We start from the raw sequence: 144,179 nt of genomic DNA on the forward strand, positions 1-144,179 counted from the left end.
TTTCATAAATATTCAAGTTTCGTTACTGGAGCTAAATTCCCAATCATACGACATCTTATGTTTCATATAACTTATAATACTTTTGCAAATAGTCTTTAAATTTTTTCCAGTCCTCCTCCATTGCTTCTTCTCCCAAGTCCCGGATCCTTGCAGTCATCTCGGCTAGTTCCATGTAGTTCATCAATTGCGAGTGCCAGTCCTCCAGTGTGGGCAAATCTTGGGTCTTCCAGTGCTTGGCGATAAGAATTCTTGCTGCTGTTGTAGCGTACATAAAAAAGGTTCTATCCTTTTTAAACACCTTCTGGCCGACAATGCCCAGAAGGAAGGCCTCTGGTTTCTTGGGAAAGGTGTACTTAAACACCTTTTTTAACTCATTGTAGATCATTTCCCAGAAGGCCTTCAGTCTTGGGCAAGTCCACCAGAGGTGAAAGAATGTCCCCTCAGCTTCCTTGCATTTCCAACATTTGTTATCGGACAAATGGTAAATCTTAGCTAGCTTAACCGGGGTCATGTACCACCTGTATACCATCTTCATAATGTTTTCTTTCAAAGCATTACATGCAGTAAATTTCATACCGGTGGTCCATAACCTTTCCCAGTCTTCAGACATAATATTATAACCAATGTCCTGGGCCCATTTTATCATTGCTGATTTAACTGTCTCATCCTGAGTGTTCCATTTAAGCAGCAAGTTATACATTCTCGATAATAACTTGGTCTTTGGTTCAAGCAATTCTGTCTCAAGTTTCGATTTTTCCACCTGGAAACCTGTTTTTTTGTCTAACTTAAAAACCTCATTAATTTGGGCATAATGCAGCCAATTTTGCACCTTATCCTTTAGTTTTTCAAAGCTCTGCAGTCTCCAATTACCTCCAATGTTTTCTATTATTTCCCAATATTTCGGCCAGTATGCCTCCATATTGGTTGTTTTCCGAGCTTTGGCCTCTATTGGTGAAATCCACCTCGGAGTTTTACTCTCCAATAAGTCTTTATATTTTTTCCAGACCATATATATTGCTTTTCTGACAATATGGTTTTTAAACATTCCATATGATTTACCCTTGTCATACCACAAATACGCATGCCAACCTAACGAATTGTTAAAGCCTTCCAGATCTAGGACATCAGTGTTTTCTAGTAAGATCCAATCTTTCATCCAGCAGAAGGCCGCCGCTTCATAATATAACCTTAAGTCCGGCAGGGCAAACCCCCCTCTCTCTTTTGCATCAGTTAGTATTTTGAACTTTATTCGGGGCTTTTTGCCCTGCCAGACAAACCTAGAAATATCCTTCTGCCACTTTCCAAAGCATTCCACTCTGTCCACAATCTGCAGGGCCTGAAACAAAAACAACATCTTTGGCAAAACGTTCATCTTTATAGCTGCAATTCGGCCTAACAAGGATAATTTCAGTCTTGACCAAATTTCTAAATCTTTTTTAACTTCTAGCCAACATTTCTCATAATTATCTTTAAATAAATTCAAATTCTTAGAAGACAGATTCACCCCCAGGTATTTCACTTTTTTAACAATGTTTAGTTCTGTCTCTTTCTGAAACCCTTCTGTTTCCATAGCCGTCAGATTTTTCCCTAACACCTTAGTTTTTTGCTTGTTCAGCTTAAAACCCGCCACCCGACCAAATTTCTGGATCAGATCCAAAACTCTTTTTGTACTGGGTTCTGGCTCCTGTAGTGTTAAAACCAGATCATCTGCAAATGCTTTCAGTTTATATTGTTTCGCTCCGACCCGTATTCCTTGTACCTGCCGATCCTCCCTTATCATGTTCAGCAAAACCTCCAGGACTGAAATAAACAGTAAAGGGGATAGGGGGCACCCCTGGCGTGTTCCTTTTTCAATATGAAGTTCTTCTGTCACCACATTGTTCACTATCAACTTAGCTTTTTGTTCAGAATAGATTGCCTCTATTCCATTCTCAAACCCCCTTCCCACTCCCATCCCTTCCAAGTTTTTCTTCATAAATTTCCAGGAAATATTGTCAAAGGCCTTCTCCGCATCAATAAAAATTAACACTGCTTTGGTGTTAATATTTGTTTGTAAAAGTTCCAGAATATCGATAATATTCCTAGTGTTATCAAACAAATGTCTACCTGGGAGAAAGCCTGCTTGGTCCTTATGGATTACTTCATTTAATACTTTTTTAAATCTGTTAGCCAAAACATCCGCAAATATTTTGTAATCCACGTTTAGGAGTGAGATGGGGCGGTAGTTCTTAAGTTGAGTCTTTTCAGTTTCCACTTTAGGTATCAGTGTGATGAATGCTTCTTTCCACGTATCTGGTGCCTTCCCTCCCCCCATAATCTGGTTGCAAACCTCCTCTAATGGTTGTATCAAATAGTCTTTTAACGTCCTATAATACTTGGAGGTGAGTCCATCCGGTCCTGGAGATTTGCCCAACTGCATGTTCTGAATGGCATCCTCAATTTCCTGTTGTGTTATTTTGCAATTCAAGATTGATCTCTTCTCTTGAGATAGTTCTGGGAGGCCATTTTCTTTCAAAAATTGTTCTATCTCGGCTACATCCTCGGATCCTTGTGTGTATAGTTTTTTAAAATATTTCTGGAAGCACTTTCTAATTTCTCCGGGTTTCTGGATGTTCTTTCCTTCAACTTCTAGATTGGTAACATAATTTAATTTTTGTCTCTTTTTCAACTGCCAAGCTAGCAGTTTCCCACATTTATTTGCCGACTCAAATGATCTTTGTTTCATTTGTTTAATTCTCCATTCCACTTCTTGGTTGATCAGTTGCGCATATTGTGACTGGTGGTATTTAATTTCTCTTAGAGTCTCTTTTGATTTTGGATTCAATCTTAATTTTTTCTCACCGTCTCTTATCTTCTCCAATATCTTGTCTTTTTTACCATTCCAGAGTTTTTTCTTAATCGTATTCTGTTGTATCAGAAACCCTCTCATAACAGCTTTACTCGCGTCCCAGATTGTTCTTTTTTCCACCGAGGTATTTAAGTTGATTTCAAAATAGTCCTTTAAAGCTTTTTGGGCCTTCTTTACAATCTCTTGATCTCTTAGCAGGTTGTCATTCATTTTCCATCTGAAGGAATCGGCAGTAGTAAATCTCATTTCCATTTTCAAAGCGTTATGGTCGGAGCAAGTCTTTGGGCAGATTTCTATTTTTGTAGTCTTAGGTGCCAGCCCTCTAGTTGTCCAAATTTGGTCGATTCTTGTCCATGACAGGTGGGCTTCAGAAAAGAAAGTTCCTTCTTTACCTAGGGGGTTTCTCGTCCTCCATAGATCAATTAAATCCATATTGTCAGTTAGTTCAAAAAAAGTTTTTGGTAGTCTTCCATCTTTAGTCAAGTTCTGATTCTGTGACTTATCCATCAAAGTAGAGACAACCCCATTCATATCTCCCATCATAATGATGTTGGAATAGTCCAGATAGTCCAATAATGTCTCATGCAGCTTCTTATAAAATTCTGATTTCCCCTCATTTGGTGCATAAATTCCCAATATCAAAACTTTTTCTCCTTGGGTCGAAATTTCAATAGCCAGGATTCTTCCTTGTTCATCTTTAAACAAAAATTTTGGTGAAAGATTCTCTTTGGCGTAAATCACCACGCCTCTCTTCTTTACTCTGTCTGATGAGATAAATTCTTGGCCTAATCTTTTATTTGTTAACACCTTCCTGTGTAGCCTGGTCACATGTGTTTCTTGCAAACAAATTATATCCAGATTCTCTTTCTTTAAAATATGGAAGATCCTTTTGCGTTTTTCAGGGGAATTCGCGCCATTAATGTTCCAACTATACAGCTGCAGAGACATCTTGTGTCAATCTGTTGTTATTCTTGTTGGGTGTCTTCTTTTTTGTCCGAATCCGAAGGTGGTAACTCTTTTCCTAACTCTGGTGGTGGCCAAATAGCTGCCGCTCCTTTCTGTAAGTCTTCTCCGTGATCGTGTAGAAACTTCTGGCTATCCTCTTTCGTTTTGATTTTTATCTTCTTTCCTTTGTATTTAAACGAAAGACCTTGTGGAAACTCCCACCTGTAAGGTATTCCGTTACCTCTCAAAAGTCCAGCTAGGTCCGTATAGTTAGCTCTTAGATCCAGTAATTGTTTAGGAATATCCTTGTAAATTTGTGCTCTTCTGTCCTGGATCACAAGTGCTTTGTTAAAATGTAAGTCAAGTAGCTTGTCTCTCTCCTGTTTAGTCCTTAAAATAATCAAACAGTCTCTAGGCCTGTCCTTCCCGGCAACTCTTCCCAATCTAAATGCAGTCGTTATTTTGAAGTCTGTGTCTTGATTTATACCCCAGAATTTGGAAAATTCTGCCGTTAAGAAGCCAATCAAATCCTCTTTCTCAATCTCTGGGATAGAGCGTAATCTCAAATTATTTTCCCTGTTTCGCAATTCCGCCAAAGACAGGTAGGCCTGCTGGTCCGTAATATGTTTGTGGAGCGGCCTTACCTCTCCTTTCAGTTCCTCCACTCCTTTGGCTGCAGCCTCTGCTTTCCCAATCGCAGCCTCCGCCAATTTTCGATTTTCAGATGTTACGTCGTTTAGATTACCAATATCTTGTGAGTGCTTAGCCACCTGTTCTGAAAGTTTGGTAATTGAGGATGTGGCTAAGTCAATTTTTGCAGTTTGATCATCCACTTTTTTATTCAAAATTGCGAATTGTTGTAGCATTTCCTCTAGCAAAGTGTTAGATCCTCCAGATGCCATATCCTCGCCTGTTAATTGTTCAGCTTCTTCAGCTGGAGTTGTTGGCGAGGGTGCAGTCTGTAAAACAGCAGGGACCGAAGATCTACGTCCCTGAGAAAACAGGGTTGTTTGTGTCAATTTGCCTTTCCCTGCCTTCGACGCAGCTCTTGTTTTCACTCTGTCACTCATTCCACACCTGTCTTTGGATTCAAGGTCAAACTGTCAAAAGTTTCATGGGAAAGACAGGCCTTGGAGTAAACAACCAAACCACAGAGAGACAAAGCAAAGTTGGTTCCCAGAAAGTTGTAAATCCCAAACTCCACTAGAGGGAGTGATGTTACAGTTCAGGAAAGAAGAAACAAAGTTTCAGTCGCCATTAAAGTTCCTTCAGTTAAGTAAATTAACAATAATCCTTGGAAAAGACCTTTTCCCTCTGGCAGAGCTCTCACAATGTTGCCACAAGTTTCTTAAAAGGTGCAAAGTACAGTTGTTTAATTGTATCCAACAATAATGCCTCTAAATATCCATTTCAGGTTGTAAATGTATCCGCAAAGTAGCCTTTTGTCCCGCTGCAAGTCCGGGAACTGGGGGTTTTAAAGTCTTTAAAGTTTTTAAAGGTCTAGCAGAGGAGAAAGTCCCCAGATAAGGTACAGAAAATAACAAGAAAATAAGAGTAACTTGCCTCCTTCAATTTCCGACTTCTCTGGACGTGTGATGTCTCTCACTTTAAAACCTCTCTGTGCTGCTTCCAGCTTGTCAGATCTTTGCCTTTGATCACTAAGCATCGTCGGGAGACGGACTTCCTTTTTCTCGTCTCCCGCTTTCAGCCGAATTCATAAATTTGTAATCCAATTTTAAATAAGTCTTACTCACGAGTAGTTGATTTGTAATCCAATGTAAAGGGAAGAAAGGTCGGCGCTCATCAGTAACAGCCGCGCGGCTTCACTCCCGCAGAAAGAGCGATGAATCCACAGCACCGCTTCCCCTCCGCGCTTCCGGAACCCCTTACGGGGTCCCTTCTTCGTTTCGGGGGTCGCTCTTGGTGCCCGCCGGATCCCACGGCCACGAGCTCACTCTGCTCGTGGTTTTTCTTAGTGGGTCGTCGCTTTGCCGCAGCGAACGACCCTTTTCTGCGGAGCCCCTCTTCGCAGCGCAAAGAGGACCGCCATTACTTGCTTCGCGCCGCCTCCGGAAGCATTTTGGTGCCAAGATTTAAGGAAGCCACTTTCTGAAAACTAAATCTTTCAAATATTTGTCCTCTTTTGAACAGAAGAGGTTGGATACAGACTTGCCCTCCCACAAATAGAAAGGCCTCACCTACCGTACTTAAGGAATGGGGTTTGTGATCAGGAGGGAGGGAAAATGTATGTGATCATATATTTTCGCTAATTTCCCATTCCCCATCATGTTGCCTCTTATGTTTGTTATGAACCCCGAATCTAGCAGAAATCCAGACCTAGTGTCAGAAGCTGCAAGGGCACCAGATGGACAGCTAGGCCAGGCTCAAGGCTCAGAGCTGACCGTTGAAGCTAAAGAGACCATGGCACTAATTTGTCATGGTGTCATACTCTTGCATATTGGTTTCAGAGAGAGAATCCATTCCACATCACATCTAAATTATTAGCAAAACTCTGATTGCATTTTGTTGTTCTGGACTGCATAAATTCTAGCATTCCTTTTTTAGACCTTTTCGTTAATTTTTGTCAGTGATCAACTGTCAACACTTCAGATTTCATACAGACCACCCTTTATCCTCATTCTGTTGGTCTTTGGAGCATTTGCAGAAAATTGCTCTCAAATGGCTTTCTACTGCCTGTTCATATTTACTGCTGAAGAGAAATATGTTCTAAAATGTACATATTCTGCTATATAGAATCTAAGACAGCACTAAAATACTTCTTTGATTAGAGGAGAGCAGAATATAAGCAATTTTTGAAATTGGAAGTGAAAGGGTTAAATGATAGGCATTTGTTTAATAAATATATCCCACCTTTCTTGGTTGCAATCTAGGACTTCGTTTGTAGGAAGATTTAGGGTGGTTCGACATATTACATGGCAAGAAATTCAGATTTGCTATGCATCAAGTGTGTACACAATAGCACTATTGCCAATTAATAATTTGTCAGTGTGGTATGAATATAACTGCTCTGCTAGATACTAAAATATGCCTGATTTCTATTATTGCGTATTTCATCTTGGCTGTAGTCTAAACTTCCACAGAGCCTAATACATTTGTTTAGAGTACAATGTGGATAAATGCCAGACTGAACTATTTGTTTTCCATATACATGACAATTGTTTTGATATCATGTCCTTGGCTGAGAGGCCAGATATTACTGACCTATCCCTCTCAATCTTCTGTTCTTGGGTAAAATGTTTTTGTGTGTGTGTTTGATTGAAATGTAACAAGAAGACTTTTTGATTGGTTCTAAATCACATGACATGTGTGGAATCCCATTCTTTAAATGAAAGATCATCCTATTATGTCACTTCTTGCATGCATAGAGGAATATTGTTGGATAGTTAAAGCAATTGTTCATTAGGCGCTTTCCAGTCCCCAGAAAGCTGACATTTTGTGTGATTTCTTTGCAAGACATTAGATTCTGAGAACACAGGTATAAATTGAGTTCTACCCCACTTCATCTTACCAAAGAAATTTCCATCTTAAAGGGCAAACAATGAGACAGTTATATGAACACACATAATTGTGTTCTGTTATTATATTTTCCTCCAATCCTTATCAAAATGAGGACACTCCGTGGAGCTTTTGTGCATTTTACATTATCATAGCTGGTCCCATAAAATGCACACACATAAACACAACCTTTCTCTGTTTTAGAATACAAAAAAATAAAAAATAAACAAAGAGTCTTGTGGCATCTTAAATATTTTATCAAATTTATAATCACACCAGGTCCCCAGATATTGTTGGACTACAACTCCCATCATCCCTGAGCTCTGGCCTTGCTCGCTAGGGATGATGGGAGTTGTAGTTCAACAAATCTGGGGACCCAAGGTTGAAAAAGGCTGACTTAGATGCATGTAGAGCTATCCTGGTTTCTTTCTGTGTGGTGTTTTTTTAGGTTGGGGGGATTGTAAACAGTGATGTCAAAGGGACCTGAAAGACATTTTCTCCATCTCAGGGTGAAGATTTCCTCACACTGTGTGATTTTTTGGGTGCTTTCCATGTCTACACCTCAATCAGTGTTGGAACAAGCTTCCACAAGAACATAGTAACTACAGTGGTACCTCAGGTTAAGAACTTAATTCGTTCTGGAGGTCCATTCTTAACCTGAAACTGTTCTTAACCTGAGGTACCACTCTAGCTAATGGGGCCTCCCGCTGCCGCCGCACAGCCGCCTCACAATTTCTGTTCTCATCCTGAAGCAAAGTTCTTAACCCGAGGTACTATTTCTGGGTTAGCGGAGTCTGTAACCTGAAGCGTCTGTAACCCGAGCTACCACTGTACTTCCTTCAGAAATTCAATGAAACAAATATAAACTTTTTAAAAAAAACATTCCCAGTAGTCTGCACTGTTATTTTACTTTTTATTTTTACATTAACCCAGCAACATCCTAAATTTTAACTTTTTTATCTCCCTGCCCATCCCCCTCAATTGCTGGTTCACTGCCTACCTCCCAAATAGCTGGGTGATCTTCACTGAGATTGCAGCAGGGGAAGGAAGGGTTAACCCTCCCTGCCCCAGTGTGCTGTCTACAATGTCCCCCCATTCCTGGTAACTTTAAGCAGCCCTTATAAAATCATCCTTGAAATATTAGTATGGAAAATTGGAGAAGACAGATAGACAAGAATAATAATTAAAGATGGCTGTGTGATTATCAACTAGATGAACTCTCTTGGAAGCGTGCAATTTATTATCCTACCCAGTTTTTCCAGAGCTCATTCTGTTGTGTCCCAGACAGTTGTTTCCATTTATTAAATTAAGGCAGAGATTGAATAATTGTAACATCCTGAACTCAGCTTTTGTGCTGGAACAGAAAGGCACACTTAAAAAGCTTAACTTTGTCTGGCTTTGGTGCATTTTTGTTTAAATATAGAAGAAATGCATATGATAATCAGGACCTTGGGATCTTGTTCAGTTTTTGTTTTGCATAATGTCGCTAATGATAGACTACTGATTTTTTTAAAAAACCAAAACTCTATGAATGATTTAAATATCCCTTTGAGGTAAATATTTTATGATATCTTCAAAAGAAAACTGCAGAGAAGAAGAAAAATGTTTACAGATGTAAACTACTCTGATTTTGTTTACAGAACATGGTGATCAGGATTCATTTTATCCAGTGGATGAGGTCAAGTAGCCTTAGGGTGGTCTTGCATGTAATTTCACCACAAAGAAATCTGTGGTAGTTTGTATGCATGGTGTTTTCCACAGCTGAAGATGAATATCAAAGGCTTTTGTTTCCAGCAAAGTCTCACCACATCATAAGTAAAAACAAGTCATGGTATATCAGTTAGTGTGTTACTGGAAAATGATCCTTTCAGACATATATATATCATATGGGTTGATTGCGTTGGAAGCTGTTGACAGCTCCAGGAGAAACAACAGGGACTCATTCCCACTGTCTACTTCCTGGCAAAAGTCACCCACCAACGTGACCAAAGGATCCGGCTATCAGTTTCACGCAAGAAAGCTTGGAGTTGAATTGCTACCACAGACTCAAACACCGTGCTCAGAAATGAGAAATTAATTCTCAGTTGATACAGATGCTTACCTAAAAGCACAGAGTTCAGTGAATGTGCTTTTTCTCCAGCAGAGGCACCACTGTGCTTCCTTTAAATGTGATGGTGCGATGATGGGCGCGGCGGCATTTTTTCCTCTCACGCCGTTGGGCCCGCTCTCACTTAGATAAATTCCCCCCACCTCCCTGAACAACCCTTTACCCGAAGATTTCTTTTCCTTTCCTCTTGAAATTCTAGCCCAGAGTATCCTGTGGGGGACCTTTGTGATGGGATATTTAGTAAGCTGGAGTCTCAGACAGGTTTTTTTTTTAAATAAACAATAAAGATTTATTTAAGGCAAGATAGTATACAACACAAATGGATTAAACTTAGGTTACTTCAGGCATACAGTACGATTACACTTTAATTTGTCCTCAGTTGTTTTGCGTTGTAGGTTTGGTTCCTTTAAACAGTGATATTTTCTTTCAGTTATCCACCCCCTTTAACAATCCAGCTCCTGGGGTACGTTAAGCAATAGACCCAAGGGCTCTCCATACTCCCTCCCTTCACTGGGTTTGGGAGTTTCTTCTTTTCCTTAGAAGAATTTCTCCCCTCCAGACAAATCTAGTCCCAAGTAGGCTGTTCCTTTCCAGCTCCTACTTCTCCTGGCTCAACCTCTGCCTCCCAGTAAAATTCTGGTCTATTCCTCCTACAGGACACCACACTCTGTCCTTCACAATACAGAGTGGAAGTTGTTTATTTTCCCATAAGCAACTCTTTCTCGCATTCACTCTTTCTACCTCAACCTGTCTCCAAACCTGTCTCCCTACCTATCTCCCAACCTCTATTTCAACCCACTTCAACCAACCCTCTCAACCAACTCACAACTGTCTCTCAAATCCCCTCCTTTTAAACTCTCCCTCCTGGAACCACGACCAATCAGAGGCTGCTGTTCATTAGCCATTTGCTCGCAGGGAAAGAAAGAAAAGAAAGAAAGAAAGAAACACTTTTTGATCCAACCGGTCCAGCAAAACCCAACTTTTTCGTCACAGATGGGACCACATGTTTAACAAGAAACATGTTAATTATTCCTGCCAGGGCCAGCCTACCCATGAGGCAGGGTGAAGCAGCTGTCTCAGGCAGCAGAAGTCCTCAAAAGCACTGCTCTGCTCCCCCCACCACTTGCCCTGCTGCTTCTGCCACTGGCCAGAACTTGCCATCACTCAACCTAGGTATGGCATGCTTGGGCAAGGGCAGCAGGGTGGCAGCAGCAGCAGCAGCAGCAGCAGCAGCAAACAGAGTGGCTATTTACAAAGAGGATTTCTGAAAACTCTTGTCTGCTGAATTTTAAAACATATCTGCAATGAACACATGGCTCACAGCTCAATTTCTTGTCTGAAGGGGACCACAGAAATGTAAGTCCAGAGATTTCCATGATTCCCAGGAATATGGGCCAAAGGCTCATTTTGTTTCAAAAACAAGCTTATCAACTTTAAATAATTTTGATTGAATTTGGGAAAGGAAGAAAAAATAAAACCATCTGGAGAAACACTGCAGAAAAGAAGAATGCATAAACTCCTTAATTTATGTAAACACAGTCTGATTTAAACTTATTAAAGTTTTAAAAAGTGATAGAATATATTGGGCATCTCATAAGGGTAATGAATTTGACAGCTTGCTGCTCTGAACAGCCAAGAACAATATTTGCCCTGTTTTACAAGCCTATCCCTTTCTAGGTGATGAGAACTGGCACAGTAACCATCAAGTCTTGTCCTGGATCTCCAAATTCTGTGACTTGTTTGTTTGTGAGAATATAATTTTTGTTGCTGCTGCTGTAAGACACTTAGTTTCCTTTCTTTCCTTTCTTTCCTCCAGAAGAGCAACTCTCCTGGCAAAAACAGGGGAAAGAGCATGACTTTTCTTTTTTCTTTTTCCTGCACAAGGAAGAAGAACAGTACAGGGTGGGTGGTCAGCACAAAGGGCCCCTCTCCATGGAAACAACATCAAGAGTGAAACATCCTTATAGAAAATGTCACTATCCACAACGCAAGATTTTGACCACCAGTTAGCTGCCAGCCTTTTGTCTGTGTTAGGATGACAGGAGATTTTGCAGATGTGCAATTCCAGGACTGAAAATGAAATAGTGAGGAAACCACTTTAAAATGTCAGTGAAAAGCATTAACGGTGATTAACAAGGTTAATGGTTATCACCATTACATTTGGTGCCTATTGATGCCTCTTTTCTGGACTGACCAATGAAAAATAAAATTACTAGTATTAAGAATGTTTGATCTACATTTGTAATAGTTCTAGCAAATTTTATACCAGCTACTATGCACAGACCTCAATGATCTGTGGCCCTTCTGGGCAGGAACAGGAAACTGTGTGTGCCTAGTAGTTATGGCATAGTCAGCGTTGCACTCCTAGCTATGCTGCCTCCCCCAATGTTGCTGTCATCTCCCCCAATCAACAAGACGAGCAGAAAAACCAAGTCAGAGGACTAGAATCAAGGCCAACTCTGCCATTAGGCAGCATGAGGCAGCTGCCTCAGGCAACGGATTTTCAAGGCTATGACAAGTTGGCAATTAATTATTTATTTGATTAGTATTTTTTGATTCTTAGGGCCAAGGAGAGCCCTGCACCTGATGAGGTTAGCATAAGCACTGCCATTTGGGTTTTCACCTACCTCATAGCAATCATGACAACTTTGTAAGGTGGATAAGCATTGGGTAAGCCTAGTTGGAGGGAGAGGTTGTAGCCTCTGGCTGCCCCTTCATGAGTAAGGGTATTCTGTTAAAAGGATCCAGGAGGAGTGATCCCTGTCCTATGCCCAGACAGGGGATAGGGCCATACCACTCCTCCAACAGGAATTGCTTGGAGGGCACACAGATTTGACATAGGACGTGTGTCATCCCCCACCCCACCCCGGCTTCACCCGTAGAAACACTCCCAGCCGATGGGCAGGAGTGCTTATCCCAATACTTATGGCCAAACCCATCTGTAACCAATAAAGTTGTGGCCTTATTTGATCCCAAACCAATATCCTGTGTGGTGTCTGGTTATTTACAGGGTGGTCACGGGGCCTCGATACACAAGTTAGCAATTATTTATTTGATTAGTATTATTCGATTCTTAGGGCCAAGAAGAGCCCTGTACCTGATGAGGTTAGTATAAGCAGAGAGTGGGGCACACCTCAAATGAGAAATGCTGGCCCTGATAAGAGTGGAACTTTCTAGCATTTGTGACTTGTGGCACATTTGCCCATAGGTGTTTTGGTCACTAAATAGATGCACGTGTTACTTTGTCCCTCCTTGCCCAGGCTGTTGTGGAGATGCTGTAAAACAACATATCAGGTTAGAATCAGAGGTAGAAACTGTGACCCTCCAGATATGAACATGGGAAGATGCCTTAGTATATATTGAGTCAAATTATTAGTCCATCTAACTGAGTTTTGTCTGTCTAACTGGCAGTGCCTGTCTAGGATTTCCAACCGGTCCATCAGTGTTACCTAGCATGGCCAATGGCCAGGAATGAAGGGAGTTGCAGTCCAGCAACATCTGGAGGTGCTCAAGTTAGCCCCCCCCCGTGTTAAATACTCCTGTAATTTGCAAAACAAATCCATCTTGAATATTATTGTTTCATTTGATTGTTTTTATAGTGATGGTTGTGTTTTTATTTCCATCTACATTCAGCATGAGTAATAAAGTCAACTAATGTTTGGCTTCTAGACTATAAAGAAATGATGTGATTGACAAATAATAATAATGCTATTGACTCTCCTCTCTCGGAGCTGTTTGATTTGGATCACTTGGGTGGTGGTGGTTCAATTCTTGCATGTGCCAGGCAGGAAACAGTTTCATTGCAGACTGGGTCAGGTCAGGCTTGGGTGTTGACTTCCCAAAACTTGCAGCATGGAGAAGGACTGATAAACTTTGCTTCCGAAAAGCATTCTTTCTGATTGTGCGACATGCAGAATCCGCTGACAGTGGGATGGGTGTTTTTTCCTTCCAGCCTTTTTCTTTTGCAGAGCCAGGTGAGAACGAGAAGAAGATGTGAAACGCTACCTGATGTGGCATTGCTCTAAGTCGAAATGGCAAAAGGCTATCTAGTTAGCATCCAGCACTCTGTAGCACACCCTGAAGCTATTTAGGGAGCTCTATAGGCACCTTTCGAACCCATGACACCGAGATTAAGATTCTAATGCTCTACCAACTCATTAACATATTTTCTCTTACAATTATTTCTTTTTCTTCTTGCAGCAAGCGCAATAACAGAAAATATAGAGGCATAACCTCATCAAAGTTCAGTAGCTGGAAATACTCATACCCCTCCAAATTTCTCTGAAGAAAATAGGGATGTCCCATTCCATAATGGTAATTTTACTATTTCTACCCCACATATCTTACTGGGTTGCCCCAGCCACTCTGGGCAGCTTCCAACATACAGTGGTACCTCGGGTTACATACGCTTCAGGTTACATACGCTTCAGGTTACAGACTCCGCTAACCCAGAAATAGTACCTCCGGTTAAGAACTTTACCTCAGGATGAGAACAGAAGTTGCACGGCAGCAGCGGGAGGCCCCATTAGCTAAAGTGGTGCTTCAGGTTAAGAACAGTTTCAGGTTAAGAACGGACCTCCGGAACGAAGTAAGTATGTAACCAGAGGTAACACTGTATATTAAAACATAATAAATATTAAACCTTTTTTTAAAAAAACTTCCCTATTCAGGATTGCTTTCAGATGGCTCGGGGGCTGAATAATTCCATACCCTACAACATTTCTCCAATGAAAATAGGGACATCCTAAGGAAAATTGGGACATTCAGAAACTGGGATGGCTTCTCCAGATCAGGAATGTCCTTGGAAAATAGGGACACTTAGAGGGTCTGAATACTTTGTTTAAATGGAAGAGGTTGAAACGGAAATCTTATGTACAGTTACTTGGAAGTAAGTTCCCCCAGGGAACTTAATGTGATGTACTCCCAAGTAAATGGGCCTGGATTGCACTGTTTAACATATCTTTTAGCTCTCCTACTGATAGAAGTTATTTTCAAAGTGCTTGACTTTGACTGGACGGTGCCCTAGGGTTGCAAATTGACCCCAGCTAGGGAAAGGAAAACAGGAAAGGAAACATAATTAGTATATTAAAAAAAAGAACTTAGGAACTTCCCACGTAGTATGATGGATCAGCTTTATTTGTATCAGGTCTAGCAGGAATTTAATACATGTTTGTGCATAAAGACATACTGTAAGTTGTCAGCTTGCAATGGTGCTGGAATCCTGGGGTACAATCCTAACAAACTTAAGCATTTTAAATCTCCATTGATTTAAGGGGTCATTGGAATTAACAAGACTTTGAAATTTTGCTGGTTTCTTTCCTGGGGTTTCCCTCCAATTAGTGGTACTGTATCTAAAGTTTTCCTTCCTTTGGCAGACAAGAGCTTCTTCCCTCTTTGGAACTAATTCACAATGCCCATTCCTTAAAAAAACAAAACAAAAACCTCCCTCAGTAATAGTGGTTTGTATGATTGGGCTGCAGCTGGTGGCTTTGTGACCCTTATGATTTTTTTTCTCTTCCAAACCTGCACAATGTATGAAATATGGAAAACTGTTGAAGTTGAAGCAGAGCATACGCCCACCACCCCTGCTTTTGTTTTACTATGGTTGATCTTATGAGGGGTTGATTTAACTAATTTCATGAGGTTTGGCTAACAAATAAAATGGTTTTGTTCATTCAGATTCTCAGGAAGGGTCAAAGGCCTGCCTTCAAGTGTAAGTTGCCAGGAGCTGTGAGGAGACAGTGTGTGTTATGGTGTGTGTGTGTGTGTGTGTGTGTGTGTGTGTGTGTGTTTTAAAGAAACCAATGCTTTGAGGTGCCAAATGTATCATGCATATGATCTTACAGCAAAGAATCATGACCTTGTGGGGGGTGGGGAATCAATTTATTATTATTATTTTTGAATGGCACTGTATGGTAGCAGCCAAAATTAATGCATATTTTTGAATTTTACAATATATAGTCCTCCTTTACTAGCCTTTTCCAGCAACTATCTGAGACACAGTACAGTGATTGTAAAGAGAGCCTCCCTAGTATTATCTTTTCCATGTTTCTTACCCTCCCTTTTGTTTTGGTTTGAATGAAGGCTTTGCTCGTGCCCCAATGCCACCCTGTTCCAACAGATGCTCTGTGTGTCTTTCTATTCCTCCGACTCTTCTCTTTTCAAAGAAGAATCATAGTTCTTCAAAGGTCCAGTCATCTTGCCACCGTCAGACAAAGCTTCTTATATAATTTGTACTTTCCCAAGGAGTCGGCAATGTCTTATTTCCGCCCCCAGGACATACATTCCATGGCGGGACAGGAGGCAAATGCGAGCCTTTGTATGTTACATTTAATTGGAACCTTGAAAAATCAGCAGGCTGGGAACCTCAAGATCCTGGTGTGAAACATATTTGGGGATGTGTGGCAAAGACTGAGAGTTTGAATCCTTCCTCTTTGTTCCTTGAACATCTCTCTAAAATTATAGGTTTCTATACCGATGTCAGGGACGCGGGTGGCGCTGTGGGTTAAACCACAGAGCCTAGGACTTGCTGATGAGAAGGTTGCGGTTTGAATCCCCGTGACGGGGTGAGCTCCCGTTGCTCGGTCCCTGCTCCTGCCAACCTAGCAGTTCGAAAGCACGTCAAAGTGCAGGGAGATAAATAGGTACCGCTCTGGCGGGAAGGTAAACGGCATTTCTGTGTGCTGCTCTGGTTCGCCAGAAGCGGCTTAGTCATGCTGGCCACATGACCACATGACGCCGGCTCCCTCGGCCAATAAAGCGAGATGAGCACCGTAACCCCAGAGTTGGCCACAACTGGATCTAATGGTCAGGCGTCCCTTTACCTTACCTATACCAATGTCAATCCTGCACCAGAGGGGTTTGAGACATAAAGTGGGTACCAAGGCCTCTTTTACCATGCAATGCTGTAAGTCACTGCTTCCAGTTAGGAGCTAGTCCCCAACCTTTAGGAATGGTTCCTCAAGCTACTGTTCTAGGCAGCTTCTGGGGGATGGTTTGGCTCTCCTCTCCTCTGCTCAAGGGCATGTGTGCCCTTCCTGCTTGGATCTCTCCTCCATGTCTGTCTATAGCAGGGGTAGCTAATCTCAGGGCCAGGGATCAAACACTGCCCACTTCAGGCTTCTCTGTGTGTCCCTTGGATTTTTCCCCAGGCCCCCTACCTCAGCAATCTTGCTTCACACCCTCCTTGTGTGTTTTCAGCTGGCTGAAATGCGTCCTTCAACTCTGATAAAGCCCCTTGCTTACTTGGATGAAGGATAGAGAGGGGCAGGTGTGGAAAGTAGCCTATTGTACAAGGTAAAAATTACACCAGCTGGCCTGCCCACTTTTCCCTCTGGCCCTACCAACCATTGGCCTGTGGCCCTCAAAAAGTAGCCTGGAAGAGCAGCTGCCCCTCTGCCCCTGCCCTATAACCATGTTCCTGGCTCAACTCCGCTTCTGCACTACTTTGTTTACTCAGTTTATCTATCCAGATCTACTCACAGTTAATGCTCAAATTACAGGGGCAGCAGAGGGAGCCAGATCCTGACACCTTGTGATGCCGCTCCCAAGTGCTGTGCCTACAAGGCTGTAGGAGTGGGGTGTGGAGAGAGACATGCTTTTGCTAAAATTTAGAAAATTTAATATTGAGGGTGGAGCCTGTGAATTTAATTTCTCCTGTTATTTGAATCCTTCACATCTGGATGCCATTAGTAATGGCATTAATGAAGGTGATTATTTTGTAGGCAGCCCAAGAAAAGGTGGGCTTCAGGTGGAGCATGTGCTTAAACAACCTGTTAGAGAATAAATATTGAGACAATTGAACTGCAGCATGGATTCTTATTCTTATATGGCTGAACTAGACAAAATGATGTTGCTTGCTAGATTTAAGGTTTGAGTGGTTTTCCTCACTCCACTTCCCAAAAAACCAAGATTCCCACAGCTGTCCCACAAGACATCTTAGATTTAATTTTCATCTCTGAGAGGATATCACCGTTTTCTCAGATGTTTCTCTTTCTCTGCAGTATGCTGAAGGGGGATCTTCAAGTCTGTGGAAAAATATGTTGTTGTTAAATTGGTTTAAAACCTATGAAGGCTATTTAAGGTCATGGGAAAGTGATATTTTCAACCAAAAAACAACAAAAACCTAATGTGAAGATGTCCACATTTCTGAGAATAAGTGGTTACGTGTGCGTGTTTGTGTGTGTGTGTGTGTCAAAGAAACAAGGAAGCAGAATGTTCACAGCAATTCCTCCCCCCCCCGCCTCCAGTTCATCTTTATGCATACCAGCTGACCCTTCTGGCACAACATTTAATAACTGCAGTTTCCTTTGGAAATACGGTGTTTATTATAGGTCATTGCTGCAGTACATGCCACACTATTCTTAGAACTCATGTGGTTCATGGCTGGCCCTTGCCAGTTCCCAAGAAACCTGTATACCCCCCCACCCCTTCAATAATAAAGAATGCCTAGTTGCTGTTTATTTCATCCCCATGATCTTTTTTTTTTAAGATGTCAGGTGTTTTCCCCAAACAGAAGTCATTTCATGATGGATCTTTTAACAACTTCTTTGTTTGGGGAGCAATCAAGCCATAATTAAGTTCCTGCGGCAACCCTCAGCGTACTGATTTGGGAGGTGGAAACTATTAATGTCAGTGGGACAAACTATAAGCATGGTTCAGATCAGGTGGCAGGCCCTAGCAATTTCCATTGGTTAAGTAGCTGCACAAATATTTCCAGGAGAAGTGAAGGGAACTTTAAAGTGCTTAACTTTGCCTGTATACATCCCTTTGATGATTTACGTAATTAAGGTCTTTGGGAAGCAAGTGCAGAATATGCATCTTTCCTTTAGTTTCCACATTCCTCTATTGAACTCTATAATGCCCCACTGATATGTTTATATACTGAGACCACAATCCTGTGCACACTTTTCTGGGAGTAATTATGGAACTGAATTTGATTTCTAAATAGACATGCATAACCTTGCATTTTAAGGCTACAATGCTGTGCATACTTACCTTTATTTTTTAAAATTCATTTTCACCCTGCTTTTAAGTCAAAAGAGGCTCTCAGGGCAGTTTCATAAGATGGACTTTGCTTTCATATTCACAATCTAAAAAGGAGTACAGCACAAAAGGAAAACATATTGGGACGAAGGAGGGAGAAAGTGAACTCAGGCATTGTTGCTTGTGACAAGGTTCTTATAAATGAGAAGCTGGAATAGAAAACAGTCCACTGTGATGTGGAGTCAAAAGTTGCTGAGCTCTCCCATTTCACCCTCTTTCTCCCTGGTAATCCTTTCTACCACCATCCCTCATAACTGGCACTGAGTTGTGTCATTTTTGGTTCCTCCTCTTCAGTCCCTGCCCCACAGGCAATATTTTTTGTACTTCTACCACCCCAGCCTCCTATTCCTTTCTCCCTCTTTCTGTTCACTGCTTTTGGCTGAATAAGCAATAGCACTCACAATCTGAACATCAGAAATAGACAGAACGATCAACTTTTGACAGTATCTAATTAACAGGCCATCCTATAAATCTAAAGCTGAAGCAAGAAAGAGCACGGTTCACTTAAGTCAGCGGGGTATTACCTTTGAATAAAATATGCATAAGAACCATAGAGTATATGGTCAAGTTGGTTCCAGAGGTGCCAACTTGAATAAAATATTGGGAGGACCCAGGTAAGTTCCACCTCACATAATCACAAGACATGGCACATGCACACCATTTGAATGGCAATGCCCATCAACGTTGGAGGGGGCAATCTCCTCAAATATTTTAGGGGGGAGGGCAAATGGAGTTGGCTCCTATGCTGGGTTCAAAATCTGGATTTTTCAGATCTGGAAATATCCCCCCCCCCAAATTAAAAATTCAGCTAGGTAAATGTAAAGGACCCCTGACAGTCAAGTCCAGTCGTGAATGACTCTGGAGTTGCAGGTACCAAATGTCACTAGCCATAACTGCATAATGTGGAGGGCAAGGGATAAAAGCTTTGATATGCAATCACATAAAAGGTTATGGCCAAAGACCTGGGTGCCACAGTTTGGCAATATACAGCTGAGTGTCGCCAAAATGCTGTGGAGGTCAGATTCTCCCAGTTTTACCTTTAATCTGCCCAAATCTTTGATAAGCAACAGATGGGTCACAGCTTCCACAAGGCATAGAGGTATTGTGGCAATGTAGCAGCAACAGCAGCACCCCAAAGAGTTCAGTTCTGTCCACTAGGTAGCCTAGAGTGTTTCTCAGACTTGGGTCTCCAGTAGTTGTTGGACTACAACTCCCACAATCCCTGACTACTGCTTCTGCTAGTTAGGGATGAGAGTTGTAGTCCTATATTTGGAGGGCCACAGGTTTCTCAGCCCTGCTCTAGATTAACAAACCATGCTACAATTGCACTGGGGTGGCAATTGTGACACTTTGTCAACAGCAACATTTGTCCATGTGAAGTTTCAACTTCCTCTGGTTCCCCGACTTTAAAAGCAGGGAAAGCTACTTTTGCAACACAGAGACAATTCATCATACTGATTTTTGTTCAGCCCCACCGAAAGCAGCACAATTTATTAAGAAGGGAAAGCAATTCCACTAGAAGGCTACTACTATATTATAACGTTGTAAGAATCTTTTGATTGTGTGGGCATATAAGTAATGCTGCCAACTGCCATCCTAACTCTTTTCCCCAAATCCACAAACCATAAGCGCAACATTTAAACCATCTTTCAGCGCTCAAGGAAAGAGTAAAATAAAAACTCTTATTGAGTAAAACAAAATATGCAAGCAAGTAAAACAAATTGTTTTTCTCAAGCGGTTTCTCAGAAAGGGCATGAAAAAGCTTTAGGAGTGAAAGGAAATTGGTAATTGGGGCTTTGGGTCTATTATACAAAGGCAACTGGGAGAAAGAATATAGCCTCTGAAATACAATGAAGGGAAGCTAAACAGCTAACTAGACTGTACAGACAAATGTGTGTAAACTGAGGCCTGCCTGCCTCCCTCCCTCCCTCCCCCTCTGTGTGTGTGTGTGTGTCTGTGTCTGTCCAAGAGTAAGGAACCTGTATGTGGGCAATGAAAATCATGGTGATGCATTCAGATAGAGTGCACTCCAAGACAAGGTACTGTGACTTACCTAGGGGAAAGTGGGACAGAAATGTTCCAAAACAAATGTCCCAAGAGACCTCTAGTCATGTTCCACCTTGGAACAAGACAAAATTGCTTCAAGGTGGGACTAGGGTGGAGGTCTCTCAGAGCCATTGTTCCTCAGCGTTTCTGCCCTACTTTCCCCCATATGGTACCAAGGCAGCTAACAGCATTGAGCAACACTATGAAATAAGGATTACAGCTTGACCAAATGGAAAGTAAGATTCTTGTGGGAGGCTAATGCAAAAGATGGGTTCGGGTAACACCCCCCTGCTGTGATCTTGCATGGACTCAAAGAAATAGATTCCCCCTTCCCACCACCATAAAAGACAGACTTAATTATAGCAGCATATGGATATGGGCTTGATTTTTTTTATGTTGAATTCATAAAACATAAATTAGTTCCAGCTACTACTGTTACAGCGGGCAACATTTTTACTCCAGACATAGTCAACAGTGGAGAAAACGGTTTGGTCAAAGCTATATGTATATGAGACATCGTGCAGACTTTCAAGCTTCCAGAAGACATTAAAAACAATTAATTGATTTATTTATATTGGAAGATTTGTAAACCCCCCCCCCCCCGTGCCAAACTTTGCTTCTGAATCCCAGTTGCTGTAAACCACAGGAGGGGAAATGGCTCTTGTGTTCAGGTCCTGCTTGTGGGGGGTTCCTATAGGCATGGTCTGTGGGTTGGTCACTGTGAGAACAGGATGCTAGACTAGATGGGCCACTGGCTTGACCTAGTAGGTTTCTCTTATATTCTGAGGGTGACTTGTGATATATTCAATATATAATAAAACAGACAGTAGGTACAATGGTTTCTGGTAAAGCTGTGATTCCCCCTTGGTTCTCTAACATTCCAGCTGCTGCTCTGCAACTGAATGTCTTGGCCTAGAATGGACTGTGGAAGCAGCAGATGTTAAGACCAGGGCTTCCTCAGTGAGCTACTTCTGCTAACAAAGTTTCTAGCTGTCTGGCAGATTGAACTGAACCCTGATGTACTCTGAGGCAAGTCCCAACAGTGCATACAGTCCCAAGGGCAACACTAGAGAGGAGTCGGACAGTCCAAGGGTCAAATACAGATTCAGGTCCGATGCAATGAGAAAGGTTCGAAGTCAAGTCATGAGGCCAGATTCCCATCTCTGAAGATGATCCAGAGTTGAATCCTAGGGTCAGTCCCAAAATCGCAGTCCAGTTTGCTCAGCTGGACTCAGAATCCTCTGCCTCCCTTCTCTTTTATTCCTCCCAATATTACTGGGGAACCCCCAAGGGAAGAAGGCTCAGAGCCAGGGGATTGGTGGTGGGATAATGATGAGTGGTCAGAGGGAGAAGACTGGGAGGAGGTATTGGAAGCTGAAGAGGTAACAGGACTTAGTGAGGAGGTGGAGTCTGTGGAGAGAGCAGTCCAGATTCAGAGGCAGAAACTGACGCAGGAGAGGAGTGAGGCCAAGAGGCAGAGATGAGTCTGGCTGGAACAAGCTCTCCTCTCCTCTGGTCTCCTAGAACCAGGAGAGGCATGAAGAGGGCACAGGAGAAGCTAGCTCCACACAGGCACAGTCTCAAATTGCTTGGGAGAAACCCTGGGGAGGAGGGGACTCGGGCAACTGTGGGAAGGCAGGGACCTTCAATCTCAGCACCTGCTTCATGGGGGCAAGACCTGCTGGAAATTACTTGCTGTGCTCATTAGGCATGACCTTCTTTTGCAGATCCTGTTTGTGCTAATAGTTAACTCCAACTTGTTTGTGTGATTTACTGTTGTCTCTCTTCTGTCACTAGTTATCTCTAGTATGGCCTCCAGTCTGAGCAGGCCCTTCCCTTTCCACAGCTTGCCACAATGCCCCTGTGTCACATCTTGGGAAGGCGGCAGCAGCAGCATGGTTGACTTGTTTCATGCTGATGCTGCCATATCTTCTCATTTTGACCAGCCCATTTGCATTGTACACTTTCTCGCATTCAAGGCACCATGAGATCAGGTGTGCAATGCATGGAATCAGCACTGTTTTCAATCCTGGGTGAGTAGCCTTTCTTCTTGGCTATCTGACCGCCTATGGGATTAATTTCCAAGATCAGCAGCCATTGCTTTCCCAGATATTTGTACATCTGCTTGACGTGCAATTCCTTAGTCCCCATTTTCCACATCAGCCAAATATTTTTGTTGTTGTTGTTGTTGTCAACTCTACCTCCTTTGGCTTCTACTATGGTACTTTATGCCAAGTCAAATTACCACATGAATGGATTGTGCAAAAATTTGTGGCTTTTTCCATTCTGCTTTCCAACAGATTCTCCATGAAAACTTGAAGCCATCTATTTTACAAAAGATGGGCAGCACGAACCAATCCATTCCATTCCATTCCATTCCAGGACAAATTCATGTGAATGTTTTTTGTTTGTTCGTTTGTTTGCAAAAGCCTGGACCAGGAAGGTTTCAGCAACTAACATTATCTTCCTGGGCAAGATATTTTAAGTGGGTCATTTCTGACCAAATCCAACACTCTTGGATGAAACTGATTTTCTGGATCCATTTCAATCAGGTTCAGGGCTGGTTTTGGTGCAAAAACTGCACTGGTCACCCTATCAGATGACCCTTGCCAGGAAAGAGACAGGGATGTTGTATGATCCTGTTAATCCTGATGGGTCTCTCAGCAACTTTTGACACCACCTACCATGGTATCCTTCTAGACAGGTCTAAGCTAGAGGTTGGGTAACAGTTTCTGGGCGATTCTACTGCTTTCCGGGTGGCTGATTCTATAAGGTGGCAACATTTCTACTCATCTCCTAAGAACATGTTGAGCCTGCTGGATCAGACCAATGGCCCATCTAGTCCAGCAGCCTGTTCTCACAGTAGCCAGTCAAATTGCTGGAAGCCTGCAAGCAGGACATGAGTGCAACAGAACTCTCCCCACTTGTGGTCCCCAGATACTGGTATTCAGTGGCATACTGGCTCCAAAAATGGAGGCAGAACATAGCTATCATGGCTTATAGCTGTTGATAGTCTTGTCCTCCACTGATTTGTCTAATTCTCCTTGGTGTTATGCTTTGGTGTCCCAGGGTGATATATTTTTATTTTCCATGCTTTTTATTGTCTACATCAACAGTGGGAATGTTTGGCCCATGGACACAATTTGGCCCACCAAGTCTCCCCATTTGGCCTTCAAGGCCGTTTTGGTGAAGCCATGCCCATCTACCCACTATATAAACAAAATAACAGGTAAGGATGTGGCAAGGCTGAAAGGGAGTTTCTAGGCAATGCCTAGCTGATCTTCAGTTCTTAAAATACACAGTGAAAGGAAGTCCTGACAATCAGCTGATAAACTTGCTTATTTTCTTTTTATTTAACAAAATGTATACCGCTTGGCAGTAAAAAGTAAAAAGGTAAAGGTGAAAGACCCCTAGACAGTTAAGTCCAGTCAAAGGTGACTATGGGGTTGCAGCGCTCATCTCGCTTTCAGGCCAAGGGAGCCGGTATTTGTCCACAGACAGCTTTCCGGGTCATGTGGCCAGCATGATTAAACCGCTTCTGGCACAATGGGATACTGTGACAGAAACCTTCCTGCCACAGTGGTACCTATTTATCAACTTGCATTGGCATGCTTTTGAATGGCTTGGTAGTAATAAAATGTCTAAGTGGCGAATGGCAAGTTGGTGGCCCCACTCATTTGTCATACTTGGTGTGTGGGTAGGTGGGGTAGAGATAAGGATCTGTTATACTGGCTGGATCCATTTTTGTACCCCTAGTCTACATGAAACTGTTGAATGAGATCATTCAGAGATTTGGAAAGGAGTGCTGTTAATATGTAGATAACACCTATGCATTTCATACATCTATAGACTGGGACATGGCCTGTTTGGCAAATTAAGATGGTGGGCATCCAACATGGATGGGAGCTGATCTTTGTTCCCATTCAGAAGAAGCACTGCTGCCTGTTGCCCAAGGGCTTGCCAGGGGAGGGCCGTAAGACATGGCACGGCCTATTCAGGCCATTGAGAGGCTCTTCTAAGCCCCTGGGGCCCTCAACCAACCATTGGCACTGACATGATCACCAAGTTAAATAAGCCATGTAGCTTGATAAAAATCTTCAATCTTGATTCAAGCCATACACAGAAAGGCCTGAATTCCCTGAGAAACTGTAAATCAGTAGCGTCATGCTGGAGTTTCCATTTGAAGTTCTTTGGTTGAAGGAGGACCACTGTAAGGTCAGCTGCAGGGTGTCCTTGTAAGTTGAAATGGTCTCCTACTGACTTCTGGATATTGTCATTTCTGATGCCAGTGTTGTGTCTATATTCTATTCTGCATAGACACTGTCCTGTTTGTTGTACATAGGCTGCAGAAGGACATTGATGGCAGGTGATGGCATGTATTGCACTGGAAGGGAGGCAATCCATGAAAAGCAGAACCACGAATTAGGGAGTAAATTGTGTTCAGGAGTTATTCACCAAGCACACTTCTATGAGTGGATTTAGTTAATTCTGTGTCTTGAAAACATTCTACAGGAGTTGCTGCTGAAATGACAACTAATTTGCAGCTGTCATAAAGGAAAAAACACACTATGATTAGATACCACCCCTCTGCCCCCAAATATAAGGTCTTCTGACCTAGGTCCTTTTACCTGGTACAGTAAGTTTGAAAAACAGAAATGTCAAAAGTGTGATTTGACAGAGTCCACATAGAGACAATATATAAGTAGCCTGTATACTCAAATCTATTGCCCATGTTTAAAACATGGAGTTCTCTCAGAAGTACCAAAACATTTCCTGCAATAGTTCTGTTTTTTTTGGAGAGTGATCTTAAAGCATTATTTATGGATGTAATTATTCAAATTATTATTAACAGACTCTGAGTGGAATGTGGTATAAACTCAGTTCTACTTCCAGATTGAGAAAGCTGTTAATATTCCGGGCCAGTTTTGGAAGCAAAAAAGGAATGCTTTGCAGCTTGCTCAAAGTGTAATCAAATTATGATACCCAAAAGGCTTCCCTCTCTTTCCCGTTACTCACTTCTGTCAAATGTTAACACTTCAAAACACAAGAGCTACTTTGTTGTATCAGATGAAAGATCCATCTAGTCCAACATTCTACAGTAGATACTGCCCCAGGGAAGCGGATGAGCAGGGCATGATGGGGGCTGCAATCTGCTCTGATTGTGGGGTGTTAAGGGAGGGGTAGTACATCATGCTCCTTCTGGAGTAGTTTGTCCACTGTTGGTCCCCACGTGCACTCAGCTCTCATCTGTGGCTCTTGGAAGCTGTCAGTATGTGACTGTGGCCACACCCTGGAAAATGGCTTTGACTGGCCAGCTAAGGCAGGTGCGAGTAGCCAATGGGTCTCAAACCCTCAGTGAGCTGAGGACTTCCCCTGCATGCAAAGATAGGGTCCAGTGAATTCAGTGGATGAGACCAACAGTGAGTCCAACAATCAGTAAGGTGGTTTTTGCATGTGCTGTAGAGGGCACTGAGGGGCACACATTGGCAATCCTATTAATTAATTTAAGCCATTTATATCCCACCCTTCATCTGAAGTGCTCAGCGAAATAGCAAGGCTTAAGAAAAGAGAAATCAAAGCACAACATCACAATAAAGCAATCTGTCTAAACACTTTTGGCAAAAGAACCCCACTGTTCAACAGAAGTCAAAGATCTTATTACTGACAGAAGAGGAAGGTCTTCAGCTGACACTGAAATACAGCCAATGTTGGTGCCAGCTCAACATCTGATAATAGTAGGGGGGGATGCTGAGGTGCCATTGCTGAGAAGGCCCTGTAAGCCTCTTTTTTGCTAAGCTCATGTTTACTGTTTATAAGTTTAAAAGAAATATTCGGAGTATTTGCATCTTTCTTCCTGCCCACACTCCTCTTGATAGCTGTCTGTGTAAAAGTATTTGGATGCAACATGTCTATGATGTTCTGCATCTCTATCCCCAAAAAGCCAATTTTATTTTTCTATAGGATTTAGTAAAGTTACACCATGGACGAGTGAGGCTCTGGGATGCGTGCCATGCTTCTTTCGTCCTTATGTGTCATTTATCATGCTGAAGTTTCAAAGGATATAGCCTCTGTTTTCTATTATTCCCGACGAGACACAAACATAGCCACTATACTGAACAGAACTGCATTTCAGTTGACACTTTGAACAATTTACAGGACATCTTCATCTTATTATAGAGTCCACATGGCAGAAAATAAGTGGAGCATCTCATTAAAAAACCCAAAGGAGAAAAAAGCAACCAGTGAGCAGGAAGGAAGAGGATCCTGGTTTCTTGATGAAACAAATGAGCGCTAGGCAGTGAGAGAACTTTGATTGCAGTGCTAGGCACCCCTTTTAACAACCATCTTTGCTTTGAAAGTTTTCAGGAGAGAAAGGAGTTATAGGCTTGCAAAGTATGCATACAGTTAAGGCTCCTCGGGTCTTAGGGCCCCCCTGTTATTGGTACACATGGTTAACTAAGAGGATACCTTCAAAATGTGACTACAAGCAAGAAATTGCCATTGCTGAATTCCGATATTTCAATTTGTTGCATTGTTTTCACTCTTCATTTCTGCAGCTTCCTGATTAAAGATCCATTTGAGCCATGAAGGTCTTCCTTCTTTTGCATGGACCGTGCTGATCCACACTCAGGAGTGAATTTGCTATTAGTAGATGAGATGGATTTTTAAAAGGTAAAACTTCAGCATTTTGTCTTTGCTGAGATCCACAGCAATAAACATAAAATCTAATCGTTTAACTTATTCCAGTCTTCCCTTTTCTGGCCAATGAATTTGGGATTCTAAGTCCTGGCAAGCATGAAGAATGACACAACACCCAGGGCAGCAAAGCATTTTTCATAACTTTCTGCTGAATCATTTCAGATTGGTTGTATACAATGCAAGGAGGAACCTCTCCATCACCCAAATCCAAACTGGCTTGCCTAAGGGAGGGCTGCTTCATGTTTGATATTTTAGGACGATGTGATTGTACAAAGGGAAAGTTTTCTACTGGGAAACTCTTCAGGCTGGCTCAAGGCATTTTGCTGCCTGAGGCAGAGCAAATTTACAGTGCATATGATCATTGCATACTATGTTTTAAGGAATTTTGTACAACACCATAGGAGGGGAATTGTGCCTTGAAATATGGTTTATAAAGCATTTAATAAATAAAATATAAATTGTGCAGGTGCCTCCCTCCTTGAAGTACAATAATGATATATTAAATCACTAGCAACCTGCTGCCCTTTTTTGTGACACCTTAAAAATCAGTTGCCCGAGGCAGCCGCTTTCATCTGTCCAGAGCATTCCGCTTTGTGAGAATAAAACATTTTCTTTCTGCTTCCTGTCATGCACTCTCTTGCAGATTCCGAGATCATTCCTCAGGATTGAGCACCTGTATGTAAGAAGCTGCAGCAAATTGCTTTGACATGCAATTTTTTTATTGTTGCACTCTAATTAAATACATCCATGTGCAGGCCCCATGTGCAGGGTGGGGGGAGAATTAGTGGACTAAGGGAAAGTCCTGGAGCTTGGGCATCTTAAAGTCATAGAACTGTAAAGGGAAGGGACCCCAAGGGTCATCTAGTCCAACCCCCTACAATGCAGGAATCTCAGCACATGGTAATCCATCAAATTTGCAGCACTGTCTACCTGGGAGACACAAGAGAGATGTAATTTGGTACAGCTTCGGAATTAATGTCCATAGGTGCAAGCCTATTAACATTATTGGAGACTGCATCCTGTTAATTTAACAGCAAGCTAGCTGGGCAGAATGCACTGGAAGATCTGGTGCTGGGTTTTCATGCACCACAGAGAGTGAGTGAGAGCACTAATAGGAATCCTCAAACCACCGCAAATTTTGGAGCAAAAGTCTTCAACCTCCTTGCTATTGAGATTTTCTTTATAGTCTTTATACGGACTTTAATTCACAGCTCCACTTTGTTATGGCTCTTTGGAATGCAGAAAGCCAAGGCTATGGGTTTAAGTATCAGGAAGTAAAACCAAAATGTTTTGACATTTGATGTGAAAATAAACCGCTCCAAATTCTTTCTCCTGTTTGTTGTGTGCAAACAGAATAGCTCGCAGATAATGGGCAAGTGAAATTGGTTCACAAGATATTCTGTTCCATGCTGAAACAGGTGTGCATTTTGTGTCATCCAACAAACGGCATCCTTTTAGACAAGTCCCCCAGCAATAAGCAGCACCTGTGCACTTGGTAGGAAATCAAATGACGCAACCACCTGGTGCCCATTCCATGTTAAAGACATTAATAGGGCCAGACAAGGAAGCAGGTGGCTACCATCTGATAGCATCATCCAGGCACACCCACTGGCTTCTGCCTGGTGACTTAATCCCCTAATTTCAGCCTGCCCACTTCCATGAGTTTCTTCTGTTCATGAGTACAAAGGTAACACCACTGGAGGACAGCTAGATGAATCTGTAGGGGGTACCACTCCGGGTTAAACCAAGGTCCAAGTGAGTGCCAGGAGGGAGTGTGGAACTTTCAAGGAAAAGGTGCTAAATAAAGAAGCCTGTTCTACTTAAAAGGTCAGAGTTCAAGGTCTTAAATGACAATCCCTGGAAGATTCCATGGGCAGAAGCAGCTTTTCGGTAAGCACAGCTCTGCTTCTGTGACTGGAAGCTTCTGTGAACTGAGCAAAAGAGATAGGAGCCAAGCCCTAACCTCCAGCACTCCCACAGAGCTTTCAACTGGCTACTGCACTTAAGTGCTCGAGAAGCAGTTGTATATCACTGGCAAAAACATTTCATTTTAGAGAGTTTTCCATGTTCAACTAACGCCAGAGAAAGTTGGAGGACGTAGTCTTCTCTATTTTTGGAATCTGCAAGTGTTCCAGGTTTTATTTGGATGAAAAATACTACAGACATTTCTCCTGGCTTTACTAAGCTGAGTAAAACTTGAACCTCCACACACAAAGAGAACAGAGGATTCCCAAGTGAGTTCTTTGAAAGATGCCTACAGTTCAGGAAAGCTGAACCCAAGAAACGGATTATCTGTGCATACGTGTGTATGTGCGTGTGTGCAGCAACAATTAAAACACAGGTCTTTATCATTGCAGCAATGCATATATATAACAAAATCAAGGTCATTCCTTGATGGGAAACATAATTCCTTAATTATGCATTAGGCCAGGAACAGCCAAAATGGTGTTTTTTTCAGTGTTGAGGGGCTATAACTCCCATAATTCCTAGCCACTGAGCATGATGACTAGGGTAATAACACCCCAGTGCCGGTGAAGAGAAGTGAGGTTTAATTCAATTTACTGCGTAATGCAGGGGTATACAATATGGTGCCCTCCAGGTATTATTGGACTACAACTCCCGTTTTCTTTTCAACAGCCATCCTCTGTCCAAGCTGCTCTTGAGGATTCCCTGACTCTCTGAAGCAGGGGGCAGGTGGACCTTTTTGGCTCCATGGGCAGACCCTTTTCAGGATCTGCCTCATGGGCCAAATGTTCAAAGGTGGGCAGGGCTGCAAACTTGTTAAAAACCCTTTGTGTTCCACTTGAAGCGGGAAGACTCCCAAAGGCTTTTGCAAGCCTCTTTCTGCATCTTTTAAGCTCTTGATCTCTGCGGCCAAGTGCTTTAATGCAGTTGCCATGCTTCTGTTGAAAAGCACAGGGGTTCATAAAGATTCAAAGTGTTTGAAGCCCTTCTCCTCTCTTAAAGAGTGGGGAGGCTGCTCTTTAAAGCAGTCCACATGCTTCCATTGGGAGTGCAGGAACTGTATTAAAGCATCAAAGGGCCCATTTGAAGCAGCTTTCCCCCTCCTTTAAAGGGGCAGGGAGACTGTTTTGAATGGTGCTTTGCACTGGTTCTCCTGTAAGCAGTAAAACAATAAACAGGATGGTACTACAATGTCTACTGCAATAGACACAAGACAACTGTCTGTAAATAAACAAAATAAAAATGGCAGAAGTAGCTTCTTTCCCAAATCAGTTTTATCTTAAACAATAGCAAACACAGTAAATAAAGAGTTTACTTGTAACATGCCAGTGGTTCAGTTCTCATTTCTTCTCTTTCCAAAATAGATCTTGAACAATTGCAAACACAGTAATAAAGTTCCTTCTTGTAGCACCTTAAAGACCAACTAAGTTAGTTCTTGGTATAAGCTTTCGTGTGCATGCACACTTCTTCAGATACACAGTGTGCATGCACACGAAAGCTTATACCAAGAACTAACTTAGTTGGTCTTTAAGGTGCTACAAGAAGGAATTTTTTTATTTGGACTATGGCAGACCAACACGGCTACCCATCTGTAACAGTAATAAAGAGTCCACTTGTGATATACCAGTGGTTCAGTGCTCGGATGTCGTTCCGGTAATCCTACGTTTTATCACTAAATATCTTGGTCATCGAGCCGACAAAATCTATTGTAACAGAATTCCACTGAATTAACAAGTAGAATAATGAAAATTAAAAATCAAAATGAGGAAAATCAATGTATTTTTAATTTTTTAGATATTTAGCGACAAAACATTGGATTATTGGAACAACATCCGAGCACTGAACCACTGGTATATCACAAGGGGACCCTTTATTACTTGTATCACCTGTAAGAGGGCAGGCAGCAGCAGTGGAAGTGATTAGTAGAAGTGGCAGACTCTCTCATCTTCCCACCATCCATCCTTAAAGGCGGTAAAGGGCTTTAATATGATAAATACCTAAGTTTTCATTGTCACTGTGCACACACACACACATGTGCTCATCAGCTGAGGCTTTTTTTAAAAGTAAGAATTGCCTACTTGGATCAGGCCAGTGGCCCATCTAGCCCAGGATCCTATCCTCACACCTGGGTTTCCAGCAATTGGTATTCAGAAGCATACTGCCTCCAACAGTGGTGGCAGAACATAACCATCAGGGTTAATAGCCATAGATAGCCTTATCCTCTATGAATTTTTCTTCTTCTTTTTGCATGGGCAAGTGATGGATAAAAGAAATGGACACGCCTGCTCCCTCCCAGCACATGGGTGTTCTTCCTGTACATGCAAATGATTGCTGAGTTCGAACATATTATGGATTGGTTCTAGTTTAATGGAGCCTAAACACCTTGTGGAATATAAATGTCTGAATATATTGGGAATGTCTAGTATAATATACACTGATAGATTTAACTCAATACCCTGCTTCCAGGCAAGATTCCAGGCAAGACTGCAGTTCTAGCCTTGAGCTGATTATTCCTTTCAAAAAGTTATTAAGCTTCTAAGACTGAACCTGCTGATCTGAACCTGGATCAACCAAAAAGATCAAGGGTTGATGCCTCCATTCAACAGCCACTGAGTGGATCCTATGGGGTGGTGCATCAGGCATGGAGGAGAGCAGTGCTGACAGGCCTACGTTCTCTTGGGAAGATGCAGCCACTGATCAAGTAGGTTGCCTTTTGTGTGATTTCCCAACTTGCCTGCCCAATATCCCACCTGGCGACTAAAGAAAGCTTTGGCCCATCCAATCCAATTCACGCTGATCTGTGGCTATGTGTACCTGACTCATCCAAGGCCCTCCGAGTACACCTGATCTGAATCGGGCCTCAGCTGAATCCGATGCACCCCCTATCCCATTATGTAGAAAATACACAGGACTAAAACTAAGACTAGTGATTTAGTGCATTTGATACTAAAAGGCTTTTATTCCTTATTAAACAAGCATAGACACCTGTTAACATTATATGAGTAATTCAACACCACATGTAAAGGGTGCAAGATGCTTTAATGGAGTCTACAATCTACTATTAGTTGAAAACTTAAATTTATGTAGCAATTTCCCCATCTGGCTACAGATGCAAATAAAAATACCCCCAAACCCAAATAACAGCAAATCCAGGTACTTCGTTATAGCAATGGCCTCTTTCTAAGATTCAGAACACAAATAGTCTCAAAGTTCAGGATGCAGCCGGCTTTTGGACTTCAGACACATCTTTCCTTTGATTCCTTTTATCTTCATACATGAAATAAACCGTACAAAGGGGAAAGAACCAGAAACAAAGTACAGCATAGAGCTTTGATGAGTGCTGGAATCACACAGCATTAAGATGCTTTTGCCTCAAGTATATTTAAAGCTCCGTACACCTTTCTAGTCCTCAAAAAAGCCTCCTTCTGCCTCTTTTTGGCATATCACAATCTTATGGTATAAGGCTCCAAAATCATCACCTGAACTTTAAAACCCTTCTGCATTTCCAAATTATTTTATTTTATACTTCAGACAAATTCCAAAAGCACTAACTCCCCCTTTTCATTTTAAAATAAATAAAAATTAAATGCATTTTTTTTAGTAGCTCAAATGTTGGGGCATTCTGCAACACTGGACAAGAAATGCTTAGAATTTGGCATCTCGTGCTCAAACCACTGTCCCCAGATGGTTCTTGTTTCTCTGCCAATAAATGAAGACAGGCTGTAGTTCCAGACTAGACTACAGAAAGATCTGATAACAGAGACACACATTTTGTTTTCTTGTCACAGAAATCAAAAGCTTTTGTGCAACGGTGTTTCCCCGACAGGCTGAAGGTAGGAGTAATGGACTGTTCAAGTTTTCGAAGCGCAAGTCATGAATCCGGCGGACAAAGGCATCATTCTCTGCCTGTAGTCAGTAACTTGAGGGCTTTCTGTAGATTTTGCACAGCAGTGCTCACATCTTCATATTGCAAAGCACTGCCAGCATATTTGCAATATTTCTGGGCCTTGGCAAAGTCTTCGGGACTCAAACGAATTTCCCCTGTGAAAATCAAGAGAGAGGATTAAGAATCAAGGCCACTACATTATGCACATATTTACTTAACCACTTGAAATGCTTTGGAAATATCAATGGTGAATGCTAAAGTTGTCTGATACCCTTTATGAGTAAGCCAATACTTTGAGAGAGATTTGCCCTTTATCTGAAGCCACTAAGGAAAGCTTTTAAAAACGCCACTCAGTTAAGGGTAATCATGTTACAATGTGCACAAAAACAAGGACAATGTCTCATGCGTTAACCTTACATTTCCTTCCCTCCCGCTCCAGCCTGGAACACAACTAAGGCCATTCATGCCGCCTTGGTGTAATTTGTCTAGATACGGGAACATCCCCTGTTACAAGATACACCCATTCCTTGATGCAAGATATGCACACCGTCACATTTCTGTCCTCAGGTTAAACAGTGTCAAATATGTACTTAATGCAGCAGCAATTTAATATAGAATGATATACTTCTGCCTATTTGTATTAAAAGAAAATGTCAGGGAGGTGCTCACTTGTAATAAAATGATACAAGTTCTCCAGACTTAAAGCAAACTTGTGAAAGTTTGTTACTGTTAATGTCTCAACAAAGTACGATACAAAGCAGAAGGTAAGAGGAAAGGTGGAATAAATCCTCTGGCCTGTTTTGTCAGAGTGGTATTTAGCCATTTTTTAAAAAAAATCTGCTTCATTTTGTTTGCATCATTGTTAAGTAAGTGGCCTTGGGCTGATGCTTGCCTGAATAAAGATGGCAATATTAAGTGGTTAGTGGCAAAGAAACAAGCCTACATAAATAAGCTAAAGTAAGAAACAGCAGATTCCTGACTTTGGATCACAAATCCCCTATCTTAACTATTAGCTGAGCTACTACAACACCACAAAATGTTCACAAATCTGCCAACAGCATGCCAACAAATGCTGCCATGTCTGAGGCTGCATTAACAGGAACAAAGGCAAACAAACCAAAGGAGTAGGTGGAGGGAAAAATCTGTTTATCTTTTATGATGTTCTGTGGTCAGGGAGACCAAGAGGGTATGGTGAAGTATATTCTGCATACTGATTTACAGAACAATCTTAAGGTGGTGGTAGATTTGAAGGTAGAGAAATTGCCACTTCTGAAGCTCGGCCAACTCATGCCAAAAGACGTGTGTGGATTTTCTGTCGTTTGTTTTCCCCCATTCAGCCTTTTAAAATTCCTCCCTTCAATGTTAATGGGAGGGGAAATAACTATGCCTGTCCTAGGACTACAGTACTTTTGGGGAACAAGGAAGCTTTGGACTGGTGGACCAAGGCCCTCCAAGATGCAGCCCAGGAGAAATGCTCCATTTTGGGCCCTCTGTCTATGCAGCACCACCACAGATACAGAGACAACACTTCCCACTAAACCGGAGAGGCCACCATCAATGGACCTCCCCCTCTCCACTGGAAAACAGCTTCCAGCAGCCCCTTCAGCTGTTGCTCCTGGAAGTTTAAGATGTATTCCTCACGCTAACCCACTAGAGTTTTATTTGATTTGTAGCTTGCCCCATTCCAAAGGCTTAAGATGAGTAATAGCATGTTAAAACACCTTTACAAATCCTGAATTTCAGCAGTTATATTGCCCTAGTCCTAGCCACACAGCTTTTGGAAGATCCTCATATTTGAGCTTTGGTAAGTCTCCAAGGGAAAGAATATTCTACTCATATTGAAGAACACCCCCTGAGAGGATGACTCAGCACCTCTCTGTATGCCCTTAGTTCAAAACTGGCACATATTTTGAAAATTTAAGGCAGCAATCCCAGTCAATCTTAAGAGGTTATGACAGAACATAAAGAACCAGAAGCAGTATGTTCTAGCTGCAAGTCTCCAGTATTATGTACACATGTGTTTTTATTGTATTGTGTTTAATTTATTATTGCTATTTGCCTTGGAGGATCTGTGTTGCGCTCAAAGGCAGGTCAAAATGTTTTATAAAAAATAAATAGTATTTTGTATGTACGCACTACACCCAGGAAACAGCTTCAAATGTGGTAGAATATTTTATACATACAGTTTACAATTTAAAGCTATGCCCACCACCAAACTAATCATGCCAACAAACTGACCGGTTAAATATATGTCAATTCACCATCTTTTGTTTGACCACAGACAAATATTGGTAAATATTTCAAAAATCCACGATGCATATGGTGCTCAAAGAATTGGCCTGTTGTCTACATAGGCCAGCTGCCTTTAAAAACTGGTGTTTCTTATTTCAATAATTGCTGTATTTTGCTAAACATCACAATCCTAGGCATGTTTACTCAGATACAAGTCCAATGAGTCCACCTGAGGTTTAGGGGGCATTCCTAATCCTGAATATTGCCTGGTGGGACTGAACAGAGTGGTGGAACAATGGCTGTGCAAAATGGCTGAGGTGGGGAAGAGCAGGCATGCCAGCCTGGAGTTGGTGCAGTGATTGGGCCCAATGCTGTTACTTGATAACAGCAGGAAAGGCTCAGGATCCAATGGATCCCAGGCTAGCTCCCTATGCTTGGTATACTCTGTTTCAGGGCTTGTTGCTGGTTGCTGCCAGCAGGGATCCCACAGGTTGCACTGTTTTCTGCCCCAGCGTTCTGTTGGCAGAAGGGAAAGGTGTGTGCCAGTGTGTGCCACACTGGTGTCACCCTGTATTATTTTTTTTTAATAATAATTTTTATTACATTTTTCCAAATTACAAAAAGAACAGAAAGAAAAAGCAGAATAGAAGAAAAAAAGGAAAAAGAACAGAAAATCACATCCATTTCAACAGCTTATTTCAAATTTCCATTGGACTTCCCCACATCTCCCGCATAATGCATTCTTGATAATAAAGTCATCAGCAAATTATACCCTTATTTCGTGTGTTTCTTTATATTTTCAGTTGCAATTTAAGTTTAGATCTCTTATTCTCCATTTACTCTAAAAATATCATTTTTACCCATTTAAACTTTGATTCTTTCACAAATGTTAGCAATTTCATAGATAATTAAATTTCATTGCTGGGGCTAACGTTCCAAATCATACGACGTCTTATGTTTCATACAGCTTATAATACTTTTGCAAATAGTCTTTAAATTTTTTCCAGTCCTCCTCCATTGCCTCTTCTCCCAGGTCTCGGATTCTTGCAGTCATCTCGGCCAGTTCCATGTAGTTCATCAATTGCGTCTGCCACTCCTCCAGTGTGGGCAAATCTTGGGTCTTCCAATGCTTGGCGATAAGAATTCTTGCTGCAGTTGTAGCATACATAAAAAAAGTTCTATCCTTTTTTAACACCTTCTGGCCGACAATGCCCAGAAGGAAGGCCTCTGGTTTCTTGGGAAAGGTGTACTTAAACACCTTTTTTAACTCGTTATAGATCATTTCCCAAAAGGCCTTCAATCTTGGACAAGTCCACCAGAGGTGAAAGAATGTCCCTTCAGCCTCCTTGCATTTCCAACATTTATTATCAGACAAATGGTATATCTTAGCAAGCTTGACTGGGGTCATGTACCACCTGTATACCATTTTCATAATGTTTTCTTTCAAGGCATTACATGCCGTAAACTTCATACCGGTGGTCCATAACCTTTCCCAGTCCTCAGACATAATATTGTAACCAATGTCTTGAGCCCATTTTATCATGGCTGATTTAACTGTCTCATCCTGAGTGTTCCATTTAAGCAGCAAGTTGTACATTCTCGATATTACCTTGGTCTTTGGTTCTAACAACTCTGTCTCAAGTTTCGATTTTTCCACCTGGAATCCTATTTTTTTATCTAGCTTAAAAACCTCATTAATTTGGGCATAATGTAGCCAATTTTGCACCTTATCCTTTAATTTTTCAAAGCTCTGCAACCTCCAATTACCTCCAATGTTTTCTATTATTTCCCAATATTTCGGCCAATATGCCTCCATATTGGATGTTTTCCGAGCTTTGGCCTCTATTGGTGAAATCCACCTCGGGGTTTTACTTTCCAATAAGTCTTTGTATTTTTTCCAGACCATAAATATTGCTTTTCTGACAATATGGTTTTTAAACATTCCATGTGTTTTCCCCTTGTCATACCACAAATACGCATGCCAACCTAACGAATTATTAAAGCCTTCCAGATCTAGGACATCAGTATTTTCCAATAAAATCCAATCTTTCATCCAGCAGAAGGCCGCAGCTTCATAGTATAACCTTAAGTCCGGCAGGGCAAACCCCCCCCTCTCCTTTGCATCAGTTAGTATTTTAAACTTTATTCGGGGCTTTTTGCCCTGCCAGACAAATTTAGAAATGTCCTTCTGCCACTTTCCGAAACAATCCACTCTGTCCACAATCTGCAAGGCCTGGAACAAAAACAACATTTTTGGCAAAACGTTCATTTTTATAGCTGCAATTCGGCCTAACAAGGATAGTTTCAATCTTGACCAAATTTCTAAATCTTTTTTGACTTCTGACCAACATTTTTCATAGTTATCTTTAAATAGATTCAAATTCTTAGAAGACAGATTGACCCCCAGGTATTTCACTTTTTTAACAATGTTTAGTTCTGTTTCCTTCTGAAACCCCTCTGTTTCAGTAACCGTCAAGTTTTTCCCTAACACCTTAGTTTTTTGTTTGTTCAGCTTAAACTGGTGTCACCCTGTAGATGGTGGCTGGTAGATGCCAGCAGGGCTAGGAAGAGATATACCTCTGTTTAATTCAAACTCACTCACCACTCCCTTGACTGGGGGGGGGGGTTGGGTTGCTCTGGTACTCAGTAGTTAAGTGTGTTTGGGACTGAAGACTTGCTCGTGAAGTTTGTTCAGAGCAGCCTTTCTCAACCTTGGGTCCCTAGATGTTGTTGGACTACAACTCCCATCATTGCTAGCCAGCATGGTCGGTGGTCAAGGATGATGGGAGTTGTAGTTCAAGAACATCTGGGGACCCAAGGTTGAGAGAAGCTTGTCTGGAATGTTGTCTAAGATTCAATTTTAGAACAGCTGTTCAGCAGAGACATCAACCCTGACTGGTCAAGGGTGCTGCTTTGAGAAAGAGCACCCCATTAAATTAACACATGCATGCTGAATTAGGGTTTTTGAAAACCTTAAACAAACATTAGCCCTACCCTTGAACTAATTTGGGACAGGATCCAGGGTGGAACAGGATTTCCCCAGGTCATCCTAGGGTGGGTTAGCCAAATTCAGAATCCACACATTAAAGCCATAGGGCAAATGCATGGACTATAAACTAGCCATTCTATCAGAGCATTAAATGTTACACTAATTATTGTGTAAAATACTCAATCACTGTCAAATAGACTAAGTTCAATGCTGAACACACAGGACTTATATTACTTTCCTAATTTAAAATACTAACACAGTTCCAACTGTGACGTGCACAAACTGATGACTGTTCAAGTTCACATTTAACATTTAGTCAATAGTGACCTCTCCTCCTTTTGAAAAACACAGCAAGAACAAATTACCCCAAAGACCATCTTGAGGACATTTTGTTTTTTCATATTATGATGCCAAAAGCAACTTGAAAATCATTCTTTTAGAAAACAGCCAAGGCATCAGTCCAGTATTCAACTGATTTTCTGGAACAAAGCCTAAATTAACCAATCTAATCTTATTTTTACAGTACCTACTCTATTACATGTTCTGTTGGCAACAGGCCTTATTTATTATTATTGAGGCCCACTTCAGATACCATTATAGCAACATTTCAGGAAAGGGTTTATAATATTTGTAAATGAAAGGGAGAGAAAACTGGAGTTATTTCAAAAAAATGAACATTTAGAAAGTTAGCTTACATGTTAGCTGCTTTTAAATCTGCATCATTTGAAAGGACTAAATTCTGAAATACCAAAAATATTGACACATGGGTGAAGCTGTGCTTTATGCAGCCTGAAAGAAGCCAGGCTCTCTTCAAATCCAAGGATAATATTGGTATAGTAGTTATATTCATTACTTGAAATGTGACAGTGCAGAGTTAACTTCCACCAAATATGAATCTTTCAGCTAGGCAGTTAAGGACCTGATATGGAAACTGAAAATGCATTTAGATCAGGGATAAAGAAATTAGGCTAACAAGGAAGGAAAGCTTTTTAAAATGAAAACTGGTGTCTGACAAAACTTGTACCTATTTAAAAACTGGCTTCACATCTCCTCTGAGATTTCAGAATTTGCTTGAAAAGCATACTTTTATTCCAAAACAGTAGTTACATTTATCTGTGGCTGCAAACAGAGTCATGTGGTACCTTAATTATTATTATTTTTTAAATTGCTGGGACATAAGCTTTTGAAGCTACAACCCACGTCATCTGATCCATTAAGAGAATTGCGTGCATCGTCTCAAGTGCTAGATGCACAAATCCAGATCAATACCTGATATCCAATGCCCTTTTGCAAACCCAGTTCCTGATTTTCCAGGTACACATGTTTGTATAGTCCATATACATCCATGCCTATGACCTTCACTCCAGCTCCATCACCCTCAAATGACCCCACCCTCCTTTTGCTGCCTCTTCTGCTTGGAACTCCATCCCAGGACACTTTGAGTGTTCTTTCAAATCCCATCTGTTCAGCGATGCCGTTAGCACAACCCCCTAAATACTCTACTGTAACCAAGCCTAAGTACATGTAACTGAAATAAGGCATTCTTTTCCTGCTTACCCCTGTCTTTACTTTCCTCCCTTTCTGTTCCTCTGTATCAAATTATAGGCTGTAAAATTTATGGGCAGGGACATGCCTTTTGTGCTGTGTAAAAGCACCGTGAGCATTGATGGTACAATAGCAATAATTACTGCATTATCACATTGAATAAAAACACACAAGGATATATTGCTGAAGGTGCTTTGCACAAAGAGAAATAAAAACTACTTCCTATTGGTGAATGGGAGATTATGGAGTGGGGTTCAGATTGTAGAACTCAGCACGTAACAGTATACGTATATGGAATTAAAGTGCAAGGGATTGCATGCCAATTACAAAAAATGATTGCAGCAATAGTTCTTGTATAGCTAGACAACCCTAGTCCCCCAAATCACATCTGTCTGCCTATGCATTATTTTGTCAGCACATTATTGCTGGGCAGCTTTACGCCACACCCACAGAATGGCTGTTCTTGGAGAAAGGTTAGTAGAGAAACTCTGCGGCACATAATTTCACCAGCCCTAGTTTCCTAGTCAAACAAAAATAATGGCAACACAGTATCAACAGTCTGATTCTGGTTAATAACTTGGCAAATTAAACATTTAGTATGAACTAGCAGGCAGACAATGCAAAGTTGATAGGCCAATTCTGATGCCTGTACAATAGGGCAGCCTTTAACCTATACTTAACAGTGGTTAAAGGAAGAATTTTAGCCTCAGCCAATTTTTCAATGCTGGCGCCCTTCATCCTCTCCTCATTTTTATAGTCCACAGGACACAGAGGTTTGTTCTGAGAAAGTATTTGAAAACATACTCCTCAGTTAGCTGTAAAATTACCGAATATCCAAGGTCTACAGTGGTGGGGGTGGTTATATTTCTAAAAAAATATGCTTTCACATATTATTATTCCTGCAAGGCCACTTTCATAACACATTACCTCTCAGGCACAAGCTGGAATGTCTAGTCCAAGGAGTATTTTCAGTTACACGGGCAAGACTTTTGCTACTCTGCAAACGTAACTTGAATTCCCGATTCAAGATTATAATGATGGTTATAATCTTAAATACTCTTACTTGTGAGTAGATTTCACTGGACTCAGCAAGACTTGCTTTCAAGTAAATAGATGTGCTTCTAGCTTTAGGTATGAAACTCTGTTTTAACGCAGCCTGCAGCCAATCCTTTTTGAATTATGCAAATCACGGGGGGTGGGGCTTACCTGTAGGTTGGACATTATAAAGCGAAGGATCTACTATGGGAATATTCTGAGGTGTGGGTTGAATTGTACTGCTTGTTACACCTGTGAGTAACAAAAGAGATAAGAGATTTGTATATTTATATCAACATTTGCAAATCATTTGTCTTCCTATTTGACTTCACAGATTCGCTGTGAGGATATCATTTTTCCAGACCAATTTGGAATAATAGCCCCATATAGATATCTTAACACCAGCCTTCTGGGATTCATAAAAATAACACACGGTAGGTGCACACAACATTCTGTAGTGAACAAATTTATAGAACTAAGTACAGTGGTGCCCCGCAAGACGAACGCCTCGCAAGATGGAAAACCCGCTAGACGAAAGGGTTTTCTGTTTTGGAGGCGCTTCGCAAAATGAATTTCCCTATGGGCTTCCTTCGCAAGACGAAAGCCCATAGGGAAATATCCGGGACAGCGGGGAAGCGCAGTGCGTCTTCCCCACTGTCCTCGGACCTCCTCCGAAGGCTGGCGGTGGGGAGGAGAGACCTTCTCCCCACGCCAGCCTTCGGGTGGCTGTCCTGAAGACTTGTGGTGGGAGGAGGGTTTTCCTTCCCACCGCCAACATTCAGAATGCTGTTCTGAATGTTGGCGGTGGGGAGGAAAAACCCTCCTCCCACCGCAAGCCCCGGGAACAGAGGAGAAGCGCTGCGCCCCTTCCCCTTTGTTCCCGTACCTGTCCTGAAGGCTTGCGGTGGGGAGAAAAGCCCTTCTCCGCACCGCCAGCCTGGCAAGCGGTTTCCATAGGAACGCATTAATTGATTTTCAATGCATTCCTATGGGAAACCTTGCTTCGCAAGACGAAAAACTCGCAAGAAGAAAAAACTTGCGGAACGAATTAATTTCGTCTTGCGAGGCACCACTGTACAAGGGACCATCTGAACAGCCTTCCTTTGGCTCCACAAGGGTCAGAAATCTCTGGTCTAAGACCACTTTACTGTGTTGAAAGAAAACTGGAAGGAAATTAAGAGATCCTCTTTGTTAGAACCTAAGTGAATGTTTCAAAAAGCCACAACAACATTCTTACCAACTCACAATGCTAATAGTGAGCCCTAGCATATTTACTCAGAAGAAATCCCACTGCTCAGCTGTGCTTACTCCTAAGTAAGTGTGCGTAAGATTACAGCCTTAGTGTTTATATATGGGCATTTCAAATTTTCCATCCCTAAATTTGTTTAAACATACAAAGTCAAGATGATGTTATTTTATTTTTTCAGACGTACCAGTGTTTAATTTAACCTTGCTTTTGGCTACTGCAAACCTTCCGATTACATTTCCCCCAAGAAAATCCACATCTCTGTTGCCAAACCTTTCCTTTCATATGTATAAAAGAAAAAGAAAAAATAGGACTTGTAGGCCAAGATGCAAAGAGTTACTTTCTTTAAGCATGGCTAAGGTCTTGGGTGTGGCCAGTAGGATTTGTGAGTTTTTCCTCTATGAACAGGAAAACCTCTTGTCCTATCACAATATTTCTTAAAAGTATACTGAGTTGCAGCTTTCTGTGTAGCATGAGTAGCTGCTGTTCAAAAAATACAACATGTGCAGAAATAGTTGCACAGGTCTTTGGATCCAAACCATGCAATTCAAGTGTCAGTATACCACCATCAAATGCATACAAACTTTTTGCCTCTGGTTGTTCTTGTGGTTACCTTTGCTTAATTGATAACCTAATTTTATTTTATGGCAGAGGATTAATAGGCAAGCAAGAAAAGTATTATAGACCGGTAACATAAAGTTGATTTGAAAAAAAATTGTGAAGAACATCTATAACTAATATGGTGTAGTATATTGTTTTATATAATATCACTGCTCTTTTAATTTTATACTGCTCAACTTCACTTAAGCTGTAAATTACAGTCGTACCTTGGAAGTCTAAAGGAATCCATTCCGGAAGTCCGTTTGACTTCCAAAATGTTCAAAAACCAAAGCATGGCTTCTGATTGGCTGCTGCAAGAAGGTCCTGCAGCCAACTGGAAGCTGCGGAAGCCCCGTTGGATGTTCAGCTTCCAAGGCAAAGTTCGCAAACTGGAACAGTCACTTCCTGGTTTGTGACGTTCAGGAACTAAGCTGTTCGACTTCCAAGGTACGACTGTATTACACATTTGACGAAATCTAACAAATGAGACTAATGGGTCTGAACATTTGTAAACAACATTACCTGTGCTATGAGGCACTTCAGCGGGAGTGTTAGCTGGAGCATGCGCACCGGGTGGGATTTGTATGCCCGTGTAGTTGCTTGTGGGCACATCGCTTGATTCAAACGCAGAAGGTGAGTGAGATCCTGGGTTCAATGGAGCAGGGGACCCAACCTCTTCATTTTCATCATCTTGTAGGTAAAGAACAGAGGCATGTTGATTTTCCCCACCCCATTAAACAGCAGTGAAATTACTTGCAAATTTATACATATTTCATACTACTGCCTGCAAATCAATGTCTTTACAAGATCACTGGCAGGATAAACAAAAGAACCGCCCTGGAAGATTATATGCTCCATTACATGTAGAAGAGTGTGAAGGCAAAGTTTAGGCTAACAGATGACTTGAGGTACAGAGGATCAACATTCATCATCTGTACCAAAAGCACTCTCTAACACTGCACTATGAAAGACTAATATCACTATGATTATTTTAATTGAACATATGTCCCCAGGGAATAAGATGCTATGCTAGGGCATAGCGAAGTGCTTCAATAAGTCCCAGAACAAAACCAGATATAGAGTGCCATGTCACAGTGCAAATATTTACAATATGGTTTTCAAGAATTACAGGGAGAATAACACTTTTAGAAAACATGGAATTTTGTCAAGATACAGAAAGTTAGTTTCATTCTGTTTCAAGACTGACTTTTTCCACTTGCAGAAGAGAAGAAAGTGAGCAAGCAGAAAGGAATGGGGGAAGTCCTCCAGTACACTTAAACAATGCTGCTTTTCTTTCCCAAATGCACAAAGCAAGAATTATGAGACGTTCTTTGGGTATTTTGGAGTACAAATACATTTCCATACGAACTTTGGCACTAAAGAGACCCTAAACCTTCTGGGTTATGTGACACGTAAAATGGAACTGCTGTATATGAACAGCCTTTAAATATGATTTTACCAGTTGTTATCCTACAGATAAAGTAAAAATAGCACATAAACACAACAGCAAAAAAGAAAACAGGTAATCTAGAGTATTTTAAATATCAATGCTATTTTTTTTAAAAAGGAGTAAACATTCAGATACAGGTCTATGGTCAAAAATGTTTTCCAAGACAGCAAAGACAACCGTCTAATAATTCTAACAGAATATTTTTAATGCTATTAATATTAAATGTGCAAAACACTCAGCAGTTTTCTCTCAAGCCAAGAAAATCAATGAAACCAGCAAAGATAATATAACTAGGGCCAACTAGAGTCTAAACAGATGCAATCATTAACAAGAGAGGAAAGGATGGCAACCCTCCTCTTCTGCATTGCCCAGCATATGCAATAAAAGAAAATGAAGTGGAAGATTAATACTTCTCAGTCATATTAGCACCTTTGCATCTACTGACCTAAACACTGGAAAGTGGGATTGACTTTACATTGAATAATTATGCAGAATTTCTGCTTGCACTTCTTGCATCATTTAAATGTAAGATGTTTACTTTAAAAATAAATCAAAACTGTAAGCAATATTCAATATCACAAAATAGTTACTCACATTCCCCTTCCATTCCAGTAGGTCCAGATTGTGGTGTTTCTCCATTCTTTAGACAGTTATGAATATATGCTGCCTTCCACCTGGCATATTTTCTGTGTTGAACATTCTACAAAATAAAGCAAGACATTTATTATTAAATTATTTGATTTCTTACTATGGGGAAGCTTGGGGCTGCAAAATAATACAAGGAAAAGAAAGATTTAAACTCTAAATATTTAGAGTTATACCACTTTGCTAGAACCCACCGGTACAAATCCTTCTGATAGACCTTCTTATTCATGCTTTCCACAGAAATGGATTTTTCTTTCTTTAATTAATTTAAGGCATTTTATATTCCAACTTTCTGGCAAAAGTGTTAAAGGAAACATAAAAAGGAATAGTTGTTCTTACCATAAATGGTACTTGTTCAAAGATTACCAGGAGTCTCCAAGCGGGTAGTGCTTGGAGCTCGGAGACAGGAAACACCCACATTCAACAGAAGACCTTCTACAGGTTCCTCATTTGAGAATAACAGTTCCTGTTTTCAAATGGAGACTGTGGCTACTGTGCCTGAAGCAAGGCCCTTGCACAGAAAGCAGATATTCTCATAGAGCTGGGCTACTATGGAGGGGTGGGGGCAGACTATGGAGCAAGGGACCACAGCCATGTTGTCAGCAATAGGGCCGCTGCCGGTCACCAAGAAAGCACCTCCACAGGTGCCTTGGGAAGTTTCCTCCTCAGGGTTGTTTGCGGATAAAAATGGCAGCCACGTCAGAGGCAGAAGATTCCAGTGACTGGGAACTGACTGTGGCTACTGAGTACGGCCCACACCCTTGCTAGGCCTTTAATTTAATAGGTGGTGCTTTGGATTGTGAAGCTGGCAAGGTGTCGCTCACTGTGAGGACTGTAGGCATTAAAAAAGCCATTTTGGTCTGCCAGGAGTCGGGAGAGAAAAGACGGGGAGGGCAAAAATGGTTTATTTGTTTGACAACTGTTAAACAATGAAAGAGAATATAACAGGGGAGGAGGACAGAGAGAGCAAATAATCAGGAAAATATTCCTGATTATTATTAGGATAAATATTAGGATAAAGAGGTAACTAAGCAGGAGGTGCTCCAAACTGATATAGGAAACATACTGAACCTAAATAGGAGGGGAGGTGTTCCCTGTCTCCGAGCTGCAAGGGAACCAGCATTACTTGCCTGGACACCTCTGCCATCCGCAAGATAACCAATTCTATGCAATATGAACATAGCATCACAAAACAGCAAACACCAGAATGAAAAAAAAACAGAAATACAATACAGCAAATAGCTTCAGAAAATCATTTCTCCCCTTCCTTCCTGTAAGACATTAAAGACTGATAGAGTGTTGAACACTGGACGGACTAACTGTCAGGGATGCTGTAGATGCCTCCTGCATTGCAGATTCTGTATTGAGCAGGGGGCGGTTGGATCCCGTTATCTCAATGTTTCCTATTTAGACTTGCAGTCAAAGGCTCAATCCAGTATAACTTAGAAATGGCTGCCAATGGGATTTCTCTGTACCTAGTGTTTCCTGGATAGTGTATTTTTCCTACATTTCAAAACAAATGTCAAAGCACATTTTATAAAACCAGAAACTTTATAACTTTGGTCTATGTTGATTGCTTCTTGATGTTTCCAACACCGTAATCTAGCATAGGCCTATTCTAAAGAGACATTTTCTGTGGCTAAAAGAGCAATTTACTGCATAAAATACTTTATTATATAAAAATTATAAAATGAGTTTTGGTGTTAAAGTCCATGGAAGGTGCTTAATAACTACTATAGGAGAGGGTTGCTAGAATATAAGTGCTAGGATCTGGATGTGAAGAGACTTAGGTTTCTGCTGTTTTCTTAAGAAATAACTTTGGTATTAATGCCTGCCAAAACAGACTGGATGTTTTAGAACAAATCTATAGAGTGAACCTACATATTTGTTCTAAAACATGTAATCTGTAAGTGACAACATAATACAAGCCATGAAAAGACGAAATAGACTTGTCCATCTTGTATTTATATCCCATGATGCTTCAACAACTCGATAACTTACTGCTTGTATGTCTATACTGATTTCACTAAAAATGATCGAAGCCTTGGTGATCTGATTGTGGTGCTTTATGTACAATAGTTCTTTCATTTATGCTGCAGTCACCAAGTGTTGAGCACGTATGTACAAACCAAGTCCTTGGTGCCTTCCACATAAACATCTGGAACATCCTTCAGGGTTTTTACTTGTCAGTGGAATTGTTGCTTTTAGCAATATTGTTGTGCTTATTGGCTTGGAGCCAGAGAAGAACTGGCAGAAGGTGGCTTGGGGAGGGATCTAAAGTGCTGGGAAAGAAACTAGCTAGAATTGTGAGTTGCTAAAAGTGTGACTGGGGGGGGGGGGAAATGCATAGACACCAATTTCAGGGCTTCATTCTTTATCAAGACAATATGTTTTTCAGTCCAAATTTCAGTCCAAATGTTTTTCAGTCCAAATTTCAGTCCAAATTAGAAACAGCCTACAGGACTTGTCTGAAAATCGTAACTTCACATGTTTTTATTTAAGGAGGCTCCCACTTAGGGAAGGTGCCTTTGCCCCATTTTCAATTATCATCCCCTCCTTTTGAATCACAGCCCACCCCATTCAGGAACTGTTTCTTGACTCCTAGGAGAGGCTTTTTGGGGTGGAGGCTGCCAGCACGAGAAAAAACACCTTTTTCTATACCCCTTCCATTGGTTCCTCTCTAGGTCCAAGTCTCTTAAATAACAACATACTTGTGAAGTACTTTTTCTTAAATGACTGCCATGGTTGGTTGGCTTGTTTCGCACTCTGACTCAACACTTGGGAAGCTGAAATAGGTATTGCTTTGATAAAGCCCAATAGAATGAGCTCCCGAGATGGGCTTCCCTGCATCCCCGCCCCCCCCCATTAATACCTTCAACAACTACTAATTGCTTCTGGCTAAATAGTTGTTTTTTAGTTCAGCACTTTAGGGCTTGCAACATACTGCTAACTATCCAATAATCAACACTGGACACAAGGAAAACATTTCTGAACCTTCCCTCTATTTTCTCTTTGCTCTCACTGTTCTGTAGCACTTAATACTGAAGCTTATTAGTTTTCTCTAATTTCTACTCTCCATGAGCTGGTTCTTTCCAAAATACGTCTTAACAGGAAACAGTCACAATAACAGGAATGCAGTCTAGTTCTTACGGATGCTGGGTTATTTGCTCCTTGGAACATTTGTAGCTGCTGAGGAGGGAAGGTCATGACTTTGAATCTCAATGGGAATCATCCTTCTAACCTCAGAGAGGCATTGAATGAAGAGACTAGTTTACTGATACATATTTTCTGAATGTGCAAAATAACGTTACGATTTAGCTAGTTTACAAGCATGTACTATAAATTAGCTGCAATAGGCAGTATTCTACCACCAAAACATTTTCTAGCGGGAAATTATTACAATGTACTTATGCTAACCATTTTGATTTCTTACTCTTGTTTTTGTCAAGATATGTTAGGATTTTCGTTTAAAAAAGGGGGGGCTCTTCAATCTCAGAGCTGGAGGCCTTTTTCATAAATTACAGCAAGTTCATGTATCCTGCTTCTGGGATGTGAATTACTTTAACATGCGGTTAACTAATTTTATAGTCATTCCAGAACCCCTTTGACTAGCTTTGAAATTCGCCTACACCAACTTTATGAATTTTATACTTCTGAACAAGGCTTTCAACATTTCTGACATATTTTTCCATCCGGGCCTCTTAATTTTGACCATTTTGCACAATTCCTTCAAATTTATTTTCCAAAGGACATGCCAGAAAATGGAACATCTTGTTTAGAATTTATCTGTTCCAGCATGCCTCGGACTAAACCTCCTGGTGAACATGTGTAAGCAAGAGAAATTAACTAGGGAGCTGGCACACATCTTTATTTTAAAGTAGTCTTCATGATGGTTTCCATTTTCCCCCTTTTATTAGGCATACTTAACTCTAATCCCGTTCAGCCAAAATAAAGAGCCTTTGTTTAAATAAGAAATCTGCCTTGAGAAGTTGCTCAAATTATATTTACCCCAGTTATTTAAAACCAGGGATGGGTCGCTTAATAGGCACAAGTTGCATGCAAGCCTCCAAACCCTCCTTTACATTCTCAGAGATCTTCTTGGCATACGATCTACTTAGCTGCCATGTTTTTCCTGGATCTCTAGGCCCTTTCATCAACTAAATCTACCACTTTGCACAAGGCAGTAACAGCCTTTTACCTTAAGTACCCAAGGCTTATCGTACAATATATGATATCTGGATCTTCACCAACTTTTTAAGAGTTAGTGTCTCAAATGGGACCTTCTAGAGAATAGTCCTAATGGTGACCAATGGTTATGAAATGATCCTATTTCTTATATAAGTAACATGCTTACAGGCTTAACAGCAGTGAATGTCTATGGCATATTATTTTAAAATACACTCATTACATTTCTCCTAACATATTTAAAGCTTTACGGGTCTAATTCTTCTGAAGACAAGCAGTTTTTAATGGGGGAACAGAAGTAGCTGGCAGTAAAAAGAAGTATCTTAGCTTCTCATCCCAATACTCCCCCAACTATTCCTTGGGGCAACCAATAGTGGAGCCATACTGCTGAACACACTACTGCACTTTGGCCCTTTTCTTATGCAAAGTTCATTTCTTGTCAATAATGCTAGTCCAGGTTAGATATAAGGCCCTCTAGTCCCAGTGCAAGATCCCACTGTTTGTTCCCAGTTCCTGAATCACAAGTGTATTTTACGTCTGTATTGTCCCTTGCAGAGGACTATATTTCTCAGTGATCCAATAGCTATTAAGAAGTGCATTCCACTCCATTACAATTCATTTTCACATATAACTAGTGTAAGATCAACTACAGGACAATCAAAACGCCTGTACAATTTTAACGTTTATTTGGAAGGCATTCCTCCTTGAGATACACGTCCTCCTTGCTTTGACTAGACATCAGCTGAAGTAATTTCTTTTTACCTAAGTTTATACAAATGAAGTTAAGATGGGTTAAACCAATCTGCAGCTGTTAGGTATTATGTGTGTTTTTACTGCCCTGATCGTATGGATATATTCTAGTTCTATTTGGTTATTTATGTTTATTTATTAGATGTATCTTGCTGTTCTATTCTTTATATGTTGCCCTGGGCTCTGCAAGATGGAAGGAAAATTCACAAATGCAATAGATAAACAAATGTATAAATGATGGCTCACTTCAAAAAGCTGAGTACACTTAACATGATAAAAAGATAACCAAAACTATTAACTGCCTTGACAATACAGAATACAAGACCCTTTCCTAAATACCCTGCCCCCGCCCCTGTTGCCTTGAGTCCTTCAGGGCTAAAACAGCACCTAAATAAATATAAAATTATACCTGGTTAGAGAAATGAGGGTCTTTGGCTTAAAATCAAAGCTAGTATGAACTGAGATCTCGGTTTAGTTGATCATAGTTATATTTTTCAAAGATAACTGGATTCTCAGCCACCTACTTAAGATTTTTAATTTCTTTTGAAAAAGCAAAACAGTATCATTAAGAACTAAAAATTTCATTTTGATACATTTCATTTAGTTCCTTAATTCCGTCATTTCCTCCAATTTTATATACCAAATGAGAAGTGTGCAGAATGCTGGTTTTCTTCTTTCCCTCACTTTAAGCCATCTGAATGCCGCTAACTCTGAATGCTAAACTCTGCTACTTTTCAGTTCTATTCAAAGCTACTGTAAAAACTGCAATTAGCAGCTGCTATTCTGTGAAGAAAATAGTAAACTGGGATCCTAAGAACTGTGCAAGTTCTGTGCAGCCGAGTGGACTTCATGGCTTCTGTTTCTCAGACTGCTGCTCCCAAAGTCATATAGCAAACTTGTGTGTAACTCAGAAAACTTCCAAAGGCATTTTGTAATCCAAAGATCTGCTCTTCAAAGTCAAAAATCCTACTGGCATTCCTGAACCTGAGGCAAAATAATTATGGATCCTGGACTATATTCTAACACAGAAAAGCAACAATACAGAAAAAAACTACCTTGTGACTATGTACAACAGAAGCAAATGGAACAGGTTAGTCACAGCTAACTGAAGTCCTATTGCTCTGAATGAGATTTAGTCACGACTAAGTTTAGCTGGACTAGAAACAAAAATCTGTTTCTCTATTTCATGCAATTAATGACATATACTGCTTAACCGTGTAACTTACCTCATCTGTTAGTTCTCCAAACACAGTCAGGACATCTATTAGAAGACTTGCGGTATAAAAAGACTTGATCATATTTCTGGGGGAGGGGGGGAGGGAAACAATTTGAGTTTCTCAGTGAGATTAAAAACAAAACAAAAATGAATCTTTTTTAGATATTTGCACGTGAAAGAAGGCATTACTTTACCACAGAGGACAACAGATGGCCACCCCACTCCCCAATGCTTACAACCTTTTTCTGCAACCTTGATCATTCAGACCAACAGATCTTCTGCATCATATAAATAAATGAGCATACACTGGTCAATTGTTTTATATTTAACTGCAAGGTTACTTTGCTTGGCGCTGTGGGTTAAACCACAGAGCCTAGTACTTGCCGATCAGAAGGTCGGCGGTTCAAATCCCTGCGACGGCGTGAGCTCCCGTTGCTCGGTCCCTGCTCCTGCCAACCTAGCAGTTCAAAAGCACGTCAAAGTGCAAGTAGATAAATAGGTACCACTCCGGCGGGAAGGTAAATGGCATTTTCATGCGCTGCTCTGGTTCGCCAGAAGCAGCTTAGTCATGCTGGCCACAGGACCCGGCTCCCTCGGCCAATAAAGTGAGATGAGCGCCGCAACCCCAGAGTCGGTCACGAGTGGACCTAATTGTCAGGGGTCCCTTTTTACTACTTTGCTTCAATTTTATATTTATTTCAATTAGGTGTTACCGCATACATTGCCTCTTTCCCCCCACTTACTTGTGAAATTGCCCAGCTCGGTCTTCATTATCTGCATAAAGAAACATTTTCAGTGCATAATTCTCCACATGGGCACAGCCAACTATTTCCTGAGTAATAGCTTCATTATCACCCAACTGCTTCTTTGTCTGAGAAAATTTAAAGATATATTTGGTTATTTACTAGGCCAGAGAACTGAAACTGCAAGGGCATATTCTAGATTCTTAATTCTCAAAGGTATAGCCTGAAGCCACCAACACAGCTGCAAGCACTCTCAGATTCAATCATGCTACTGTATGTCTTCAATGAGAAAATAAGACTAACTCTGTTCTCTAAACACCTTTCCTGTCAATACAAGTTAGCCATATGTTTGCATGTTCCCTCTGCTTCCCTGTGCTGTGGAGGGTGCCAATATAGAGATTTCCTATTAGTCCTTGATTTAGCATCCAGTAAATTGGTAAATGGCTATGCCACTTCAGAGAGTAGGTAAGAACTTGCATATCTGAATGCTCTTCCGTACAGAAAAATCCCTCCACAAAGAAAGGAAGGTGTTAAGAGAGTTCTAGCCTAGATGATTCCTTGACATGCTAGTTTTCTCCTTGGGAAAGTTTTCTACTATTTGATCCTTGACCTACATACAACACACACATGGGTCTCTTAGCTCAGTGAGAACCATTAAACTTGTTGCCCGTTTCTCACTCATTGTTCTTATAGCTAACTGAGCCCCATGCCATATCTATCTATCTATCTATCTATCTATCTATCTATCTATCTATCTATCTATCTATATCTATCTATCTATCTATCTATCTATCTATTTAAATTCATATAGCACCCTTCATCTGAAGATCTCGGGGCAGTTCACAAGACAAAAGCACAAAAAGTTACAATAGCCCCTCATCCCCCATTTGATCTGGCTATATTTCTGCCACTATCTGAACAAATTACTCCTGACAAGGGGAGGCCACCAAGAAGAGACTTCTGGTACTTGCTGCAACTCTTTTAAGTGTTGCTAACCATGTAGATCAACATTATCAAGTGTTATTGGCAGAAACTTAGTGGTGATGTGTAACACACACTCATTCCAAATTTCTTATGTGGGAGAGCTCCTCACAGCATTAAGCAAATATTTTTATTTGTGCAATCTATTTGGTGGGGGGGGCATGTGGAGTGTTGGGGAATATATTTTTAGCAACTGAATATACATTGCAAACTAAGGAATAAAGCACATGCTACAAAGGAAGCAGTGCTTGTAAAGGATAGGCACCATGCAGTCACCAAGTACCAGTCATCACCATTCATCCTCACTCTGGGGTTTTTTTATTGCCTAATGTTTTTAAACTTTATCCATAACCATGAAAACTAGGAACCTTAAAAAATTATGAAGCAAAACATATTCAGGATTTTCAAACAACAACATACTGTGCCACAGAGTCAGACTGTGGCTAAGCTGCCACAGTTCAGATTTCTAAAAGTTCTACGACACTTTTGCCTCCCTAACCCGCACTTAATAAAACTTTGTATAAAGAGTCAACACTATATAACTCATAACCTGTGTCACAGGCAGGGAAGGTCAATAGGACTCAATAGTTGCCTCCTGTAATTCAGATTGCAACATTTAATATGAATAAAGAGCTAATGAAATGAGAGTCCCTGATTCAACCTAACTGCTCTAGTGACCTGAAGATTTACGGTAATGCTTAGTCAAGCAGTGCATTGCGATTCAAAGACCTCATTTCAAAGATGTTACAGAGTACAAGAAGCTTCAGGTTTCCTAATAAAATCAGCAAAGTAAATAACACTGTTACAGTTACAACAGGTGGATTTAGGGCTCCTGAATAGACTTACTGTTGGCATTTAAAGAAACCTTAGTTTCGTCTTACAAAACAAAAACCAAGGATATTAGACTACCCTTATATTTCCTGAGCTGCCAAGAGTGTACAGAAAACATTGGGAGGGCAGTCTATTTTGCAAGTAGTACAGAAACAAAATTTAGAGGCCAGACATCTATAAACTGGCAGCACACAGTGGGCAGTTTAGATCACATTCTGTTTCTTTGAATTAAGGATTGGGAACATGTCATGGCCTCATGTACTTCATATTCATCCCTTGCCTCTTCCCTTGTTTATCAAGGATGCAAAGGAGGCAGCACACACTCCCACAGCCCTATACTAACCAGAGTTACTCTGAATCAAGTCTCACTGGTTTCAATGAGACTTTCTTGTAATATTGAAGCATCAATACTCCAAACGATGGTTTGTAGGGTAATCGAAACTGAGCCAGAATGTAACAATACAAGAACTATGTGAGATATCTAGCAGTCAAATTTAAACCTTACTGCAGTAAATAATACTATCAACATACAATGCTATATTAGGCCTGATTAGTTGTGCACTGCATTTGTTAAGTGTGATCTTGTGGAACATTCACTAGCATTATGGTCAATTTATTCTCCGTGAAATCTTTATATACAAGCGCCAAAAATTAACAATACAGCAACAAAACTACTTACAGCTTCAAGTTGATCCATGAGTTTGCATAAAAATTTGCGACACTCTGGGTTTTTACTATCAATCTTCATACCTGTCTGCATAGCATACAAACGGCCTGTAAAAAATAAAGCTTAATGAATGTCACTAATAAATACAGTGGTACCTCAGGTTACATACTCTTCAGGTTACATACGCTTCAGGTTACAGACTCTACTAACCCAGAAATAGTACCTGGGGTTAAGAACTTTGCTTCAGGATGAGAACAGAAATTGTGTGGTGGCGGTGCGGCAGCAGCGGGAGGCCCCATTAGCTAAAGTGGTGCTTCAGGTTAAGAACAGTTTCAGGTTAAGAAGAGACCTCCAGAACGAATTAAGTTCTTAACCTGAGGTACCACTGTACTATCTCCTGTACCTCAGTGAGATTTAAAAGCAAAACAGGTACCTGAATCCAAACAACTGTGCAACTAGTTTTGCTTCCCCATGGGCTTTCAGCATATATTTCTCAACACAAAAGCTCTTCTCAACCCATCCGTTGTGTGTCATGTCGTATGGCAAACTTCTGAAGCTAGAAGGAGCTTCCAAAACAGTTTGTGTAACAGCCTGCTGTTTGCTCAAGGGAACAAATAAAAACCCCAGTGGAAAAGCCCGAATCCTAGAGCATATCTGATGAAGCTATTTGTATCCCAGCCATGTTCTCAGTAGATGTTCCAAATTTATGGAATGCCCTACTTCTGGAAGGTTAGCTGAAACATCCTGAGTAGGACAAAGTGAAAAAAAGAAATGGAGGGGGTGAGCAAGTGAAGCAGTCAGTGAGAGTAGGACAAAAAGAGGGCAGGCAACACTGCAGTATATTAAGCTGCCTAGCTTTCTCAAGGAGTATTTCTCACCCTCTCTTCTCAATTCAGAGCACTCCAAAGTGGCCAAAGCAGGTGACTGAAGTATGCTCCATACCTCACATGGTACTACTATCTGTAGTGTTACCACCACTCATCTTTGTTCAGCTGCTGCTGAAGAAACTCTTCAAGATAGTGGCAAATGACTGGAGTGACAGTTTCCGCTGGCATGATTTTGAACAAGAAATGAAACTATGCTCAGGAATGATGTAAAGAAATGAAATTATGCCCAGGGATGATGAATATACCCAGTGCCTCAGAACATATAAGCTGAAACCACGGGTGTTTCAACTTTAAAATAATTTACAAAACCTACTTTGCATTTATGAAGTAAAATCAGGAAGGCTGATTTCAAACCAGCATGTTTTTCTAAAAAATATGTTTTGGCAACTTAAAGACAAACACTTGCATTCAGCCACGTTTCCTAGGAGCAATAATAATAATAATAAATAATAAAATACCATAGAAAAAGGAGCTGCTCTGGACTCCAACGTATAAAAATTAGCCTGAGTAGAACACAGTTCTAATACAATGGATCTAAAACTTAACATTAAATTTTAAACCATTTTAAGAAATCAGTTTTTATTTCTACTTCAGTTATCCGTTAATCACTCTTCAGCTGTAGTTCTCAAAGCAGTTTAGAGAAGTCACAAACTCATAAAAAGATATAATAAATCACAGAGAGAACAGTCATACCTCGGGTTACAGCTGCTTCAGGTTGCGTTTTTTCAGGTTGCGGACCACCGAAACCTGGAAGTACCGGAACGGGTTACTTCTGGGTTTCAGTGGTCACGCATGCACAGAAGCGCCGAATCGCAACCCGCGCGTGCACAGACGCGGGTTGTGAATGTGCATCCCGCACGGATCACATTCGCAACCCGAGCGTCTACTGTAGTTTAAAATTCCAGCATTAGACAATAAAGTCTTAGTAAATATGATTGTCACCTGGCACTCAAAAGAAAATAAAGATGGCACCAGGTAAGTGAATTCCTAAGGTATGCCATAAACTGAAAAGGCCTTGTCTCTCATCACTGCCTTACTTCAGCTGCTGGGGTGGGGTTTGGATTTAGAGCAACATCTTTGATGTGATCTTGAAGTCAAGACGGGTTCATCTGAGAGCAGGTGAGGGTTACCTTTAAGGTACTTGTTCCCAAGCCATTCCTTTTAAACATTCCAAAACAATAGCATTTTAAGTAATGGTTACAAAACGTGATTTTGTTTTGGAAAAAAAGAAGTGCTTGCATACAAAACAAAGTATTGTACAAAATCAAAACACTGAAAATTGGAAAAAGCTTTAAAATACACATGCTTATTACTTAGGAAATAATAATAATAATAATAATAATAATAATAATAATAATAATCTTATAGCCAGCATATACTGTGCTTGCTTGCTCTCAGACCATTCTTGGCTTCATTTAATGTTAAAACAAAGGTTACAGAATGTTTGTCAATCTAGTCATTCAACTGTGTTTCACTTGACTGTGTTCCAATATTGCGAGAGACATGAACACTTGGCAAGCGCATGTTCAAAAGCAAACAATATATATCTCAATTTGCTACTCAAGCACTGAAGTGGCAAGATTAAACATCTTAACTAGTATGCTCTGCATTAGTGACCAGCGGGTTAAAAAGAAATGTTATACAACAAACATTGTCAAACCCTTGTTTTGTCATGGCAGAATTTTTTAATGAATTTATTAACATTAGTACGTGTTAGCCACAGATTCGCTTTGACAACTATTTGCAGCTTCCAAAACATACCCTTCATTTAAATCCTCATATTGGGAGTGCTTTGGAACAAGTGGCGTAGCAGTCATGATCCTAGCAAGCAATCTAGGTTTGGCCAATGTCATAAAATTTGATTTTTAAGAACTAAGATCTCAAGATCTATGTGCTGCTTTAGTAATGTGCTGATACTGCCTACGTGTGGAAAGCTGTTCCAACTGCTGCTAAAGAGTTTACACACACTGAACACTAAAAGAAAGTCTGAGAGAAATCACAACAATCTGGATAGATTTTATCTTTTAACAGTTGGCTGACAAGTTCTTAAAACAGTTTATTTCCCAAATGAGCAAACATTATTCTAGAGAATAAACATAAGTAATGAATAATGAAACAAATCTGATGCACCCTTGTTCCTGGAGCATTTTCTGCCATGCCGGGTGGGTTGGTGGTGCAGAGAAACATTTTCACAACTCACTGTAACTTAAAACCTGAAGTCATCAACTTATCAACTCCACACTGACTTTTAGGGTAAACTACGTTGCACAAAAAATTGCCAAAAATGACAGCGCCTCCTGACAATCTCCCTTCTGGATGTCCCTCTCCAAAACATCTAATACAAGTTATGCAGTAACTTCAGACCATTACAATGCCTCTTTCTACATTCACACTCTACATCACTGGAGTCAGTTCCAGAGGCTAGGAAACAAAATGTAATGCCTTCAAGACACAGGGTACATTGAAACTCACAGGGGGTTTCATTTGTTTCTCCCGGATCCGTCCCCCTACATTCTTGAGGGTTGGAGATCAAGTGACGCCCAAACAATGAGCACCCCCACCCAATATGTGAACACAAGCCCTTTCTGCGCACAATGGGTTTTGTCTATATCCTGTTACTTTATCTAATTAAGCACTAAACAACAATTTTTTAATCTCCCTGGCAATTAATTCAAGGGCTAAAGTTCACCATCACTTATTCTGGGTGACCTGCACATCTCTATAAATATATACTGAAAGAATGTGGAGCAAATGTGGCACAAAGAGATCAAATTGTCCTTTGATGCCAGATTTGATGAAGTGAACACGCGTAAGGGCCAGCCAAAGTTATTGACCTTTTTTTAGGATTGAAGTTGTTGAGGAGCCGGATTAAACTGACCGGCGGGCCAGATTAGGCCCCCGAGATGCACTTTGGACATGCCTGCATTAAGCCAGGTGCTTTATTTTTCCACAGAAGAAAACAGCAGTTTAATAATTTCATTAGCAACAATGAATGGATGCTAATTACAAATATAATGTAAGGCAAGCTTGGCAGTGTTAATGAGTACCATAGCACAATACCACCTCCTTTCCCATACAGCCCTAACCATTATAGCTACTGCAACCCCATACCTACTTAAGTGAATAATCCTTGTCAAACTCGACTTCAAAGGAGACACATAAAGAATTCCACTATATATTTAATTTGAAGAGCAGTGTAACTATAGTTAAGTATGCAATGGAATCAAGTTCTACAGTTCTGGAGCAGCCACTCAAAACAAAGTATACGTCTATCAACATACCAAAGAAGTGGAAATATGAAGAATGTGCTGATCTTAGAAAATGTACTGAAATGCTGGGCAGGGATAGAGATGTAGTTTCCAGAAAATTTGAAGTAATGAAAAGAAGAACTCATTTTTTTCCAGGCCAAGTCCTCCCTCCCCAGTAAAAGAAAATGCATATGCAATACTTGCTTTCTTCTTGAAGCAAAGCTTACTTTACTATTTTAAGACCATGAAATGTATTATAACAATGTAAGACTGTACTGGTGCGTGCACTCAATTTTGGGGGGAAATAACATATATGCTAACAGATACACCTGTTAGAGAAGGAGCTGCTAAACTCTAAGGCACTCAAACATATTTTTCCAGTTGCGCAAATGGGGCGGGTGGGAGGGGATTGAAGTTGAAAATAGAATCAACCAACTATCAAAAAACAAAGGAAGTTTTTAGTATCTTGGCTCTGAGATTGTATGCAGATTATGGTATTATCAAACAAAGCCTCAGAAACTCACATCTTCAAAGAAAAAGCCCAGAAAGTAAACTTTTGTGTAAAGGTTGAGATCTAAAGGACATCCCAGTGTCCTGGGTTCATCAAGTGTGGTTTGGGGGTGCTCCTGGCTCCAGTACTGTCACTGGAGGTATAGGTGGCTCCAGCTCCAGCTGTTCCTGGACAAGGAAAGGCTGGCCACAGTTATTCACACTCTAGATAACTTCCTGGTTCATGTACTCATGTAGCCCATGCACTCCACATGGGGCTGCCCATGAAGACATGTCTGGAAACTGGTGAAGAACGCAGTGGCAAGGACACAAAGAGGAACCACTGGCTAGATGCACATTAAAGCAGTTTTAAAAAGATCTAGAATAGTTGCCAGTATGCTTCCGGCCCCAATTTGAGATGCTTGTTTATTATTATTATTTATTACATTTGCTAGTTGCTTTATACAAAATCTCAAAGTGACTTAAGATAAAATATACACAAAAACAATTAAAACCCAGACAATTTTAAAACAGTGTACCACACAAAAACTCTACTATTCTTATCTAATGACACAATAAAAAGGAGAAGTCCTTTTTGAGCACTACCACAAAGGCACAGCTTAGTTACGAAAGGCCTGAGTGAATAAAGCTCCTGCAGCTAATTGGAAACCGCACCTTGGTTTTCAAATGGCTGGACAACTAAGGTACGACTGTACTCACAAACACACAATGAGAAGCACACAACCACTTTGCGTTTTAACACTTGTATGGCGCTTTAAGAGTGTTCAAAGTGTGTGTGTGTCCCAAAGAAATCTGCACCAGCCCTGAAAGGGAGGAAGAAAGACAACTGTTGATTCCCACCCAGGACCGGATTTAGGTTTGATGAAGCCCTAAGCTACTGAAGGTAATGGGGCCCCTTATATGCCCAGCTGTCCTTTGTCAACAACAAATATGCTATATGGTAATTTATGGACCTAATAGGTATTTAAAGCCATTTGCACAAATGTATGAAATATGTATTTTATCAAAGTAACTGTTGAACTGAAATACAATTAAGAAGAAATATATTAATAGTGAAATACAATTAAGAAGTATATTAATAGTGAAATAATTATTAAGTTCTAAGTTAAAATGTGAGAGGCAGTGGAAGACAGAAGTGCCTGGCGTGCTCTGGTCCATGGGGTCACAAAGAGTTGGACACGACTAAACGACAACTTAAAATGATTTTTGATTCAAAACAAACTTGATAATGCAAACACATTGGCATTTGGCAATAACAAAAGTTCCTTTAGAAACACAATTTACAAAGCCTCATCATCTAGTCTCTAGAAACTTGCTATAACATGAAATAATTTGCCCCCCCCCCCAAGAGAGTGGGGCCCTAAGCGATAGCTTGTTTAGCTTATGCTGTATGTAAACCCGGCAATGCAGTTGGGACACTGGAGGCTTGTCTGGGGTTGTGAATTGTGGGTGGACCTTGAACCAGAAGCTTCTTCACTCAGGACTTCGCGATGCTCAAACCCCCCCCCCCCCCGTGACAGCAGGTCCCCCATGAGCACACGCATATAGACAGGATGGGCGGGGTGGCTGCCACGTGACAAGGCGGAGGCGAGGGGTGTGACTCCCCCCCGGCCCCTCCCGCAGAGGCTGCGAGGTTCGAAGTGGGCGGGGCCCCACAGGGCCGTTTGAGGCCCCTCCACTTACAATAATAGGCCACCACAGGCTCCCGCTTGTCGAGCTCCTGCGCGGTTCTCAGGAAGTGCTGGATGGGCTTGAACTGCGGGGGGAGCGGCGGGAGGCCCGAGGCCGCCATAGCGCTGTGGACTCAACCCAAAGTAGGTAGCTCGCTTAGCGAAAACACCAGCGCCGCCGCCGCCGCCGTTACTACTAACCAACCTTTGTAAAGCCCAGTCAGTTCCGCTTCCGGCGCGGCGACAGAAGGAGCGGGCCCGGACCCGCTTCGCGCGTGCGCACTGGGGAGGAACAACGCGAGAGCCGCGGCGTGGCTGCAGCGACATCTCGCGAGCGGGCGAGCTGAAGCAAAGCAAAGGGGCTGCAGGAGGAGCTTCTGGAGAAACTTCCGGTTCCCCTTTGGCGCTTGACGGGAGTCACCATTTGCGGGGTCGAGAAGACGGAAGAAGGAACGTGAAAGTCTAAAGAGGCGCTTACGCTGCTTTTTTGTTGCAGCGCTTTGAATGATTACGTTCAATGCCATCAGAAGAGAAAGTGCGGCGGAAGAGGGACGGCTTAAATTCTCTCGCTGACATATTTTTTTAAATACCTGATTGTTTTAAAGACGCGATATAGAGGTAATTGCCAGGTTTCCTTCGCGTTCTCATCTTGAAAGACACCCTATGTTATGGGAGAGGCTCCAGGGCACGTTAAAATTCGTGACAGGCTGACAGAAAGTAACAGGCACAGCATTTCCCCTGTTCTTGAGATACAGCAGTGGGGAAAGCTGTAACTCTGAAGTGATATATCGCTTATTGCCCAGATGTCTTCTCAGCAGTTTACTTACTGCCTGAAATTTCTGCCAAAGGCACGACTGAATCCCAACACCGCGACTGTAAATGGCTAAGCCCATTCCAACAAGCACATTCGCTTAATGGGCACGCACACACTATGCCTTTAAAGCACATTTGGAAAAAACATTATTTCCCTCAAAGGTGTGCTCATGAAGCACCAGGGTGTGGGTGTGTTACTGCCCCCCTCTCAGGATCATCTGCCTTCAAGATGTCTTTCTTTGCTTGCATTTATGCTTTCTCTATGTATTTTGTACATAAATGTTTCCAAAATACCATAAGTCTCTGAATGTGCGCTCATCTAAAGGAAACTTTATCCAATAAACTTTCCCCTTTAACTACTTGCATAAGTGGGGAACTTGGTGGATCAGATCTGGGGAAGGGCCATAACCCAGTGGCAGAGGGTCTGCCTTGCAAACAAAATTTTGGTCCCAGGTTCAATCTCCAGGTAGGGTTGGGAGAGACTCCTGTCTGAAATCCCAGAGAGCCACTTCCAGTCGCTGTGTAGACAATACTGATCTAGATGAACCAAGAGTGTGACTCTGTATAAGACAGCTTCTGTTATTTTGCTGGCCTTTTAAAGCCATGTGAGCTAATGGGACCCCTCTATCCTACCCATCAGTTGTTTGGGTTGCTAACAGATGCTCATGGGAGAAATAGTGCTAATGCTCATTTGGGGCTCTGCCATGAGCCAGGACACCAGGGGCCTTTATAAGGCTGCACTGCCTGCCTCCCAGGAAGAACATCAAGGCATGGGATAGACCATGGGTAGGCAAACTAAGGCCCGGGGGCCGGATCCGGCCCAATCGCCTGTGGACAGTCCGGGAATCAGCGTGTTTTTACATGAGTAGAATGTGTCCTTTTATTTAAAGTGCATCTCTGGGTTATTTGTGGGGCATAGGAATTCATTCTCCCCCCCTTCAAAATATAGTCCGCCCCCCCCACAAGGTCTGAGGGACAGTGAGCTGGCCCCCTGCTGAAAAAGTTTGCTGACTCCTGGGATAGACCAACTTGGCCCAAGTATTGGCTAGTAAAGAAGCAGCTGCTGCAATGCCTGTTTTCCTCTTTCTTCTTCCCTTCTTCTTTTTCCTTTTGTACCATATTCGAGTAGGAGCCTGGGGGTGGGGACTGTCTTGTCTTTTAAAAGATGTACAGCACTCAGCAAATGTTGGACACTTTATTACAAATGTTAGATAATAATAAGTGTAAAGGGGTGAAGATGACAAGACTGCTGCAATGCAGTTGGATTGCAGCAGGTGGGAGGGTAACCATGAGAAATGCCACCCAAGAGTGTAGCACGTTGTCAGAGTTGACCACCTTTTTCTGATAGACTGGCAGAAATTCAGCTGGTGTTGTTATTCTAAGCAGGAATGATAAACTTTTTACCTACGGAAAACCTGCCCATCATACACCTTTTTCTGGCAGAATCTCTGCCAGGAGAAAAATGGCAGCACCACAAAGCAAAAAAGAAAAAAGAAAGAAAAGCTGCTTTAAAGCACTTCTTACATTTTCTTTTCACACCATTAAACTCCTGTGGCTTTTGGTTGTTTGGTTTTGCAAGATAGGGGCAGGGCTACTGTGCCTCTGTGAAAGCACACATGCTGCTTTTCATGCAACTTTTTCAACCATGTGCAGAAATCAGGATGGATTTTGACATTCTCATACTTGACATTCTTATTTTCACTGGAATATGCAGTCCAGGAATAGATTTCATTTAATATATTCACTCGCACCATACTGTTATGCATAAAAAGTTTTATTGTACCTGAGATCATACATTAAATTGAAAATAAAGCAGCTTTTGTGTATACGTACAAACATGGATGGATATATGATACAATAATACACACATAGCAATTGAACAAAATACATCAAACCATTTAAAGTAGGATTGTCAGATAATCCAGAAACAACAGCTGTCCAGTTCCTGTCACTTTAATAAGAGTGCAATCTGGAGAAATTACCCAGTGGTGCTTTTCATAGCATTACCCCTGTTGATGTCTTCAGATCAAGCTGGTTTTAAAAGAGTTGACAAACCATCCCTGTGGTGCAGCAATAAAACTACTGCCACATTTGCAAAGCTAAGCAGAGCCCAGTATGGTTTCAAATTGGATGGGGGAACCACATGTTGAGACTCCTGTGTTGATGGGGGTTGGGCTAGAGGATCCACAGGATTTCTTCCAACTCTACATTTTTATTATTCTAAACCTAATTTTCTTAACATGGTACTTCTATCCATGTAGAAACACAAAATATTCAACTATAGTAGAAACTGAATTAGAACATAGGATCACAAATGCTATATTTCTATCTGTACAGGAAAGATCACTAGATATCAATCTTGCACTCCTTTTGTACCAACTAAAAACAGTGGAGCTGATTTTGTAATTGTGGATTAAAGGGTTACCCTTACAGATTATTCAGATGTCAGATAGGAGCCAGTATGGGACAGCAGCTTGAAACTCGTTTTCAAATCCCCACTTGTCTCTGAAGTTCATTGCATGACTTTGGGCATATCATAATCTTTCTCATAATCTAACCTATAGGGTTTGGAAAAAATGCTACTCTGAGCCCTTTGTATAAATAATGTTTCAGCTACTGATAATAACTTCTGGGAATTTCCCCTGAGTTTTGCAAAATAAGCTAACTTTCAAATCCCTTTCTTTTAAAGTCCCTTTCTTATCTTTTATTTTAAATTCTAAGTTATGTACATAGATTGTAAAGAGGACATGGACCCCCTATGCCAGTGATGGCCAAACTTGGCCCGCCAGCTGTTTTGGGACTACAACTTCCATCATCCCTAGCTAACAGGACTGGTGGTCAGTGATGATGGGAATTGTAGTCCCAAAACAGCTGGCGGGCCAAGTTTGGCCATCACTGCCCTACGCCATGTGTGTGGGATTTGGAGAGGCTACCAAGTCCAGCTTTCTCTGTTACCTTCCTTCCAGCCACTGCCTATCTTGCTTGCTTATGCAAACCAATGACTACCTTTTATACTCCCTGTAAATATTTCTTAAATTGTTTGTCTGTTGGCTTCTAGAAAGACACCATGGTAGTGCAGATACTGGGAAGATGACTGCATATTGTTCATAGCTCCTGTGTGCATGCACTTTGTTCTATGAACACTGCATTAAAAAAAACTGAAATCAGAAGCCGAGCTACACATGGAGAAGCTTAGAATTGATAATTGAACAAGCAGGAGATACAACAGGGGCTGGAAGACAGAAAGAAGGCGTGAGAGTTACATCTTCATGCTGAAGATGCACTTAGAGCAAGCATGCAAGTGCCTCATTCAAGGAAGGTTGTGCATTTGGCTTAATGCTATGGATGTATTCTTAAGTTGAACACTGTCTGCCAGATGATGCACAACTGACCTGGTTGTATCCAGGTTGTGAATGGGTGCAGCTGAGCGTGGCAATTTTTTGGTTTGTCCTCAGATTTCTTCCATGCTTTGCTGTCTATTTGTAGGAAAGGGGGTGGGGGCGGAACAAATTACATTGTATATCATGGTTACTTTTTTAGTCTGCAATGTAACATATTTCAGCCATGGTCCCTATTTAATTCAAGGTGACTTGAAGACTGAACTTTGCTTATTCTGTAAATTCCATATTAGATGGCAAATCTTACAAGTGCTGTCTGTGATACGCACTCCAGTTTGTGGCAATAATTGCACTTAGTATACATGGATTAGGCTTGTAGGAATACCACACACAAGACACAATGAGTTTGGGAGATGCTTTTTTCCGAATACACAGAAATTTAACATTTGGCCTATAAAAGAATCATTTTGAGATTATTTACTTAGTAGATGATGAAAAAAATTTCCTTCATTACTGCTGAACTGTATTCAGGTAAGGCCCAAAGGTCCAAAGGTTTTTGCTTGAGAATTCTGTGGCTCTCAGTATCGTAAGTAGCAACCCCTCTCTGTGAACAGTTCAAAAACTCTTGATGACAGTAATAAATCAAGAAACAGAATGGAAAGGTAGCATGTCCAGTGAATTGCCCAAGGTCACATGTCAGGAAAAGGGCAGAGGTGTTTAACCTTATTTGAAACTAGAACAATTGGCATGACAGTATTACATTGCTCTGTCCATCAGGTTGATAACCTATGCTGATATAAAACACAAACGGGTGCTATGCCATTATTTCTGATTATCTAAAACTACAGGAAATACTGCATAAGGTCTCTTTCTCCCCACCATAGATAATTTTCTGTGCATGAAATATCTCTAGCAAGTTACTATACAAGCAAGGAATATAAAACATTTGGAGTGGAGAACATTTATCAGACTTATATTAAAGTTAAACAAGTGTTAAGGCATGGAAAATTGAATAAGGTTAGCGATCTGTCTCAGAATTGTGGTTTTAAAGGCACATTACAAGTGGTAAATAGCGCAGATAAGTTTACTTTGTACAGAAACAACACATAATTAAAGCAATTATTATACAGTGAAGTCTCAATATTCATCACTGATGGTTAGAGCAACACAAAATGCTTCTGGTTTGTTTATTGTTCTGTCTTTATGAGTATTAATTGTTAGTTTGTTTGACTTGGGGGTTAACAAAAAAAGTTTTTGACTGCTCCCCTGGGTTACCATGATGCCAAAAAATTTCATGACCCCCTCCCTGGCCTGTACTAATTAGTTTTCTTTTTACTGACTGTTCGCCTAGGTCACTCTCTGGGGTACTGTGTTGTCAAAAGTTTTAGGGCTCCCAAGGCCTCACAATTTCCCACTAAAAATATTTTAATTTAGTTTTTTACTTACCAATTCCACAGGTGCTCTGCTTTGATATTTTAGTGTCAGAAGCTTTTTGTGACCCTTTCCCAAGACCCCCAAAATATCTTTTAAAAAAATGGCCACATCCACTTTTACACTTTGGTCACTCTCTTTTTTGCATGCAGTCCCCAGAAGACTGACCATGGGTCGCTGTGGCCACCCCAGCTTAAATGATTACATGCAAAACATGGGATTTTCCCTCAATTGTAGAAAACACAGGATGTTAACTAATATAGATTTCATATATTTTAAATAGATTTTCCCCCTCACTAATTTGCCTTAAACCCTATAAAAGAATGTGTTCTACTTTGCCTTTCCAGAATCAGTCAGGTTATAGACTATGTGATCCAAAGCCACAGATTGCCAACCAATTCAGGGCACATTTAGATTTTTGAGTAGGTGCCATGCATGCCCCTCCCTCTGGCCACTTCCAGTCAAATGAATCTAAACCTTTAAAAGCACTTAGAGCTGAAAGGGGAAGTGGGAAAGAGTGACACTCTTCCAACTTCCTCCTTCAGCTCTATGATTTTTCAAGGGGGAAAAGGGTAACCCTCCTCACCACCGCATGACCAAGAGAGCATATGGAGGGGGTGCAGTTCAGAGGCTTCATGGTCGCTGGGGGAGACCTCAAGGGTACCATTACATCCACATGCATCCACGTCCGAAACATCCACACTCACAATATTGTACCTGTTTACTTGGGAGCAAATCCTACTGAGTTCCATGACACTTTGTTCCAGATAAGTATTCTTAGGATTGCAGACTTAGACAAGGGAGTAAGCCCAGCAGGGTTTATTTCTGGGTTAAGGTGCTGCATACTCACTCTCTCTGTCTCTCTCTCTCTCTCTCTCTGTGATATATACACCATATTTTTCCATGTATAAGACTAGGTCCCCCCCCCAAAAAAAATGTCCAAAATTTGGGGGGGGTCTTATACACGGGGGCCATCTCCCCCCATTTTCTTAAATTGGAGTCCCCAAAAATAGGGAGCATCTTATACATGGGGGCATCTTATAGATGGAAAAATATGGTATGTAAAATATATGAGTGAAAAAAAGTCATAACGAAGAATTCCCTGTTTGCTGATATTTAAAAACATATTTTTAAGATGCAACTTGACTTTGTTATTTAAAGAAAGTTAATTTTGTTTCAAATGGATAACTCTGCTCTTTGTACAAAAAATGTTATGATAAACAAATAGATATAATTCATTATAACACTGAAGTTACTGACTATTCAAGAAGCCCAACCTTCTACACAAGATCTCAAAAATCTCTGCAATACACAACATAATAGTAATCACAGTAAATGTGTACATAGCAATAAGGAAGATAGTCTTTTCAAAGTGTTCTGGTACCATGCATCTGGTAATATTAAACTTTTTATCAAGGGCTCCTGCATCACATCTGTAGAGTGGATTCACTTGGAAACCAAAGAGCTGACTCTGAAGCCAAAAGGCCACAACTTCAAGGATGATCCTTAACAGAACAGAAAGAATATAAAAAACGGTGTAGGCAGGTCTTTGGAGGATATCTTCCTGAGCGATGCTTTTACATGCAGCATAAAGGTGGAAAATGGCTCCTGGTACCAGTACGGTCACTAGCTGTAAAGCCCAGAATACCTAAAGTGTAGCAGAAACTTGGCTGTCAAATCATTTATCACTGTATTGTGCTACCTGATAACAGACATCAACCAGAATGTCTTGTGACTGCTTTTGTTTATCAGAGGACATAGATAATCTTAAAATACTATTTTAAAAATAGCATTCATATGAAAAATCACTGTTATCCTTTGCTCCAAAGGTTAGCTTCACAGTTCATTAACTTTTTCCTTTCAACTGGTTCATTAGTATTTGATGTTTATCAATTTAATGATAAAACCAAAAGGAAACTGTTAGTTTTCTGACTTTCTACCTTTGGAAACTCCCTTCCACGTGTTGCAGAAGATTCTGTGTCATGTTCTGGGGCAGATATTTAATTCATGCAAGGACAGCTGGCAATACTTTTTGAACCACTTCTGTTGCCTATGGAATGAAGCGTGTACCAAATAACACACCCTATGGTCTCCGGGGACCTCATGTTGCTGGGAACATTGGTAGTGGCTGATAAGTCACCACCACACCTTCTCATTAAAGAGTCACTGTTAAGCTTCCTAAAAACTAAGGGCACAACCCTATATTCATGATAAGGCAACTGAGAGGCTACAGAATATGGCAGATGTGCTGGCATAGTGGTGGGTTGCTCTGTGAGTCAGTTTTAATGCAGTATATTTTAGCACTTGCATGATTGGTTTTGTTTGTATAAATACTTTATTGTTGCTTTCATATACCAGTTTCTTCCATTAATTTACTTTTCCATGCTTGGCTTTGCCTCCATTTCAGAGACCTTCATTTGAGGCAGAGTGAATGCCTCAAAGCAGGCATAGGCAAACTCGGCCCTCCAGATGTTTTTGGGACTACAACTCCCATCATCCCTGACCACTGGTCCTGTTAGCTAGGGATGATGGGAGTTGTAGTCCCAAAACATCTAGAGGGCCAAGTTTGTCTATGCCTGCCTCAAAGTTTCAATTCCTGGCATGTCCAGGAAGGGCTGGGGAAGATTCGCTCCTTGAAACACTGGAAGGTCTCTGCCAGTCAATGTCAACAATACTGAGCTAGGTAGACCAATTTTCTGATTTAGTATAAGGCAGCTCCTATGTCCCTTAGCTTCTTTTGTGTTGTTTTCTTGATTGTAAGCTCTTTGGAGCATGGATTTGTCTTCCGATTTTGGAAAGCGCAGTGCACATGGATGGTATTATACTAACAACAAGCACTTGCCCAGCTTTGGGAAGGAGGCAGGAGGACTCTAGGACCCTGTCAGAGCCTGCACTCCTCCTTTCCCAAGCCAGGGAAGTGCTGATCAGTCTCCTTGAGAAGGCGTCCTTTTTTGCTGTGTGTCCAGTGCTCCCGCACTTGTACTGCCCTAAATCTGCCTCTAACTGAGCACATGTAAACATCTGAGTTAAGATGTAGAGAACAGTGCAAGGAAATGGTCAGTTTCAGCAGACAAAACAGGTGTGTACCCCTGCTCATTCCCATTCTTTCTACTCAGGAGCATCCAGAAAATGCAATGAAAGTTGAGAATTTCAGGACAGACAAAACACAGCACATGGTTAAACTATGGAATTTGCTACCCCCAGATGCAGTGATGGCCACAAAGTTAGATAGATTTAAAAGAGACTTAAGACAAATGTGTAGATGGTAAGGCCATCAGTGGCTCCAATGCTGAAGGCAATATGCCTCTGAATACCAGTTGCTGGTGATCACAAATGGGAAACTGCTCTTGCATTCATGTTCTGCTTGTGGGCATTCTGATTGGCCATTCCGAGAACAGGAAGTTGGACTGGATAGGCCTTTATGCTGGTATGGCATGCCATCACTTATGCTCTCTATTGCCTGCCTGCAGTCTGATGTAGCCCTGCTCAAAATGCTACCATCTCAGCTTACAACTTCATTCGGTGCCCTTAAATCTTTCAGGGACATTTTGACTACTGTCATAGGCTACACCCTACCTTTTACAAGAGAAAAGAAGACTTACCGGTGGGGTTATAGGTCTGAATTGGTTGTAACAGAATAGATTAATGTCCCTCTTGTCTGGCTCACAGCTGAAGTGTAAGGCTTCATTGCCATAGACAGCAAAACCCAAAACACCAAGGAAAAACATTCGGACTGAGCCAAAGAAGAGTGTGTGGAATTGACCGACCACTGTTGGAGGCCTAAGCTGTAAAGAATCACATGGAGGTTAAGTAGGAAAGAATGGGGAGCAGGGAGGAATCAAAAGCATTAGTAGTAGTCAAGATGTATCTTAATAATGTATATCTATATAATATATTTTGTTCAGAATTGCAGACACTTTCTGCACACCCTTCACCAAACACTAATCTGAAAGCTGTGTTGTACTGGATAACTGAGTCAGTGAGTAAACACACTGTCAGTTTCATTGACTCAAGACAATCTAAGGCCAGCATTGATTTGAAGGGGGCATTTCCACATAAGAGGTGAGGTCTGCAGAGCCCCTCTTACAGTAAATGTCAACTGATTTTCTCTTCCAATCACAGTCGCTCTCTGACTGCATCAGATGCCTATTGGGAGGCTTATTTTGGACCCTGGCCAACACACGTACGGCCATGCTATAGAAGGCTCCCTTCACAGAGATTTCATCTAAGGGATTATTTTATAAAGCTTCCCCTCCCCCTCCAGTAACCTGTGACTCATCACTCCGGGGACAATACCTATGTACTCCAGATCCATCAATTTCTAATTCCAGTATGCAACTTCAGAAACTGGCAACCTTCATACATCTAGCTGTTCCACACATACAGACCAGCCATACAGGTTCCCATACAACGTTTCACATACAGTTCTGATCACTTACTGATGCAACAAATACAATGGTATCATTAAAATCAACTCTTATTTAGTCTTAAAAGTAATGTCAGCTTATATGCAGCATTTGTAAGACTTGCTGCAGAGCAAGAGGAAAATGCTAGTAATAAACCATGCTTTCTCTGAAGAAAAATGCCATTTTGTATGCTGGGGATGTTGTTTTGAACCTCTGTAGTTCATAAATTGTTTGCGACCAACCCTGAAAACCTGTCCTCATAATGAGATTATTATTCTTTCTCTAGCACTTCTTATCCCATCCATACTTACACATCCTTCATAGAAGTTCTTGATGTAATTTAAAGACATGTCTTGTAAGATGTCCTCCTAGTGCAATTGTGGTATAATCCCTACGCCTCATTGCCAATTTGCTGTCCTCAGGCTCATTCTGATGCTATTTCTCTCTCCTGACCTTTCCTATGAAAAACTCTTGTCACTGCACAATTATAATTTTTTTTTTATCTCTGGGGCCCCAATTAACCTTACACTTTCAGAGAGGGGGAAGAAAAGGCCCAAACAAAGGCTGTGTACATGTGGCCTGCCCAATAATCCCCACCGAACGTTGTCAGCAAAAACCTTCACCCAAACCCCATAAACTAGCAGCCGGCGACACAATAGGGTGGAGAACGTGCAACTGGCCACGGAATCCCCTTGTTGTGCTAGAAACACATGACCCTCCTGGCTTGGGCTCCTAGGGCCTGTCCAGATGCCTGCTTTGCCCACTGTTAATGTAACCTAGCAGAAACAGCAGGAGCTGGTGCAGTGCCCTGAGAAAGAGATCGCCCGGGAGAGTCATGATTTAATTTTCAAGCAGACTTTATTTTGGGCTGGTGCCACCCGCACTGTTCCTGAAAGCACCCCATGTGCACTGGCAAATGCTGGCTGAGCAGACAGACTCATTTGGAAGCTCTCCAGAAGACAAAAGAAACAAAGCCTCCAGAAACTACATTTGCCTTGCAACACATTCTGGGTAAAATTAAGTTTGAGGATGAAAACGTCTCAGCTAGTATTGGTGATAGAAGTAGTAGTAGTATTGAATTGTTATTATTAATATTAAATGTATTAGCTTCCTCCCCACCCCATTACAGGCAACTTACCATATGAAAGATTAGTAACGTGGGATGCCATCAGGATTGTAGTCTGAAACGAATATCAAGCAACAGGGAAAGCAATTCCCCCAGCCCTCTGTGACTTGCCATGATTCCTTTTCAAACATCTCCACCTCCCAGGTGGCGTCATGTTCTGTAAACCTCAACATGGTTCTTGAGATCTATGACCATCTCCCCTCATTACCAAACCGAATACACCATTGAAGATTACTTGTAGGCTGCTTTGATAGAACAACTTTCCTGAAAGCTGGTGAGAAGACCAAACAGGCAGAGGGCCTTCTTGGTAGCGCTGCCCATCCTGTGGAACGCCCTCCCATCAGATGTCAAGGAAATAAACAACTATCTTTTAGAAGACATCTGAAGGTAGCCCTATTTAGGGAAGTTTTTAATGTGTAGTGTTTTGTTCCTTTATTACTATTATTATTTATTATTTTATTATTATTATTCTGTTGGGAGCTGCCAGGAGTGGCTGGGGAAACCCAGCCAGATGGGAGGGTATAAATAAACAAATAAACATTGCCTTAGCTCCCTTAGCTACATTGACCCTGCTCGGATCTTGGTCTTCCCTCCCTCCATCGAGGCCTCAGCTCACACTGGACCTCACAGCAAACTCTCCTGAGCCCTCTTTGCTCTCTGTCGGGCGGAGGCCGCCGGGTCCAGCTTCCCTCCCCGGGCTCCTTCCCTTTCCCCTCCCGCCCCTGGAAGCGAAACCTCGGAAGCAGGTAGGACAAGAGGAGACGCGAGATACGCACCAGCCGCAGCCCCGGCGTGGCATTGTTGGGGGGCCCCATCCAGGCGCCTGCCTGCTGCTCCGCGGCGACCGTCCGGGGAGGCGCGTCGCGATCATCCTGGAGGGGAAATGCGCTCCTGCCCGAGCGGAGAGCTCCAGGGGCGGCTATCCCCCGCCCAGAGGGAGCGAGCCGGAGAGGGAGGAGGGAGATCCAGCCTGGCAGCCGTGCAGGTCGGAGGGTCCCGCCGCCCAGCGCGTGGCTTCGGCTCTCCCGGGACGCTCATAGTTGCGCAGCCGGACCCAGACGAGTCAAGAAGGAAGCTGGCGTCTCTCAGGAGACTTGCATCAACAGCCAGCTCCCCAATTCCAGATGGGCACGAAAGGGGGAATCAAGCGCCCAAAGGGATCTGTTGGGACAGCCTTCGCCAGCCGGGCTCCTTCCAGATATAGACGAACTAGAAATCCCAGCAAGCCTGATGCAGGCTGAGGAGGGGAGTTCTAGTTCAGCAACGTCTGGAAGGAAGGCAGCGGGTGTGCGAGCGCCGAGGGAATAACAAAGGAGGGCTTCCTACGATCCAGAGCTCCGTGGGGACCCATTAAGTTGGGTGTTAAAATCTAGCAACGATTATAGGTTCGAAATGGATAGGCGGAGGTTCGAAGTCTTTGAACTCTTCCAGTCACTCTGATTATGATAAGTCACGGGATGGAATGAAGACGCGTTAGTTGAGGTTGGGTGTGTAGCTTTTCTCTAAGGAGAGCAGCATCCCCGGGCAAGGGGAGTTTGCTCAAAGGGGGAGGAAGGCTGGGGGACTCTGCGGGACCCTGGCGAGAGGCGTCCTGAGGCCTCAGGCAGGCTCCCGCCTCTCGGTTCTCCAACAGTAAAGTATGAATTTCCGTGAGCTGCGTCCCTGCAGCAGCGCTGTTCGAAGAGAGTGCCAGCCGATTAATGCACCACTTCAATTCAGTAATTTATTGGCTTAAAACCAAAGGTCAGCGCAAAACCAGGGAAAGGCCAACAAGTAGCAATAAAAAAATAGCAGCAAAGGAGAAACAGAAGTATCCATCTATCCATCTATATCTATCTATAGCTATCACCTATCTATCTATCATCTATTTTTCATATATCTATCTGTCTGTCTGTCTGTCTATCTTTCGCCATGGAGTTCCAGGATGGGTTTCTTATTGTATAAGAATATACAACACTATGCAGACGCTTCCATAGTTGGTAAAGTGTGATTTTGTGCGTGACGCTGCCCACCGCCCCTTTTCAGTGTACGATTAACCCCCTACTACATCTTCCTTTTCATTGCAACATGACATTGCCCCCACCCGACTGGATTGGCTTCCTTGTGGCTCATATCCCCAGTGGCCTCACTAACCTCAGGTGTGGTACTTGGCTCACTTACTTCACTCTCCTGAGTTGCTACAGTGAGATATCGAGATACCTCCGCTGCAGCTTCATCTCTGCCTCCCCCATCCCGCTGCCAGGGATCCTGCTCCTTTGACAGTAAAAAAAGTAGAAGAGGGAGGGAGGAAGGAAGGAAGGAAGGAAGGAAAAGAAAGAAAGAAAGAAAGAAAGAAAGAAAGAAAGAAAGAAAGAAAGAAAGAAAGACAGTCTCCACTCCACACAACCCAAATTCTGGGAGAAGAAGTCCCGAAGTCCTGGTGATTTAAACTCTGGCAACAACACACTGTCCCTTTGAGTCCAATGTGTCTAACTCCCAGGTAAGACACATCACTTCAGCGGCCTAGTTCTTTATGTTGGAAACAATGTCTTATCTCCATCACTCGTAACACACAAAAACACACAGGGTGAAAGGTACTGATCGTTTGAATGTGTGGAAATCAAATCCGTGTGTATTTCATTATGACAAATCTGTTCCTGTCTGCAGAGAACGAGGGGGGTGGGAGAGAAGACGCTTCAACACATGCGGCGCAGTCCTAAAGCCATTCATTCATCTGGGAGCAAGGCCCCATTGAACTTAATGGGATATACTTCGGAACAGGAATGTATAGGATTGCGCCGATGTATGTTTACGAAACGTGATGACCTCCCCCTTATGCTGCTTGTGGTTGCACAGCATTAGTCCTGCAGCTGGCAAGACCAAGAACTTTGCTCACACACACCGCGCGAAGACTGGAAAGAATGTTGTCCAGGAACGCGAAGGAAAACCGCAAGATCTCGGCTTATAGTGTCATGCGGATGGCGCGCAGCTGGATCCTAGCCATGTTTTCTCCAAATGGGGGCGCTTTACTTCCGAAAGCATATTCAGGAGTGCAGCCGAGATGGCCCTCGGGGCCCCTTCCAATTCTATGGTCCTATGATGTCCCTGTAGTTTAAAGCTGAGACGGGGAGCAGCTCCGGAGTAATTTTCAGCACCGAGAGACGGACAGCTCTATTTCCTTGGCCGCCCCCGGACATTTGAACCTTCAGGCTGAAAAGCGCCGCCTTCCGCCTGGCGCTCTCTGTCCCCCCGGCACTCTTGTGTCTGCCAGTTTGGGGTTTCAAGGAACATTCCTACAGAGCTTTGCAGCCCAGTCCCATGCAGACTGACTCAGAAGTCAATTCCAGGGCAGTATGCATAGGATCGGAGCCTGGAAGCGACATGCTGTCCACGTCTGCTGAGTTCACTAGGGCTTACTCTCAGGAAAGTGAGCCTAGAAGGGCTGTAGCCTTAGACGTGCCGTTACGCCCGAGCCCATAAACTCGACCAGGTAAGTCCAGCTAGCTTGGAAAACCTTTTGGGGCCTCAGCCTCCTGTGGTCACTTCCCCGCCCCTGTCGCGGGGAAAGCCTCTGTCTTTAACTTGGGTGCTACGCAAAGGAGGAGAGCCGCTCCCTCCATTCAGCGCCAAGAGACCAAGTTGGTGGCTTTTCTCTAACTGTTCGCTCCTCCTTGCGGAGGCGGACCCTCGCGCGTATAAAGGGCTGGTGTTGCGCGGAAAGCAGGGAAAATAGAACCCGGCTTCTGCCCGGCAGGAGCTGTCCAACCTCAGCTGCTCCGCGCTCCGGAGAGAGGAGCAGAGCCGTCCAGGCTTTCCTAGAAAGAGGAGCCGCCAGCATCGCCCAGCAGATTCGCGCGACTCTTTTCGCCTGCTTCACCTCGCAGAAGACCCAACAGACTGGATACCGATTTCTTGACTCAGATCCTACCTAAACAGCACTTACTTGAACAGAAAGCCTTTGGGACTCCGGAGGGACTTCCTTCTACAGAAGCATCCCAGGAAAGCTTGCCCCGACGGTTGTCTGGGCACTCCTTAGGAAGAAGAGACAGGTTTGCCTTTGAGCGCATCCTCCTGTCCCTGTCCGCCTGGAGGTGCGGGAAGGCGCAGAAGTCTGGGCACCCGGAGACAGCCCCGATCCTTCGACGGGCGAGGCTATGTCTTTCAGCTGGACGGGGCTGGGCAGCAGCGCGTCCGCCTGGGGCAACCTGACAGCGGAGGGCAACGGCAGCGGCGAGGCGGACCCGGCTCCTGGCCAGGCGTCAGAGCGGCTGCCCTCGTCGCAGCAAGCCCGGGCTCTCTTCATCATCCGCTGCGTGGTGCCCTCGCTGTACCTGCTGATCATGGCGGTGGGCTTGCTGGGCAACGCCACCCTGCTGAAGATCTTCGTGGGCAGGAGCGCCGTGCGCAGCGTGCCCAACATCTTCATCTCCAGCTTGGCCGCCGGCGACCTGCTGCTGCTGCTCACTTGCGTGCCCGTCGACGCCTCGCGCTTCTTCCTCGAGGACTGGCTCTTCGGCGAGGTGGGCTGCAAGCTGCTGCCGGCCATCCAGCTCACCTCGGTGGGCGTCTCCGTCTTCACGCTCACTGCCCTCAGCGCCGACAGGTAAGACGAGGCGAGGGGCAGGCTAGAAAGGAGACACCCGGGGAGAGAGAGAGAGAGAGAGAGAGAGAGAGAGAGAGAGAGAGGCAGACAGACAGACGGACAGTCATAGAGTCATAGAACTGGAGAGTTGGAAGGGACCACGAAAGACATCGAGTCCAACTCCCTGCAATGCTGGAATTTATTTTGGCAGAACCGTACACAAAAGACTAAAGGGGGGGGGGGAGGAAGAGAGACATGCTTTCACATCTAACCCACACCTAGGCTACTCTTGCAGAGGGCTGGACTAGAAGATCCTTTGGGTCCCTTCCAACCCCACAATTCTATGATTCTACGTTCGTCCTGGTCGGCCCAATGGGTGAATAATTTTCCTGTCTCTGATAAAGGAAAATGCTTTCTTAGGCGAATTTCTGGCCCTTGTCAAAGGCACGGATGCTCTGCTGAGATGGCCATCGGAGGAGGACTTCAAACTTAGTCTGTTGGCTCAGATGTAAGGTTACCCACCAAGAAGGGCTGGATTAGAGTTCTGCCTCTGCCTCCCTAAAGGCTCAGCACACTGGATCATGTCTTGACTGCAAGGGGAAGGGGTCCCATCCCATGTGTAGGAGGTGAACCTGGCCCTGTGCAGCAGGTGTGCTCTCCAGAATTCCCATCCATCACTGGTCCCACTGCCTGAGGCTGATGGGCAATCAAAACCCACAGCATCCGAAAGGCACCCTGTGGGCTGTCCATGGTCTGCAGTGTCCTTCTCTGGACCACTAATCAACCACAGACGATGGGAATGAACCGCTGCTCCTTTGTGGCTGTGCTTATGTTGTAGCAATCCCATTCTTAGTTTTTTCTTTGGAGGTGAAGCATCTCTTAACAAATACACACACCTTTCCATATCACACATAAATAATGCGTGGAAATTGCTGAGACAAAGGATAGGGCTTGCTCACTCACCTGGCATTAAGGAGGGCTTATTTTATTTCATTCTTCATTTATATGCTACCTTTTCCTCCAAGAATCTCAAGGTGGTGTGCATGGTTCTTCCTTCCCCCTTTTCTCCTTACAACATCCCTGCAAGGCAGGTTAGGCTTAGAGATAGTGACTAGCTTGCGGTCACCCAGTGAGCTTCATGGCTGAGTGGGGATTCGAATCCCGATCTTCCAGGTCATAGTCTAACACCCTAACCATTGCAGCACACTGACTCTTGACAACTGCATGGAGAAACATGGCCACCAGCCACAATATCTTAAATGGAGCTTCCCTAGTTAGAGGAAGTGCACTTTTGAACCCCAGGTGTTACAGGGGAGAAACAGAAGCCAATGGTTGCCTTTGCGCCCTGCTTGTGAGCATCCCAGAGGCATCTGACTGGATGCAGGTGTAAACAGACTGCAGGACACAAAGAACTTAGGAAGGATCTTACCCTTCTTTCAAATCTGGAGTGCTGCATTCAATTATGGGTGCCAACTTTTAAGAAGGACATTGACAAATTGGAGTGTGTCCAAAGGACTGTGAGAGGTCCAGAACCAAGTCCTTTGAGGAGCACTTTAAAGAGCTGGGAATGTTTATCTTGAAGGGGAGCTGTCTTCAAATATTTTGAAGGCTGTCATGCATGAGATGGAACAGCTTTATCCCCTGTCATTCAAAAGGGCAGAACTGAAATCCATCATTAGAAATCACAGGAAATAAGATATAGGCTCAGCACCGAGGAGAAATGTCCTAATGGTACAAACTGTTTGGCAGGGGAACAGGCTTACCTGCACTGGAAGCATTTAAGCAAAGGCTGGATGGCCACCTGTCAGGGATGCTGCAGGTGCATCTTGGTCTGTCAATCCATCACTGAATATTGGGCTAGCTAACCCACAGGCTCCCTCCCAATGCTATGGTTCTATGAAATATTTGGCTCTTCAATGTACTGGGAACGGAATCTTCCACTCTTGTTCTGAACTAAACACAGTGTGAGCCGAAATTAATGACCAGAAATGAGTTCTGTGCCATACTCAAAGGACTGGGATATAAACCATCCTTCCCCACTTATATTAAAAGCGAACCAGGTTGTTAATAATCATTAGTGTTCAGGACTTTATGCAACTGCCTAAATGCAAAGAAGAATCTCACTCCCTATGAGGTTGGCAGAATTAATAATATACATAAACTCAAGGGAGAGTGGCGAAGATCAGCAATGACCAAGCAAGCATTTTGCTACATGTACATCAAGTAGGGTTCATCAACAATGCTGGCACCAACTTGCTTTCTGATTGAAGCTGAACAAACTGTAGCTTAGGTAGCAAAAGAGGTTGCAGCATATATTTGAAGACACTGTGGGGCCACTTCCTTTGAAAGAAAAAAGTATTTTCCAAAGTAGCAAACCATAGAACTGAACTTTGAAAGGCAAAATAAAATAACATCATGCACAATATATACCACGCACACCACATTGTGAGTTAGTGGTTCTCCTTCAAAAAAGAGTGAGAGGTCATTTATAAATTGCCATTATCACAGAAACCAAGTGTTACTATACCAAAAGGACTCCTGCCTTGTAGGAGGCCAAATGCCCTGCACACCCATGTTTACAAAAGTTATGAATGGAAACCAAGAAGAGTCAAATCTTCTTGTTCCCCTGGATGCTCTATTTTTGACAGCCACATGCTCTCTTCTGGGTAAGTGAAGTATCACCATATTCATAGTATATGGCAACATGGAAAAAGGAACCAGCCCTTTTCTTTTGGGAAAGCTGTCTCCCGCCCTTGGTTTTCTGTCAACCTTAAACTGATCCTAAGGGTAAGCTGAGCTGGCAGTTTTCAAGAGGATGGAGATTCAGCCTTCAATTCCTTTATCATAGTCATTTATAAAGACATTTAACAGCAACAGGTCCAGGACAGAAATGTGCAGCACCCTACTTGTCAGTTTTTTTCCATGATGATGAGGAACTATACACAAGCACTCTTTGGGTTTGGTCAGTCAGCCAGCTACAAATCCACCTAACCATTGCCTCATCCAGTCCACATTTTACCAGCTTCTCTGCAATAATATCATGGGGGACTTTGTCAAAAGCCTAACTGAAATCAAGATACTCTATGTCCACAGCATTCCCCTGATCCACCTTTTTTTTTAAAAATGAGATTCATCTGGCATGACTTGTTTTTGAGAAACCCATGCTAAGTCATAGTAATCACAGCATCCTTTTCTAAGTGCCCAGAGACCTCAAGGACCTTTCCTGGTATTGAGGTCAAGCTGATGATACCTAAAACCTCTGGATCAGAGTTCCCCAACCAGAAGCCACATGGCTCCCTCCCCCCCCCCCGGATATTTCAAGAGGGGCACAGGTGAAAAATGCATAAATGAGGGCCACAGCATGAGGCTAGGGGGGTCACAGAGGGAAGTGAGAAGTGAAGAGGGGAAATCATACATATATATTTAAATCCTGATTGGCTGGCCATCTGCTTGGCCAATCACAAACGAGTAAGGGAGCAGCCCACTAGGGCTTAGAGTTCCTTTTTGCCACGTGGGTTTTCTTGAAGCAGTCCTGGTTTGTTTCCGGCAGGGGAAGGCAATCGCTGAGGCTCCCATTTTGACCAATAGAGCCTGTGATCCAGAACCCCCAGGTCAAGTAAGTGCGGTGGTGGGGTGGCAATCGGTAGGGCTGGGCGAGCCAGAGCTGCTTGTTACTGCTACCAGTGCTGGGCCCGGTGGGCCTGACTCTGCAAGGCAATCCCCCCAGCATCTAGTGGATCAGGGCCTTTGGATGTTGCCGAGGGGTGCAGTGTCCATTGGCAGCATCAGCCCAGCTCTGCAGGGCGCAGGGCGATATCCACCCCAGTGCCTAGCCAAGTGGGGTCGACTGCTGCTGTTGACTTGCATCTTGTAAATAACTAAGAGTCTACTCAGAAGAATGTTGCACTGAGTTTAGTGGGTCTTACTCCCAGGTAAGGGTGCGGCGGGCTATAGTATTTTATCTAGACAGCCAGGACTCCTCTAGATGTGAAGATCTTTTTGCACCAGGGCAGTGAGGACCACTTGCTTTTTAAAATTCTCCCATATATACAGAACTCCCTGTGCGCCTTTTAGACTGTATCTGTAGATTTCCCCCTCTGTGTCAAACAACTGGGGTGAAATAAGCGTTGTTTACTTTTTATGATACATGGAAGATGGATTTCACTCAGGAAGTTCTGGGCTCTCCTTCCTTGGAGGTTTCTAAGCAGAGGTTGGGTGGCCATCTGTCATGGATGCATTAGCCAAGTTCTCTACATTGCAGGGGGTTGCACTAGAAAGAAGACCCTCGAGGTCCCTTCCAGCTCCATGATTCTGTTTTCCTGATTCAACAATATTTCATTATGTTCCTATCATTTTGTGTAATTGTATTTTGTATCTATTATAAAAAGTATAAACAAAACATGTTCTATTTACAAACAAGGCTTGACAACCATATGTCAGGAGTGCTCTGATGGTGTTTCCTGCTTGGCAGGGGGTTGGACTCGATGGCCCTTGTGGTCTCTTCCAACTCTATGATTCTATGATTCTATGAAAACATTTAAATACCTACCTTTCTACCAGTGGGGGGCATGGACATAGCCAGGAATTTTGTTAGGGTGGCAGGCTTTTGTTGGGGGGAGGGCAGAACCTCAGATCTGTATTGACATGTATTGATTTTTACTTATTTTGGGGGCATCTGCCCTCCTGCCCCCCCTTGGTTACACCCATGGGGGGCCATAGGAAGGAAACAAGGTCAGAAGGGGGGAAAGATTGGGAAACACTGCTCTGGATGGCCTCTCAAAAGTTTTGTGTATTATCCTTATCACAATTCTTCTTACTAAGATTTCTTACCTGTTCTTCACTCTAAGGATCCAATGAAGGTCAGAACAAAAAATTAATACGAAGATATGGAACTGTGGTGCCCTTAACATCATTGGTGTTGAAGTGGAACAGTAGTTCCCCACTACTACGTTCTGGGCTTTTACCTCCAGAAAGGACTGAAGCCTCCACAACACACTGCACCTCCTAGTTCTAGTATTGCTAGGCAGCCCAGAAGGCTCTCATGGTTGATGATACTTCAAGATGCCAAGCGGTCCAGCTTCTCTGTATACAGCATAATGCAGGAAGTGGTCCTCCCAGAGGTATTTTGTTGCTGTGCAATACCCAGCAAGGTTGAAGAACGTAAGATGAATCCTGCTGGATCAAGCCAATAGCACACCTAGTCCACCTTCTTCTCATAGTGGCCAGCTTATATATGCCTATATAAGTACACAAGCACAATCTGATTAAAGAGCACTCTCCCTTCTCCCTGCTCCCAGAAAGTGCTTTCCGTATTTAACTAGCCATCTGCCATGGATGCTTTAGCTGAGTTTCTGGCATTGCAGGGGCTTGGACTAGATGACCCTTGGGATTCCTTCCAACTCTACATTTCTTTGATTATATGAACTGCCACACGGGGAGTAGAATAAAGTCAGGGGTATTTTTTTATTTCCATAACAGGCCCAGTTTCTCCTTAGTTCACAGTGCTCAATACAGTATCTCATACTTTCCTTTCTTGGACACTGTGTTGGGTTTTTTTTTGGGGGGGGGGGTAAAATGGAGAACCAATGTCAATCCAAACAAGGTTTTAACATGTGGCAAAATTCTAGGATTTTGTCTAACTCTACAGAATCATTTTGTCAATAGGAGTATGAAATTGTCATTCAGCTGGACAGGCATTTTTGCTAAGTGACATTCACATTATGTTCCAAACAAAATGAGATCCAAAATACATTTTGTTTTGTTAACTTTCACACACACACACACACACACACACACACACAAAATTATTCTTTACATGTTCCTTTCCCACTTCCTTATTAATTAATTAGTCCTGGACATTTTCTGTGTTGCAAGCCTTTTGGGAAAACATTCTTACATTTTTGTTTCCATGTTATTTAGAATTCATAGCTATGACTCATCAAAAATGTGCCTCCATCTGAATGCCAATTTCATTGAGAAATGGAAAGGCACGAAGTGCCACACAAAAAATGAATACTGATGGAACCTAACCACTTCTCTAGCCATTTCACATTAACCCTTTCAGATTATCTATGAACATATAAATCGTTTATTTGTACCGGTAGTAGGGTTGCATTACTTCCCTGCAATTTCCCTGTTCTTCAAAAGTGTCCTGTCGGAAAATGTATTTGTTTGTAAAAATGGGTATACTTAGAAATTAACCTCCAGAGTTTATAGAACTACTCTAAGTAAAGTATCCTGAAAACTGACCATCCATTCTCCCCTCTGGAGATCATTAGTAAGGGATTTGTTTAATGGAGCCACACACTTACCTATCAAAACTCCCCCATATAACTAAAACAGCAACACTCACAAACAAGAGGGAGGTCTATCAGCAGGCTTGGGGGAATCCTGAGGTCTGCAGAAGTACAAAAACACACACACACACAAACCCACAACATGTTTGGGAAAAGTTGGAGGAAGCCCCCAAACAGTTTACTAAGGACTGAGCATGCTCAGTGGGCATGGAATGTTCACTGCCTGCTGTTGTAAGACAGAAACACGGAGTGGGGGAGGGACTTGAATGGAACCTCTTGCATGGCCGGCCGGAATCTCAAATGGAATTCTGTTGCAGTTTCTTGCAGTTTCCACTTGTTAAGATACTCGACATACTAAGCATATTATGTGGCATTATCTCTTTCTCTGTGAATGAGTACTGCACTTTCTGAGTGAGCAGAAAGAAGAAAAGGAAATGAAAAGGAGACAGCAAGCATCTTTCAATAAGGATAGGTAATAGTTCATCTCCACTGAAGAACAGATATATTTTGCACATTTCATTTATTCTGGCACTCTGTGTATCCAGCCTACGGCTCTGAAATCTCCCCACAAATTTGCTTTGGCAAGCCTGTTTACTATCACAGCCCTAGCCGTCAGCATTCTGCAATATCACAGGGAGACTTTATCTCATCCCTCCTTTTAAATTCTTGTACCTGCCACAGACCCTTTCAACGCCCAGAGAGGATACATGTCGCATGGTCCCATGGCATCAATAATATTACAAGGTTAGAAAACCAGCCTTTCCGCCATGACTGGCCGCACCTTTCAGCTATTTATTTGTGCTTGCAAGCAACTGATATGCGGAGCTGACCTTCTTTGCTAGTAATTATGTCTCTAGGAGATAGGCATTGATCTTGCTTATCTGAGCATGTCTGCTTCAAGACGCTTGATTCGTCTCTATGCAATTGGAAGAGCCCGTGCACACGGCCAACTATATCAAACTTTTTAATGGCATTCGGAGAAGCAGCCATACTGGGGAACACTGATATGCTGAAACATTTTCACTTCCTGGTCTGCAATGTACCGTGTCTGCTTCAGGGCACTGTAAGGAACTTGTTTAGCTTCCCGGCTTTGAAGTAGCCATTCCAGTCATGTGAAGGGACAGTAACATATTGTGGGGCTGTTTGGGGTGGCTGATGAGCCCTTCGTCTTTTGCCACTCACCCTGCAGATTACACCGTCATCTCCAGGGCACAGCAGACCTTTTCTGTGACCTGTTTGCAGCACTGCAAAGAAAACTGCCTGATTGGGCTTCCCACGGCAAGCACAGGCTTTTCTGTGGGGGCTTCATTTCAGTTGTCAATCTGTGTGGGGGATTCCTTTCTTTGGTGACAAGATTCTCTGCAGGACTGAAAGGCTCATGGTTATGTCATTTATATTTTTAGCTGGTGCAGGAGCCCCTACAAGTTAAAGACACCCTCCCCTTTCCCACAGACTTGACCCAGCCTGCTACACCCCCCAGCTATTTGGGCAGGGGCAGAAAGCATACATTCCATGGCTAAAACTGAATAACTATCTGTTTAATTTGGCCTTTATAGACAATAGGGCTGTGCACAGACCCCCTGTGGCCCCCATCTGTGGCCCCTGGATCAGGCCATTTTACCTTTCACCGCACTGGGAGCCACCCATTCCAGATCTGTCCCTGAAGCAATTAGGGGGCAAGGCTAATGGATTTTAAAGGGTTTTTATAAATGCTATTTTATTATACAATTAAAATAGGATATGGAAAAGGTCTGGAGGGGTTACACCAGCGTTCTGAGGGATCAGATACTCTATAGAGAGGGTGGGAAGGAGAGGTCTGGCAGGAAAGGCACCCACCCCCCATTTCTGCACAAAGATGCAGCCATCCAGTAGGCTTCTCTTTCTTCTGGTTTCTCTGTATTCTTCTTGCTTATGCCTGCTTCTCCTCCCTGCTCAATGCCCTGCCACATGACAGCCCTGGATGGCTATGGGCTTATTGGTTTGTAGTGGGGGAGGGAGAGAAATAAGGAAGAATGGGACTGAACAAAGTCGGCAGCCATGGACCCTTGAATTCCACTCCAAGCCCTGAAAGAGCATGCACATTTTATGGGGAGCGAAACACTGCCTCAACCAGCCTTGAACATGGCACATTTCCCTCCAAATAAGCCCAGTTTGTCTCAGCTTTAAGGCCTTGGCTGAATTAGGGCTGAACACAGCCTTAATAACTGAAGACGTAAGAGTAATAACTGAAGACATAAGAGCATCTTTTATGGCTACTTTCCCCCCACATGTACATACTCCGCAGTGCTCAAACATTCACCACTGATCAAACAGTCCAGTCCCTTTGTGTAATAAAATGGCATTTGTGCCTGTGGCATGCATATTGTCACCCTGCCTTAGTACCAGCACGTTAGCCAGAAATTTAAGTCTCCCCTGCTATTCCTAAGTGGTGCTCTTGGATAAGCATGAGCATTTTGTACGTCCCTCAGTATTTAGGACGATTATTTGCATTTGATAGTTTCCTCTCTAGCCCGTAATATACTTCAAGGAAGGATTTCAGCACCAAACAAGTTAACCACCATGGTCTTCTGTTCATGAACATTAAATAGTAATACTGCTAACATAAGCTTTGGTCTGTAAGCTGTACATGCATACAGCTCTTGACAGAGTTCTTATTTGCCCTTGTATGGCACCAGAGCATCTCTCCTGTGAGCATGTGAGATTTTGGAGCCTGCGTTTTTCCCTCTCTCCCACAACGCTATGCAAAGGGCTGTCTAGATTTACATGGGGATTTAGACTTACTAAGGGGATTTCCCAATCTAATCAACATGCTTATTGGTTAACACAATGGTTAATAAAAGGAACAAATCTCCAGCTCCAAATTCCTGGACATCATTAATCATATCTGTTACCGCTGGGAAAGTGTTTAAAAGTGTATTTGTTTTTGTTTAAAAGCAAATAAAAAATGTGAGGAAGAAAAAGAAAAGAAAGCTTGAAGGCACTTGCTGCTCGAGGGCTGAAGACAAATAGTTTTCATTACACTTGCCAGACTGGGGTAGAAATAATTGCAGAGGGCGGGGGAGCTTGTCTCTGTTATGTGAAGCTGAAATGCATGTCCTTAGGGACCAATTTACGGATCAACTGGGGTTAGTCCTCCATGTAATGAATTTTCATGAAGGGTTGCGATGGCATTATTTCAACATCTTGAAGCGAGTCAAATGCCAACAGTACTACTGGCGTTAGCTGTGCTTAAGGGAAACTAGTTTTAATGTTTGTATTTAATTTAAAAAGGATTAATTTATTAAATAAAACGAATAAGCAGGAGATCAGGGCTACTTGAACGTTGTGTTCCATGATGTCAACGTCTTCTCCCCCACTCCCAAATGTGGTAAGGCTGTCAGAAGATACTCAGTGGTGAAGAGGTGGTACTCTGCACATGTTCATAGTTTCCAGGGGGAGAGTTGTAGCTCAGGGGTAGAGCCCCTGCTCTGCATGCAGAAGGTCCCTCGTTCAGTCCTTGGCATCTCCCGGTTCTACTGGGAGAGCCCCACCTAAGAGGTGCTGCCAGTTAGTGCAGACAATGCTGAACTGGTGGACCAATGGTCTGAGTGTAAGGCAGCTTCTTTTGTCCTACTACGTTATTACTTCACAAAGGCATAGACCTTGGTAATTTTGGTAGCATGACACCCTGTCTGAGGCTGAAATTTGGAACCCCCAAATGAGTTTTCTTAATGATGGATCTTCTCAGTCTTGTGCCTCTTTGACTTGGTGCCCTGTGTGGGAGAACCACCCGCATCCCCCTTATGTCCAGTCAATTAGACCCTTCTATACATTGCTAAATGTGGTGACTACATGTCTTTTCTGTAGCCAGTCACTTGTTCATTTGTTGCATTCTTCCCTGTGTCTTTCTCTGCTTCCAATTCCGCCCGCTTCCTGCAATACAGAAGCAGATGGGGGAATGTCTCGTCAGGTCTCTTGAATGGACATACGAGGCTCCTATTTGTTAACTGCAGGAAGCCATCTCCTTTCAATAAAAGCTGCGTTCTTTGAAAAAGAATTGACTCTAATTTTCCCTCATACGCTTTTAGGTACAAAGCAATTGTCAATCCAATGGATATTCAGGCACCCAACGCAGTCCTGTGGACCTGTATCAAAGCTATTGCCATCTGGATAATATCCATTCTGCTAGCAGTTCCTGAAGCCGTATTCTCTGAAGTAGCAAACATCAATGACGCGGATAACGTCAGTTTCACAGAATGCATACGGTATCCCTTGAAGGATGATTTGCACCCAAGGATCCATTCAGTGATGATACTTTTGGTATACCTCCTTATCCCGCTCACCATCATTAGTGTTTACTATTACCATATTGCAAGGACTTTAATTAAGAGTGCACATAATCTGCCTGGAGAAAACAGTGCACAATCTAAAAGACAGGTAAGTGGCCCATATGTAAGCTAGAACCTCTTATCGTCATGCAAGCCAGGCCACTTATTATTTCAAAGTACTAAGTGGTTACTAAGGCATTCCTACTTATATTGTTGCTCATATATTACCCCTGAGAGCCAACTCCCTCTCCACCACCAACTTGGCTTGAGAAATACTGTACCACATTGACTGCCTGCTGAATGGCAATGAAAGAAGGATAAAAATATTTGCTCAAGGCAGAATTCTTGCCAGACTTTGTAATTTAGACTAGTCTGAACCTGTAGTGGATTTTCACGGGTTCCTGCAGCTTCCATTGCAGGATTTGCCTGGGTATAACATGATCCCCCTAGTGCCTAGGCCCTGCACAGCAATGAAATAATATTCTGTGTCAACATCAAGAGGCCTCTGCAAAGGTCTAGCAGGGCTCCTAGATGTCGGGGGCCCCCTGGATTCCAGTTATATTCTGGTTTGGAGCCCATTACTGATTGTGTTTCAGATTTCTCTGCTGTACTTTTCCCTACCCCAGCTAATAAGATACGCAATAGTTGTTGCTTTTTACAAGTCTGAATTACATGTTTAATGAGAGGAGTAGATATTGGTTTAGTAATGGTGATTGGTTTCATGAAAATGAAAACAGATGGAGTAGGCAATTTATACAGCCCTAAGGGAAGCATTGGAAATAGATCACAAACCAGTGGACTGTAGATAATTTGCTCACAGCTATTATAGGCTACTGCTTTGAGCACTCTTCATTAGAAGTAAAGTCCACCCAAATCAATGTGTCTTGTTCCAAGAGGAATTGCTGTGGAATAATGTATTTGGACAAATACAATTTGCATGAAATTTGTATAAAATACTCATATTTGTGAACAAAGTTAATATAAGACTATAGTTATTAGTAGAATGTGCTGCACTATTCCACAATAAATTTTTTTTGCAGGACTTCACTTTTTTGGACCTATTTAGGCCAATGGAAAACTATCCTGTAAATGGCAATAAACCCTCAGAAAAGGGCTATTTCTTTACCTTTGTCCCTCTACTGAGTTCTTATCAGTCTATAATCAATTATTGGATGGTCCAGTGCTGCATACACAGTGATTCTTGTCTAATTACCGTATGCCTCCATGTGTGTCCTCTAATGCAGACTTCTTCATTTTTGGGTTCCCAGATGTTGGACTCTCAACTTGCATCATCCATGACCATTCTTGGGGGTGATGGGAGTTGTGGTCCAGCAATATCTGGGGACCCAAGGTTGAAAATGTCTGCTTTAACAGAAGTTTGGCAGAAGGTGTGCTTTGACCTTTTGGGATGGGTGGAAGAACTGCATCAAAGGATGCCCCGTGCTCCCTTTTAACAGGCAGTTGGTGAAATTAAAGATACAGTCCTTGAACGCCTTGGTACTCATCTGTTTTGGCTCCCAAACGTCACAAACCTGGAAGTAAGTGTTCCGGTTTGAGAACTTTTTTGGAAGCTGAACATCCGACACAGCTTGAGTGCCGGAAGCTCCTGCAGCCAATCAGAAGCCACGCCTTGGTTTTCAAACTTTTCGGAAATCAAACAGACTTCCAGAATGGATTCCGTTCGAGAACCAAGGTATGACTGTACAGTAGGATGATACGAAGTAGAATATGCAGCTTAATGGATCTGTACCTGAAAACATCTTAGAACCTATCAATGCAAATGGGTTTCATTGGCTTCTGATGCTACTCACTTTACTAATTGTATCTGAATGCATTGTGAAAGCTCATGTGGAGCATAACATTGTACTGTGACTGATGATTTCTGCTCATTTCATCTTTTTAGATGGAAACACGAAAGCGCCTGGCCAAAATTGTGCTGGTCTTCGTTGGGCTTTTTGCAGTATGTTGGTTGCCTACCCATGTCCTATACATGTACCGGTCCTTTAACTACATGAAGATCGACCCATCACTTGGCCATATGGTTGTTACGCTGGTAGCCCGAGTGCTCAGCTTCTGCAATTCTTGCGTAAACCCATTTGCCCTCTACTTCCTCAGCGAGAGCTTCAGGCGGCATTTCAACAGTCAGCTTTGCTGTCGCATGATGCCTCGTCCACAGAGATCTGCCAGCTACCTGCACAGTTCCTCGGCCATTCGAATGACTTCAATGGAGAATGCCAGGAACACTGTTACCATGACAACACTACTGAATGGACACAACCCAAAACAAGATATAGCATTGTGATTTAACCAGCGCAATGAATGAGCTTTGAATGAGCAGGGTTTAAGCTATATATTTTTGTTGCCAATCAAAATTCCTTAAAACAGAAAATTGATGAGCAGTCCCTGATCTAGGGATGATTGTTTTAAAATTTATCTTCATGTTGGTTTTGTAGGAATTAGGAATATTATTCCTCACTTAAAAAGGTATCTGGTTGGTTGGAATTGCTGAACATAAAATAAGAAAAACGCACACTATAAAAAGAAACATGCATGATAGGTTGTTTTTTAAGAAAGGAAGAAGTATTGAATTACTTAAATGATAACTTGAAGGTGGGGATGCTTTGGAAACTGTGTCTGGGTTTAATATCTTCTCACAAAAGATTATCCTCTCAATCCAGAAAATAAGATATGTATACTCTGTTAATGTGCATGTATATCAATTTGTAGCTTCACATAGCTATGCTTCTCCAGTCACCATTAAACTTAATACGCATATCTAATGAGGATGGGAAAATACATCCTGATTCAGGTCACAAGCCATGTAGAACAAAGCAGGATGAGAGATGGATCAGTGCCTATATATACAAACGGGACAGCTACATATTATGCACGGTTAGGTTAGGTAGCACTGATAAAATGCACTAGGATTATTGGCTCTTGATTCTTCTGCCTATGGGGCACAGTGTTAACCAACTGCAAACTGTCATCATAAAGGCTAATTCTTCTTACCCACTGCACATACTAAGATTTTAGGTGTATCCAACAGGCATTGCAGTGGACAACAGGTGAAGAAGTTTGATCATTTTGCCAGAAGGCTAGATTGCCTGACGGCTACAATGAGCTGTGCAAGCTTTTTATAACACCTCAGCTTACAAAAAATCCACACCACTCATTATTTCACTTTGCTTCATTTCTCTGGCTTGCCAGCTCCTCGTCCTTCCAACCTCATCTGATACCATCACACGTTTTATTTGTTTTACTGCGTTATGTTTTGCACCAGAGAGCAGTGAACATCTGTGGTCATTTAACAATGAACGAATGAATAAATGGATGGTTGTAAATAATTCATTGAGAACAACGCTGTTAAGTGTACCTAACTCTGACAGACAGGCTCCTCTGTTGCGACGCAGGTCATTTCATACGTGCGTCATTTTTCAGAAAGTCTATGGCTCTTTTTAAGGCCTTAAAAATTTAAATGCCTCTTTCTCTGTTTTCCATTTTAAGCAATGTCAAATCCCGCCTTGGTGTTCCTCCCCATCTCTTAGATGAATAGTCCCATATGCTGTTGGTCAGAAAGGATTGTGGCATGCAACCATTCTTAGCGTGCTGAAACTATCAGGCATCCTCAGAAAGTCTCTTCTTCTCAAAGACACTTGGTGGACTCAGCACACCAATTGAAATTAGAGCTCTTCTCACCACAGGATCCCATCTATAGCAATGTTTTGCAATATTTCCAGTGGACAATATTGCACAATGTCCCAGCCAAAAGCAGCTTTTGTGCTAAGGCAATTTATCTCACCTCTCAGCCCTAAATCCATCCATCTCACTTTTTAGGGCTTGCTAAGTCCTCCTGGCCCTCTGAATCTGCCCCGCTACCTTTCTCTCTTCACTATCTTTGTCAGGTTCCTCTGCATTTATGCCACGTCTTCTAGTAGCCTCTATCTCATTAGCAACTCCATTGATCTCGCCTCCTTTTCCTCTAACCTCCACTCAGCACAAGGGACTGGAGTCAGTAGTGGGATGCAGTGTTGGGGTGGGACTGCTGGAGGGGCATGGCATCAATGGAGGGATGGGGCTGGTGGAGGAGCATGGCATCAGTGGGGGCCTAGCAACACCCCAGTTCATTTTCTCCTCACAAAACCCCTTTATGTGTATAAAACACACAGAGGATTTCAGTTGTAAACAGCAGCATTTTTGAGGTCAATAACATGTGTCATTTCAGTGTTGGGATGTTGCCAAACATTTTTGGCCAGAGTGTTCTTTGGTGAAAGCAGCATCTTTAATAGGAAAGAATGGCCAGCTTTAATGATTGGCATTTATTACCAGCCCCTCTCTTCTTTCATTTTCTGTGGCCTGAGCAGCATGAGTAAAGTTCTTCCCATGGATGGATGGAGCGTGAGCTAAACGGGTGCAAAGTATGATGAGAGTAGAAGATACTGAAAAGGTGTGACCCTCAGATCTTGGCAGAAGACAAAAACACAACAGCAACCAACATTGTCACAGCTTTGCATTTATAGCTCCTTGTGGACAGGAAATGAGCACATCTTGACTGCATTGAACTGCAACCATCTTGTCCCAAGTTCAATGTGAGCAAAATAAATGGGTTTTCCATGCTGCGTGACATCTGTGAATTGTCATTGCCCTGAAGTTCTATGGAAAGTTTTTAATTGTTGTGTTGGTATAAAATGGTGTCTTGTCTTTCCCCATCACTGTAGCTTGTGGTTCAGTAAAGTTTGTCAATGTTCAGATTTATATGTGAGCTGACTCTATATACTAATAATAATAAATTAAGCATGGACGGACTGTTCTCTATTAGCAAGTTTGCTACAAAGCGCACACGCGCACGCACACGCACACACACACACACACACACACACACTTAATATTTCTCAATCTGGAAAGATTTAGTTGCGCTTAAGGCTGAAATCCTATGCATTGTCTTGAACAAAGTGGGACGTACTTCTGAGTAAATGAGTAAACATGCATAGGGTTGAGTTGCATGGCCCATTGAAGACAATGTGATAAACCTGCTGCAGCTAGAGATGCTGGATGCTTGGGTCCAGTTATAAGTTTCTATGTCTCCTCTCATAATAATAATGGAGCCCCCAGACCACGCAAACTCCTCTCCCTTATCCAACAATGGCAGCAACAGCAATGTTCATGGAAAGAGGCAGGGAGAGCTGATCTCTTTTTGCTTAGCCTCTAATGCACCAATGCGGGAGGTGGGGGGACACTGGATCTAGGCACATCAAAGAAGCGTTTCAGTTAAATGCCTTGTAAACAAGGGTTGCCATATTTCAAAAACCAGGACACCCTGAAAGATGTTCTTTTAGGAAGCCCTATGTAAACTTTGTTTGAGGTTGGCAAAAAAAGAACTCCACAGCGCCATCTGCGTCACAGTGTTATAGTGCATAAACAACGTATATACAGAACTTTTTCTTTGCCAATGTAGCTGGGTCTACAGATTTTGGGAGCTTGCCTCAAATGATTAAAATCTAGGCCTAACAACAATTAAAATCTGCACACCTTCAGACATCACTAGTACTAGTGCTAGGGCTGGCCCAATGCATTTTGCTGTCTGAAACATCACCTCCAGTTCCATGTGCAGAAGCTGACCAGACTGGCAGCTGAATCTGCCAATTGGTCAGTGTGTGGGGTTCACCTAATGAGCCCCGTCAGTAGAAGCCCTGAGCAAGGACTTCTGCTTGTGCAATGGGGCTTCTCTTCCCTCCTCTCCCTTAGTGCCCCAAAATTAGCTCAAGGGGAGTGTCAGCAGAACCCTCAGACCAGCAAATGGGGTAAAGAGATGGGAGGGGGAATCAATCTATATCATATAGTTGGGAAAGGCTCAGAAATGGATGACCAAAACGATCAAGGGAATGGAGCTTTCTTCCACTATGAAGAAAAGTTGCAGCATTCAGGAGGAAAGGCAAGTACTAGGTGAGAAGACAGAAGTTTATAAAATTATGCATGGCATGGAGTAAGTGACTAGAGAAATATTTCCCCCTTTCATAACACTAGAACTTGTGGACATCCAACGAAGCAGAGTGTTGGAAGATCCAGGGCAGATAAAAGAAAGGACTTCACCACACAGCACAGAGTCAAAGGATGGTACCTGTTCCTTCAAGCAGCAGTGAAGGCCACCAGCCTGGGAGGGAGCAAATCCTATCAACTCTGAATGATAGGATTCTCAGGGTCACAGTTCATTTATTAGCCATTTGACAATAGTTATCTACTTTTTCTCCATATACTCTATTTTTGTAAGAAAAATGGTCATCATGCTGTAATATCAACTTCATGCCTGGTGACAGAACAGCAGGCAAGTGAGCAAGTAAGGGAGGTGATAAGTGAGTCCAGGCAGGCTGCTGAGGAAGGAGAGGCATTTAAAGGAGAGCAGAAGGAACTTCACAGAGTGGTTTTCCATTAAATGGTGCTGGAGTGGTGTTTAAAGGAAGGTGGGAAGCAATTTGGCAAAATGCTCTATGTAGTGATGCTTAAGGAGGGTGGGAGAACATACACAGGGGAATCATAGCTATGTTATAACATTACACTATATACAAAGTCAGAACAGTTTCTTTCAAGCTCCTTTGGATGCTTGCTGTTCAATTTCATCAAAATTATCTTGTGTTCGATACAAACTGCAATAGCTGTAAATATTTCCACATATGCTCCATGAAATTTGCAAACCTTGGAATGCCTTGCTAACTTTGCGAAATTGGTCTGGCAGATACGTTCAAAGGTGAAGCATGAAAATAAGCTCAAATTCTTGTGGGAAGGTTTATTTTAGCAGAGTTAAACAATCCCCTTTATAAATTTATGCAGCAATCAGCTTGTTGCTGACTCGTCTGAGTTCTACTAATAAAGATGCCTTCTTGGTTAAAAATCCTTATGAATCCCTCTTAAAGAATACACACACAAATGTGATTCATGTTAATATAAAACTATTTTACTCTCAGATTCATTCAGGTTTACAGAACTGTACCTGAAGGCAGGCTTAGGTTACATAACAAGCAAATAAACTATACCAGAGGCAAGTTGGTCCTGAGGTGACTGCAACTCAGCAGTTATCTTTCAAAACTACCAGCAACCGACAAACGGGTTGCACAGCAACTGGTTAGAACATGGAGGCCGTTAGTCCTCTGTCGGAATGTTGCACTTGACTGCACCTTTACATCCCACAATTCTTTCTTTTTCTTCAGAAGATTTTCAGCCTATCATCTAGTATCTCCTTTTTCCATTTCATCGCAGTATGGCTGAGGGTTTCAACAACGTAAGCATAATTTCTGCTAATAGCTGCATTAGCTTTGGTTTGAGCCTCCCATCTTGTGTCTGATACGTGTTTAGGAACTTTTGACTCAAGAGACAAGAATTTTTTTTAGCACTGCCCAACTTTCTATAAAAGCTGAGGAAAATCAATAAAGCTCATTTATTGTATGTGTTTGTGTGTGTGTGTGTGTGTGTGTGTGTGGAAATCACTGCATCCAGGGCACGAGTCAACTGTGCTACGTCCAACTAGATTTAGGGAATGTCCAGCCATGGAATAAACTTTGCTAACTTGTTCCTTTCCAGAATGTTTTTGTTGACTGCTGTCATACTTTGCAGCCATATTTGCTCCATTGCCATATGGTTTTCCTCTACATTTACTGACATCTGTTTCAAGGTCACTGAAGCAGCTCAGTCATACTTTCACCAGTGTGATCTTTCAGTTAAAAGAAAACCTCAGAAACTATTCAACTGGTAATCCATCACTAGGAGAAATATATCTAACAAGTCAGTTGATCAACACAGGAAACACCAGGAGTTGAATTGACTGATAAACTAAAATAACTTGCCTGTTTGATGTTGTTCAGTATTGCTTCTCAAATTGTTTCAGCCATCAACTAGATAACGTTTTCACATATGGTTTTGGATAAGTTGACCAGAACCTTTACTTCCATACTGATTTTTGTGAGCACACAGGAAGGGATCAAATGTTTCATCATTTCCCTTGGAGAGAGAAGCTTGGCATCTTAACACTACAATTGCATAGGCCAACCGTAGACTGCTTGACATATTCAACTGTGTCATTACCCTCTTATATCTTGCATAAACTTAGATCTGGAAACTTCAGATGGAGACATTCCTCTTCTCTGGGAATCACTTTATTGAAATGCTAAGCACAATTATTTCAAGTGTTTAAGACTAACAACAACTTCCAAAGTTTTGTAATTAAAGGAATGGGTACCACTTCATTTGTTATTCCTCTGTGTTAATTTTGAGAGCAGCATAGAATTTATTAGCAAATATATTAAAATAATACAGCACAGATTACAATCTGGAAAAAGAGGGGAACTAATTTTTCTGAGACCTTTTGTCTGTGAATTTTGTCTAATCAGTAAAGATTATATGTATTTATGATTAAATCAATAGCTCTAAAATTGAAAAGTGCTCAACAACTGAGAATAGCAATGGTGTAAAACAGTAAAAATCTTTGTCAAAGTTTAATACAGAATAGATCATGATATATTTATGTGGAATGAAAAGCAAAGAAATCATTTGAAATATTTGTCTTATTGGGAGTATAATTAGGAAAGAAAATTGGATCACTGGAAGATCTTTAGAAAAGGTAAGTGCAAAATGCATTTTTTAAAAATGAACAAATGAATGAGTCTGAGATAAAGGGCAGAATTTAGGATTTATCATTAGCTTAGATTTGGAGCAGAATCCTATTCTTTCCTAATACCACCATAGGAAAGGACACTGTAAGATTCAGGAAAATTGAGATCAAGTGATCTAATCATGATCTGTTAGCATGAGCATGAGTCAGTATGTTGTCCTGAGGCAGCTAATTGGAAGCTGTGTTGCATCAACACCAGACAATTATAAGTATGCAGCCATGCCAGCCTATTAACATAGCTACTTAGAACCAAGTTTTAAAAATGAGCAGGGAAAGAGGCAAATTATTCATTATCCTCAGATGGAGATGACAACTTGTGCTTACAAAAAGCATGGATCGGTAGTAAAAGCATACCATATCCATTGCTTAGTTCCACAGAGCCCCCGTTTTTACCATTCACTTACTGGCTATAAGATAGGAGTGCAACTAGCCCAGAAATCAAGCACAGTACAACGGAGGGCAGACATAAGCTGCAACAAAGCATTACAGCTCATTCCCCATGACTTTGGACTCCCATGCCTGAGGAGCAATAATTATTCAAGAGCAGAGGAAGAAAGCCGGGACTGGAAACAAATGAAAGAGCACAAAGTGCTTGGCAGAAGCAGAATGCTTGCAAAAACAATAACATCTGACCAAGGAAAACAGAGCACCACAGAATATTTGAAGTGAGCCATACCCACCAATGGAGCACATGAAACTCAGAGTGGTGGGGGAGGGGACTGTGAGCTTTCTCCTTTAGAAATTAAGTCAACAGGATGAAAACGAGAAGTGCAAGAGAGAAACGGACATGTTAAGTGCCCTGATATAAACTCTCAGGACTGTGGGTTCGTCCCCACATTGCAGGGGCTTGGACTAGATGACCCTTCTGGTCCCTTCCAACTCTACAATCCTATGATTCTATGAAAGTGAGGACTACAATATCATAATCATAGCATATTAAGCTAGCCAATATATTCAACCATCCCCATTTATATATCACTTACTATTCACAGATCTTGGATTTACATTGAAAATTCAAAAACATTATCAACATATACAGACATATAAGAAGCACAATTTCAGATGATTTGCCTTAAGAAAAATCAAAACACATAAACACACAACAACCCCAACAACTATATTAAAAAGCATCATGTCTGAATGAGGCATATACTTCTTTCAAAAGCAGCTTTATACACCCATTTTCGACTAACATGCAAAACTTTTGAATCCACAGGTGCCCTGTTCTGTTCAATGGCATTAATAGATAATGTTTTGTAAAAATGAAGAATTTTCTCTTACACAAAATACAATGTGAAGTTCCTCTGTGTGCAAGACCACAAATCACATGGTGTATCTTATCATAACCTGTCCTACAATATTACGGTGATGATGTACTTGTGAAGATCAACTGTGTTTGGACAAGGCAAGTAGATAAATAGGTACTGCTGCAGCGGGAAGGTAAACTGCATTTCTGTGTGCTCTGGTTTCCATCACACTGTTACGCCAGAAGTGGTTTAGTCCTGCTGGCCACAAGACCCAGAAAGCTGTCTGTGGACAAACGCTGGCTCCGTCAGTCTGAAGTGAGATGAGTGCCGCATCCCATAGTCACTTTTGACTGGACTTAACCATCCAAGGGTCCTTTACGTTTACCTTTAGCTAGATGCCATCACTCCCATGGTGCTGTTCATCTCAGTAATTAAATATGTTGGGTCTGATAACAACATTCTATCTGTATGGGTTTGCAAATAAGTGCTGCCAGGATAGAAGCACATAGAACTCCCATGTACTATGATTCTATACTCTCTCTTGAAAGACTTTATTTTCATTTCTGTGTCTCTGGCCGTACATTTCCTCTTGACATGTCATCTCACCTTGTTCTATTTTCTTATTATCTATTTCCTCTGATTAGATAAACGGAAGATATTTCTCTCTTCTCCCCCAAGTCCTTTATTCTGCACTTCTGTTGGCCTTGAGAAGATGTCCTAGGAGCCATAAGACAGAGGTTGACTTTCAGAGAATATGAACTGACCTCATGGGGCCCCTCCCTATCACTGTAGGGACCTTTTCAGGGACCCTTGCCCTCCTGGTGTCAAAGCTTCAGTGGTGTCAGAGGCAAAAAGGAACTGAGCAGGCCAGGGATGGGTCAGGGGAAGAAGTGGACCAAAAGAATTAATAGCCTTCCCATGCTCCAGTGACAAAGCTTAGTGTGTGCAACCCCCGCTCTCTCTGCTTGTGTGTCAGTCCCACAAGGGAACAGAACACCCAAATGGGGCTCATGTAAGTCTAAGACAATAATAGACAGACTGGACAATTGCAGTCACCTTTTCCACAGTGTGAGCAATGGAAAACAATGGAACACAATGGGAAAAAGAAGAAATAACCAAATGATTACAGAATCTGTTGTGTTTCCCCTTATTCTTTCAGTTGTGAACACAAGGGATGAAAGATTAAGGGTAATGTTTCTGTCACAATGTACAGCTGCAGATGTTGCTGGTAAATACAGAATGCCTTGGCTTAATTTGCCTTTGGCTTTTGTTCATTTGTGTCTCAACCTTAGTATCATTTTTCAATACAATGCTCAATTATATTTGCCCAAAGAACAGCTTTATGGATTTTTTCCATTGTCTTCACATGAAAAGCCACAATCGTTTGTGACATCAAGACAATAACTCAGCAAGAAACCAAAATACTAGAATGGTTTGTTAGCTACCAATGAGCGGGAGGGAGGGAGGGAGAAGAGTTTCTCGTTTAACAACAGAGAGCAATAATCTTTTACTGAATTTTGATAAACATAACAATATAAAGGAAGAAAATACAAGGCTGGTATGCTGCTCCACATATGATGGGATGTAGGACATTGTGATATGGCACGTACACAAGTGTGTTTCTGTATGCAAGAAATGGTGAGTGCAACATGGGGTGTACACAGGACTCAGGTGAAATGATGGAATTCTCATCAAAGCTTTCCCACTACTTGAAAAGGGAATTTTGGGGCACTATACACAGGGAGAAAAGCATTAACCCATTCAGGGTGAGGACAATGTTTCATGCTCTCACTCTGAAGTGCCTTTGTGGTATCATTCAGAGGGGACCCATTGAAATTAATGGACCCAAGTTAGTCATGTCCATTAACTTCAGAGATGGATTTACTCTGATGAGCATTGGATATAACTTTATGTAGCCGGACAGATTTGAATAGCATCACGATATCACACTTGTTCTATGATTCCTGACAGGTTGAGATCAAACAGCAAAGGAGAAGAAACCCTGAAAAACTGTGTCAAAGCAGCAGCAGAGAAGGGAAAACACTGGTTGCAACTCAGAAAAGGCTTTTGAGGCACGTTTTGTATTCCTGAAAATGTTATTTCCATGCCAATAATATTCACAGGTTAAAACACAGAATAGGGTGGACAAATAAATTCAGGGTTTTGTATGTGCAGGAGAGATTCTTCATGCATACTATACATGTAGGTTCTTTTTGTTGTGATGTGGAATATAAGGAGGCCTGATGAATTCATTTTTTTCCTTATTCTGGTGTGAACCAACCACCCAGACTAATATATGGATCATCACATAGGTTACCTTTTCAGCTTTTGCACTTCTCCAAATTCTGCAATGTTATCAGCTGAAAGACACACTGAGTACATTTTAAATGTATGTTTTAAGATTGAAAAATATATATAGAAATGTGTATTTTGTGAAAATATAAATGCAAGCCCCCCCCACCAAAAAAATGCAGATTAAGGTGGGAACAGCACATGACAGAAAGATGATGAATGAACACATGTGAAAGTGGCTAGAGAAAGACAGACCCATCCATCCATCCCATTGAAAGGGGCTTCAGATTTTAATCTTGGAATCAGCTCTAGATACAACATTGCCCTGAGACAATGTGTGCGGTTATATATGAGGCTTCATCTGCACTGTACAGATTCAGCCCAGTTTCCATGTGGTCTCAATGCATAGATATGTAAGAATGGCTCTCCCTCTTTTCTTCCCCTTTGCCCATTGCCCTGATTTCAGATTCATGTCCAAAGCATAGGCTGTTGCCTTCTAGAAAACCCCTTGCACTAGCCATGTCCATTTCTATAGCACCTAGATAGCCGCTAGCTGCATCATCGTTAGTGAGAATGGCAGAAAATTCTTCAAGACTGCATGGAAATCAGGCTGTGTGAAAGCCCAGTAACATTTTTAATTAATCCCGCCAAGCTCTCTGGTGTACGGTATTAGCAAGTCTAAATGGAAGGAGATCAACCTACTAATTACTGAAGCCTGTTAACTGTGCCTGGGCTTGTAAACCAACCTCATGCAGCCAGATGCATCTTCTGGGCAAAGGGGACATTAATTCTTTTCTTTTGGCAAGTCATGTGCAGTGGTAAAAGGAACCCAGATTGAAGTGGGAGTTCCTCTTACACTCACTGTTTTTTAATTTTTTTGGAAACGACACTCTGAGACTAGATTACCCGATTTGCTTGCTTGCCTCCAATAACAAATTCAACATTAACTAATGAGCATGTACACACTTATACCAAGGACATGCCTATGGGTTTGTTCATTCGGGTCTTGATTAGATTTATGCAGCACATTGGGTCATTGCAGTCCATATATGCAAGAGGATTCAGATCATGCTCTCGCTCCCCAATGCACAGAGATGATTGCAGGCTGACAGAATTAACTTTCCCAGCTCTGTGAGTCTTGGCAAAATAGATCTCATTGACATTTTGCCTCTGGGAGATTTGCTAGATGACAGGTGGGCTGAGCTTTAGCTTGTCATGCCTGGAGCCAAGGTTGTAACTGTTAAGGAGTGTACCGGCAAGGCTGCCAAGAACTGAACTTTTTAGAACAGGACAAGGTATGATCAGCCCTCCATGATGATAGGCCTCACTGTGCATGCATCAATTTTACAGTGAAGAGTGTTTATGGTGTCTAGAATCCTATGTGACATTGCAGATGATTCACATTCCCTGCTGCAGTTCGGAGTCCTGACTGCAATCCCTGCACAAGCAGCTCTTACACATTGGGAGCTCATGCGGATGATTCCAACAGACACAGGTGCTTCTTTCTGTGCTGTCGTTTTACTGCTTCCCATTGAAATAGAAAGGGCAGTCCCTCCCATATGGGAGAGTTCCATTTGTGCATTAAAGGATCTGACCCCATAAGCATTTATTAGATTGTGGTTCATGTCCTTAAAACCAAAATCCATTCTCATTCTGCATACATAGTATACAGCTATGCAGGGCGCATACAATAGACTGCTTCCCACAGAAAATGAAAGGCGTTTGTTTTCCACAGGCCTCTGGGATTTGTACCTCTGTGATGACTGTGAGATGAATGTGTGATACAGGAGATTCAGTCCACTGCTGTAATGCGGTTCTACTCAATTCCTTATTATTCAGTCTAAAGAGTACAATAACACATCCCTTTGGAGTGGGGTGTGTGTGTGTGTGTGGGGGGGTGCAATTAGGCAGGTGCTGTAGCATCTGCGGAGCAAGAGGTATAAGTGTAAATACGTCATGGTAATCATTTGGCACAAGAAAAATGGGGATGTGTTTGTAATTGCATTTGTTGATGATCAAGGAGTTTCTCCCGGAGGAGTAATTTTAGCCTTTCATGATGGAACTGAGAAAGGCAGTTTCACACAGCAAGTTCACACAGATGCTGGGAGGAAATGCACATTAAAGATCTGGTTGCAAATTCAAGACATCAGAGGGTGACTGAGCATTTCATTTCCTCATGACATGTAATTTAGAGCATCTCCTAAATAGGTCTTATTTTTCCCTTAATGTGGTTGCCAAAACGACAGCTGATCAGGTCTAGCAATCAATATGCCATTGATCTTTTTGTTTGTTTCTAGGGTGATGACCATGCTGAATTCCTTACCCCTTAAAAACCATTTAAAGCACCAGATTTTCTCCAATTAGTAGGTAGCCCAGTCCCTGACTGACAAACAGTTTGTACCCACAAGCTCCCAGGGGTTTTGTAGACTGGCTGCTGCCTTAGCATAAGATACCAGGCTGCTAATGTTTTCCCCTGAGCCTTGCCGATAAGATTTAAAAACACTGAGTTTTTGCTAATCTCTTGAATTTGTAAACCATATACAATGCTTTGCTCACACTATTTGTCTTTCATCTACATCTCTGTTCTTGTATGCATACCATGCTGTTATGTTCATCATTTAAGACCTATTTTATTAATTTTATTAATTAATTATTCATCATTTAAGACCTATTTTAAGACCTATTAAGACTGAATGCATTCAAAATGGTTAGCCATCACTGTGCAGGCAAACCAAATAGCCATCAGGAGCTATCAGTCTGAAGATCTCACCTGCTTCCTCTTCCTAGAAAGAGAGGAGGATACTCAGAGACTTTTGCCCAAGGAACTGCTCAGATTTGATATTAGGCTTGGTGGAGGACAGCAGAAGAAACACAGAGTGAGTGAGAGTGTGGGGGAGATGCTCCTCATACAGACATGCCACATCAACAGATATGAAACCTCTGCATTCCACACCTTGACCGCAGAGAGCAAAAAGTAAGTCGATACAATTTTTATTAAAATTGTACATTACTTGTTTTTCATGGAGTGAAGCCATCAGAAGGGCTGAGGAAGTTTTTTCAGCCTGAAAGCCACATTCTCTAGTGAGTCACACGCCAGGAAACACATGCCACTGCTCGATGAAACAATAGGCAAACACAGGCAGAATAACAGATGTGACTCTTAGCTTTGTCCAGTAGGCTACATTCCCATCAGGCAAAAATAAGACATTTCAATGCACTCTCTCTTTCTCCATCACCCTCTTTTATCATTCACACAGACAAGCTCAAAGACACATTCCCACATTCAATGAGGATGCAGAGGGTGTGGTCTGAAGAAAGGCCTGAGAGTCAGATTTGAAAGTCCACATTTGACACAGGCCAGAGGTTCCCTAGCCCACTGTGGAACAACACTGGGAAGTGTTCAAACACCACAGGCTATTTTTTTTTAAAAAGCACAGAATACATACTTCTCTGATAACATCCTTTCAATGAAACAGTAGGGGGTAGCCTGCCTGGGCGAAGATCAAATGCAGATCCAATTCTTATCATTGAGGCACAAAAACTACATGTTATATAATGCAAGATCCCATAAAATATGAAAGAGTAGAAACAACCTTCACATTTATGCCAACAGAATTGATTTTGGGTGAGTTGAAAAATTGTTTGAAAGATCAAAGGGTCAGTGCGATTGCTGTTAGAGCTTCAGACAAAAGTGCTGGGATGTCAGCGGGAGGTTTTGGCTCAGTATGTGCAGCACAACATGTCTAAATAGGATTCAGAGTACATCTTTTCAGAATAATTCCATCAGAACAGGCAGGTTGCATAGAAAGTGATTAGATTGACAAGGGTGCATAGCTTTGCTTACTGTATCCATGCCTCTTAATAGGCTATCAAATGACAGGAAATTATGACAGGAAGGCCAAGAGGGAAATTTAATTAGAAGGCCAAATAACTGTAATCTTTACACATTACTGTATTTTTATTTGCATGATGCATTTGCAGCCTCTCTTCATTGTATAATTATGCTAACAGAATCATTAGCAGCTAAATGATTCACAAGAGCAGCCCAAGCTGATGCAGCTAGTTCTTCTGTTCCATTATACACACAATTTCTGAGATCACAACAATCACAAAATTCAAGCATTTTCTAAATCATATAATGCACAAAAAACGTATTTTTAAAAAATGAAATCAAATGAAATAATCCTCTGCTAGCAGGTTATACACACGAGTAGTTTATATTTTACATCTTAGTCTAGGATGTCTTCTCAAGAAACCCTAATTGTTATGAAAAATTCCATTTGAGCAAAGCAATCAACTCACGGAATCAAGCAAGTGCTAGTGAAATGGAGCCGGTTCATAATTAAATCTATGCTATAAATCATATTTCCCTTATCTTTCTGTTGTCTTTTAGACAATAGCTGAATAAAGGAATATAGAGTTTTATGAGTTCTGGCAACTCATAAACAAAATTCAGTCTTCTGTCACTGATGATTTAACTAAGAACAAAATACTCAGCCTAGCAGAATGCGATTGAGATAAATTAATTTTCTGTCAAAACAGCTTTTGGTCATGCTTTGAGTTGTTCCAGGTTCTTTGGATTATCCTTTCGGAGAAGGCAAGGGATATAAAAGGCTTGTGACTGCAATTTGCTTATCATTATTTCTAATGCTACAATAAATAATATGCTACAGTTATTTTAATTTAATGGGTTACTGAAAGTAGGTTGGGGAGCTGAATGAAAATGCTCAGAGGGTATGAATAATGGGTACTGATGTGGGATCAGTTTCAGTGTTGCGGTCTGAGGACATGGGCACGATGCTTGCTGTGGTGAGGTCAACTGAGTGCCTTCCAGATCCTGGCCTATAGTAGGAAAGGATTGACTGGACTGGCCCAGAGAGTGCCCAAGGCCTTGAAAAAAGTCCTTCCTGGATCCAGATATTTTAGAAAACTATTACCCAGTTTTTAACATTCTCTTTCTGGACGAGGTGATGGAGACGATGGTGCTCAGCCAGGTGCAGGTACTCCTGGAGGAAGCAGATTAGACCCATTGCAATTTGGCTTCTATGCTTCCCAACCAAATAAAAGACAGACAAAAAAAGGAGGCCATCACCACCCTCCCCTCAAACAGGAATCTCCTCCAACCAAGAAGCAGCTAAAAAATCCCCTTAAAAATTAAAAATAGAACATTTGAGGAGCAGGAGACCTTGACAAGTCCAAATGGGTGTGTCCAAGGGTGCCATAGGGTTTTTGGGTGCCATATTGGGGATCACAGCTGTACAGCATTCATATCAGGAAAGATACAGATCTTTTGCTATAATTCTTATTTATTCTGCATATTGGAACTGCTGTTATATACACACACCACCCTGGCATTGGCCTTATACCAGTTTTCTCTGATTGCTATATGTATAAAGAACTTGTCATTTTTATTCCAAAGACTTATCATATTCCTCCTAGGAATATTTCTTCCTCTTTTTGTGCCCATTTTACTGATGTGCTCTGGCTTCATCCTTCAACAATAATAGTTTATAAAAGGTTGCCAATAATTTGTATTTTATTTTTATTTTTCCAAATTTGGTCATCTCACATATTTGTTGACTTGCTCTTCTGCTCCAAAAGGGCTTCTTCCGTTCAGAGAAATTAATATGACTCAGTGGAGGCTCCTGATGAGAAAGGCAATTTCCATTCTCCCTTCCCTTGTCCCCCACCCTTCCATAACAAATTGTCAGGGAACATATGAGGAAGGGGAAGGAGGAATAGGGGAAAAAAAATAGCTGTCCCTCTTTCCCATGAATAGAGTTCTGCTCATTGAAAGTCTGGATTGAACCCAGTAAAAACTGTTCTGAAACCTAAAAGGGGGGATCTTGAACACAATTAAAAGTAAAGCATGAATGAAAAAGATGGATTTTAATAGAGGCCTAAAATATATCAATGATGGCATGAAATGAACATGTTGCTCTCTGCTTGTACCAAGACTGAGAGGAAATGGCTATCTTTTATTCCCTTGAATTTAATGAGAGAATAAGGAGGAGAATGCTACTGTACTCCATCTGTCAGAAAAACAGAAGCAGTTACTATTTGCACTTTTTCAAGCACAAAGGAAAAAAGAAACAAACTACTGGTAAATGGTCCTGCACTGGGCTACTACAGTTTCCTGAGTGAAAACTCTCCAGGGTTAGAGCTACATTTAGCAGTAGCTTCAGCAGAATATAGGGATGGGGAAGAAATGCAATTCAGTTCACAATTTGAGGTGAACCTCCCTAATTTGAAAGAATACCCAGCCATCCTTTGAAACTCCCTTCTTCATTGAATTTTGCAAATCATTTCTTCAACCAAGTACTGTGTACATGAATGCATATAACTAGGACAAAGTGTGCATATAAATTCATATATTAGTGAATATAATAGAGAAAATGCATTAGAGAAAATTGATTTACCAAAATGTGTCAATTAGGAGAAATTCACACTAAAATGCTGTTGAATTTTCATGAGGACTTAAAAAAATATATTCACAAACTGAAATGGAAAAGTGAAGAACTGAATTTAAGATTGGATAAATGATAAACCAATGGAAGCTGAAATTGTTAATTTGCCCACCCTGAGCTGAATATACATTGAATAAATTGACGGCACAATGTACCAAGTGTTGACTGTGTGGTTGGAGTGGAGATACTTTGTGACCAGGACCCCATGTACAACCTTCTGTTGCCTATGAGGATTTACGGATTGAGACCCTAGTCTCACAGCAGCAACCAAAGAAATCTTCCTACATAGCGTGGTTAATCACTTCACATTACATTCGATTCATGAGGTTTTCTACATTTAGTAATATAAGCTCGCTTTAGTTTAACATATTTTAAAATAGCTTTTACAACGATGCTCTTTTAATTAACACGGCAACAGCTGATGCTCTTCTGTTTGTCATTCATTTTGTGGCAGAAGCCAAACCAAGTGATGAGAATCACACAGATTAGCAAAGTAATTTGATTACATACTTTCCTTTTAACTTGTTTGCCAACGCTAATGTCTGTAAGTCTTAAAAAAAAGAAGGAAAATTGCTCAAATTAACTGTGAAATAATAAAACAAAAGAAGTCCCCAAAACCGGGTAAATCACTAGTATGATCCAGTTTTGCTCCTATATGGATGACTAAGTGTGGAACAAACAAATGTTACTAAAAATGCAATGTTTATCACAGCAGGGTTCAAAATGGTCTCTGTGGTGTTATAGACCCCACCCCCAGCTTCACGTACTCACTAATGGAACAGTTTTGCTCTTATTATCACCACAGGAACCGTGTGGGTAGAACAGTCTCAACTACCACTTGCAGCACCAAACCTAGGGTTGCCATATTTCCAAAACTGAAAATCCAGACAGAGTGGTTGAGCATTTTTTGGGGGGTGGGGGGTGGACCCTGCCACCTTCCCAAAGCCTGCCTGACGTTGAGAAGGTAGTATAAGGGCTCTTGGATGCTCACACAGCCCTGGCACTGCTTTTCCAAGTAGAGACCTCACTGCATCTCCCGTCCCCTCGCTCCAAACTGAGCTGCCTGAAGGTGCTAAGGAAGCCCTCAGAGGGAGAGGGAGTCTGGAAAGCAGAGAAAGGGAGAGAATGGGAGTGGGATCCCAGCAGCAGGGAGAGGAAAGGAAAGGAAGAGGGTCTGGAGGAGGAGGAGGAGGCAGAGAGGGTGCTGGGGGGAGGGGAGTCCCTAGCTAGCAGGACCCGTGGTCAGTGGCGTAGCGTGGGTTGTCAGCACCCGGGGCAAGGCAAGTAATTTGCGCCCCCTAACCCGTGGATTTGCACCCCCTAACCCTAACCCCAAGATGTTGTGCCCGGTGCGGCCGGCCCCCCCTGTACCCCCCACGCTACGCCACTGCCCGTGGTCAGGGATGATGAGAGTTGTAGTCCAAAAACAGCTGGAGACCCAAGTCTGGGAAACCCTGATTTAGATCAAAAACATTGTTTAAAATGTAATTTCAATAAAATGAGATAACTAGCTTCTGGGCTATTTAAATATGCTCCAGCTGATCTTATTGAATCTCAAAACAACTTTCCATTAATATTTTGACTTCCTACAAGCCTCAGTAGAATAAAAGTCCTGTATTGGGAGGATTACTGAAGACACAGGTAAGGGGGCTCATTAAGATTCAGGATGAAATCTCGGCACAGCCCTAATGTATTTGAAATAATTTCAATTGTGAAAAAGCAATTTGAATTTGAACATCCTACTAGAAAGTAAATCTGTTATGATTAGGGGAGAAACGTGGGAGAGCGCTGAGCAGATATTACTTGGATATTTGAAGCAGAAATATTGCTCAAGATGGCACTAGAACAAGATTCTGGAGAAGAGAACTAATTCCATGGCAAAGCACATGTTTTTCATGTCAAGGTTCTCAAGATCAACCCCTGACTTCCCCAGATAGAGATGGGGACAAAAATCCTGGAGGGATGTTGCTTGTCTGTGGTAGACAACAGTGAACTAGAGGGATCAATGGACTGGTTTGATATAAAGCAACTCCTTGTGTTCCTATCTCTCTACAAAACACACAGGCAATTTGTCCACAGGTTCTCAACATGGGAGATGATGTACACTGGCCTTGCTCCTGACCTCAAGCTATACTGCACCAAGGCCAAGCATAATCAGATCTGAATGCATGTCACATGTGCAAAGCTTGTATGTAGATCAGGCAGGTGGACCAATCAACAGGGTCAAACAACAGTTCCCAGCATTCTTTGGGGGAAGGCACGGCTGTAATGATATGCTTTAAATGTATACTGTAGATGAGGTCTAAGTTATAGAAGGGATATTCAATGCATCACAAGCCTAGTTTGTAAAGAAGAAGAAGAAGAAGAAGAAGAAGAAGAAGAAGAAGAAGAAGAAGAAGAGTAGTAGTAGTAGTAGTAGTAGTAGTAGTTTGGATTTGATATCCTGCTTTATCACTACCCGAAGGAGTCTCAAAGTGGCTAACATTCTGCTTTCCCTTCCTCCCCACAACAAACACTCTGTGAGGTGAGTGGGGCTGATAGACTTCAGAGAAGTGTGACTAGCCCAAGGTCACCCAGCAGCTGCATGCGGAGGAGTGGAGACGCGAACCTGGTTCCCCAGATTATAAGTCTACCGCTCTTAACCACTGCACCACACTGGCTCTCATATTCTTGACTTTAATAATAATTTCACAGTAGGAGGTTTGCAATAAAGTATTATTTTGTGTTGTTGTTTAGTCGTTTAGTCGTGTCTGACTCTTCGTGACCCCATGGACCAGAGCACACCAGGCACTCCTGTCTTCCACTGCCTCCCACAGTTTGGTCAAACTCAAGTTAGTAGCTTTGAGAACTCTGTCCAACCATCTTGTCCTCTGTCATCCCCTTCTCCTTGTGCCCTCAGTCTTTCCCAACATTAGGATCTTTTCCAAGGAGTCTTCTCTTCTCATTTTTTTTAGACATTCATAACATTTGTCAGCATTTACCAAGTTTTATACATGCCCCTGCATTTCCTGCAGCATAATGCAATTTTCTTCATTTTACCAAATTATGTTTCCTGAAAGAGGGACTGATAGTTAAACCACCCTGGAAATGGGAGCAATGTGAAAGATCTGCAGCTCTCAGCACCCTTATTAAATTACAGTTCCCAGGATTCCTTGTGTGAAGCCACAACTGTAGAAAGTGGTATAATACTGCTTTAAATATATAGTGCGGATGGGGCTTGCTGCGCAGGAATATCTGTATATGCCTAGCTCCCCAGCTGTAACTAAGGATTGTCTGCACAGGAGGGGACAGATGGTCAGTCCTTGGAGGTCTGAGCAACTGTTTTTGGCTGGATGGGAGCAAAAGGTTCTGCTGTAAATATCAGGCAAGATGTGTGGAGCCAACAACACTTTGTGCACATTATGATGGAGATCAAAAAATGGGTGAGGTAGGATTAGTTTCACTGTCTTTCCTCTGCCCTCATGTGCATTCAGTATAACTTCTAAAAAAACCCACTGGTGGAGGAAGAGGGGTGGGGTGGGGAACGCACGAGCCCCAGCAGCATGATCCTGGTGGGGTGCTATCGCGGCTGTGCCCCTGCCCGCGTTGGGCGCCACGCCCCTGCAGGCAATGTGCCACGCCCCCGGGATGCATGCCAGCCACACCCCCTCCTGCTCTCCACCTCCTGGTGCTGGAGCATGAAGTTCTGCCACTGAAAGAAGCTTCCTGTGAACAAATGCTGGTCTATCTCAGTGTGGGATCATGGCCCTTGTCCCCCCCCTGCCCTGTCTTGCACAGACAGAGACTGCAATCACACAGGCTGTATAGGACCAGGTTCTTTCAGAATTTATGCCGAACACACATAAACAGTGGCAGCAAGGATGGCAGGGAGTGTAATCGTACTCCCCTATTCTATGTGCGCTTCCTGGTCTGATGGCTCCATTTTGTAACTTTAGACCTTCCTTAAACATGTTGTAACAGGAAGGGGGATGAGTCACTGCAGGGTGGCTATTTTCCATGGCCTCTTCATGGGAAACTAATGTTTTCTCCAGCTTTAAAAGGATGGTCACTGAGTGTTTGGCTAAGCAGTTAGGATGCCAGGTTCTCATTCATGGGCAGAATGCATCTCTAGTTAACAACAGCCATCCACATAATTGAGTAACAGAGAACAACATGTCAATCCTTTCTGTGTCTCAGTCAGTTGACATTTATTGAGACTAGAAAGGAAGTCACAGTATGGAACTAATAAGCTTGTTGGGAAAGAAAGACTGCAGCGACTCTTGATGAGGATCTGTAAAACTCCTTGATTTATTCTCCATGGCTCATCAAAGGCTCTAATTCTTCTGCACTGTTCCCCCACAAAATCCAATTACAGCTTTTTCACCTTTCCCAGGACAAGGGAAGCCTAACTGTTTCTGATTTCAGAATAATATTGTATAAGAGCTAGCCAGCCATCTATCAATAAAAACACAAATTAAAGGAAGAAATGGCACAATGGCTCATAGGAAAGCTGGGGCTATAGCTTCATATTTCATGGGGTCCTCGGGAGCACATTCTTTCGGTGCTATACCAGCTGTACTTGCTCCCGGTGGAGTACAGGATCAGGTTCAAGGTGCTTGTTTAAACCTTTAAAGCCCTGTATGGTCTAGGACCCTCGTACCTACGGGACTGCCTCTTCTGGTATGCCCCACGGAGGACCTTAAGGTCTGCAAATAATAACACCCTGAAGATCCCAGGCCCCAGGGAGATTAGACTGCCATCTGTCCAGATTTTAATTTGCTCTGAAATAATTTTAAGATGTATTTTAATTAATTGATTGTCTGTTTTTATGTTCTTATGTTCTTTGTATACTGTGTTAGTTTTATGATGTTAGCTGCCCTGAGCCCGGCTCTGGCTGGGGAGGGTGGGGTATAAATAAATAAATAATAATAATAATAATAATAATAATAATAATAATAATAATAATAATTACATCAATGCTCATGACTATCAAGTTCTCACCCTGGGCCAGCAGGGGGATACTGTAGATTGTTTTCACTCAGGTCTGCTTATGCAAATAAGGAATTGAAAGTGATGTTCAGTGATTGGATAGTTACAGAAAGTTGTTACTGTTGCTTTGTAGTTGAACGCTATAAAAGCAGGTTGGCTGAACCCTTCAGCCCAGTTCTGTTCTGGGCCTGTGAATAAACAATAGCTGTTTGAAGAATCACTGTGTCGTCTGATATGTTCACCCACAACTTAACACCCACATTTAGGAATGTACTTAGAAAAAGACCAAAAGCATAGGTGCCTGTCACTGTATCTTATTATCAGAGGTATGTTGTATATTATGGTATACTGTGTTTATGGTTATGGTTTTAAATGTGAGTCGCTTGAAGATCTTTTAGGTAGCAAGCATCTAGTAAGTTTCATAATAACATTTAGGCAAAATTCCATTTCTGACCATTTGCTGGGTGGAAGGGCCCAAACGAAACCCTCCAACAAATTCATGGGGTGGGGTGGGGAGGGGAGAGAAAATGTCCTCCTGGCCTGGATGTTGATGGGTCTTATTGAGGGGAGCGGGCAAGAAAGTGCTTCAGGGAGGAGCTGCTCTTTGTCAAAACAAGCACAGCCAGAATAATCACAAACACTGGCAACTTCTGTTTGCGTCTGCATTCCATTCTCCCTGCCCATTCCCTTCTCTACATTTAGATTTTGATCCTCATAGCTGGTACCACCTTAGAACTAATTTTTGTAACCCTTTCTAAAAGCCTCCCCCCCCCAAGGGTTGGGTATAAATACCATAAATGAATAATAACAGAATAGAGCAGTAAAATTCTCCATTGTTTTGGGATCAAGGTTTCTGCTTACCCTACTTAACCTTATGCGGTGCCTAAGCATTTCCCATTTTTTCTTGGCTTTAACTTTTTTTTTAAAGCTCTGCTCCGCTCACAGTGGTACAATGCACTCTCTTTAGCTTCCAGCTGGCTATACGTCTTTGAGTGCCTTGGGACTACTGCCACATCACCCATTTTTTAAAACACTTCCTTCATTGATTAAGGCTGCTGCCCTGTTAGACACTTACCTGGGATTAAGCCCCACTGAAGTTAATGGGGTATTCTTCTGAGATGCATGATTGCTCTGGAAAAGCAAAAGTTATATTTCCAAGAGTTATATTTCCAGCAATGGCGTTTATTTTCAAGCTGGGGTGGAAAGTGTAAACAGGGGAATGTCTTCCTATATATTGTAGGGAATGCATATTTAACAACGTTGCCTGTATTAAAATTAAAATACTGAAAAGGGCACATTAATTTTCACAATCCAAATCCTCTTGCTTGATTTTTCCATGGAAGAAGGAAACAGTGGAAGCTCCAACCTTTGAGGAAAACTGAATTATTCTGAGTCTCCCAAAGCCTCCAGCAGAAATGATTCATGCAATCAATCTTACTAGATACATTATTCTTTCTGAAATTCTTTTAGAACCTCTCTTGGTCATAAATCTAACAGGCCTATTTGGGCAGTTGCTAACATCTTAAAGAGATAATGTTGATTTCCTCAAATGATCGGCTCTTAAGAGCAACCATGCAACATTTATTATAATAAATGACTTAATAGTTCCCCTTTCTAAATTTGCAGATAATTTAATCTGTATTTTAGCTTCATGATTCCGTGGTTGATAGCTCAGTCCAAGTTTTAAAAGTTTTCTGGCAAATAAAATAAAACTTTAAATGACACATAGCATTATGGAGTTTGGTTTGATCTGAAAACTTGCATGTGATTAGAACCCGTAGTGCTATATTCAGCTGTTAAGAATACTTTATGAAGTTAATTTTGCAGGTAGTTCCTCTATCTTTGTAGGTCAGGACATCCTGCATGTGCAGTCAGTCCCTTTAGCATGTGTTTTCTTGATGGATTTGGTCTGCATTCACCATTATAACATGCTGCATGGTGGGAAAAACTCATTTAAGACCCAGTGCTCACATTGGTGCAAGGCTCCCACGGCTGAATTCCCATTGCATTTTTCCCAACAGATGAATGTGCATGTTAACTTTGACGGCACCTATCTTTTTTCTTGTTCTTTTTTTGGAGAATGGAGAGGTTGAATCCATCTCTTTATTTTTCAGCAGGGAATCAGTGTCATCAGAGCTGACAGCACCTGCAAGCTGCCACATGTGCAGATCCTTAGGTGCATTCATAAAATAGGTTTTGTGATACTGATCGTCCAATCTTGTGCATGGTTACTTGGAAGTAAGTTTTACGGTATTCAACAAGACTTACTCCCAGGAAAACGAGCACTGTGTTGCAGCTGGAATCATTATTTGTTTGGAGCAATAATATCTAAACTTAAATTCAGAACTGCTATCTAAGCACTGAATTAGCCACCATAAACTGCCACTCTGTTTTTGGTTGCATGTACACCATAAATTTAAGCTCATCCCTCCCCTGAAAAAGAATATTGGGAACTGCAGTTTACCCTCAACAGAGCTACAATTCTCAGCACTCTTAACTTAAATGCACAATGTGTATGCATCATTATTTATAATTTTTTTGCTTCTCATGCACTGAGATAAGCATAGCAAGTTCCTTCGGTTTATAGTTATGCCTTATACTCAAACAATACAAACACTTCTCATTTGAAGGACCTTCTACAACAATCTCATAAAATGGTATTGTTTGCTACAAGATAAGAAACAGATGTCATAATAGTGTTTGCCGCACAGCTGAATATGCTTCCAGATCTTGGCTCATTTCGTGAAAAAGGGGAAAGATGAATTTTTGGCTGCCGGCTCCTAGAAATCTTTGGAACACATACAATAGGCATATTACACACACTTGAGCACATTCCTAATGACAGGGCCTTAAGCCCCAAATTATGCTACTATCAGTTATTAATTTTCACTCAGCAGCTAATCCAATACAATAAAAAGATGTACAGATGGTAGCGATGTCATAATATATTCCCTTTGAGGAATCAAGCTATGTTGATCTTAGAAATATATTCACAGATTAGAAGTCTCTCTTTCCAAAGAACATGCAAGGGTTCAAACAGGGTAGAGGTCATGGGTATGATTCTGCTGCCACCAGAGACACCCAGCATGGAACCGCAGGCATGCTGCTAATAAGAGGAAATTTCCAGACAACAATATCTGGAGAGCCAGTGTGGTGTAGTGGTTAAGAGTGGTGGACTGGTGAACTGGGTTTGTGTCCCCGCTCCTCCACATGCAGCTGCTGGGTGACCTTGGGCTAGTCACACTTCTCTGAAGTCTCTCAGCCCCACTCACCTCACAGAGTGTTTGTTGTGGGGGAGGAAGGGAAAGGAGATTGTTAGCTGCTTTCAGACTCCTTAGGGTAGTGATAAATCGGTTTATCAAATCCAAAGTCTTCTTTTTCTCTTTTATCTTGTTCTGCAGCTATTATTGCTTTTGCCTGAAAATTGGGTGTGGGGAGTTTCTTCTTATGGGAAGAAAGCTAGAACTGCCATGCCCAATATTCTTCCAGAACATTACTGAGTTGGACAGCCAACAGGTTGTTGTGCTGTTCATATCACAGTGTAGGAGGAAGCTATATAAATTCTGGTTGTGCTGACATTTAGGCAAGATACCCTTATCACAACATCAGCTACCGGGCCAGTTCTGGTCTACAAGGCCTCCTCATATAGCTTGTTTAGAATATAAAACTAGAATACAACTCAATAGTTCAAAGTCCAGATATTTCTCTCTCTTTACTCCTCAGTTGTTTAAAAGCCCTCTCATCGCTCCTAAAGGACCATAAGCCCAGTTTTCCTGAGTCTGAACATAATGAGTAACCACGGTTCGTTGGAAATTGAAGCGAAAACCTCCCAATCTCATTTTTGCAGCAGTGTTTTAGGAGGAAACAGCCTGAGGCTGCTTGTGCAAGTAGCACCATGCTATGGTTCAGCATTAAATGTGACTGCAGACAATGTTTTATCTCTAGGCAATATACCTAGAATACAAATGGTTTTACATTTGGATATTATTATTTCAGAGTGGGTGCTTTTATGTATCAATATTCTTTTTTTTATATACATTTTTATTAACGTTTCACAGATTTTTAAACAAACACAAAAACACAAACAAACACAACACAAATAACAAGTATAGTTTCGGATCCTTATTTTCTTAACATCTTTCCCTGACTTCCCCACACCTCCCCTTCTTGTATTCCAATTCCAATAGTTAGCTCAGCAAGTTCTTGTCCCCAACTTTTACCTTATTATTATTATACTTAATTCATCTTAATTAACCAATTTTAACTTGTAGACCTCAATTTAAACAACAATACTCATTCTTTACACCCTTTTCTAAGGTCGACCCAAATTCCCTTCCACAAATTTCCCAATTTTTATATTAATTACAAAACAAAATAACAGAGAGACAACATATAATTATACACCCTTTGGATTCCAAAACTCTCACCTCCCTTTCCCGGTTTCGATCCCCAAAAAATGTCCCTCAGTCTATCAACTATCAGCCTGGAGATCTCACGTCCGAGGCCCTCAAATCTCTCTCAGTCCCTCTCTGCCGGTTTTTTTGGTAGTCCTTTATATTAGACATCAAGTCTCGGAGAAGCTCTGTCCCAATAGGGTCTATGTTTCTTCCAACCAGACCTCCATATTCAAAAGTGGAGCCCAAATCTTGTTTCTTGTTCCTTTTAAGTCCAAATGTCCCAAATGTCCCAAAAGCTCCAACTTTCGCTTTGATCAGATTTGTAATCCATAAGTCTTCAGATCTCCCCATAGGGAGATCCCTCCATTCTTCATTCTCCGATTCAAACCAAATTCTCATCATCCAGGTCTTGTTTTTCTTAGTGTCCATCTTAGCAGGCCTCTGGCTCTCCTTTGTCATCTGTGGCATTTCAGCTCCTCCTTCCCACTCCTCTGAAAGAGTTCCCACTCTTCTTGTTCAGCTGCATAGGTTTCTTGAGTCAAGTCCTTGACAAATTCAGCAAGTTTGTTTACTTTTAAATTCAAAGTTTTAGCATTTGTAGCCAAAGCTTCACTCTGACCTTGTAACGTTCCCAAGAGAAAAAACATTCTGTCCAGCTCAGCCTGTATTTTTCCACCTGCAGCCATTGTAATGACTCAGAACCCCCTCTAGAGGGATTCTGGTTACTTAATATTCCTTCCAACTCCAATCCAACAGTCAAGTTAATTTGTTTCTATTCTTCTTTGTTTTCAACAGTTTAAAATCAAATTGTAACAAAAATAACCAGCAAAGATAACAGAAGCCCAATTTTCTTTTTTCTCTCTCCCAACTTTGACAGCTAATTTGACAGCTGTCAGACTCTTTATGTCTCCTCAACAGGCTCTCTCGCGGATCGCTCCCGGGTCCCGGGGGGTTGCACTTCAGCTCTTAAAATCGACTCTTATCCTCCAGCAAAATTACTTATACTGCCAAGTCGTGAAATTAGTAGCTTTTATCCAATAAAGAGAAGAATGTTCTCTCGACCTTAGTTATCTACTTCTTGCTTTAATTTATCTACAAGACGGGGAGACGGACTTCCTTTTAGCACCTCCCCCAATCGTGCCTAATTCAGAAAAAAAATTTAGTTCCAATTTCCGTACTACTCACGGGTTGTTACTTTTAAAGTCCAAATGTTCAAAGAAAGAAGTCAGCGCTCTCTGGCCATGGCATGCGGCTTCGCTCCATAGAAGAAGCGGTCTACTCTCAGCACCACGCCTCTCCCCGTCTCCCGCTCCGCAGCCTTTAAAAAGGCTCCTTCGCGGGTCGGGGGGGCGCAAATGGTGCCCGCTGAGTCACCAAGTCCACAGGCTGCAGCGCCTGTGGTTTCTGAGGGTCCCCGCGTCGCCGCGGCAGCAAGACCCATCTTCTACGGAGCCGATTCCCTCCGGAGCTCGGAGGGAATCCGCCATTAGACGATGGCGCTGACCCGGAAGTCTATGTATCAATATTCTTTACGGTAAAACAATTACTATCCAGATGCTTGATGGAGAGGATGGATTATAATAAAATCTACTAAAAATATATATCCCTTGAGTAAAACTGCTATTGCTCAGCTTGGTGTGCCCACAATTGACTCAAAATATAGAAATTCTCTTTCTAAAACTATCCAATCACTGAACGTCACTTTTGATCCTTCATTTGCATAACTATCTACAGTATCCCCCTGCTGGCCCAGGGTGAGAACTTCAGTACATAACAGAAGTCACAACACATTTGAATGAGTTTGTTGGGGGCGCAAGAAACCACTTCGGGGACATGTGCGGTGTGTGAGCTAGCCACCATCATTAAAGGTAAAGGTAAAGGGACCCCTGACTCTGGGGTTGCAGCGCTCATCTTGCTTTATTGGCCGAGGGAGCTGGCGTACAGCTTCCGGGTCATGTGGCCAGCATGACTAAGCCGCTTCTGGTGAACCAGAGCAGTGCGCGGAAACGCCGTTTACCTTCCCGCCGGAGCGGTACCTATTTATCTACTAGCACTTTGGCATGCTTTCGAACTGCTGGGTTGGCAGGAGCAGGGACCGAGCAATGGGAGCTCACCCCGTCACGGGGATTCAAACCACCGACCTGATCGGCAAGTTCCAGGCTCTGTGGTTTAACCCACAGCGCCAGTCGCGTCCCATTCATTACAGACATACAAAAGAAGCTGGTGCTTGCAATCCTTAAGCATGGCCAAAAGGAACCACTCACAAAAGCCTGGAAGAAAATTGTTTTGGTGCTGTCTTGCACAGTTCTTCATCTTTGGATACTTCCCCAAGTTCCCCAAGTTCTGACTCTCTTCCCCTTTCACACAGACCCCTTAAAAATAAATTTACACTTACAGACTTAAAGCCTATTCACTCTGCAATCCTCAGAGCAGCCTTTCCCAACTCCGAAACCTCCTGATGTTGTTGGACTACAACTTCTATCATCCCTGACCATAGGCCATGTTGGCTTGGCCTTATAGGAGCTGGGAGCACAGCGACTTCCGGAAAGCACCAGGTTGGAGGAGGCTGGCTTAGAGTAATAGAACAAGGCAGTGGCTGCAGCTTTTACTGAACAAACTGCTCAGATTTATGCTGGTAGGACTCCCTTATTGTAGTTGGTGTTGAAGTAAAGTCAAGCGAAACATTTTTATCCCTGAGCTACAAAGCTCTACTCGCTTGATAAATTGAGGACACAGTCTCTGTATTAACAGCTCCAGCACTGCCAGGCTCAAACCTTTGAAGATTCCCAGAGATGGTTGAAAATGGATGCAAGACGACAGAAGGTCACTGAGAGGGGAAAGGAAAGGAGATGGGAGGAAAATGGAGTGGCCTGAATAAGAAAGCAATGTTCAAAAACCAATTACAAGCTACTTTTGGATTCCAAACAAGTTCTCATCACAGAGGAATACCAAATGTTTCACTTTCCTTCCTGTCAAGATTAAATTTTATATAAACTTAAAAAAATAATATCTTCCTGCCTTTCATTTAGTAGTATCTGCTTGGGAGTATGCTAGATAACAGCAATGCTTTGAGAACACAACACTTTTCCTGTCACTGAGAGCTTTTAATAATAATCCTCCGATGCAGCTGAGGACGCAAGTTCCAGTGAATGATGGGGCCACACATGTTCTCTCCAGCATCGGGAGAGGCTGCAGTCCTTACTATGCTCTTGCTTGGGACTAAGCCTTTGAGGGTCAATAGGATGCCTGGCATCCTGCCTGGCTCAGCCCTTGGTCGCCTTTGAGCTGAAGAAAGGTAACCCCAGTTCTGCAGCAAGAATGGCAGAATTTCTGAAAACATAATCAGCAAAGGGTGCAAACATTTCTCTTTTTTTATAAATTTTTTTATTAGATTTTCACATTTTATAAAGACATCACACACACAAAAAAGACAAAGACAAAAACTTGTATAATTTCAAAACCTTACTCTCTTAACCTTATTCCTTGACTTCCCCCCACCCCCCCTTCATACATCCCAATTCCCATAATTAGGTCAGCAAGTTGTTATTTCTCCTCCTTACCATATTAATATTACATCTCTTATGAAAATTAAGTTCTTTCCTAAGGTGGACCCAGGTTCCCTTCCATCAATTTCCCATTTTTATATCAAATATGGATCATACTGTCTAAACCCAAAAGTCATAACGTTTTTAAAATTCTGTTTTCCCCTCCCTCCCATCCCCGGTTTCCGTCCCTTCCCAAGTAAATGTCCACAATAACAGTTCTTAGCCTGGATTCCTCACGTCCGAGGCCTTCAAGTCTCTTTCAGTCCCTCTCTGCCGGTTTTGTTGGTAGTCCAACAAAGTGCATTCACACTTCTTCAGATGCACACTTCTTCAGATGCACATGAAAGCTCATACCAAGAACTAACTTAGTTGGTCTTTAAGGTGCTACTGGAAGGATTTTTTTTATTTTGACTATGGCAGACCAACACGGCTACTCCTCTTTTTATAGTTATTTTATTTTTAAAATCCTTTTCTTCCTCTCTCCCTGCACTGCCCATCTCTCTCTTTTATATGAAATTCTCAACAGACACTCTACACCTGTCCCTCCCTCTGACTCCACCCGGCATTGCACTGCTGTAAGTTGCTCACCTGGAGATAGCCAAAAGAACCTTTCTAGGGAGAAAGAGAGAGAGAGAGAGAGTCCCACAACCTAAGTGCAATAAGAAAAGCACAATTCAGGTCATTGTACTCCCATCCATCCTGTCCTATCCCCAAGCAATTCTTTTTTTAAAAAAAAAATATTTTTTTATTAATTTTCCAATACAGTTGCACATTTTTATCCAAATTTTAACAAATTATCTCTTTTTGGACTTCCTTCAGCTTCTCTGGCAATCATCCGTATTTATCTCTTCAGTACACATTCCCTTCATTCGTATTGCCATTTGTCTTCCCTCCCTCTTCTACTTCTTTTAACAATACATCTCAACTTTTACAGTGCCTCTTGAAACCCCACTAGCGTTGTTTGTACATCACATACATTTTTCAGATATCCCCAAGCAATTCAGTCACAGACAGTCACATGATGTGTCTCGGATTTTCAGGAAAATACACATAATTATTTCTGTGTTTTGCTATATATTTTTTTCTAACCTAAAAAGAAAATCAATCCTTTTCACTATAAGTAAACTGAGGTCACTTTTAATATTTTGAGTTGTGATAGAAAATGACACGGCCTGACATTAAGCGGGAGTTGTTTGGAACCATCTCTGATGCAATTAATTTGTTCCTAAATAAACTATTCAGCAAATTGATGCAGTATTGAATGAACAGCATAGGAACATTCACCAAGCAGAGTCATAATTGCAAAGGAAATAGAAATGTCAGTATATCCCCTGCCTCCCGAAATGGTGGGAAGCTAGTTTGCTTATATTTTCCAGCAATTGCTGTTCCCAAGTGTATTTTTCTTTCTTTATCTACGACACATTCTATGACACATCTCATCCAATTCAAGATGTGCAGGCTATTCAAGCTGGGATATATCACCACAGCCCTGCATTCTCCTGGTTTGTGGATCAGATGGGATAACCATCCAGTCTCCTTGCCAGGCAATGGCTAACTAACTTGCCCTTCTACCAATATACTACATACCTGGCTGCTTTAGATACCTAAATGCCTGAGGGCAAACTAGGTGCAATATTAAAAGTGGCTTTGCATTTAATGTGCTTTAAGAAAATGCAAGTAGCAAGCATGTAAGATGCTAATGGGGGGGGGGATTCCATCCTATAATACAAGTAGCAGCAGAAAAATTCCTCAAGATGTCAGTGGGGCAGGAAGGGCTCAAATCCCTGCTGTTTTGATGCTGCAATCCAGATAGTTATCAGCCTGCCCTCCCTCCATGGGTGCTTCATAACTGTTTTTAAAACATGCACATTAGATGCAAAGGCACATTAAAGCAGTGACAGGTTTGGCCCCAAGTTTGAAGAGTCACTCAAAAGCTACTATTCTGTCCAAAGCTTCATGAGACTTCAATTCACACATGCCACTATGTCAGTAGACACTTGCCCATTCATTTCAGTCTCTGGCAAGCAGAACACAATGGGGAAATGGAGCATTCCCTGAGACAGAGGTGAATGGGGAAGCCCCCGTCAGAACTGATACATACCACTTCATCAGGACTCCTCAGCTCTCATGTCTCTTCTGAATATTGTCACTATCAGCCAATAAGCCAGTGTTTTGAGATGGTGTTCCCTGATAAATATACCAATATCTTTGCTGAATGTCTATAGATAGGACATTTTCATTCCAACGAAACACCACAAAGGTTTTATCAGGAAATCAGCTGTCGCAGTTCAGTGTTTGAGCCCTTGTTTTTATTAATACTAAAATAAAAGAAGAATTGTATGGTAGATTATTTCATGTTTACCCCAAACAAAATGTAGATCTAATTTCATAACAATGCAGTATCTGTGAACAGCATCGGTTATACGGGCTTTTCATTTTGAGTTCCGAGCTGCAGGGTCTCTGCTGTTCTAGAGATGAAGTTGTTATCCAAAGAACTGTAAAGGAAATGCCTTTTTCAGGAATGCCAATGAATATCATCTTTTGTAGTCAATAAGAAAAGAAATCATAAAAAATGAGAATGGCCACCACGTTTGCCTCCCAGGGACGCGGACTTATAAAAAATATTGGGGGGGGGGGCCCGGGAAAGCTCATGAATAATAAATAAGCTCATGAATATGCAAATAAAGTGGCTCCGGCCCTAAATAGGGCAAGCCATGCCCCCCCAGCCAGCCGATTGGCTGGCTGGGAGGTGTGGCCAGTCGGGATTACCCTGTTCTCGCGGGGGCTGAAACTGCCAGGAGGAAGGAAATTCCCCCCGGCAGTGCCTTGGCTGTGGCGGTGGTGCTGTGAAGCAGCGAGGCAGGAGCCCCCGCCCCCGGGGATTCCCTAATCTCGCGGGGGACGGCCGGGGCTCTCCGACTAGGGCGCGCGGCTGGCTGGCTGGCTGGCTGGCGAGGGAGCAGGTGGGGAGGAGGCGGGGGACGGCGGCGGCGCTCTGCTGGAAGGGCGGCCGAGATTATTGGGGGGGCTGAGCCCCCCCCAATTTTTTTTGAGGGGGCTCGAGCCCCCTCAGGCCCCATGGAGTCGGCGCCTATGTTGCCTCCTCCAACCTCTGCTTGGTTGGGTTTATATAAAATATGCGCAGCTCATTCTTTGCCTCCTAGCGCTTGGTCAGGATACAGAATCAAGGTGGGGTAGTGATGTTATGAGTTCCATGGAGCTGTCATAGAAGGGATGGTTGGATTCCTGGGATGAATGCGAAGAGCTCAGGGAGTCAGAGCTGGAAAACTGTGAGGAGGGTCCTAGCTGGATGGGGGAGGTGGACCTAAGGAAGTGTCTGAATCCAAAAAAGAGACCAGTAGCCTTGGGAATGAAGACCTGGATCCAGAGGCTGGTCCAAGCAGGAATGGTCCACCTCAGTGACATCAGACATCTCTAGTCAGATACCTCTTGCTGTAGAGTAGCTCCTGATGCAACCTTCTGTCAGGGCAGACCCCAAGAGTAAATTGGATTCTGAGTCTCCTCTGCCCAGAGATGCCATGAACAACCCATGTACATTCAACATTTGACTATTCTGAAAAACTAGGTAAAGGTAAAGGACCCCTGGACAGTTAAGTCCAGTCAAAGGCGACTATGGGGTTGTGACACTCATCTTGCTTTCAGGCCAAGGGAGCTGGCGTTTGTCCACGGACAGCTTTCCAGGTCATGTAGCCAGCATGACTAAACTGCTTCTGGCACAACGGGACACAGTGACAGAAACCAGAGTGCACAGAAATGCCATCTATATCCCCACCGCAGCAGTATCTATTTATCTACTTGCACTGGTGTGCTTTCGAACTGCCAGGTTGGCAGGAGCTGGGACAGAGCAACAGGAGCTCAACGTGTTGCGGGGATTCAAACCACCGACCTTCTGTGGTTTGATGTATATATAATTGACAGATGGATAGTTGGAAGTCCCTTTTACCCTTTTATCCTCTTTTTTCTTCAATACTTTCTATTCCTCTTTCTTTATTCTTTCCTTCTCTTTAGATTACTTTGACTTCTATTGTATTTTATGTTGAAAACTTTTAATAAAAAAATTGATGAAAGGAAGGAAGGAAGGAAGGACACTCAGTCGGGCTCTGAAACAAATAAGACTTGGACAGGACTTGGAACCAGAGAGGTTCTGGTGGAAGGGAGATGTCAGAAGGTGCCTCTTCAGCACTCTTTGCTCCTCTCTCCTCTCAGTCCCAGAGGCTTGCTCATTGAAAGTATGCCCATTTTCCCCAGTAGCCCTCAACCCCCTGTGTCACAGTCTACCCTATCTAGAAAGGTCTCCTGACCATCAGGTGAGGCTTTTCAGGGGGCTTAGGGCGCTTTCTGGCAGCCACCTTCCACTGACATCCGAATAATAATCTCTCATACCTGGGCAGCGCTCTGTAAACTATTTTATCCAGGAACTACTGTAGCATTCCTATTTCATTCCTCAGAGAGCTTGCTTTTTATCTCTACATCTCTTACCTTTTCCCTGTTTTTCTTTGGCATATTACATCTTTGCCCTTTAGAAAGCAGTTCACAACAGATCTTTAGTTTCACAGCTTTATTTTACAGCACAGATACCTCTGTGAAAAACCATTTCTTTAAAAAATGTTAGCTGCCATGGAATTTTTTTCCTGGAATGCATGTTAGAAAACTAAATAATTCATAGAGCAATCCAATGTTGTTGTATTCGGAAGTAAGTTACTCTGAGTTCAATGGGACTTACTCTCAGGTACAGGCAGTGACAATTTCTCACATGTTTCATTGATGTGCACCCACTGACAGTTGGCCCCTGGTGAAGCTCCCCAGCTGGCAAAGCCCTCTGAGGCCCAGGGCAAGTGTACCTGGCTCTCCCCCTCACTCCCCCGTCAACTCTGCCTGGGTCTGGATGGTGGTAATACATATTCCATCTGATCTAATAGTACATTTGAACTAATAATATGTTTCCAAACTGGAAAGTATGTGTTGTATTCCACTTGGTTCTACTTAAGAAAAGGCTTATTAAAGTTTTCCTCATTAATTTCAATGGATCTTCTCTGAGTAAGGCTAGCACTGGATACCACCCTGGACTGACTGGGGTCACACTGACGTATATTTATACTACAACATATATATGTGGAGTTATGTGCTCAGAAATATGTCAGGAATAATTTTGGCAGCACTTGGAATAGCTTATTTCCTGAATTGCAGCAGATGTAAATTTCATATTAGCTAAACTTCTCCCACTATTCCCAGCTATAGATTTCTGCTCCGTTGCATTTCTAACCTGGGTGTTGTATATGGAAGGGGAATGAACACATGGAACAAAAATATAATTTCAGAGTTTTATGCTACTTCAATTTGTATTCTTGTTACTTCCCCTGGCAGTGTGAATTATTTGACCTTAAATGTGTTTTCCCAGCCACATTGGTATGTTTGTCTCTGATATCACAAAATGGAATAAGAAACAAAGGAAGCCTCTGGTCTAGTTCATTCTTGACATAAAGACACAAAGATACGTATTGCCATCGGCCCAAATCACTTTTTAGAGTGCAACAAGAACTTTTGCAATGGCTTTCCTACTTTCCAGACAGATCAAATGTGTCTATGTCTTATTTTGTAAAACCAAATTGAAATTCTGCTTGGGTTTCATTCATGCTCGGTTAATGTAGATATTATACAGCAAAGTCAGAAACAAATAACTGAGAAACTTATATTCATCACCAGCTTCTGTTGTTCCAGTGACCTTTCTACTCTGATATGCATAGACTCTTGCTTACTTGAATGCATGTCCAAGTTCTTCTTAGGTGAAAGATGAATTTGTGCAGCTTTTATTTTAAGAACTGCTCGCTATAATGTGGCATTTTAAAAAACCCATCAGCTGTATTGTTTTAGGGTAAATGTTGTTGCCCTGAGAGCTTCAGCAGGAAGAAGAAACCAGTGAAAATCACACTCTCCTCCTTTCAGCCTCTGTATGCATCTCATGAGCAAAGTTTTCTTCCCAGAAATTTAGGATCCAATCCCACCTTCCAGCCAGGAGCAGCAGGGCTGAATCCAGGAATGCTCTTGCCATAATAAATTAGTCTTTAAGGAAGCCTTTGCCAACCTAAGACTCTCCAGATGTTTAGACTACAACTCACAGCACATCTCTCCTTTAAGGCATCACTAGATTTTGTTACTGTTGACCACTAGAATCTGGGAAGCATGTCGGTGGATTCTAGATTATTGTGTTCTACCTCCACTGTCAGAGGCAAACATCAGTTGCTGGGAATAGCAAGTGGGAAGAATGCTGTTGAATCCAAGCCCTGGTTGTGAGCTTCCTATGGGCATCTTATGAACTGAACGTTGCCATTTGTTGGAGAAACAAAATAGAATAAACTTGCGACCTCATTTTAACTAGAGCTGTCTTTCATATCTATCTTCATTCTGTGGTCCAGAGGCAGATGCCATTTACATATTTTTCTGCCAAATGAAATTATAGATTTACATAAAATAAATAGGATTTTAAAGAGTATAAAAGGAGTTCTTAAAAAGTAACCATGCTTATGTTGGATGTCGTTTTCTTAAAATGCATTGTCTGTATTGAATTTCCTTTCCAGTAATGCTATTAATTCAGGTAAGTTAGAAGCGGGTGCTTTTCTTCAGAGCAATGGAAGAGTAAATGACTCTTGAATATTAGTTAGCACCCATCTGCTTCTATTTCAGGACCTGGGTTAGATATAGATTGTAATGAGTTTTCATCCACAATGGATTGTTTGCTTTGTGCTGTTAGATTTGCTGCAAGATAGCCCAGTGAAACAAATACAATCTTATCATTTGGACGACACTTTCCTTGCAGTGATAAGTGTACTTCCTACTTCACAGAAAATCTGTTACGTGTGTTAGAATTTAAATTTGTTCATGATAGACTTATTTACATACTTAAGAACAGATAAACAATAATCTTTCCTGAACGAGGGTTACATACTTATATTTTATCACTGAATGTTTAAAAATGTGTTTCTGTTGTTTGAATAAAACATGTTACCTGAAAGTTATTAGTTAGAACTTATTAAATACAATTCTCTCTGTTTGATAAAAAAACCAAAAACCCATTATGAAAGCTTGTTTATTTTAAAAGGCTTAATCCACTTTTCAGGAGGTATGGCCCTTATACAGTGGTTTACAAAATGTTATACCAACCAGGGTGATATCAGATTGTGGCAGTGCTCTCATGCCATTCCATTAGCACAGCATAACAGCCAAATACAGTTGGTGTCTTCAGGCTTGTGGAAGCTGATACACGTACTTTGTGACAGTTAAAACTCAGTACTTATTTTCTAAAAAAAATGTTTAGGGGTACTCTCATTTTGACTCAAGAAAATCACCATTTTATGGTTCAAATTGGGAAAAATAAATACAGTAATTGGACAAAAGTACAAAGAACATGCATTACCTTATATCACCTCATATTATCACACACCCACATTCCACACTACTTCATATATTAAACGCTTGCTTCCATCTGAGACTCAGGGAACACAGGGAAAGGAAATGAAGCCACCATCAGAGGTGTTAACAGCGAAACTGATCGATCACAGTGCTAGATTCCAACTCCTACTTCACACATTAAATGCTCGCTTCCGTCTGAGACTCAGGAAACACCGTGACAGGAAATAAGGCCACCATCGGGGGTAGCAATAGAACTGACAATTCACCATGCTAGAGAAGAAACTATTTTTTATAAAATATTAAAATAGAACTGACAATTCACTGTGCTAGAGAAGAAACTATTTTTAAAATTTTTTTTTCTTCTCCCATTAAATTCACAAAATGTTTAGGGGTATTCATACCCCTGCGTACCTCCAGAAAAAAGCACTGGTTAAACTGATGTGTTGCCACGTGTACATTTGATCTCAAACTTCTCATATCATGAGCAGCATAATTTACTGATTCACCATTAATTTACATGCTGCTGCAGCAGCAACATATTTAAAACTCTAATATTAATTTCAGTATTTTAAGACTGGGCATGTATAGGCTACAGCTGAAAGCATACATGAAACTTGAAATGGTTTCTTCAAGATCAACCCATAAGCACATTTCCTCATCAGGCTGCTACATATCTCTTGCTATCTGTGATGCTTTGGTATTAGAAATACACACACACACACACACACACACACACACGTGTTATTGGTTTATAGGTAAGCATATAACATTCAACAATCAAACCCTTCTTTCTTGTCTGCCCACTGGATATTTGGAAACATAGAAGGAAAAAGAAGAATGTCACCACAGAATACTTTTCCATAACTGAGCATAGGTCATTGCTGGATGACACCCACAAGGCATTGGAAATATATTTATAAATATGTACATATAAATTAATATACAGTCATACCTCTTGTTACGTTTGCTTCAGGTTGTGTGATTTCAGGTTGCGTCTCGCGGCGACCCGGAAGTACTGGAAAGGGTTACTTCCGGGTTTCGCTGCTTGTGCATGTGCAGACGTGGTGAATCGCAACCCACGCATGCGCAGATGCGGGTTGCGTTCTGCTCATGTTGCGAACAGGGGTCCAGAATGGATTCTGTTCGCAACCAGAGGTACCACTGTATCCCCATCTGCACTATGCATTTAAAGCAGTATCATGCTACTTTAAACAATTATGGCTTCCCCCAAAGAATCCTGGGAAGTTTGTTAAGGGTGCTGAGGGTTATTAGCAGAGAGCCCTATTCCCCTCACAGAGGTACAATTCCCAGAGCCATTTAACAATCCCTCTTCTCTGAGAACTCTGGAAATTGTAGTTCTGTGAGGGGAATAGGGTTGTCTCCTAATAACCCTCAGCACCCTTAACAAACTTCAGTTCCTAGGCCTGTGCTAAATGCATAGTGCAGATGGGGCCAGAGAGAGCAGTGTTCATGCCACTTACTCTCCATTTTATATGGAGGAACTATTCTCACACATAGGATAGGAGGGGTCTATCAGTCTTAATCTGACAAATGCTGGCTGCTATGCAAGTGGCTGGGCTTCCCTGCAGGCTTGCAATATAACAAATCACAAATGAAAAAGAATAAAAAATAAATAAAATAAAATCCAAATGAGATGGAATTCACGACTCATTTCAATTTCTCTTCAAGGCAGCCTGGCACTCTTGTAACAGACCTGTTAGCACTGATAACATGATCAAACTCTTTCAGACAGAAATGTCTACCAAATCATCTGCATGCCTCCCCGAACTGTCAAGTGAACATGTGTTCCTCTTCCTTTCTATCTTCATTATGTCATTCTTAAAATTACTCACTTTTCAATAGTGGGCAAATAGCAAGGAAATACATTTCCTGTCTCATCATCATCAATTTCGTTTCTAGCTGAGTGGCATTTTTCTCCATGTGACAATCTTGTTTAAGCCAAACTTGCAGCATTTTAGAATGATTTAACTAGCAAATATAGTTGAACTTTCAGTACATCTTCAGACTGCACAAAAGGGACAAAGCAGTGATGTGATAGTGGCAAAATAAAACCTGTTCTTTAAAATCTGAAAGCTTTGTTTCAGATTCTTATTTCTAACCTGTTGTTGTCTCATTACAACAATGCATAGGGTCAGACCTCTGGTACTTCACTTGTAAATAACACAGCTTAGTGGCAGAGTCATGATTTTTGCCTGCTAAAGACCTCCAGGCGGGGCTGGGAAGGATCACTATCCAAAAACTTGGAAAGATGCTGAAAGCCAATGCAGACAATATTGAATCAGCTGAACCCAGACTTGGTACAAACCCGCTTTCTATGTACCAAATATTAAAGGAATCCATTTTTGTAGTAGGAAGAAAATGAGGAATTTTCTCTGTAGTTGAAGAGCAAAAACCTCTACTGTTTAAGCTGCCCATGTATCATGAGATAAGTTTGCTTGCTTGAACAATTTGGCTATATACATATTATCAAAGCAAATACGTGCCCTGAACGTACCACAGGTATGGGTTATTTTTGTTACATCCATTTTCTGTGTCTGACACACTACAATGTAGATAAATTGTCCTCCAGCTTTTTCTGACCCAAAACCCTTCTTTAATCTGCAAAATAAGGAGCAATTATATTTTTTTTAAAATGCCCCATCTTCCCCCCCCCTTTAACCTCCCCCCCTCTCAGATGACCTAATCCAAAGGAGGACAGGGATCCTATAAATTTGAATGGCTCTCCATGAGACAAAGCCTATGGTGTTGGAATATGTAACCTTCCGTTTCTACCTTGCCCTGTAACATTATGATTCTTCTAATTAAAGGGCAGTAATGGGCAAGAACACAGGTTTCCTAGTTATATCATGCTGGGAAGATTGGCAATAACAGAATTATTGCTTTTGTGTATGGACATTGAGCTATGTCCGAATGTCAACAGATTGTACCTTTTGCATTTCATGGCTTTTGGGGCCCACTATCTGCAACAGTTTATTTCCTCCCCACCGTGTGTGTGTCTGTGTGTGTGTGTGTGGCCAATTGAGAATAATATTTCATGCATCTCATAGACTTGATGAAGTCTATGAAATCTTATGCCACAGTAAATTGAGTTAGTATCATGTTTAAATTGCCTCAGGACTTCAGAGTAGGTTTCTCACTCAAGCCATGTACATCACAGTAGAAAGAGAGCCTTAGGCATCTACTATTTTTAAAATCTTGCAGTAAAGGTGTATTGATTCTGGTCAGAGATGTCATGATGGAATGGAGCAGTCACAAAAAATGAGTTGCCCTTTTCAAGTTCCAATAATTACCATAAGTGCAGTCTGAGCAGAGCCTTCCATGACCGATTGTGGTGTGTATAGCATTACTTTCCCACCAGGCTGCTGATATTTGTAGTTCCAGTCCCTTCTGGAATGTTAATCTTTTAAAATCGAGGACCAGCCATTCTGTTTGCGTGTTCTGACCTTTAAACCTCCCCCTTAAATACATTCAGACAAGACTCAAATTTTGTTTTGGTTTTTGGCAGAATTTAGGCCACAACTCTATTGATTACAGCAAGTGAGTGGTTGCATAGGCCACTGTGTGGTGCCAGTGTGGTGTAGTGGTGTAGTGGTTAAGAGCGGTGGACTCCTAATCTGGGAAACTGGGTTTGCGTCTCCGCTCCTCCACATGCAGCTGCTGGGTGACCTTGGGCCAGTCACACTTCCTTGAAGTCTCTCAGCCCCACTCACCTCACAGAGTGTTTGTTGTGGGGGAGGAAGGGAAAGGAGAATGTTAGCCGCTTTGAGACTCCTGAAGGGGAGTGAAAGGCGGGATATCAAATCCAAACTCTTCTTCTTCTTCTGGTTTGACTACCTCCCTGCACCGTTGCAGGTAGCGCTGACTAGGGCACCAGCATAGGTCAGCCTAGGGTGAATAGCTGGATAAGTGGAAAGCCGGGAACAGGCAATCTCTGCCACCCAAATGCCCCCCGGGACTCAGGCACAGGCACAACCCCCTCACAGGGGTTGACCAAACCATCGAGTCCCTGGATTCCTTTAATGGAATACCCTTCACATAGGGATGGCAAGAGTGTTCTCCCATCCCTCTCACCTGAACCAGAGCCTATCCGCAACCTTACAAGTTGTGATGATTTGCTATGTGGCAGGCGAAACCCAAATGGCACCAGCCAATCAGCCAAGTGGGGAAAATTCCTGCCGTGCCCCTGTCCCAACGACAGATGACACATGACGGAATTGCAAGGTCAAGCGCACAGCCCTAAATATAGGCAGAGGTGGGTGAGTGTTTCGATGCACGCACCAAAAGAGGAAGCTCTGGGTCACATGCATGGGTATATATAGGTCCCTTGATCCATTTAGCTTGCATCCCATTGGCCTAATTAAACCCAGCATCAAGGGACCTACCAATTGGGTGTTGTGGCTATTCAATCAAACCCACCCACAACACAGGGTTTGGGTGCCAGGTCTCACCACAGCACGTGTCCTCTTTAAGGGAGGACCCGGTTTCTCAATCAAGCAAATGTGGGTGTAACCTGCATAACTCCTAGAAGAGGCTAATTCAAAGTCTGCAGTCCCTTCATACATCCCAAATAGTATGAATCATGTAATCACACATCTTCAAAAATGCTTGATTTGCCCTGTATGGTATCAGCTACTCTGCTGAGATAAGGATTCAAGTGAGACAATAATTCAAATCCTGGATACCTTGTATTTTTCACATGTATTTTCTTGGAATATATTTGTATACAGGAACCTCTGGTTGAAGGGCAGTTTTAAAATATAACTACAATAATAATCCTTATGCACTTGACGTGAAATGAAATAATAGGTAAGTTTACTTAGAATAAATTTCTATGGAGTTCATTCGGATTTTCTTTCCAGTCGATGTGTCTAGGGATGCAGCCTGATAATTGGAACCTTTTGTTACAATCACAGATTGCACATAAGCATGCATTCTTCTGAAAGTTTTAGGCAACCTGTGCTTATGAAAAGAATTCTTGCATTATCTGATTGTTAGCCACCTTGAAACTTGCGAAAAAGTAGTCTGATATTATACAGAGCAAATGAAACATTTTTGAAAATCTGATCTTTCAGACTAGGATAACTGCTTAGGTTTTTTTAAAATCAGTTTTATTTCTGTTTCCTAGCCATTGAGAACAGGGCAGCTACAGAAGAGGTGGAAGTTGCAGGGCAGACTCAGTATAGGAAGCAAGTAGAAATAGCTTATGCAGGAAACCCATGCAAATGGAGGGGGGAAATAGGAGAGTTGCTAGTTAGCCACAAGATAATGTTTAAATCCAAACCATGAAAGCAAAATTCATTTAGTATGCCTCTCAAATGTGGTCTTTAACTCATGAGCTCAGTATGTTCCTATCTCCAGCAGCGTCTCTCTTAGAATCACCATCAGAAGAAAGTCTTGTTGTCCCAAGACTTGGAACAAAATAATATTGTTGGACCCAAATAAGTTATTGGGAAAATTTAAGTAGTTTGCCCAAGGACAGGTGGCACATAGAAAATATTGCAACCATTTCACTTATCACTATGCAGAGCTGAATTTGGTTAGAACAGAGGGAAGAAAACTGAAAATGTAATGAAATTAGAGATTTCTTTTAAAATGCCATGATCCGTGTCTAGGAAAATAATGCCCAGAACTGCCCCCCCCGTCCTCATTTTACTAGTATGTTAATGGTTATAGCAAGTGCTGACTTTATATGTTTTAGAAAAGTCATGGGTGAAATTGAAACTAGTGGTCCAATAAATTTATCTGGGGATACAGGCAGGCATCCAAAACATTCTCATAATTCCATGAGAAAGAAGTTATTACGCTTATTGGCACAAATATATTGTGGACCTTGTGAGGTATCTATTGGAAAAATGTTTGGCACTGCTACCAAAAAACAAGCAAGAAAAAGAAAAGAGGGGGGATATTGTGTGTTTAAGGCAGGGTGGGAAACCTGTAGACCTCTAAATGCTGATGAATTGCAACTCTCATCAACCCAAACAATTGGAAATGCTGGCAGGGTCTTCACAGGTTTCCAACCTGTGGTCTAATATGGTGTCCATCCAGCCAAACCTCCATGGGAGTGAACCTGCTGAACATCAGAAGACAATGTTCTGAATAAGCAGGGGTTGAGCTGCATTGTAAAAGTACAATTGGGTGCGGCCATTATACATTTTGGGGCAAGGTGTCTCCAGTATGTTGATGACACACAGCTCTACTTCTCCATGACACGTGAATAGCAAAAGGCTGTGAAGGCTCTGGAACAGTGTTTGAATGCAGTGGCGGACTGGATGAGAGTCAATAAGTCCTGTGCTTGAGTCCTGGGAAGACAGGCTCTTTAGGTGGGTGTGTCCCATGTTCGGGAGATACATATCTGTTCTGGATGGGGTTGCACTTCTTCTGAAGGAATAGCTAACTTTTCAATATGGTTTTCATTGTATATGTTTTATGTAAAGCAGTGGCGGAGCTTCAAGCTCCGGCGGGGTAGTGGTGGAGAACAGTGCATCCCGGGGGCGTGGTATGCCACCCGCAGGGGCGTGGCATACTGGTGGCATGGCATGCCACCCACAGGGGGGTGGCACCAAGCACACTCGGGGGGGGGACAGCCCACTGGGATCATGCCGCCGGGGGCAGTATGCTCCCCCCGCACCCCTGTTCCTCCGCCAGTGATGTAAAGTTGTTGTGAACCACTTTGATATTTTCTTTATGAATGAGTGGCATTTAGATATATTTATAATAAATTGATCCTCCAGTTGCAATACTGGTAAGAAGTCTAGGGTAGTCAAGAAGGTGTCCTTCAGATTTTGTGTGCTACAGCTTCCTGCAGCTTCAGTTAGCATGATCAATGGTCTCTGATGATGGATGCTGATGTGTACAATATCTGTGGGGTATCATGCTGGCTATCACTGGGGAAGGATCTCACCTAAGTGGTCTTGATTCAGCTAGGTGACTGAAATCCTTGCAGCACTGCAAGAAATTGGCCTGCCACTTTCGCCATTTTTATTGCACTTAACTCAAACTACCATCATGCATCTATAAATAAAACATTTGTAAACTTGCACCTAGGAAAAAAATTAAGAACCCCATAAATGGCTTTTGTTGTTGTTCTATTTCTACTTTTACTGCAAAGTAAACTGTTTCTGCAGGTGGAGTACTGTCATTTTAGAAATTCCTTTGAGGAAATCAGCAAAGTACTCATTTCAACAGATATCAGAAGATATTTGCAGGGGTCCAAAACATCGTTCTGAGAATAGAAGATCTACCAGAAAATAGTCTTTACACCTTTGTAAATACTGGAGGCTGCTGCTGAATATGAAGTTTGCTTGTATGTAGTCAAGGCAGAGTATGTAAGTTTTAAATTCTTAGGCTGTAATTCTGTGCAAAGTCACCTGAGAGTGTGCCCTGTTGAGTACAGAGTGGCTTACTTCTGAGTAAAGATAAATAGGATTGCGCTGCACTGCTGCAATCCCGTGCAAACACAATCTGGTGCTTCCCATTGAACTCAGTGGGATTTATTTCTTAGTCAATAAAACTTGGAAGCAACATGGTCAGTTAGGGGACACCTGCCCTGGATAAGAGAATATTATCATCTTGAAGCTATCTGCCTAGTTTCTCAAGTCTGCAGGAGGATTGGGGGAGGGACAGTCTTCTGGCTCTTTGGTTCCTGTGAAATTTGATCCCTTCACCCTTGATTGACAGTGCTAAGCAGGTAGACAACATTGGTAGGCTTTATCTCCATGGCTGATGTCCCTTCAACACCTGACCAAAGGCAATGTCTTCCAGGCAGCAGCTTCTCTTTAAGGCAGGGATATATATATGTGGCCACCCAGACTATAAATTCTTTCATCCCTGGTTATTAACTATGCTGGCTGGGGCTAATGGAAATTGTGGTCCAACAACATCTGGATGGCCATAGTATCTCCATCTATTTGTTTGAATGGCCCCTGAGGGTGTGTGTGTGTAAGCAGATGGGAAAATCTCTGCTCTTGATCTGCCAGGAATCTTCACAGGAAGCAATACCTTCTGATTAAATTAAATGCCTCTATTTTTTTATATATCAGTGGACTTTATTTGAAACCAAGAAGATAAAAACTCCATGGATTTCTATCCTATCTCATTAAAACACATAGGTTGTACATTTACTTTAAAATACTTACCTGGGAGTAAGTGTAATTGAATTCTATGGGACTTCTGTATCAGCTTAATTATGGCACTGATATACCTTAAACCTTTTTTATATGAGACAAATTTCCAGGCTGAGGAAATTTTGAGTGAATTACTACTAGACCTTTAGTGGTTTCGCCATTATTATTTTATATTCTGATTTCAATAAGTAAATGAGGAGTCAGATTAATCTTGCTGTTCTGCTAGTTTTCCCCTACCTGTGTTGGATGATCCAAAGGATTTAGTTGATTAAAATTAACTACAGCTGCTTTCATTACAATGAAGCGATTTATTTCAGTCACTGACCAGAGTGCACATATACAACAACAGAGAGCATACAAATATAAATAGATTAAAATTAAACTCTAGGAGCTAATACACAATAAATAATTCAGATATGTGGCTTTCATTATTTCCCCCCAGGTGCCCTGCGCTACACCAGGAGCTTGGGGCGTGCGGAGCTCAGCGCGCCCCAAGCTTCTGCGTGCCGGTAAGGTATCCGCTAGCGTGGGAGAGCCGGGCGCCTCTCCCAGGGCTAGTGGACCCCTGCGCTAATCCAGAAGCTTGGGGCGAGCTGAGGTCAGCGCGCCCCAAGCTTCTGCGTGCCGGCAAGCAGTCCGCTAGCCCTGGGAGAGCCGCGGGGCTCTCCCAGGGCTAGCGGATCGCTGCGCTACACCAGGAGCTTGGGGCGTGCTGAGCTCAACGCGCCCCAAGCTTCTAGGTGCGCGCAAGCAGTCCGCTGCCGCCCCAAGCCTCGCGCACCCGGCGGGACCTCCTGCCAGGTGCGCGAGGCTTGCAGACACTCGCCCGAAGCAGGGGGAGCCCTCCCGAGGGCTCCCCGTGTTTCGGGCGACAGGCTGCCGCCCCAAGCCTCGCGCACCCGGCGGGACCTCCTGCCGGGTGCGCGAGGCTTGCAGACACTCGCCCGAAGCAGGGGGAGCCCTCGTTCCCGCTGCTTGGGGAGAGGTCCGCGAAGCCTGGACGCGCTGAAGTCAGCGCGCGCAGGCTTCGGGATGCCGGCAACTCTCCCCAAGCAGCGGAAATGTTCCCGCTGCTTGGGGAGAGGTCCGCGAAGCCTGGACGCGCTGAGGTCAGCGCGCGCAGGCTTCGGGATGCCGGCAACTCTCCCCAAGCAGCGGAAACGTTCCCGCTGCTTGGGGAGAGGTCCGCGAAGCCTGGACGCGCTGAGGTCAGCGCGCGCAGGCTTCGGGATGCCGGCAACTCTCCCCAAGCAGCGGAAACGTTCCCGCTGCTTGGGGAGAGGTCCGCAAAGCCTGGACGCGCTGAGGTCAGCGCGCGCAGGCTTCGGGATGCCGGCAACTCTCCCCAAGCAGCGGAAACGTTCCCGCTGCTTGGGGAGAGGTCCGCAAAGCCTGGAGAGCGAGAAGGGTCGGTGCGCACCTACCGCTCTCGCTCTCCAGGCTTCAGCGAAAGCCTGTATTCGCCCCATAAGACGCACCCACATTTCCCCTTCATTTTTGGAGGGGAAAAAGTGCGTCTTATAGGGCAAAAAATACGGTATTTGGCATTTGATAATATTCACTCTTTGCCGAGATATGAATTATAGCGTGCTCACATGTTGTAAGGATCACACAAACTAATCTAAAGCGAATTGAGTGGAACTACAAAAAAAAACAAACACCAGATGCAAAACAGCTCTTTCTACCACTCCTTCCACAGAGAGGAGAGAGAGAGAGAGAATGGATGTGAGAGAGGCACAATGCCAATCTTTCCTATCGAATCTAGGTTCAAGCCTAGATTTGGGACTGAAATGGCTATGGCCACATTGATGGATGACCTAGGCTAGGAACCAGTCAGGGAAAGTGGAACCCTATTTGTTCTGCTTGACATACTTAACTATTCTCTTGGAATAGATGACACTTTAAACTGCTTATCTTTGGCTGCACTCATAATAGTTCATTTCCATGTAGAGCTTACGAATGGTCACTGCATGGTAAGCTTCTGTTCTTGGCTGAGATCCAATTTAAAGATTTGTGATTCAAACAGACATCTTAAAGCAGGATGAGGAATACTGGGGCCCCAGATGTTGGTGGACTCAAACTCCCATCAGTAGGGTTGCCATATGTCCTCTTTCCCCAGGACATGTCCTCTTTTTCATGAAGAGAATCTCCATAGAGATCCAAAGTTAAAAGTTGAAGTTGGCAAATGTGTCCCTTTTTTTTTGCTCTTCAAAATATGGCAACCTTACCCATCAGTCCCAGACATGGACAAGGATGATGGTGGACTCAAAGTCCAACTGCTGCATATTCAATAACCTGCCCCTTTCATCACATAAACTGTATTGTCCTTTTTGGAATTCAGTTGTGTGCAGCAGTGAAAACAGCTGACAAGTCCTATTTTTATAAAGCTATTTGTTTTGTATTTATAATGAGCTTTCTGTTGGCATGTTTGTGTTTTCTGGTTTATGATGCCCTGCCTTCTACATAGCTATAACTCAAGTACATTATTAACTTATCTTTAGCTTTCACAGTATGATCACAAACCTTATTATCTGATTTATAACACCCACTTATACAATTATATTGTTACAGTCATCAGATAAAAGGAAAAGTGCAAGGGTTAGCTTTCTACTTCCAGTTATATTTTCCAAAGGCTAAAAAGAATCTACCATCTGGCTGAAGCTAAGTAGACCTGGTTCTGACTAGCTCCTGGATGGGTGACCACTGGACTCTATGACAGAAAAAAGTCAGGATAAACATGTATGTATTTTAAAATTAAAAATTACATTTTCCTCGGTATGTTTATATAGCTTGCATTCTGTTCAGTTGCTATACTGTAGTGCAGCTTATGTTGCTTAGAACAACAGGTGGAGTTTCTCGTGAATTTCACGTGGCAGATTTAATTATTTTCTAAGTGATTTGACCCTGGCACCACACATTTCAAAACTTAGGATGGTATCCAATTAATATGTCTTGTCAGCACAGGGATTTCCACCTGCACAATGGAACTTCCCCTCTCTTTCCTCCCTATGCCCTCCTCAAAACTTATCCAAAGGGTTGGGGGGACCCTTGGAACAGATTTAGGGAGCATGTGAAGAAAGAGGGGGACAGTTCTCTTGGGCAAGTGGGAATTCTTGTTCTAATGGGGCACATTATTTGAATACCACTCAAAACCAAGGGTGCTTAATTTTTTTTTGTAAAATATGCTAAGGGGGCAATAACTGGTCTCAAACTTTATCTGTGCTGGGTTGGGCTATTTTCAGCTGGAACTTGCTGGAACTCAGTTCTGGCACCTCTCAGGTAGGCACCATTGCCATTTTAAAAGAACGGGGGGGGGGGAAGGTGTGCATGGTGAGGTCTGGCCCCTCTTTTTCTAGAAAAATAGCACTGTCTAAGAGTGTTCCAAAGCCTTTTTAAAAGTATACGCTGCTTTGAAAATTCAAAGAACTGACAGTTGGGGCAGAAAATACTAAAAGAAAAAAGAAAATAAGAGAGTTGGATCACTTTGTGAATATTTAAGGAATTTTCTATGAGCTCTGATAATATATGGGCAGGGATGTACCTGTGAAGGACACACACTTCTGTATTACTTGTTGAACATTTAGCCCTGTTTGGTACAGAGGAGCTCATCAGAATGCTGCAGGACAGACTACATCAACTTCATTTCCTTCCTGGCTTTATAGTTCAGTAATCCCCTGCTTTCGATACTTTCCTCATATAGCAGCGCAAGAGATGGGTAAGCCAGTTTTCCCCTTGATAATTTAAGAGTCTCACAAATTCTGAGAACAGTCTTGTTTAAAGTCTTAAGTGTTTTCAAGGAAGCTGTAAAGTTCAGCTGAATGTGTGTTTTATATTCAGCAAGGGAACTGGCCTGGGATGGAAAAAAACATTTCTCTAGCAGATTTTACCACTGTGTCAGTGAGACACAAAATCAATCTAGGTAGTGACCTGCACAGGGAATAGCTGACATAGTTCAGAAAGGATTTTAAATAGGCTCATGAAACCTATAATCACCTTTTTTATTAAAAGAAATCCTGAGTGTTGTTCGTTTGACTGGAATGGAATTTAGATTTTGGGCAAGAAATAAAATTAAGTATTCATTTTTATCTATCACACATATACCCTATATTTATCTCAATTATTTGCAATAATACAAATTTAACAGCACTAACAGAGCTGGCTCTGCTATTAGACAAACTGAGGCAACCACCTTGGGTGGCAGTGATAGCAGCTCCCTGGCTGTTCATCCTAAGCCTGTCATAACCATTTTTCCCTTTTAGAGGACAGAGGTGTATATGCTACATGGCATATCCTGGGCTCCCTAAACTAGCTTACAGCTTCAGGTGTGATAGAGGATGTGATCTCTTCAGCAGTGGCGTAGCATGGGGGGTGCAGGGGGGCCGGCCGCACCGGGCACAACATCGGGGGGGGGGGCGCGCTCGCACTCTCAGCTCTCTGCCCCTACCTGGCTCACTCACTCTCTCTCACTGCAGTGCTGGCTGTGCGAATCCGATCCGAGCTGCTGGGTCGCCGCCCACTGTGGAGGGGGTGGGTGCCAGGCGTGCGGTGCGGAGAGAGAGCGAGGGACTATCTGGGGGAGGGACAGTGCAGCGGCCGCCCAGCGCAGCGCTGAGTGCGGGAGAGAACCACACCAGACCAGACCAGGCAGCAGCAAGAAGAAGCTTGCAGCGACTGCAGGTTAGGGGTTAGGGGGCACAAATTACTTGCCTTGCCCTGGGTTAGGGGGCAGAAATTACTTGCCTTGCCCCGGGTGCTGACAACCCATGCTATGCCGCTGCTCTTCAGCAGTGCTGAATTAAGATAAAAACTGCCAGTACAGTCAGCTTTCTTTTCCTTCTGCTATATGTTTGCTTGTGTGTTGGTCAATAACAAGCAACAGTTAGGTCGTACGTATATCCTGACTTGCTTTGAAGATTACGGCAACAAGAATCTGTTGGCTCCGTTATACAACAAGGCAGTCTCCTAAGTCACTACAAATTAAGCAGAAGTAATTACAAGGATTTGGAAGCATAGGCAGAGAGCATATAGGAACTATTGATCCAATGGGAAAATGCTTAATTTTACTTAACGGAAGTATTGATGGGTGTGGAACAGGAGCAATTACTTTAAAACCAGAGGGCTGACTTTTTTTTATAAGGTAAGAGACTCACTGTTAATATAACTCTGCTTTATATTTCAGAGAACTTCTTAGGTTCTTGAGAATAAGGAATCCATCCTGCAAATATTTTGTCAGCCGCCCAGAGCTTTGTGGTCTGCCAAAAGAACTCTTGTTATCAGGCAGCTATAATAGTTTTTTGAGTGTGGATATGAGCAGGAGGTTCAGGGAGAAATTCCCTGCCCCCCCCAATGCCTTCAAGGTTGTGGTGAGGCTGAACTGAGTGAGTTTTAATTTCTTCCCTTCCCATTTGCCATATATAAACTGATTTATCATAGATTTTGCCACCCTGATTAAAAAGTATTATTAACTTAATTATACCCCCCCTCAGGATTTATCTGTAGATGACCACAGTAAAGCATAGCTGTCAATGTTTCCCTTTTTTTTAAAGGGAAATTCCCTTATTCCAAATAGGATTCCTCGCAAGAAAAGGGAAAAGTTGACAGCTATGCAGTAAAGGAGAAAAAAAGTGATATTCGTGTCTTATTTATCAGCCCATGCTAAGATGTTTTTTTGGCAGTCACTTCAGCAAGAAATTCTGAGGTAGATTGATTTCAGAGGCAGAACTTTTGAGCTGAAGTGCCTGTGTACATTTCCAACTGAATCAGAAACTAGATCCAATCAAAGCTCCTCTCCTGTAATGCGCAGGCCCACTCATTTACGCAGATAAACAGACCCAGAAAGGAGCACTGACAACTTTTTCAGTTTGATAATTGTGTTCTCTCACGGAACAGTACGGCTAGAAGAACCATGTCATTCACTGGAAACCAATATATGATGCCTTTGAGCAAGCAACAAAGCAAAATAACAAAGCCATCCAGACTAGCAGCATTTCAATTTCCCATACAGGCAAGCACAACGTGTGCAAATATTTTGGCTCTATCTGAGGTTTTTGCTGAGGTTATCTGCTGTCTCCCGTTTTGGAAAGCTGAGTCATTCACAACCATTTGTCATTCTGAAATTTTTCCCACTTGCTCTCTATATGCTGAATGGACATCCTGATTCACCAGTAAAACTATTGACTGTAGGTGAGACACATGCTGTTGTGTATGAAGAGCAGTAGACATATTTAAGCATTTTATTTCAGGGAAGGGAAATCACAGGAGAACTACCAATGGGTCAACTGTCCCTGCTCACCACAGACAGAGCCTGATCTCTGCTACCCAACCTGTTAAAGCATTGCCCCTATTTTTGCATTTGGGGCAGTTTATGGGATCTCTTTTTAAAACTTTATTCACCAATGTATGCATGCAGTGGAATCCTTCAGATTTCAGCCAGTTTCTTGGCTCTCTGTAGTAATGCAAAAGTATTGGGAGAGAAGCAGTTCACAGGTGCACGCAGGCCCAGCCCAGGACATTTTGGTACAAGAGACAAACTACCAAACGGTCTCCCCACCTGCAGGGAAGAAGGGGCGAGTGAAGATCTACATCAGGGACAAGGGAGGAATAAAGATCTACACTGGGATCTGCTGCCGCTGTGGATCCTGCCACTTGAGGTGGTCACTACACCAGGCCTTACAGGTGGGCCTGTGAAGAGCTAATGTTTTGATAAAGAATGCAGACTATTGAGAAGTAAAATTGAGAAGATCGATAATGGAAAGTCCAAGTTTCAGCGCACCCTGAGAGCAAGACTACTAAACGGACTCTACAGTGAAATTATAAGCAGCTAATTGCAGCCAAAAAAGTCAACATTAATTCTGGATTGATTTTGAATCGGCAGCCACAAGGACAAAGTCAGCTGATTGGTGGTAACTTCATCCCCTCTTTGGCTCGGCTTGGGTTTCCCTTTCTAGTATGGCTTGCTGCACTACAAAGAAAAAAATGGGTCCCTTGATGTTATAGTGATGTTAAGAGATTAACAGGTGGGTGGGCCCAATCCGCTTATGAAGAATAGGTTGACTGGATCTAGTTCTCCACTGCTACATTACAGGATCCAACTCTGGATTTTACCAGGGCTATGATACCGTTGGCCAGACGTTCTCTGTCCAGTTAAGGTACAGCAGCCTAAGCTGATAAAGAGGTTTCCCCTCCATCATACTGCTTTGGACACTCTTATTCCCAGCAGGATTGAAAGCTATTTAGACCTTTCATCATGGGTTTAGGCAAACATAGTGTTTAATTTGGCTCTATCTGATCAGACACATCCCATAGTTTCTGGGTCTGCTGTGATGAATTTTAAGTGGCTGTGCCTTGCCTGCTGCATGAGAAATTTAGTTGGTTCATTACCTTAGGGAGATAGGCCGTGCTATAATTTCTACAAGTGTTATTTATTTGTTTATGTTTACCTCACCTAAAAAAATCCGGCAAATTATAGGTAAAATCAACAAGTCCTCCAGAGAATTCTTCTTCTGCCATCTTGGAAAACAATTAGTGGAGCTTATGACTGATGTGGCAGGCTACTGTCTTTTAGACTCCCAGGGGAGATCTGTCAGTTCCCTTCCCTGAGCATGTACAGACTGAACTTACAGGTGCTTTTATTTGTTCAGGCATTTGGAAGGAGATAGGACCATCCAGACACTGCAGATTTTAAAGCTGTCATTCTCTCTCTCTCCCCCTCTCAAAATGGTTTTAATAAGATTTTGTTAGCTGGTCTGAGTGACCTTCTGAGAGGAGTCCCTTCATGCATGCGATGAAACATCAAGTTTGGGATTGTATGCCATGGTGCCATGCCACACATTTCAGCCCATTCAGCTGTAGAATGACCCTGCAGTGCAGCGGGCCTTATTGAAGCAGTGGCTGCAAAGCTTAGGAGCTGCACAGAAATTGTGCAAGCTTTGGAACTGCACAGGCTGGCAATGGGAAAATGAGAGCGCTCTTGTAAGAACTCTTGGTCTGGGGTAAAGTCCCAGAAGCTGCATTGTGCAAGTACTTGCTGGCTAGAGGGGAGGGACCAAGCAAGTATATAATACTGTTATGAATTCTACTTGTATTGACCCAGAGTGGAACTCCAACGTATAGTTAGCTGAGTAAAAACTTAAATACGTTGCAGGATTCCCAAAAACTAAACCAGAGACCATTGTATTTTATCCAGCAGAATTTACTGCTGCTACCATTATGTGAGCATAATGGTCACAAATCCATACATTCAGGATTGGCACTGTGCATAAGAAATCCAGTTGCAGCAAACTTAAGCTAAACTTACAATAACTTGGAACAAGACTAAAACCTAGCACTTAAGCATACGATATACAGAACACCACACCAGAAGGAAAGAAAGACAGAAAACTGAAACTCAGGCTCCTTCTTCTATTATTATAAGCATGACCTTGAGTGAAAAAAGTAACAGAACCAGTCCAAACCAGCTGCTCAGCTTCTCTGAAGGCATAACCCAAACATCAGGAACCTTCTGCCTGTTTTCTAGGCAGAATAGAAACTTGCTTGGCGGCTAGAAACTTACGGCTTGCACTAGCCTGTATCACATAGAGAAGCTTCCAGAGCCCTCTTGAATCAATTAGAATAGGAAAGATCTCTACACATCAGATCAATGCTCCCTACACCAAAAAATGCAAACTGACAAATACTCCTGGTCTAGGGGGCTGCACATAGGTGGGCCCAGAAGTGGCAGCGTCTCTCTGCCTCCCTCTCTCTGCATACTGGGTGGCAGCAGCAACTTGTCAGTCAGGGGACTCCCCTGTATGCTGGGCTGAAAATGACTGGTTGGCTGGCAGGCTCTGGTGAAAGGTTGCTTTGAGCTTCCAGGCTTGGCATTGCACAGCCCCAGAAATGAACTTGGGAGAACTTGGGAAGGGAGACCCAAGGGAGAGCAGCCACAGCCTCCTTTCTCCTCTTTTCTCTGCAAAAGGCCACCTTTGCCTCTCCTTCATCAACACGTGCAAAGCCCTGGCCCTCCCCATAGAGGTCACTGCTGTGCAGTGTGGCTGTGCGGGCAGTAAAGCACTGCAGACCAGGCAGCTCTAAGAAAATTCAAATGAAGAGGAGAGCAGAGGGAGAGGAGGGCCATCTGTGGAGATGGTGTTGCAAAATTTCTTGCTGCCCATGATGGGGGAACGGGTCTTGCTTGAGACAGAGGAGGTGACAACTCCTCTGGTGTTGGTCAAATAACATACATTTGGGATTGCTGTTGCAATTTTCATGTCCGCTAAAGCAACACAGAGTTGGATTTGCTCATTTTGCCAGATGGGAACAGCCCCCCCCCCATAAATCAGGAGGGGTGGGAGAGGGGGTTGGTGCTAGAATGTGCAAAATGAGGCAAAATATTTTTATAGGGCACGAGTAAACGTCACTGCATTGGCATTTAGAGTTATTTTGCAGGAAGTCATCTACAAAGTGATTTTAGAAGCTACAAAGGAAAGCAGACCCCACAAAGACCCTCCATTAGCTTCAAGTATTCTTTCTTCCCAGCGAGAGAGTCAATTACCACACCTACTTTCTTTCAGTGGTTTCAAAGTTAATGGTAGTGAATATCCAAAGCAGAAGGGAGCCCACACAAGGCAATAAAGTGGACCCTCTTTTTAAAAGGAGTGAAAGGGAAAATTCATGGCCAATAGGCTGGTCTTATGAACTATCTGCAGCATTTTAGGCTGAGTGGGATGGCTTGGGGCGGAAAGAAGGAACTCGCTCAGAGGTTTCAAAGCAAAACTTTATAAAGTTCCTATTATGTTTCCCTGTTAGAATTGGAAAAATCGAGAAGCCTTCCAATCAATTTGCTAGATTTCCTGAAGGATCTAGGCAAAGCTCCCCTCCCCATCCACCACATATAATTGCAAACAAAAAGCATTTTGTCCAACACAGTATTTTAAAATATTCAGGCATGAGAGTGGTGTGATGGCTGGGTTATTTCCCCTCATCTGAAGAAAGCAGCAAGAGGAAGGGCTTGTACAGCTTTGGGCAGGAGACTTGAGGGCTCTGACAAGGTCCTAGAGACCACCCATGTTCTTCCTAAAGCCTAGTAAGCACTAACTAGGCTTTGGGAAGGAGCCCTCATACCTCCTTCCCCATGCTGCTGCCACTCCAGGAACTGCTTTCATGGTCCCTGTCCACTGGCTGGAGGAAATTGGGGCTCCCCAGGATAAACTCAGAAGCTGTGATGGCTTTAGATGTTCTGGGGCTGGCCTGGCCAAATCAGGACAGTTGAGGGCTATGTGGTGCCACATCT

General features: G+C 42.3%; 3 protein-coding genes and 1 long non-coding RNA gene across 5 annotated transcripts; 2 read left to right on the forward strand and 2 right to left on the reverse strand.

Moving 5' to 3' along the window:
• Window positions 1–32,191: 32,191 nt before the first annotated feature.
• On the reverse strand, window positions 32,192–61,621 carry VTA1 (vesicle trafficking 1). Of its 2 annotated transcripts, none has more exons than XM_082215990.1 (8): window positions 60,693–61,621; window positions 54,185–54,279; window positions 51,694–51,821; window positions 50,961–51,036; window positions 44,749–44,854; window positions 43,227–43,394; window positions 41,030–41,110; window positions 32,192–33,212 (listed from the first exon to the last, which is right to left on the reverse strand). In XM_082215990.1, the coding sequence occupies exons 1-8, from the start codon at window positions 61,009–61,011 to the stop codon at window positions 33,067–33,069; spliced, it is 1,119 nt and encodes a 372-aa protein (XP_082072116.1). In that variant the 5' UTR covers window positions 61,012–61,621; the 3' UTR covers window positions 32,192–33,066. The 2 variants fall into 2 exon arrangements, with proteins under 2 accessions (XP_082072116.1, XP_082072117.1); XM_082215991.1 differs by having other exon boundaries at window positions 60,501–60,764.
• A 5,414-nt stretch (window positions 61,622–67,035) lies between these two features.
• GJE1 (gap junction protein epsilon 1) lies at window positions 67,036–72,468 on the reverse strand. The gene is made up of 3 exons (XM_082216003.1): window positions 72,378–72,468; window positions 69,672–69,854; window positions 67,036–67,717 (listed from the first exon to the last, which is right to left on the reverse strand). Exons 1-3 carry the CDS (start codon window positions 72,414–72,416, stop codon window positions 67,322–67,324), a joined length of 618 nt encoding a protein of 205 aa, XP_082072129.1. The 5' UTR covers window positions 72,417–72,468; the 3' UTR covers window positions 67,036–67,321.
• Window positions 72,469–75,321: 2,853 nt separating this feature from the next.
• On the forward strand, window positions 75,322–91,568 carry NMBR (neuromedin B receptor). The gene is made up of 3 exons (XM_082215979.1): window positions 75,322–76,183; window positions 86,526–86,874; window positions 88,669–91,568. The coding sequence occupies exons 1-3, from the start codon at window positions 75,735–75,737 to the stop codon at window positions 89,065–89,067; spliced, it is 1,197 nt and encodes a 398-aa protein (XP_082072105.1). The 5' UTR covers window positions 75,322–75,734; the 3' UTR covers window positions 89,068–91,568.
• A 2,346-nt stretch (window positions 91,569–93,914) lies between these two features.
• On the forward strand, window positions 93,915–98,845 carry LOC309528526. The gene is made up of 2 exons (XR_014217795.1): window positions 93,915–94,035; window positions 98,640–98,845. It is a non-coding gene; the product is annotated as an uncharacterized lncRNA (long non-coding RNA).
• Window positions 98,846–144,179: the final 45,334 nt, after the last annotated feature.

Source organism: Podarcis vaucheri (assembly GCF_965113315.1).
Source record: "Podarcis vaucheri genome assembly, chromosome: 3".
NCBI classification, from domain to species: domain Eukaryota; kingdom Metazoa; phylum Chordata; class Lepidosauria; order Squamata; family Lacertidae; genus Podarcis; species Podarcis vaucheri.

Bases quoted from the DNA above. Each gene is read 5' to 3' on its own strand.
- NMBR (XM_082215979.1), top strand. From the start codon at position 75,735: ATGTCTTTCAGCTGGACGGGGCTGGGCAGCAGCGCGTCCGCCTGGGGC. The intron at 76,184-86,525 runs GTAAGACGAGGC...ATACGCTTTTAG, and splicing joins ACTGCCCTCAGCGCCGACAG to GTACAAAGCAATTGTCAATC. The intron at 86,875-88,668 runs GTAAGTGGCCCA...TCATCTTTTTAG, and splicing joins GTGCACAATCTAAAAGACAG to ATGGAAACACGAAAGCGCCT.
- VTA1 (XM_082215990.1), bottom strand. From the start codon at position 61,011: ATGGCATTGAACGTAATCATTCAAAGCGCTGCAACAAAAAAGCAGCGT. The intron at 44,855-50,960 runs GTAAGTTACACG...TTTATTTTGTAG, and splicing joins TTGGAGAACTAACAGATGAG to AATGTTCAACACAGAAAATA. The intron at 43,395-44,748 runs GTGAGTAACTAT...TTTACCTACAAG, and splicing joins TACTGGAATGGAAGGGGAAT to ATGATGAAAATGAAGAGGTT.
- GJE1 (XM_082216003.1), bottom strand. From the start codon at position 72,416: ATGGGGCCCCCCAACAATGCCACGCCGGGGCTGCGGCTG. The intron at 69,855-72,377 runs GTGCGTATCTCG...GATTCTTTACAG, and splicing joins CCACGCCGGGGCTGCGGCTG to CTTAGGCCTCCAACAGTGGT. The intron at 67,718-69,671 runs GTAAGTCTTCTT...GCTACACTTTAG, and splicing joins TCAGACCTATAACCCCACCG to GTATTCTGGGCTTTACAGCT.